Source organism: Crocodylus siamensis, chromosome 5, assembly GCF_052110815.1.
Source record: "Crocodylus siamensis isolate JL-2025a chromosome 5, ASM5211081v1, whole genome shotgun sequence".
NCBI lineage: Eukaryota > Metazoa > Chordata > Crocodylia > Crocodylidae > Crocodylus > Crocodylus siamensis.
This window is the reverse complement of record NC_143399.1, coordinates 165,702,439-165,835,279: the sequence shown is the minus strand read 5'-3', so window position 1 is coordinate 165,835,279 and position 132,841 is coordinate 165,702,439. Positions and strand designations below refer to the sequence as shown.

General features: G+C 43.7%; 2 protein-coding genes and 1 long non-coding RNA gene across 5 annotated transcripts; 1 reads left to right on the top strand and 2 right to left on the bottom strand.

Annotated features, from left to right (window-relative positions):
* Positions 1-25,981: 25,981 nt before the first annotated feature.
* Positions 25,982-50,618, bottom strand: ASNS (asparagine synthetase (glutamine-hydrolyzing)). 2 transcript variants are annotated; one of them, XM_090046964.1, is made up of 12 exons: positions 50,544-50,618; positions 47,021-47,316; positions 43,272-43,509; positions 41,194-41,379; positions 40,757-40,858; positions 38,972-39,099; positions 35,794-35,920; positions 33,188-33,294; positions 31,321-31,421; positions 28,896-28,977; positions 28,021-28,176; positions 25,982-26,290 (listed from the first exon to the last, which is right to left on the bottom strand). In XM_090046964.1, exons 2-12 carry the CDS (start codon positions 47,267-47,269, stop codon positions 26,081-26,083), a joined length of 1,686 nt encoding a protein of 561 aa, XP_089903090.1. In that variant the 5' UTR covers positions 47,270-47,316; positions 50,544-50,618; the 3' UTR covers positions 25,982-26,080. The 2 variants fall into 2 exon arrangements, with proteins under 2 accessions (XP_089903090.1, XP_089903088.1); XM_090046962.1 differs by having other exon boundaries at positions 50,506-50,614.
* A 7,297-nt stretch (positions 50,619-57,915) lies between these two features.
* Positions 57,916-87,674, bottom strand: LOC149864861 (uncharacterized). Its single transcript, XR_016442307.1, has 2 exons — positions 87,327-87,674; positions 57,916-58,905 (listed from the first exon to the last, which is right to left on the bottom strand). It is a non-coding gene; the product is annotated as an uncharacterized LOC149864861 (long non-coding RNA).
* Positions 87,675-87,686: 12 nt separating this feature from the next.
* Positions 87,687-105,494, top strand: C1GALT1 (core 1 synthase, glycoprotein-N-acetylgalactosamine 3-beta-galactosyltransferase 1). 2 transcript variants are annotated; one of them, XM_090046965.1, is made up of 4 exons: positions 87,687-88,784; positions 94,370-94,609; positions 95,583-96,250; positions 98,797-105,494. In XM_090046965.1, exons 1-4 carry the CDS (start codon positions 88,772-88,774, stop codon positions 98,998-99,000), a joined length of 1,125 nt encoding a protein of 374 aa, XP_089903091.1. In that variant the 5' UTR covers positions 87,687-88,771; the 3' UTR covers positions 99,001-105,494. The 2 variants fall into 2 exon arrangements, with proteins under 2 accessions (XP_089903091.1, XP_089903092.1); XM_090046966.1 differs by lacking the exon at positions 98,797-105,494 and adding an exon at positions 96,668-98,790.
* The last annotated feature ends 27,347 nt before the right edge of the window (positions 105,495-132,841 follow it).

Sequence of the window (132,841 nt, the reverse complement as noted above, 5' to 3'; positions counted from 1 at the left end):
GGAGGGCGGTCACACCACAGGACAGGCTGGAGATCTAGGCTGACTTGGACACGCTTTCAAGGTGAGCTGACCAAAACTGGATGGACTTCAATGTAGAGAAGTGTAAGATGCTGCACCTTGGTAGGAAGAACCTTCAGCATACTTACAGGCTCAGCAGTGCTACGCTCGCTAGCACCATGACCAAAAGAGACTTGGGGGTCTTGGTTGACCTTAAGATGAATATGAACCACCAATGTGATGCTGTGGCTGGCAAAGCAAACCAAACTCTGGCATGTATCCACCAATGTATCTCAAGCAAAACCAGGGATGTTATCCTCCTGCTTTACTTGGCCTTGGTGAGACTGCAGCTGGAGTACTGCGTCCAGTTTTGGGCCCCCCACTTCAGGAGGGATGTGGAAAAGCTTGAGAGAGTCCAGAGGAGGGCCACTTGTATGATCCAAGGTCTGGAGGGCAGGTCATACGAGGAGAGGCTGAGGGATTTAGGACTCTTCCGTCTGGAGAAGAGAAGGCTCAGGAGGACTTGGTGGCAGCCTACAATTATATAAGAAGGGTACATCAAGACCTGGGAGAACAACTATTCACCAGAGCTCCCCAAGGGATATCAAGGTCTAACGGCTATAACTCCAGGAAGGCCAATTTAGACTAGACATAAGAAAAAAGTTCTTTACAGTGTGTGTGTCCAGGCTCTAGAACAAACTCCCCTCAGAGGTGGTGCAAGCACCTACTCTGGCCTCCTTCAAAAAACAGGTAGATTTATTTCTTGCTGGGGTCACTTGATCCCAGCTGACTTTCTGCCTACGGCAGCGGGGCAGGACTCAATGATCTTACAAGGTTCCTTCCAGCCACTAATACCTATGAAACCTATCAAATTAGTGGGCAGAAAAGTCAGAAACAGAGAGCTTTATTTAGAAAAGGAGACTCTTAAAAACCTAACCTAACCTTGCTGGAATTCTCCCCAAAATACTAATCTGTCTTTTATCTAACATTTTGGAAACTGCTGTATTGGATCTCTGCAAAGCAAATTTGCTAGCTACAAATTACAAAATAGGCAGAGATCTTTGTGCTTCCTTTCTTTATATCTGCAATACAGAGCAAAGGAATGGCTCTCATTCTTTCCATCTTTTATTGTCAAGTGAAACCAATCTGTTATATCCTTAGGGGTTCCAAAAACATAATTACAAGATCTTTTTGAGAGAGACAACCATCAGCAAAGCATTGCTGGTAATTATCAAATGCTGCTTCTTAGAGCTATAGCTCCCTGAGATATAGGATCATGTGAGAACTTTAACTTTTATTTTTTAAGCAAAGTAAGTTTCTGGACTAATAATTGTGCAGAAAAGTTTGAAAATATGAACAATAAAACTTCCAAAAAGAAAAGACAAAAAAACCACAGAGGTATTATTTTATAAAATCTCATCATATTTAAGCCAGTCTCATGATTTTTTACATCAGCTAGTCACCGGCACTTAAGAGAAAACTGAATTCCTGAATGACTACTTTGCTTCAGTCTTTCACCAGGCCAAAGGGAAAAATCACACCAGCTAGTGTACAGAATAAGCAAGGTTCAAATGACCACCTTCCTACTATTGCCATAGAACTGGTGTGTGATCAGTTAAAGAAACTGGATGTATGTAAGTCATCCAAGAGTGCTGAAGGAGCTGGCCAAAGTAATCACAGAACCCCTGGTGAATTTCTTCCAAAACTCGTGGTGCTCTGGGGAGATCCCTAAGGACTGGAAGAAGACAAAGGTTGTGCCCATCTTCAAGAAGTGGACAAGGGAGGACCTGGGTAACTATAGGCCAATTAGCCTAACTTCTATCCCAGAGAAAATCCTTGAAAAATTCATTAAGGAGTCTATGTGCAATAGGCTTGCAGATGGTAGGATTCTGAATGGCAGCCAGTATGGTTTCGTCGCAGGCAGATCCAGTCTTACCAACCTCATCTCCTTTTTTGATCAGGTGACTCATCACCTGTGTAAGAGAGAGGAGGTTGACATTATATACCTTGATTTCCAAAAAGCTTTTGATCTGGAATCCCACAATGTTCTTGCAAAAAAATTAGAAGACTGTGGACTTAACTGCAAAACAGTCAGGTTGGTAGGAAACTGGCTGTGGGGTAGGACCCAGGGAGTTCTAATGAACAGATCTGCATCATCTTGGCAGGAAGTGGCCAGTGGTGTCCAGCAGGGGACGGTGCTTGGTCCAATGCTATTCATCATCTTTATCAATGATTTGGATGTGGGGGTGAAGAAGAGCTCACTGGCCAAGTTTGCAGACAACACCAAGCTAGGGCGGTCATTCTTGAAGATAGGCTGAAGATACAGGCGGACCTAGACAGGCTTACAAGTTAGGCAGACCAGAATCTGATAAAGTTCAACATCAAGAAATGTAAAGTGCTCCACTTGCGGACAAACAATCCCCTGTATACCTCCAGGCTTGGCAATGATAACCTGACCAGCACTACAAATGACTGGGACCTGGGTGTAATAATAGCCCACAGTATGAACATAAGCCAGCAGTGTGACACTTCAGCCATCAGGGCTAACAATACCCTGGCATGCATCAATCGATGTACCTCCAGCCAAACCAAAGAAGTGATTCTCCCACTCTACTCGGCATTGGTGAGACTGAAGCTGGAGTACTGTGTCCAGTTCTGGGTGCTGCACTTTAACAAGGACATGGTAAAGCTTGAGAGAGTGCAGAGACTTGAGCGGCAAGCTATACGAGGAAAGGCTGAGGGATCTGGGACTCTTCAGCCTGAAAAAAAGAAGGATGAGAGGGTACTTGGTAGCAACTTACCGCTACAGCAGAGGCATACATCAAGGGCTTGGTGAACAACTGTTCACCCGTGCACCCTTGGGGAAAACTAGGAGTAATGGTCACAAACTCCTGGAAGACCGTTTCAGGCTCAACATTAGGAAAAACTACGTCACAACTAGAGTGTCCAAACTGTGGAATAAGCTCCCTCCAGAGATGGTGTAATCGCCTACCCTTGATGGTCACCTTGCTAGGGTCACCTGACCCCAGTTGTCTTTCCTGTTTGGTGCAAGGGGCTGGACCCGATGATCTTCCGAGGTCCCTTCCAGCCTTATAATCTATGAGTCTGTCAATGAATCTTTTTCATAATCTTGGGGTTAATAATAATTCATATGCATTCAAATAAGAGCTGCCCCATATAAAGTTAGGGCATATACATATCATGTGGCACTGGTATAGATCACATTATTACATTGATTTATTATAAGAGTAGAATAGGTTTATTATAAAAGTATAAAATGAAAATTACCCCTAAAGTTTCCCTTTCTGCTTCACTGAAGCATTTCTAGCTGGAACGTTCCATAACTCCTACCTGCCTGCCTGGCCAACTGCTGCAAATGTAAAGTACACATATAGCCCAAAAATTACATAAAAGTATAATTTATATATGTATTTGCATTCAATTATCCTTAATATTTTGGGTTGTCTTTTGAAAAAAGCAAAACTCGTAGAAACACACATTTTTTCAAAGGAAGCAATATAGTTTCATAGTTAGTAGGGTCAGAAGGGACCTGAGCAGATCATCAAGTCCAACCCCCTGCCATGGCAGGAAAGAGTACTGGGGTCAAACGACCCCAGCAAGGTGTTCATCTAACCTTGTCTTAAAGACCCCCAAGGTAAGAGCCAGCACCACTTCGCTTGGAAGTTGGTTCCAGATCCTAGCCACCCTGACAGTGAAGTAGTGCCTCCTGATGTCTAATCTGAATCTACCCTCTGCCAGCTTGTGACCGTTATTTCTAGTCACTCCTGGTAGTGCTTGGGGAAACAGGGACTCCTCCAACGCCTGCTGGTCCCCTCTGACTAGTTTGTAACAGGCCACTCAGCCTGATCCCCCCTCAGCCTTCTCTTGTGGAGGCTGAACAGGTTCAGGTCCCGTAGCCTCTCCTCATAGGGCCTGCCCTGCTGTCCCCGATCATGCGAGTGGCCCTCCTCTGGACCCTGTCCATGTTGTCCACATCCCTCTTGAAGTGCCACGTCCAGAACTGGCACTTCACATCCACGTCCAGAACTGGCACTAGTACTCTAGCTGCGGCCTGACCAGTATCACATAGAGGGGGAGGATCACCTCCTTGGATCTGCTTGTGATGCGTCTGTGGATGTGTGACAAGGTGCGGTTTGGCCTTCCTGACTGCATCCCCACACTGCCGGCCCATGTTCATCTTGGAGTCAATGATGACTCCAAGATCCTTTTGTGCCTCTGCACTGATGAGAAGGGAGTTCCCCAGCCTGTAGGTATGGTGCTGGTTCTTCCCCCCCATGTGCTTCACCTTGCACTTGTCTGTGTTGAATCCCATCCTATTCTCATCTGCCCACCCCTGTAACCTGTTAGGTCCGATTGTAGCCTATTCCTTCCTTCTAGCATGCCCACTTCCCCCCACATCTTAATGTCATCAGCAGATTTGAACAGGGTGCTTTGTACCCCCTTGTCCAAGTCACTGATGAAGATGTTGAGCAGTGCAGGCCCGAAGACCAAGCCCTGAGGGACCCCACTGCCCACATCCCTCCAGGTCTAAAATGACCCATCCACCACCACTCTCTGGGTGTGGCCCTCCAGCCAGTTGGCGACCCACTTGATGGTGTAGGTGTCGATATCATAGTCCTCCAGGTTTTTACTGAGAATGGGGTGAGAGACAATGTCGGAGGCCTTCCAAAAGTCCAGAAAGACTATGTCCACTGCTACCCCTGCATCTAAGGATTTGGTGACCTGGTCATAGAAGGCCACCAGGTTGGTCTGACAGGACCTGCCTCTAATTAACCCGTGTTGGTTGCCCCTAAGCAGAATCTCCCCTGTTAGCCCCTCATGGATATGTGCCAGAATAATTCTCTCAAAAAACTTGCCCAGGATCAAGGTAAGACCAACTGGCCTATAGTTTCCTGGGTCCTCCTTACTTCCTTTTTTGATGATGGGAACAACATTGGCCCTCTTCCAGTCCTCTGGCACCACACCAGAGCACCTCGAGTGCTCATAAAGCTGTGCCAGGGGTCCCACAATGACCTCAGCTAATTCCCTCAGCACTCTGAGGTGGAGATCATCTGAACCAGCTGATTTGAATACATCCAGTCCCTCCAGAAGTTCCCTGACTAGATCTTCACTGACCCTACAGGAGTCCCAGTCGGGGGGCTGATCCGGTCCCTGCTCAGGAAAATGGAGGCAAAAAAGTCATTAAATAGGTCAGCTTTGTCATCTGGTGTGACGACCAGATTTCCTAGCGTGTCTTGCAGGGGCCCCATGTTACCCGGTACCTTCTTTTTGCCCTCTATGTATTTAAAAAAGGACTTCTTGTTGTCCTTGATCTGGGAAGCTAGTCCCAGTTCCATCTCTGCCTTGGCCTCCCTGACTGCTCCCCTGCATCCCTGAGCAACCGCAGTGTAGTCCTCCCTGGTGATGGCCTCTCCCTTCCATTGGGTGTACACCTCCCTTTTAGCTAGGAGACATTCTCGGATGCTTTTGGTGAGCCATGGGAGCTTTTGTGCCCTTCTGCTCCCTTTGATCCATGTTGGGATTACCTCCCTTTGAGCTAATATTCCCTGTTATAGCAGAATTTAGCATAAAGCAATAAGAAATTCCTTTGTCTCCAAATGTTTCTTTATGTATTTTCAAGAAGAATAATATGTTACAATTTTATTTTGTGTTGTCATTCCTCATTTTCCTATTACGTACCATGTCGCTTTAGAAGTCCTTCAAGCTCAGGACAAGTCCAAACACTTGTTATCGGTTCCTTGAAAGAAACAACAATTTTTCATTGTGTGGGTCAAAGGAGTATTTTATTTCTTAATTTAGATTTACTTTGGTAGCGTAAACTACTCTTCTACTGATTTATGTCATCTAACAGGGATTTGTTGTAGCTCAACCTCGATGTGATTTTCCATTTCGGAGACATAGGGTGCATCTACACGAGACCCTTTACTGTGCAGTAGCATAGTTTACTGCACAGTAAGTATGCACGTCTACATGTGCACATGCTTACTGCACAGTAAACTCAGTTAATCATGATTAAATTTGCTACCTGCATATGCAAGTAGCAAATTTACCTGTGATTAGTTACTGAGCAGTAGTGCTCATGTAGACTCCAGACCAAGAGCAAATCTGCTCTTTGTCAGCCAGCTAGCAGGGGGCAGGAGATTACCCAGACACCTGCCCAGGACCATTTACTCATGAGCAGTACTGCTCTAATGCATGTGTAGACACACCCATGTTCTAGTAAATGTGGTACAAAGGAAATATACTTTCTTGTACCTTTTATTTTTATTCATTTCAATTATTTATTTGGATTTATACACTAAGTAGCAGGCTTGGCATAAAAATAGATGCAAGTTTTCCATTGAAATTTCAGAGACCTGATGTATCTAGATACTCAGAGGCCACTTCTACACAAGACACTGACTGTGCAGTTGTTACTGCATGCTCATTTAGTACAAACAAGTTCCAAATGACTGCACAGTAGCACTGCCAAACAAGTTTTTTCATGACTCTGACTGCACAGTAGCCCAAGACTAGTGTAGTAGTATCATGTCACACGACACTACTATATAGTAGTCATGCACTACTGCACAGTCAGCATGTCATGTAGACACGGATAGAGTTGTCTAGCCACCAGTTGCAGTAATCTGACCTAACAATGAAAAATTAGATAAAGAACTATGATTGGCCAGAATTAATATCCAGGGACTTTTCCCTAGGTATAGCCTGTACAAACATTTTCTTAAGAGAAGTGACAATATGCCATCTTCAGCGGTTGAATGGACCTGAAGAAAGATACTTTGTACCTGAAAATCTGTTTAACATTTCTCCCAACTTTATTGGTCCAATAAAAGATATCACCAAAAAAATCCTTGATCTTCTGCTGAGGCATCAATAATTTCTTTAGCCATAGATCTAGCTCTTGTCAACTGGACCTCACCAGCTGAGAAAAGCAAGGCTTCAAAATATAAGTTGGAGTATGAAGAGCATCAATAGACTTAATAGTTCAAAGAGCAAAACAGCAGTTCTAGAGTGGTATTTTTTCATATCACTGTACTTTTTAAAGAGGATAATGTACATTATCAGTGTAAACACAAATGTTAAACCCTTGAACCAGTTGACCCAGCCTTCCAAACTATAGTCTTAGAGGACATTTCCTGTAAATTTCTAAGACTCGATATTTTATCAAATCCCAGCCATACTGTTAGTCCCATAAATGTTCATTATTTTGCTCCTGAGGGACTCCATAGGGGAAAAAAAGGAAGGAGATAAAACAAAAAATGTAACAGGAACAAGGGAGGCCCCTAAGCAACATTCTTTTGTGTTAATTCATGTGGGTTAAAAGCATGAATGTTCATATAAAAAAATCATTGTTTCTGATCAATGTGATTTTATAGTCACTTGTTGGTGCCTTTTACACTTCATAGTTTTGACTTTAATTTTGTTCTATCTGGGCCCAGAGGAATAAAAAAAAAGGCATTTATGAGACTAGAAGTGACTTGCAATATAATGCTTTTATAACTTCAAGAACTTCAATTAAAAGGGCATCTCGCAAATCTCTTGACTTTCTTAAATGTTAAAACTTCCATTTTTGTCCATTTAGTAACTTGAGTACATCAGCTAGAATTAACTGGGCATAATAACTACAGTTTATCCTTTTCTTCTTCTGGAGTTTGAAACATGAAAGTCTCTTTTCCATCACTTTTTTCTTTAGCATGCTGTACACAGTTACCTGCCTTCCCTAGAAAGGCATGACTGGGAACTGCTATCATATTATTCTGCTGTATTTCTATCCTGTAGGTCTGGGAATTGCTAACTGCAGGATTTTACATCGCACTTTCCAATTCTTTTATTGCTCCTTGATAGCTGTCAAGGACCTTTTCTTTCTTGGAAAATGAGTTTGTGACACTAAGGGCATAGAAGAAATAAGTCAATATTTATACTGATCTTTTCAATAATGTTCTGTGCATTCCATTTTATTGACAAAAATATTTAACAGAAATGTGGAAATGTTCTATGCAGCTGTTTCCCTCCAATTTTTTTTGAAACCCTTGATTTCTCAATGGTGCATCAATTTTGTATTTATTGTAGCTTCCTCATCTCCGAGTTCAGTCCTCCTGTTAACTTCAATAACATGATTTCATTTTTTTTATAGTTAAGAAACAGGATTGCCAACTGGTGAATTCTGAAGGTTCTCTACCGTGCTGACACCAGACCTTCTGCTGTGCAAATTGTCATCTGCAGAAGCAGCACCTTCCATTAGCTACTGACAGAAAGCATTGCCTCCAACTGTGTCAATTCACATAGCTACGCACCTGCAAAATGATGATGGCTGTAGAAAACATAAATGATAAGATTTTCAAAGCATTATCACACTGTGCATCTGTGTATAGAAACAAAAGGTTGGTGTGCACAAATGCTTGCAGTTCCTGCAATATATGGCATTACATGTACATGACATTTTCAAATCCAGGGCAAATATAAACATATTGGTGTGACTTGTTTTTCACTCCCCCAAAATTAGTGGAGAATCAAGAGCATTACATACATCACTGTACAACGGTAATTTTTACTCAGAAAAATTACTTGGGTATTTTCCATTGCCACTAAGAAACTTTAGACAAATCCAGATCTTGACTAAACAAACTGACTTAAAAATGTTGCTAATCACTCATTTCGAATGCCAAGATATCACTGGGGGAGCATCTAAATAAGAGTTTGTGCTACAGTGGGCCAGTTAAGACGTCAGACGTTCAGCAGATAATCTATTTGTGGACTTCCATGCTTGTGTTATACAATCCTATTTAGGATTCCTGGAAAGGCTATGTGAAACACCAAACAGACAAAAGCTCCCTATCTGGCAGGGAATGGTAAAAACTGCACCATAGGTAATAGTTTTGGTAACAGACTATTTGTAGAAAATTAACATAGAGATAATTATCTTCCTAGAATTCATCATTGTATTTATCTTCCTTTCTATTTCAAGATGCAGTGGTAAGCCAGGCTTAACTTAAATGACATGATAATTGCCTGACAGCTCCAGCTACACTAGCTCATGTTCATCTGCAAAAACAGAAAAATCTGGGCTAAATTCAAGGTGTGAATATCAGGTACCAAATATCAAGATATTAATATTACTCACAAAAGAATGAAGTCGTTTCACTCTCCCCAAGAGCATGTCTACATATGCAATTAACGTTCCTGAATTTTCTGTGTGGAAAATTCAGGCTCATTAAAGCACTCCCCTGTGCACATCTACACTTGTGCCCCTATCAGGAGCAAATTCAGCCTGACAGAAGCAGCCCATTCCAGGGCTGCTCCTGCCCTGCTCTACCTCCCTGCAGCCAGAGGGAGCTCCTGGTCTGGCAGGGGGCACAAGGGCTTAGGCCCAAGTTCTGGAGGGTTGTAGAGGAGCTGATTCACCTCAGCAGGCATCTCCATCCCAGCCAGGGGGAGACTGGGCAGGCCCTGAGTCCAGGGGAGGGGAGAGCTGTCCTAGTTAGGCAGGCAGCTGCCTGCTAGCCACATGAGGTGCTTAGGAGCCAGGATTAACATTAGACTAGCATTAGCATCAAGATTAGCATTAAAATAATACAATGCACAGTAATATAATGCTGCACACGTGTAGATGGTGATGTGTAGACAGTAGATTAGTCTCATGCACAGTAAAGCGTCTCATGTAGATTCACCCTATCAGTAAAAAAGCTGTGACCATAGGTTGGCATTCCTGCCTAGTTAATGCTACTTACCTTACTTAATGGCCTAACACAATGAATATAGAGTATAAAATTAGTTACTCTCTATGTATGACTTCCACTTAAGAAATACAAGGAGAATGACAAAATACACATCTTAACCAATATTAAACGACCACAACTAAACTCAGGAAGTCCAAGGCAGATGCTGTAGGCCTAATCCAAAGTACAGTAAAGTCACTCTGAATCTTTCAGCTCATTGCAGTAGGCTTTGGCTCAGTCCCTCCATACAAACGTGTGCACTGAGTCAAGTCAGAGTCTATTTTCTTAGTAAGTTCATTGAATAGTCTGACTCCAGCAGCACGCTGGGAAGTCATCTTTGCCATCAAAATCTTCCCCACTCCCTTCCTACATAAGCACCTGCTGTAAACGTCTCATGATGTGATCTTTTAATCTTAGTCGCATTACAGAATAATCATAAACAATTGAAACTGAATAAAAAAGACATTCAACCTGCCAAAATGTGGATCAAATTTAAATGTTTAAATCACATTGCTTTTATGTGGTATTTCTTTCCTTGCTCCCTCATGTGTACACATTTTGTCTATTGAAAGTACTACATTCTGCTAAGCATCTTGTACAAGACCATCCTATTGGGCCCAGTGAGATTTACACTGACCTTGTATTTGATAGTAGGAAAGTAATTTCACCTCTTTCCCCTCCTGAGTCATATTTGTCTTGTCTAAATAGGATGTGTCTAAATAGCTTTTCAGAATGAGGACTGTCTTTCACTGTATGCATGTTCAGGGCTATGAAACAAACAATGTAAGTATGTGGCTTCAACTGATGATATTTGAAATTGATCCCCAATTTTTTAAATAGACATAAAAGTAGATATAACAAGAGAATGGAAAAGGAGAAAAGTGTGCCGGAGAGATTTTGATCTTCTTTCTTTTAGGAAATTATAGCAGCTATAAAGAAGGGCAAAGTGAAGAGTTAGGAATTGAGGATGAGAAAGAAAGGATGAAGAGAAACAGTAGGGCTCTGATTCTTTTTAAAATCTAATGGTGGAGAGATGGAAGGAAAAGAAAGAAATAAATAGGAATGGGAGCTGAACTTATGTAATAGCTAGGGATGGAGACTAGGAAGGTTGTTTTGGGTGGCCAGACAATAACCAAAAGTCTGATATCACAGCAAACAATTTAAAACAATTAAATTTTAACTTAAAACATTTGAAAGCTCAAATACAATTAATACTATCCACATGCACATCTGTTTAAATAGACAGATAGGTATGTTTCATATATATTTGCAGAAAGTAAGCTTAAATGGTCACTTTCCAGGATGGGTCATAAGTGGGGTCCCACAGCTCTGTACTCAGCCCTGTTTTGTTCAACATTTTCATCAATAACTTAGAAATGGAGGTGCATAGTAAAACCTCCAAGTTTCCAGATGATACCAAATTATTAAGGGTAGTAAAGTCCCAAGCTGATAGAGAGGAGACGAAGGAAGATCTCACCAAGCTAAGTAAATGGGCAAAAAAATGACAGATGAACTTCAGTGTCAACAAATTCAAGGTAATGCACCTGGGCAAAAATAACCTCAATTATATGTACACAATTGTGGGTTCTGAACTAGCTGTTACAACTGAAGGAAAGAAACATTGGAGTCATTGCAGATAGTACTTTAAAAACATCAGGTCAGTGTGTAGCACTGACTAAAAAAGCCAGTAAAATTTTGGGTATCATTAAGAATGTAACTGAAAACAAAACAGAGAATAGCATCATGCCACTATGCAAAACCATAGTGTGCACACATCTTGAATACTTTGAACAGTTCTGGTCCCAAATGTTTCTGGTCCCAAACGAACCAGAATAGAATAATAAAGGCACAGGGAAGGACGACCGTAATGAACTGTTGTTCACCAGGTCCCAGAATAACCACAACTAGGGGCCACCCAATGAAATTAGTAGGAGACGGGTTTAAAACTAACAAGAGAAAACAGTTTTTTCCACAACATGTAATTAAATTGTGGAATTCATTGCCACAGGAGGTCCTGGAGACAGATAGCAAAGCAAGGCTAGATGAATCGTTGATCTGACCCAGTATACCAATTCTTATACCTACCTCTTAATAGATTTCCTTCAACTTAGCATTTGCACAGGCTCAGATCTGAGTAGGCATGAGTGCTAAGTGGGTATAATGTAGCCCATCCAGGCCCACCCTTGCAATGTCAGTGAGGTTAACTGAAGAGAGGGCTTTTCCTCTTTATCGTCTTCCTCTCCATATGCTTTGTTTCTTCTGTAACTGCTCACTCACCCTTCTTCCATTATTAACCATTTTTGACTTTTTTTTCCCCATGGCCAACATAAGTGGGACAATAACTTCCAGCCTTTTTATTTTAGTTTACAAGCAGTGGTTTCCCTTCCAAAAAGGAATAAGGGCAATTACAATTGATTTGCTTCAAGGAGGAAAACTCAGAAATCCCCGCCTCTCCTTTGCTGGAAGTTTCATATTTCTGCAGAGTCTACCTTGAAGATTGTGGCCCACATCATGCCTATGTCAGTTAAGAAACACAGTGGAAGACAGTAAATGCTGGAAGGTTCACTATGTGATACTTCCTAATCATCATGGTTCTGAGACTGAAAAGGAAGAATTTAAGAATTCACTGTTGAGATAGCTGGAGGATAGAGCATTGTAAGGATCTAATTAACTACTTGCTACCTTCATCTCACAAACCCAAGCACTTGATAAAGCTGGGGAGAAGTATAAGATGTTGGTGATGCCTTTGGGCTTCAGTTCTACAAGTAGTCCAGTGAATCTTAACTTTATTATTGTGTGTAGACTCATTGAAATTGATTAAATTATCAGACAGCAAGTTTAGAACACAAGGAAATACTATTTTTGCACAGTACATAATTACCTCGTGAAACTCATTGCCATTACTTGTCTTCTATGGATTGGCTACTTGCCATTGGCTGCATCTAGATGAGACGCTGACTACTGCACAGTCATTACTGTGCAGTCACTGATTACTTGCAATACCCAAGTACTAAATGACTGAGCAGTAACCAGTGTTACTGCGCAGTAGCATTCCCACACGGTTTTCTGGGGATGCTGACTGCACAGTAGCTCATTACTACTGCACAGCAGCATTGCATCACACTTCGTACCATGCAACATTACTGCTGAGTAGTTACGAGCTACTGAGCAGTAAGTATTTCATGTAGACATGGCCACTGGAAGAGACAAGATACTGGACTAGATAGACTTTTTGTCTGACTAAGTGTGGCAACTTTTATGTTCTTATTTTTATGTTTTTGTTTATACTACACACACACACACTTTTTTCTGTCCTTCTTCCAAGGACCCATATTTATAAGGCTTCACTCTCTATTTGGACATATCCCTATGGAAATTATTGGGCCTTAGTTAAGAAAACAAGCAGTAATGTAAGTACATGTTCCACTCACAGGTCTTTTAAGTTCCCCAAACAAACTTCACAAATGCTGTGACATGCAGCTAAAGTATTCATAACAGAGAGGTTATGTGTGGCATTGTTTTTCTCCTAACTTTGTCTTCAGTGATGAACTGTTGAGACTACTGATCCCTGAAAAATACATTACAGCATTTCCCAAGACTATGTTTTACCATCTATTTTTAACAGATGCCTCACTTACACATAGATCTCCCAAGCCATATTAGCTTTACAAAACTCTTTTCATTATTCATCTGATTTGTTAAGCAACATGTTATGATTTTACAGACAAATAAAAAGCAACACTAAAGTTTTCCGACTTGAAACTGCACATAAGTTTTCAATTTTATAATTCTTCACCTTGTGTGTACAGAATCATTACTTAAACAAAAGCCCAATCAATTACTTAGCAAGCAATTTCCCAGTCACTAGGACTTTTAAAACAAATGCTGGATTAAGAAACACTCAGAAAATAAACTCATACTGTTAAATAATGATGTTGGAGCATAATACAGAAGTAAAACTTTGTACCTATCTAGGTAACCTATTTTCACATTACTCATTACCACAGCATGTAACTATTGGTACTTTTCAAGAGTTCTATTTAATACAATGATAACTGGGATAAAATTCACCCAGCCTGCATAAATGTCAAGTACTCGAGTTTTGTATGAGGTTCGTAACTGTGGAAATGGTTCTTTTTTGACCATAAGGCTGGGGAATCATGAGATGATCAGAAACTAAACCTAGGTGCAGCAGTGACTTTGTTGAATCCTGATTCTAGAAGCTCTTTCTCCTCTGTCCAATAGTCAAAACCTGGAAGAAAGCATGGTAAGATGTGGACTGGTGATATGACACATGCAAGACTCATCAAGAATATGGAGGATGAAAAGAGGAATGTGGACAACACATAAAACTGAACTGACAAGGGAAAACAAACAACCTCAAAACAATCTCTTACCAATCTTCATTTCCATAACTTCCTAACAGTGCATAGTCATAAAAAGATTTATTCTCCCAATGCCCTTTGAGTAAGGGAAGCTTTGTTCCATTTTGTACTCAAACCTACTGAAACTCTGTGGTGTAATGTATCAATTGTAGGAAGCTAGGCATAAGGCAAAAACTTTTTTGTGCAGTGTGTGTGTGTGTATGTGCACGTGCCCATGCACATGCACATGCACATACCTATAGTACATGAGAGAACCTGGCTAAGCAGTACGCTAACAGATAAAGAAGAGTGCTGAGGATGTACTGACTTGCCCAATCAGTAGAAACCTAATTAATTTGCAATTTTATGGACACTGCAAAATCCACAATTATCCATGAAATCAGCTTTAAAAAATAATAAAAATGATCCCCAGTGGCCCTCACTGCCTCATAGCCTACCCGGGAGGGGAGGGCGCTAGCTGGTGGGGCAACTTAAAGGGTCATAAAACCAGCCACCAAGATGGTGGCTGCCCCCTCATCCTTGTCGCCTGCCCCAGGGCCTCTCTGCCAATCAGCAGTGAGGGGCAGGGTGGCGTGGCACAAAGGCAGCCAGCAGCCAAGATGGCAGCTGTCCCCTTATCCCTCCTCCCTTCCAGGGCCTCTCCGCCAATCACCAGCAAGGGACGAGGCATCCAGGAAGTGCCCATGACATCAGTGCTTCATGCTGCAACTAAGCCAGGAAAATTCCTTTGGCTACGAATTTAGTAAGTCCCTACCAATAGAGTGTTTCCACCACTTCGCAGAATGGTCAACTTAGTAACAGAATTTATGAGATTCAGCTTACTCTAACTCACTGGTGCTCAAGGTTTTGGACCCACAGGCCAGAGAAATGGCCAGACTGGACCAGGATTGGTCCCAAACACCTAGGCCTGGCCCTGTTAGACTCATCTGGACCTTGCATTCTGGGATTGGGCCCTGTGCCAACTAAACCCAACCTCATACATTGGAATCAGCCCCCAGAGTCCTGTATCACCACCATCTGGTGCAACGTACCAAGATCAGATGTGGGGTTCTGTGCTGCTCCCACCTGGTCCCACATGCTGGGATTGGGGCCCCAGGGCCCCACACTGCTTCTCTCCAGACCCTTATCCCAGGGTCAAGGCCATGAACTGCCTCTATCCACCCCCAGGTACCACAGTTGGGGCCCCATGTTGCCCTGCATGCCCAATCTAGCATGCCCAATCTAGCCATAGTCTGTAGGGCTTTTTACAGATCCATGGGGAGCCCCATAGGCCAGATGACACAGCCCTGAGGACAGCATTGGTTTCATGGGCCCAGAATTGAGCACCCCTACTCAAACTGAATAAACAAAGTTTTGTCTTGTACTTCAGTGGCGGCCCACTGAATTGACCCAATGTGAAGCGTTGGAGTAGTGTTGAGTATTGTGAAAGTGAAAGGTTAGTTCAGTGGGCATTGGCGATGTGTAGGGGATGCATGCAGGTGCACATGTACCCCCTGAAATTAGCTATTCCCCCTGAGAGAAGCACTGGCAGCACTTCTGGGTTTGCTGCTGGCACTTCTGGTTTTGCCACTGGCACTTTGCTGCCGCCGGTGACGGGCCACTGGCCGGTGACTGCCCCCCCCCAGTTGACGATTGGCCGCTGGAGGACTCCCCCCTCCACCACCACCTGTCAGCTGCTGCTGCCCCCGCAGTATTAGGAGGCACAGGTTGCCCATGAGTATTGGTTACATTAGCTTCCCCATCCCTTCTCTAACAATAGCCTCTGTTACACAGGAGGTCAGCCTAGATTATCCATACCTCCCTTCTGACTTCATGAAGTGTATGAACCTATAAGATAACTTTCAAAGTGTACTTATCATAATACTTAGGGTCGGAAGGGACCTAAACAGATCATCCAGTCTGACCCCCTGCCCCAGGCAGGAACGGATGCTGGGATCATAACACCCCAGCCAAATACCTGTCCAGCCTCCTCTTGAAGGCCCTCAAGGTAGGAGAGAGTACCACCTCACTTGGGAGTCCATTCTAGAGCCTGGCAGCTCAGTCACAGGGTCTGTGAAAACAATGAAACAATATCTCATCTACAATATATATATATGCTCCTGATACACAGTGATCTTTGTTTCACAAGTGCTTATGAAGTGCATTTGCCCAATTTTATCAGTATTGAATTCTTTCCAGGTTAAAGCAATATTAGTTTCCAAATTCTTGGCTATTCTGTGAGTGATAGAATCAGACCATAACAGCAGCAATTCCTTTAGCTCCAGGAAATCAAATACCATCCTGTTATTAAAGCAGTCAGTTGGAAACAGTTATTTTGTAAATAAACTGATTTCAGAATATTTAAAGCCTGGGTTTCAATTCTTCAGTCTGAATTATCAGCACATTTCTGAGCCAGTATGAAGAGCCTACAACTTCACAAGGAGTCCATGCTGAGAGGACGTAGAATTAAATTAGTATATTTAAAATACTGCAGTGAACTTTAATGCTCAAGGCTCATGGAAGCATTTTAGGTGGTCAGCATTTTGTTTATCAGCAAAACAGGCAGAGCTGCAACATTAGCTTCCCCATCCCTTCTCTAACAATATGACTTGAGCCTAAAGTAATTGAAACTTCATCCCCTTGCTTGGTTAGCCCTCAGAGACTGCCAAAATTAGTTCCAATTAGTGTCAATTGTAATGACAGTTCTGGTTGCATTTTAAAGTTATCATCAGTAAATTGTCATTCATCTAGTAATTTGCATGTCTTTGGTATACTATAGGAATATTTACTTGAGTTTTAAAATATTTTGTTTTATTTTTTAAAATACTGATCACCGTACCTTCTATTAATAAGTATTTTTTGTAAGAGTTAAGAACTCCAAAGAAAACTGTTGAGATGGATTAGATAAATAATGCAGTATATGATTTATTAACACTGGAAATTATATAGTTTCCTGATAGGATAGAATGGTATCATTCCAGATAACTTATAAACCTCTATGAAACTGGTTTGCCATTTCATGCATGACCATGCACATCTCTTTGGACACGAGGTGGACTGTAGTGATTTCTATAGAACTATAGTTATGCTTTCCTAGGTACTACTTCAGAGTCCACCGTGGAGTCTGCAAATAGATTCACCAAATTGTTCAACAAGTACAACTGGAAACAAATAGCACAAGTATGAATATTATATTACAAAATGCATATCTAAACTCAGTTTACAGCAACTGAAATACTGGACCTGGGACTCTACAGATATAACAATGACTACATAAACCATGTCATATTCCAACCATCAAATACACATCATTATTCTATAACCAATACAGCAGAATGACTTTGAAGTCTATATTAGTCTGATACAATGTCCACTAGTTACAAGTATACTTATGCTGCCATGGTTCCCCCATACAACTCCCAGTGGAATCAGTACAACTCCTGAATGCAAAATGGTATAATGACTGGCCTTAACAGACACAAGAAACCAGTTTTGTGAATAAATAATGTAATGCACACAAGAAAAAATATGTTTTCATTTTCATTTGAAATATACTGGGGTGTTTTAAAAAGCTCATCTAAATAGCTCTTTTGAAATGGGCCCTTAAAATCTACCACTATTAATTAGAAGTTGTAAGAAAAGAGCATCTTAAAACCTGTGCTGAAAAGATGTGAATTTGTAAAACAAGTAAAAATAAGCCAGTGACTTCAAGTTAAAATTAATATTGTTCTTTCCCCAGTTTGTATTATTTTCCATATCATTTTGAAGCAAAGCAAGAATATCTGTTATAACTACATTATTTTTGCCTTTGGCTATCATAACTCTATTATTTAAATTAATTTTCAGATTAAATACTGAATAATAGCATTTAATCATTTAACACAACTCTTAGAAACTATTCTATTACCCTGTAACCTTTTGCATGATATTGTGTAAGCAACATTAATTTAACAATCCTTTTGTGTGTGATTTTTAAAAATCTAATATTGCAAACAACACTAGCCTAATACTCAATTCCCTTCTCCAAAGCTTGTGCAATAATCTTGCTAACGAGTGTTCTTTAGAAAACATGATGAAAAAACGACAAAAACAAACAGAAAAAAACTCATTTAAACCCTACATAGCAAATATCTGTTTCAATTGACATGTTAATAGTTACTGCCATCTGCTGGACAAGCACACAAAATAATTTGATTACATACCAAATAATTTCTTTCTTTCTCCAAAACAAATCCACAAAACATGAAATATTGACATAGATGTTGCTGGATTGTTGTAGGAATATTTTATATATAACCCTTCAGACTCCCAAAGTAACATATTGTTAAAATAAATAGGGAGTAGCAAAATGCAAAAATACAGGGCTCACTACATGAAATGTTTAGTACAGTTCTAAGCTTGGCTGTTCTTACTCAGGTCCACGTAGCCTCTATAGTTATAATAAATAGGGCTAAATAAAACAAATTACAGTGGACAATTTAAGCCCCCTCCCTACCACCTCTTCCCTCCACAGCAACAACAACAACGAAAGATATAAATCTGAAGACACAAGTAAAATAAAACTAAGCTGCAGTGCTTTTTAGATTCCCTTACTGGAAAGTCTTCAGGCTATTAAAAGGAAGGAGAGAGTGGGAAGGTGAAAGAGAAAGAAAAAACATGAAATGTTGGATTTGTAAATGGAATTCACATCTGAGTGCATGGATGTGTCTGTAATCTCCTCTCAACGGTAAAAAAAACAAGATTCTATCAATTAAAGCCTTCTTCCTGATTCTCTCTGTTGCTTTCTCCTCTGTCAAGTTTTAAAATGGAAAGTATTATCTGTACCTTTCAAATTTAGCTCATTCATGGTCTTTATTTTTGTCATTTTTCCTAATGGCACCCCTATCTCATTAATTAGCTGTACCTGAATTTTGTTTGTATCACAAAAAAACTTCAGTAAAATAGGAACCTTTTGCTTTCACTCCCCACTTTATTGTATAAAACTACTGAGAGACAATCTTGTCCTGAAAATCTTACATGCTAACTAGAGAAGAAAGAGAAAATAAAACATCCCTAAACAGTGCCTTTGTATATCTGCTTTTAAACTAGAAATGTGGGTGACGCTTACACTACAGTCTTTACACTGTCACCCTTCTTTCTCTCTCTCTCTCTCCATTCTTTATGTATATTCTCTAAACAGCCTTAATATTTCCTAGGAGAACAGGTTAAATAAAAAAATCAACACTGTAACGCTCCAGTTATAACTGGACAATAACCTATCTACATACACTATGATTTTATAATTGTGAAACAGAGGAAGCAGGAAGTGAAAGTGTGTTAGTCTCTGTATCCTTCCTTTGCTCTCGAAGAGTTAACATTGCAGGGAGATGTTCACAGCTGTACACAGCTTGCATTGTGTGGTCCAAATGAATTTTAAATTAAATTGTAACATACATTGAGTTGGATTAGTAGGCAGATTTGGTTCCTGTAATCTAGCTTTTCAGAGTGTGCACATTTCTATCAGGCCTACCTAATCAGAAGGCCATTTACTGGTGTAATATTTCCTCTCCCACTCTCATATTTAAGGAATATATTAAACTACTTTTCCTCTTGGCTATGATTTAATTTTAATTTGTATCACATATGAACATTTGACATGTGGGGCACAGTCTGTCAGAGAGGCCCAGGAAGTTTGTCAATCTCTCACAAATATTTATTACATACTTTCTGCTACTGTGGGGCTGAGCTGTAAAGCCAGTCCTGGGAACATTTAGACCTGTACAGAAGGAAAGAGCCCTCTTCCCCTTTCGCTTTGCACACAATAAACACTCAGTGGCCAAAGTGATAACTGGATTTTCTTCAAACAGAAAGATGGGTGAGAATAACCCTCTTCTCATGAGAAGGGGTGAGTAGAAAACTGTATTCAGGAAACACTGTCTGCATCTACACAACGCACTGACTGCACAGTTGTTACTATGTAGTCATTTAGCACTTACACAGTTGGAGTTACTGCACAGTAACATCACCAAATGGCTTTTTGGTGCCACTGATTGTGCAATAGTTCGTTATTACTGCACATTAGTGTTGCTTCATGCTACGTGATGCTACTGCACAGTAATAATGAGCTACTGCGCAGTCAGCATCTCATGTAGACACAGCCAGGGTAAGCAAAATTCAGGTGGAGGGATAGAAGGATTTAAGTCTCCTTGTGGAGAAGAGGAAAATGAAGGAACTGCTGCTAGGAACAGACATGTTCCTGTCACAGAAGTGTAACATTTGTCCCTGGACAAGTTGGGCCTGTGTTTGTTTTAGAACAGAAATATCCTGGGATTAGCTTTTACACACATCACCTACCTAATCAGTTTAGAGAGCGGCTGAATGCACTGCTTCCCTTCCGCCATTAATTCGTTGATGCAATCCCAAAATAACCATTCAGATGCACTTTGCAATGTCCCAAGATAAACAGTTAGCACTTCTTATCCCATGAACCCTTTTAGGATTTATCCTGGGATAATGGACATGTATGTCTGAATGGCTTCACTTTGTCCTGAGATAAAATGATTTACTCCTGAACAAACACAGTATCTGTTTGTTAGCTCTAGTGTTTGAAACAAAGTGGACATGTCTACATGAGATGCTACTATGCAGTAACATTGGTGGGCACTAACCATGACACACCACTTCTGTGCAGTAGTAACAAGCTACTGTAAAGTAGCATCTGAAAAAAACATGTGGGGATGGTACTGTGCAGTAACATTACTATGCAGGCATTTAGTACTTGCTTACATAGTACGAAAAGACTGTGCCGTAACAACTGCACAGTCTACCACTCGTGTAAACGTGGCTAGTGGGTAAGTGGCTGTGCCCCATGTTCCTTTTCCCCAAAGGGTCACAACATTCACTTCTGACCAGAAGCCCAAGCTGTATTATAGTGACAAGTGCTGTAGAGTGATAATTGACTTCTGCCTACTCCGGAGCTTGTTTTTAGATATTCAGCATTTAAGTACTGGAATTATTTCCATAAATAGCATAATTCCTTTGTTCATTAACAAACACAAAGCTAAGGTGCTCAACACTATCACACAGTCTGCCGTGTTTCACTGCTTAAAGTGGCATAAAACTGGTTTAGAAACTTACATGAACCCGTTATAGAGACACTCACTTTTTGGTTTATGGTACCAGAAAGCTCAAAATGTCAATATGAATTAAAAACATTTTCTTATATAATGATTCTAAATCATGTTATGTATTTATGTTACTTAGGACCCCTGTTATATGAAAGTCTGTATTTCAAGTTGTCTGAATTAACAAGGTCCAACTTAGCACATTGTATTATTTATAAAAGCTATCAAATGTTAGAAACAAATAGCCTGATACAAGGATTGTTTAAGTTAAAAAAACCCCACAGCCCTGTGCTTGTGTCTTTAAGATTTCTCATAAAAAGTGATGGTTTGTAACAACAACGAACTGGACAATTCTAGAAACAGGAGAAAATGTTTATAGCTGAGATCACTGAAATGTTCTTTGCTAGGTTAGCACTAATGAAACAGGGTTTCTATCCCCTGTGAGTAATGCTTATTAGAGGGCAAGTAAGTAGAAGTGAGACTAGACCAGGAGAAAAATTTACCACCATGGCAGCTGTCGCCCCTCACTTCAAATCCACTATCTTAAAAACATCATCCTGACGAGATTTAGCCAGAGAAAGGGAAGTGGGTGATATTACCCTTTCTACCATCTCCAGCTAATATCTGAACCACTTCCATAATATGGAATTTGAACTCCTGTCATCATCCTCTTCCTAGCTTGTTAGTTCCTTTCCGGCTTTCCTTCTCTTTCTCTCCATCTCTTCTTTTGCCTTATGTCTAGTCACGGCAACTCCACTTTTTGTAATGCCGCTCTAACCTGTGATCAGGAAGGCAGCTAAAAGCAACACACGAAACTGCTCAGCACTATTAAGTCTGGCAGGACCTGCCTGCGGTGACTCTTGAGCTGGCTCTGCATTTCTTTAGCAGCGGAGCTGCAAGTAAAAATCAAGGATAGAAACAAAGCCCACATTTTCTATCTTTGCTATTCTATTCCTTACCCTTCTCTGTGAATTTTAACATGAAATAAACAGGATTGGAGACTAGCAAAAACAACCCCAAGCTATTTAAACTAACCTTTCATTTCCCTAATAAAGGACTGTTAATATAATTTTAATACGTAAATTGTCCATATAGAAACAATACTTTATGCAGCAATAATATGAGAAAGGAAATATAGGATATTCATAACAATTAAACTTTACTTAATAGTACCTATTTCAGCTGCTTTAACTGCTTTTCTTTCCTTCTTCCCTCTCCCCAATTTCTAATAAAAGGTTTTAAAAAATTAATAGTGGTTGTTACAATGAAAGTAGAGCCATAATAATAGGACATAAAATCCTGTGCTGTACTTCACAGTTAAAATATTAAGCAGTTAGAAAAAGGTTACATTAACATTTTATCCCTTGTTGGGCCCAAGACACCCCTTACTAACGCAACCTCATGAAGCCAGGAAGAAAGGTAGGATTGTTGCAACCCTCAAGTTGAGAACTCTTGGCCTACTAAAATTCATGATTCATATTTGATGAAAAATGCTTTTCATGATAGGACTCACTAGAACTACTGATTTTATAATCACTTAATCTTGGATATTAGAATGCAATAGCTGCACTTTGACAAATGATGTACAAGATCCCAGGTACCTAGGCACCACTACAGTGCAGATTCTTGAACAGAGATTTAGTGCTCCCTCCAAAAAAATGCAAACACTCAGTTAATTCAAAAGGACCTCAATAAGTTTATTTTAACCAGAATAGCATTCATTTATCTCTAGTATTCAATTAAATATCAACTGGCTTTGGTTTCCTGGACAAGATGTACATTAAATCAGAAGTACATCCGTGCTTTGCTAATGCTAATATTATGAAGTTTGGCAGACAGTCTGTCCACAAACCACTCATTACACCAGATTTGGAATGGGGTAGGACAGAGCTGCTTACAGCTGCTCTGCTCTGTGCTGCTCTAACACAAATACTCCCCTGACCTACTGGAGCTGCTCTTGAGATGCTACAATGCTGCCAGTGCGGCATGTACAGCAGAGTAGGAGACAGATCATGTCAGTGGTCATTTTGGATAAGAAGTAAGTATAAACAATTATCTGAGGAGCTCCATTTATTTAATAAGGAGACACTCAACACACACTGGAGTTTCCTTATGGTTTCAGCAGTTTGACTCCCATTAGAATTAACACAGATTTTTAAAGATGCTAGTAGCAAACTAGCTAGATTTAAGAGTTTATTTGGCACCTAACCTAAAAAGGCATTTAAAAAAATTCTATTAGACAATTCTCGCCATCAGTAGGGACCAAAATATGTTCGGAAGTCTAGTCCAAGTATTTCCGGTTTTAGATGAACAACATTACATTTTCAAACACAGAGGCACAGACAGAAGTCCACAGTCCAGTACATGAAATCTCTTTGCATACAGATAGTGTGAAATTCCCTTCTATGCAAAGGGCCTACACAAATGCTCTCTATGCACCATTTAAAACCTTAGTCTTCTGTAGAAGACTAAAAATATTGTGCGTCACTAAAGACATCTGATAGGACAAAGGAAGCATCAGCAGCAGAGCTGTTAAGAGAAACAGTGCCATTTACAGATAGCTTACAGAGCTGAATGCAGTTTAAGTGGGGCAGATCCCCTTTGTGTAAGCCCTGCGTACTCAACTGAATTTCACATTATTATACTAGCTTTTAAAGGCTCTTTCACAGGGGTAGGCAGTTATTTCAGCTGGAGGGCCGCTTAACGAGTTCTGGTGAACTGTTAAGGGCTAGAAAGGTAGCCCCACCCCTTAATAGATGCCACAACCCCTGGTTACCATCTAGGAGCTGGAAGTCCTGCCCCCTAACCCTATGACCTTTGCCACTGGCAGTCCCTCCCCTTGCCCCCAGAAGTACTCCTTTTGGGAAGGGGGGCTTGCCATCTTGGAACCGGAAAAAGCCCCAAACTATATACTACCAAATCCCGGGACGTCATTCTCCCCTTGTGCTCGGCCTTGGTGAGGCCGCAGCTGGAGTACTGCATCCAGTTTTGGGCTCCACAATTTAAAAAAGATGTGGAGAAGCTTGAAAGAGTCCAGAGAAGAGCCACGCGCATGATCAGAGGTCAGGAAAACAGATCTTACGATGACAGGCTGAGAGACATGGGACTCTTTAGCCTGGAAAAGCGCAGGCTCAGGGGTGATCTGATGGCCACCTATAAGTTTATCGGGGTGACCACCAGGATCTGGGGGAATGTTTGTTTATCAGAGCTCCCCAAAGAATGACGAGATCGAATCGTTATAAATTACTGCAAGACCATTTCAGGCCAGACGTAAGGAAGAATTTCTTTACTGTCCGAGCCCCCAAGGTCTAGAACAGCCTGCCATCAGAGGTGGCTCAAGCACCTACACTGAACACCTTCAAGAGTAAACTGGATGCTTATCTTGCTGGGATCCTATGACCCCAGCTGACTCCCTGCCCTTTGGGCGGGGGGCTGGACTCGATGATCTTCCAAGGTCCCTTCCAGTCCTAATGTCTATGAAATCTATGAAACAATCAAACATCCATAATAACATATTTTAATTTTATTTAAACATTTTTTTCCCTGATTTGTGTGTTTACATTGTATATATAGATGTGATTGCATAATAGCTCAAAATGAAGTCTTACCCTTGTATATTGGGGAGGTATGGGCAGGTGGATATGGGTGTTGTGGGTGTGTGTATGTGGGATGTGGGGTAGTCAGGGGTATATGTGGATGTTGATGGGTGGGTATGGAGGGTTTGTGGGGATGTGTGGAAGTATGCATAGGGTTTGTGGGAGGCTGTGGGGTGTGGCGGGGGAGCGTGGCTGGGGGTGTTTGTGCAGGTGTGTGTATGTGGTGGGGTGTGTGTGCATAACAGCGAGCAGGGCTCCCCCCACAGGCCTGCAGGGGTGTGTGGGGGGAGGGTATGGGTGGATGCAGTGTTTGTGGGATTGTGTTGGGGAGGATGTGGTTGTGGGGTTTGTGGGAGAGAGTTTGAGGGTATGGTGGGTGTGCATGGCAGCCCCCTCACACACGTTCCCCTGAGCCGGTCAGCACCTGTCCCTGCCCTGCAACAGCTCTTTCTGGCTGCCGTCACCACTGTCCCCAACCCTGCAATACTGGAAGAGACCTGCATGCACAACCCTGACCCAGTGCTCCCCACGCCTGCTCCAGATTTGCCCACCCAGGCTGGGCAGAAACTGTTGCTCACCATGGAGGCAAAGTGGCCCCCTCCCCCTTGTTGCTGCCAGCGCTTCCTGCTGCAGCCGGCAGTGTCCGTGCCCTGCTGGGCTCCCCTTCTATAGAAGCCACCACCACCAGGGCAGCCACTGAGCAACCCAGAGGCAGTGGTGATGGCACCAGACATGCAGGGCAGCTCACCATGGCATAGACTCTGCCAGCTGCAGCAGGAAGTGCCAGCAGCAAGAAGGGGAAGGGGGATGCTCTTCCTTCATACCAAACAACAGTTTCTGCCTGGCCACCACTACTGGTGCTCAGCCTAGGTCAGCGAGTCCAGAGTAGGTGTGGGGCATGCCAGGTCGGGGCCTGGCACACAGGTCCCCGGCAGTACCACAGGGCTGGGGCCAGTAGCAACAGTAGCTGAAAGGAGTTGCCAATGCCTGGGCTGCCTAGAAAGGCAGTCTAGACATGGAGCCACCCCAGCCCCACTGTGTGCCCAGGTGTCAGGATGTGCCATGGCTGGAAGACACTTGGGCCAGGCAGGACCAAGAGATCTGTCATGGGCTTGATCTGGCCCACAGGCCATATTTTCCCCATCCCTGCTCTTTCATCTCCACCACCAATGTCAACATTTCAGTATTCTTTAAAAATTTTTATTGGCTTGCATGGCTGGCTTCTTACAGAAAACAGAGCCACCTGAAAGCTAGTCATTTCTGTTCTGGAATTACTGGAAAGCCTATTCTTGAGCGGTTGACTTGTAATGCTTCAATGTGCGAGCAGAAGGATCAGTAGCCTTAATCCATCTTGGCATCCAATAATGGGGAAGCCAGTCACTTTGCCCTGGGTAGTGCTTTTCAAAGATCTGGCGATAGTAATAGCCTTCTTTAGTTTTAGGTGGATTGAAAGGAAATTTCTCAGCTGCTTTTTCCAACAGAAGGTCATCAACCTACAGACACAAGTGAAATCCAAGTTAAACTGTGCAGTTGCTTTATAAAATTTTTTTACCAGATCATTAGCTTCAAGTGGAAGTAGTGCCAACTCATTTCAGGGGATAAGGTCTAACATTACATTCCACATTTTAAGTTGTCTGTTACAGAAACAAATTAAAAAGCTGCCTAAGAGGTGAGTTTCTATCACAAGATATCTGTGCATGGCTGCCCCTGAAATAATTGAAGTCCTGTCTCCCCATTTGCTGAATATATGTTTGTGTGTGTGGTGTGTCTTTTGCTTATAGCTTATATAGTCCATGCTTATTCATGTTAATACCAGGTTCTTTTTGCCCAATGAGCTTACAAAAGTTTCTCTTCCTTTTTTCCTGTCATACTATCAATATTTAGACTTCTATCCCACATCAAGAAAAGCTATTGTGAATTAACTGGAACTGTTTTGAGCAAGTTCCAGTTCTGCAGTTTTCTACCAGGTGATAGGTTTCTTGTTCTGATTGTATATTAACCTCAGTTCCCATCCAGTTCTGGTCCCATTCAGCCTGCAAGTTCTCAGTGGCAATAGTTGGGCAGCTGAGATACAAGTCACTTGTAATTTCCCCACTCCAACAGGGGCAAGGAGCCAGCTGGCCTACAGAGCAGAGTTGACCAGAAGTGTAACAGAGCAGCTGGGTACCCCTGGTAGTGGCAACACACAGGGAGAGTGGCTGCTAGCATGGCCGTGAGGCTGCTGTGGCAGCTGTTATTCCCACCCTCCCCCTGTCAAAGTTGGTGCCTGGGGCTGCTCCAATCATGCCACCTTAATTAGACTACTGGAATTGACAGTAGAGGGTACCCAGATTCAGGTGATCTCCAAGGGCTTTCCATTAGTTGGGCTCTGTCATAAAATAAAGTTGTCCTCCCCATCCTGCAGAACCTCTTGTGGAACAGAACAGTGATATAACTAGAGCTTCTCCAGAGATAATACTGCCAAAACTATTTTTCCTGGTAAGTACTGAGGGAGCAAGCTGCCCCAACACCCTCAAACGTGGTTTGGATTGGATTCTCTATTGTATGACCTGATGAATGAGTAGCTCATCTGTGCACTGCCAGAATAAAGTGCCCATTGCATCTCCCTACTAGTAATTACATCCATTTTGCATTGCTGAGGTAACTATTCTTGATGTAAAATCATCAAAATTGCAATTATACTGTCTGACACTGTAACAAGAGGTTTGAGTTCTGAAAACTCTGGCTATGTTACAGAGGTGGATATCAAATATCAACACTGAACAGCTTCATCAGCTGGGAGCCAGGTTAAAGCAAGTATGAAGTGTTTATGTAAACTACAGCACCTGTGCCACATTCAACTCAGAAGCATGCCCTGTAACATATATACCTACATAAACTCACAAGTATACTTGCAAACAGCTTCCTTCACTTATTTTAATAATATTAAGATTCTTACATAGCCATTTTCATAAGCTTTTATCATCTCTTTCCTTCTAGTGTACCAGCATACCAATCTCTATTTGAAATGTATTTGGGTAGTTTTTACAGTCTGAAGCATGATGATTGATTTTTAAAATCAATCTTGCTCCTGTAATATACTAAAGCAAACATTAATTTAAAAATTTCAGCACTAAAATTAAAGATGTCTTTTCTAAACTGAACAAACTGCAGCTTGTTGGCTGAAACAGTCAATGTATTTGCAATACCTTTCACAGCAGAGTGCAAGTGTATGCTACTGTACCTGCTGATCAATATAGTCCTGGAGAATTGAAAACCATGACTTCTTGACAGAGGTTATACCATCGCTGAAGGCTTCTTTGGGTCTCCAGAGTATTTCTTTAGGAAGCAAGTTGGAATCCTGAAAGGACTCTCTCAAAAGATATTTTTCAATTCCATTCTGTTGACAAAAAGCATATCAATGCCATGAAAAGCAGGGTTTAAAGCATGATCCACTCCACAGGCCAGTGAGTAAGAACCAGATTTTTTAAATGGATCTTTCCTTTTTGAAGTCCATTTAAAAAAGGCCACTGGCTACCAATCCAGCAAAACACCATCTCATATGCTCAACTTTAAACATGTGAACAGACTAATAAAGCTGATAGGACCACTTAAGTTTAAAATAGGGATAGACACTTATTTGGGCCTCCAGGCTACATAGGGAGGTTTGGGGAGCTGTCACAGCCGAGGTCAGCACCCACCCCCTGGTGCAACAGCTCACCAAATCTCCCTATGTGGGATGGGGCCATGGGCAGGCGGGGAGCAGGCATGGGCACCAGGGCTGCCCTGCAGCTCCTCCCTACTGCCCCACCAGGCATGGGGGCCCAGAGGCGGTGCTGGTGGTGGCAGGGAAGAGATGCAAGGCAGCCCCAGAGCAGGCTCCAGATCCTGCTTTTTCCCTGTTGCCACTGCCACTGCCCATGGGTCCCAGGTGGTCTCCAAAGGACCAGGGATAGGGCCACTGGCACCAGCCAGAAAGAGCCACCATCACCGGGACTGCCAGGAAATGGGAGTCCGGCCATGGAGCCGCCCCAGCCTGCTGCTATGGTTCTACATGCTTAAATACTTTGCTGGATCAGAACCTTAATTTCCAAGCTGATTTTCTATGGTTTTGTATACCTTTGGGATTCTCAGTTCTGCTGGCAGGGATAGGTAATAAGAAGTAAACCGGTGATCCAGAAATGGGACTCTCAATTCAAGACTAAAAAAAAAAAATTTAAGAGCAATGAATTATATTAGAAAATGTAATACAACAAACCAGTGACATGCTGTCTTATAAGTTCTGTAACTGGAAATTCCACGACTCTCCAGCTACATTTACAGGAGTTAAATGCTTTATTTCTAAATATTTTGTCTATGTCCATAAAATTATTTTCACTTAATTCAACAATAAAGATAACTGGGTACCTTACATGCACAGTATCCCTCAATCAAAGAAAATCCAAAACTATGTTATTATATATGGTGCCATCTGCTGGAAAACTTGTTATATCACACAGACCCCTGACATTTCCACTGCAGATTCCATATTCTCAAATCAATGTCTGTTCCTCCATATAGATAAATTAAAAAAATCCAAATATCCCAAAAAATCTATGTAGAAACAGCCAGGTGTCCAAGGGGGGAAAAAATGAAAATTTCTTAAGATAGGCATAACATTCAAGTACAAGTCGGTGTGGCTTTCAAACACGTTGAGAATTAAAGACAGATATTTGAAGCCATCCTGCAGTACTTTTATTCAAAATTGAATGGGAATTCCATGTGAAGAATAACTGAGACCTTCCTGCTTCCAGATGACATGTCTGAGAGAATATTGATACCATTTCTGATAATTAACATTTAAGGCAACAAATGAGTCAATGGGAACTTTGCTTTGAGTTACAAGAATCTATGCCAGCCATTTGTCCATTTTCTGCGAGACATGTTAGTTTAAAAGTGACTAACAAAATTAACCTAGTTGGGTTAGCTGATTGGAGCACCACTGAAGTCAACTGAATATATAAAAGAGTAAAATATGGTGCATTCCAATTTTATAATGTTTAGTACCCAAGCAAAAAAACTCATAGTTCTGCATACTTCCCCTGCCACTATGCAGTACTGTGTCAAGTGCAGAGACTGAATTTCCCCTCCTGCACATTGACGGAGATAAGCACATCAGTTTCAGCCAAAAGTATTATTTTCATTTAATGAGAATTTTATTTTCCATAGCTGATACAGTCAAAGGTGCTTCCCCTCGTCCCTCAGCCATCCTCTCCCTATTGTCTCTTATTTCTATGTTGTATCACACCTACATTTAAATAGTTCAAGAAGGCACCTTGACTTTCCAAATATTTTATACAGCAATATCCTTTGGCATACCAAATGAATAGGTGATGATAGCTCTCCCTTAACTGTGTGAATTAAAACAACCATACATATGAAGCCAATTTCATCCAGAAAAAAATGCAATGCAAATACTAGTTCTACTGTATCCAACCCGTGTTAAAATGGGAAACTAAAGCAAAGGCTATCAAGTGACTTGTCCGAAGTTACCCAGGCACAAAGCAGAACTAAGGGAAGGCAGATCTTTTTTTGACCCAAGTCCTCTGCTTGAGCCACATACCTGTCCTTCCCATCCCACTCTTTTAATTTTTATTCAGCTGTCTGTATCTATTCCTTTTGTATGTTAATGCCATTCCTCTATTATCTGGTGTATCAAGTCTCAACATAGGACAGTTTAGTATTAATTTCATAAGCAGCAACTTAACAAAATCACTCTCCCATATTCGGTAACCACCGTACCAATTTCTTTAAATCCCATCTCTCTCTGTAATTGCTTTTCTCTGGCAGTTTCAATATATTCTTCTTGTCCATGCAAGAAACCCAAAAAATATAAACTTTATACAATTTACACAATCCACCTTTATCCACCTTTATACTTTCATTAGTTTTTAAAATGTGGTATATTATTCCTGAGGTCATATATTTCTGAAATACTTGATTTGCTAATATAATTCCACATAAAACAAATTAAAACCAAGAGAAAGGCTTTCCTGGGTAAATCATCCAGACAGCAGCCTTCAAGTGCAGTTTTAATAGGTCCAATTACACACAATACCCTAAATGTTATTATCCAAATTCCTTCAAGACACAAGTCCAATTTAATCTTTGTATATAAGCCCATACAACTCTCTCTGCCTTCAGCAGTCATCAGTATTTATTCCTACCTGAGGCGATTCTTTCGTCTAAACTTCATCTTGCGCAAAAAAGCTGACTGCTGTTCAGAAACAGCACTTCATCTGGCTGAACCGTCAGTGCTTTTTCATTGGTTAAATACTGGGTCCACTCATATCAGTAGCAAATGTTTCATTCACATCAATGAAGCTAAAATTCATCCCTTAAAATACACTGATTTATAAATGTAAGAATATGGAGGGTAGTATTTAACTCTGCGTGCAAAGAAACAATCCAATGATTGGGTCTTCGCATCTTTAAAATATAGTCTGCTTGGGTTCTTGAATCCCACCTGGAACCAAGGCATTCAGGTACCTGAGCTATGCCTTACCCATGAGCTGCAGTAGTTCTGTCTGCACGAAGAACATCAAACAGGTAGAGCTCTCTCAGCAGCCTCTCGCTCTCTTCCGCAGATTCTTCAGGAGAGGGAGCCTGTAAAGAGTATTGTATGCACATGCCATAAAATGTACTGGTAATTCAAATACTTCCTGTAAATTAGGCTAGAGATTAGGAGGAACGTTATAGGCATTTATAGACATGGTGTAGGAGGAGGAGGGAGCACCCACAGCACCATATGTATCAGCGTCTCCATGCTGAAAAATGATGGCAGGAGTGCTTTAACTAAAGCTTGTCATACAAACTTAAAGTTCAAGCACCTCTGCTGCCATTTTTCAGCCCAGGGATGCTGATACATATGATACTGTATTCTGCCAGAGTGTGGCAATTACCACGCTCCAGCAGACTCAATTAATTAAGTCTGCTCCAACCCACTGTAATTACAGCACATCGGAGCAGCCTCCCCTGCAAGTGTATAGGCTTCACATGACTATGAGAATGGTCAGGCATTTGAACAGGCTACTTAGAGTAGTCGTGAAATCTCCACGTTTGGAAACTTTCAAAAGCAGGTTAGACAGACACTTGGGTGGGTTGGTTTAGTCAGGGATGATCGTGCCTTGAGCTAGGAACTGGGCTAGATGATTTTGTGAGGTCTCTTGCTGCCCTACTTTCATACATATGGTCCTAAGTGGATTTCCAGTGATCACAGTACAGTGATCTGCACAGGTTTAAAGCACAAGCCAGATGTTTAAGAAAATTCTAAATAATTGAGACTATTTAGTAGCCCGTTTATTAGGACTCTTTCTGCTACCTTCCTCACTCACACACACAAAGAAACACACACACAAAACTTGCATGTTCATATACCAACACCTTTCCAGATCCCACACCTAGGCTATGAGCTTTTGTATATTTCCCAAGAGCTACATCATGTTCTATTGAGAATACACCAAAGACTGCCACACAACACCACCCTAGGAAACTGTGTAAGGCATAAGTGATCCTGGAAGAGGAAACCAGGAGTATAAAATGATCAGTCCTCAAACACATTATTAATTCTTGGAGCATGTAAGTGGGGATGCTAAATGTAAAATTTTACATAAATATTGCATGTCTGTTACTACTACAATTCTCACCACAAATCAAGATGAGCTCAGATGCTATCCAAAAAGTATAAACGGATCAGGCCAAATTCACAATAAGTGTAAACCTGCACAGTTTCTTAGCTTCACACTTTAATCCCAGAATAGATATGAAGAACTGAACAGTGAGAATCTCTCTCAGAAATAGTCACTGCATCATCAGGACAGCTGCTATAAGAGAAGGGAGAAATTTGTCTCCTATCCCCTGCTGGAGCGAGCTATCATAGCCTCAATGTCAGCGCAGCTGTGACGTTTTGTATCTGCTGAGGCTCTGCCCTTCAGTCTCCATCTGGCACTTTAACCAACTTAAATTTTCCTTTAAAGTATAGGGAAAAAAAAAACCACAACACATTCACATTAAAAATATTGCAAAAAAAAAGGTAACTGATTATCTCTAAAAAAGGAATTGAGGTAAAGGCAATACCTAGATTCTAGACAGGATATGTGATATCCTCTTAAAACTTACATATTCCAGTTTTGTTGAATTAGTCACATACAGAACTACTCAAAAAGAAGCATTTGCAAGATAGAAGTTTTAGAAACTACTTCAAACATTCATTTTAAAAATTATTCACTGGCAAACGATAAGTACCAACAACAGAAAACAACAGAAAAACATTAGGTACTATTCTGATTGTTTCAGTGAAAACACTGAAACAAAATGTGTGTGTGCACAAATAAAACTATTTTGTGTGTGTGTGAAAAAATACTGTAATTTACCTTATGGAAGTAGATATATCCTTGTGCCAGTTCATCTGAGCCTTCTCCTGAGAAAAGGACAACACTGTCTGTTTTCTTGCGTATGTATTTTGAAACTAGATACATACCTAAAAACAAATTAATAAAGTCATTATAATGAAGTTATAACTACACAAAATATTTCAATTGCTTCTAACTGTAAATAGACAATATTTAAATATGCTAAATCAAAATGTTTCTTTTCATATTAATTTATGGTAAGAAAACGTTAAAATACACAAAAAGGGCATTTCTTTCTGGTTTTCATTGTCAGAATAATATTACTAACTGCATACCTTTATATCTATTTATGAAACAAAGCCATTTGTTTGTTTGTGTACACTCCTGCAACTGACCTTAAAGCACAAATAGTTGGAGTGAAATATGTGATCTCAATCTGAGAAAGTACTTGATCATATATATAAACCCTATGGACTTAACAGACTTTAAACACATACTTAAAATTAAGCTTAAGCACTGTTGTGAATAGAAGTGATTTCCTCAATACAGGCTTAGTTGTAGGAAATATAAGAATGATAACAGGCTCACTAGTTAAGATTAATCCACAGAAGTGACAAATATTAAATATGTAAACTTCACTTTTTGAAATAAAATGATAAAAAAAAAATCTTACTGTTTTTCAAACTTCCTTAACATACGATTTTTAATAAATTTACTTCACCCCATAAACTGCATCTGACTGGAAGGGTGGTGGCAACAGAGTGGAGATATTTGTGGCAGGGAAGCTCCTATAAAATACTACAATGTTGCAACCTCCAGAGTAAGGCAAGTCTAGGACTCCTTAAAACTGCCTTGTGGGTACTCCTTGATTGGAGAAAGGGGCATCACCCTGACAGAAATGTGCACTTGCAGAGGTGCTAAGCAGTCAGCAGCAGCTCTAATCTGTTGTTCACTGTGAACTTGGCCTGGCCTTTTCACTCTGCCTTGATGGTTGAAAGTGAGGATGGTAGGACTAGGGCAGCCTCCACTTCCAGACTCTTGCCTAAGTGTGCGGGCTGAAGGTTTTAATGTGATGGTCATATAGACCTCTTGTGCATACATCATGATTCAGAGGATTGACAGTTGCCAAGAACTTGCCCACTTTTCTGAAGTTATTTTACATTAATTTGGCTTTGTAACAAGAAAGTGTATTATTTTTTAGACATTTATTTTACTGGGTTCCACTTCATTGGCATATTAAATAATACCCATGTGCGAACAAAAGTATCTAGAAAAGAAAAACAGATCAAACTCTGAATACCATATTTTCTTGCATACCACATGCCCCAAAATAAGACACACAAACCGTTTTTTGGAAACGTAATGTACGGGGAAAAAAAGATTTTTTCCCACATCCATGGCCAAACACGTGACATAAAAAGTAAGTCCTCCTAGAAACTAGGAGCACTCAAAGTGTGGCATCCCAGAAGATATCTGGGTGAGGCAGCAGGAACTTCCTGGTATGGCAGGACCCTTGGGAGGGGAGTAGCAAGACTGCTACTTCTTTACTGTAGATTGTTCTTTATGCAAGTTACAATAAATAATTGAAGTGTTGTTTCTACACAACAAGCCTCATCAAAATATTATAGACAGCTCAGCCAGCAAAATTGCTACTTCAACAGTGCTCAGCCAATAGCTATGGCTGTGAGAAGGTTACAAATAGACCCGACCTCTGCTGCCTGCTGAAGCAGAAAGAAGTGTCAACCATTGGCACATAGCATCCCCCTGCTTCTATTCCAACACATGAAAACTAGCTTCCCTGCTTAAGATAAATTAAAACTAGCCTCCCCACAAGGGAGGGCTGATTTTGGGAGGAAAGCTGTGTGTAGTATGCAAGTACATATGGTATTGCTTATTGTAAAACGTCAACCATTCATGAAAACTTGCTTTTGTTTTCTAGTCCTTGGTGACTTTCCTTGTAGATATGTACAGTAGTTAAAACAAGTTGTTACACTCAAAACAGGAGTCCTGGATAAAATTCTGTTGTTTGTGTTATACAGGAGTTCAGGCTAGATCAGTATTCCTCAAATCTCTTCAGGTTCACAACCCTCCACAGTAAAAATGTTCACAACCCCCTCACTTTTACAGTTAATGTAAGAGTAAATACATATCAAATTAATAGTAATAAATCTATGTAAAACTTGTTTCTGCGTGTATTTCTAACAGTTAACAAAGAATGCCTGGCATTAGAATTTATGGGGATGCAGAGAGAGGAGGGGTACAGTTGTCTTTAATTAGGCTGTAATAAAATTTCCAATTCCTCATAACCCCACCATTGTTAGAAGCTAAGAACCACAAGCTGAGAAACAGTAGAGTAGGAAACCTAATGTGGACTCAAAATCTATTAATATATTTCTTTCATTTAAGGACCTCAAAGCGTCAGAAACATAAGCATACATCTCTTCATAGGTAAAGTGAAGTACAAAGAAACTGAATAACTTGCCCATTGTCTAATACTGAAGCAACAGTAGAATTGGAAATGAAACTGGTTTCTCTGACCATTAAATGGTCTATGAGGATAATGTGCATGTATAAAGCTATACATCAATACTTAATAATAATAATAATAATAATATTATAAATCTTACCTACTGAAGCTCTTACTGTTGTAATGTCATAGGTTTCCAAGGAAAAAATAACCTCTTCTAATGCCTGAATGCCTTCTTCAGAATTAAATATTACTTCATGATGTTCACTGCCAATATGAGCTGCTACCTGTTTACAATGACAGTTTACAATAATGGAATGATTTCAATTGAAAACACTTTACAAATATATATGGCACATCAGAAATGCCCAGTCTCTTTTTCAACAAACTCTTACCATGATTACTTAACAGGTGAAACTGGGACAAAACTACGCTATCTACTGGAATTTATAGTGGGAAATTTGATAAACTAAACAAAAGTTCTCACTATACTAAATTCCAATTCTGGCACTCCCCAAAGTGCAATGGGACTTGTAATGGCATAAGTAGTCAAGGTATTTGATTTTAAGTGCTAAACAGTCCAAAAGACAACATGATTCCCTCAAAACGTATCTACGCTTAAGTCTGAGACCCTTAGATTTAACAGATTAATTGCTAATTACATTTGCAAGAGCAAAATTAGATACCCCATACACATTTCTTCTAGGATGTAGATGTTAGTCATTTATCCTAAGACTTGGCTACAGATGTAGGCAGAGTTGATGCACGTTTGACACATGGGCTATGGACAGAAATTACAAACACACCAGTGTATGTGATTGAAAACCGGTTCAGATCTGTAACACAACAGAAGTTCAGTGCACATAAACCACTTTCAAAATGGCTGAAACTAGTTTAAGATAAACTGGATAGATGTAGTATCATACTGAACCAATGTAGATTAAATTGATTTATTGAACTTGTGTCCCAGATCCACTCCAGATCCAAATTTAACTTACAGTCCCACAGCATCCCAGTCCCAAACTGCCACATCGCAGGGTAGGCAGGCTAGCCCCAACTAAGCAAGGAGGCATGCTCTAACTCAGTGTTTCTCAAACCATGGGTCGTAACCCAAAAGGGGGTCACAAGAATATTTCAAAGGATCAGGAGCAAGTGCCAGAAAAAATGCACAAAAGCATGGGTTTCCCCTTGCAAGCAGGCCCCAGCAATCAGATAACGGTAAGGGTATGGAAAGCTGGGGTTGGAGGGCCGGGGCTTGGGAACTGTTGGAGTGGAGGAGGTGGTGTGTGCATGCGTGTATGTGTGCACACATGTGTGGAGGGGATGGGCGTGGGGGAGAGGGGCAGGTGCTTGCTCGCACTGATGGAAGGTGGCCGGGCACCAAGGCTGTGACCGGGGGGACAGGTGGGAAGCATTATGGGTCAGGCGCAGGGCCAGGGTGGTATGGGTTGCAACAAGCCATTGATCTTTGCAAATAGGTCCCAGTACAAAAATGGTTGAGAACAACTACTCTAGTATACCCCAGCTTGACCTGGGCTATTGCAGGCATGTGGATGCATTTCCAGAAACAAAAAGTGAATATCTCCTCACTTGCTTATCAGTTTAATCTACACAGCTTAGACTCACCTGCAAAGATTGAACTGATTCAGCCTTGGGCTTTAACTGTTTAAACTTAGCCATGGTCTTTTTGGTGATGATGTATTAGTAGCTTTGGTCTCAGAAAGGTCTTTCAAATAATGCCAAAGCTCTTGCTGCTGCAAGATTTAACTCAGAAGCAAAGCCAATGCTGTGTAAACTTAATTTTACATCAAACTTGGAATCCATGCAAAAGAGAGAACTATTGAGAGAATCACGGGCGATGTATAGGGGGGTGCACCTGAAGTGCACATGCACCCCCTGAGATTGGCCAGGCCCCCGCGAGAAGTGCCAGCGGCACTTCCAGGTTTGCCTCCAGGCAGCCCAGCCTCAGGCTTCTGCAGCGGGGGAGGGGCTTGCAGCCAACCCAGCACAGCAGGCACATGCAGGTAAGTAAGATTTCTTCTTGGGGAGGGAGATCAAGAACCCCACAGTGCAGAAGGGAGTGGGCTATGGAAGCGGTGAATCATTCACCCCCACCCCTGCCCGCTGCACTGTAGGGATTGTCCCATGACCCAGCCTGGACAGAGCCCTGTTCACTGTGAATGGGGCAGATCGTGGGGCAAATGGAGCCCAGCAGCTCCAACCAGTGCGCACACAGCAGGGTAGCCAAGGGAGGAGTGGCACGTTCCCCCAACCACTTGGCTCCCCAGTGCTGCGTCCCTGTACAAGCCGCTGGGCTCTGATTGCACCATGACCTGGCCTGGTCAGGGCCCCATTCACAGTGAATGGAGCCCCAGCCGGGCCAGGTCGTGGGACAAGCAGAGCCCAGTGGTCCCTGCAGAGTCGTGGTGCTGGAGAGCCAAGGGGGACTCATGCCCCGCCCCCAGCCTTTGCACAGGGCAAGGGCAGGCCGCAACTGCGAGGCAAGCTGGGTTCTGCCTGCTCCATGCCTTGCTGCAGTCTTTGAAAGCAGCACACCACAGCGCCATGTGCCTCACTGCCCAACCTGCCCAGCTGTGGGACACACATGGTGCCACGCCCTCTTTCAAAGGCTGCAGTGAGGCGCAGAACCATGGAGCAGGCAGAGTCCAGCTCACCTCGCAGCTGCAGCTTGCCCTTGCCCCATGAAAAGATTGGGGGGGGGGGCATGTGTCCCCAGAGCCGCAACTCTGCTGGAGCCACTGGGGACGACTTAGGTGGGGTGGGGGTCCTGGAGGCTCCGTTTTCTCCAGCCCAGTGGCACTGCCAAAGCTGGCCCTACTCCAGCTCTGGGCCCCTCCGGGCAGTGTGGGGCTGAGACTGGACTGGGGCAAGTGCGGGGAGGCAGCCAGGGCCAGTGCAGGGCTGGGGGGAAGTGGACGCTGGCACCAGGCAGTGACCCCTGACATGGGAGAAGGGGCAACCGCATAGGTGCAGTGGACTCCAGCCCCAAGCCCGATCCTTCCCCAGTGCCAGCCCCAGCCTCTTTACCTTCCCCCACCATGGCCCTTTCCCCTCACCCCGCAGACTTTCGCATGGGGGACAGCACACACGCATGTGCACACACTGCCTCCCCCCCTCGGCCCATTGCCCCCAGCCTGAAATCAGCTCCTGGGGGACCCCCCCACCAGTATTAGGAAGCACCAGTAGCCCATGAAGAGAATGTATTTTTTGTTTTTGCTTCCATAATGCAATTGCAAAAGCAGTGATCATACTAAAATATAAAGTTACACTGATCATCCTACAGTGTAAACTGAAAAAAAATAAATTATTTACCATACCTTTCTGGCAGCCAGTAAATCAGGACTGTCTTCCATACCAATTGCAAAGGTTTGTAAGGGGTATGTGATGTTCGATTCTTTCATCAGCTTCAGGAGCACTGCAGCAACCAAGCTGGAATCCAACCCTCCTACCAACAAAATAATTTTATTATTGTTTTAAGGCACTGATATCTGTACAACAGAAAAAAGATTTAAGGCAGCCTTATTACTTAAAGGCTGTATTAACTTAAAGTATGAGATATACTTATGAGTGTGAAATACAGCCTTAAATGATAAAGTTGACATTATACAATTTCAGTGGAACATTTGTAGTAGAAATTACTAATGCAACGTGATATCCAGCAAGCTTGACAGGAATCTTTCTTTAATATACATAAAGGGAAGGTGGAACAATATTTTAAGATCTTTTAAAAATCATTCTCTATACCCAGCCTTTTAAGATTGGACTGATCCTCCATGTCATTTCCATTATGAAAGTGATTTCTTCATCCACTTGCTGCTTATGGTTCAATATACCTTCTTGGCTGGGATAATATAGTTGGAGACAGTCCTGCTTTGAGCAGGGGGTTGAAGCAGATAATCCCTTCCAACTCTAATTTTCTATGATATACCTCTGATAAATTTCTTTTTTGTTTACAGGCTGTGAGAATAATTAATTGCTCAGTTTGCTGGCTGAACTTCCCCACCATCCTAGAAATTAGTTCTGGATCAACCAAGACTCTTAGTTTGACAGCAAATAAAGAGTTTGGCTCCATTTTCAGTGTTTTCCCCATTGAATTATAAAATGTTTTAAATTACATTTATATAAATTTGGTCCTGAAACCTCATTTCACATTTAAAAAAAGTAAATGTTATGGTAATAACATCACCAGATATTTTGACTTTCCTGAAGGTTTCTTTTTTGCTCCAAATATTTTATGCAGACAACACAAAATTGTATTTTATTCCATTTTTTGGCAAAAAACACTTTTTCTGAAATATTCCACCCATTTCTGCCCCCCACCCCCACCAGGGCTTCAGCTACTCACTCTGCATAACAACTGCTGTTTTATTCAAACATCCATCTCACTGGGTACATGGTAAGTGCATCTAATTAAGCCATGGATGCCTATATGCACAGCCTACTACAACTCTGATTGTCAGTAATTTTACAAATAAAAAAAAAAAAAATGAAATGTCAGACCCAAGGCTAAAACAAAGTGGGACAAACACTGGGACAAAGTGCAATCATTCAAATGTTAATTTCTGTTGTCAGGACAAAAAGTACTAACAGTGTACAGTATAACATGGCACAGTGCATCTGTATAGTTATCCCAGGATTGCATCACTGAATCAATGGCAGAAGGGAAGCAATGCATTTAACTGCTCACTACATCCTGACCAGAAGAGAGTGGTGTGTGTGTCTGCACCAATCCTGGGACAAACACAGACATAGCTTGTCCAAGGAGTAATGCAACATCTGTTTCTAGCTTTGCTCTCACATGGAGCTTGACAGTCCCTCATTTTTAAGAGTATGTTGGGGAACTGATTGAACAGAATGTTATAACTGCATTTCTTCTTGGTGAATGATGGTCATTCAGTCAAAACGAGCACAGCTCAACAACTTAGTGAGGCTCTATAAAGATGACAATTTTCAAAAAATACTTCAGATTTCTGATGAACATTGTAACAGAAAAGGTAAATTAGCATTCCTATAATTGTAGATAGAACACTGACAAACCATGGTAAATAAACACTTTTTAGGTGGCAAAAAAAAGTATAAGGACTGGAAGTCCTGTTATTTACCTGACAGAAGAGAACCAATTCTTCTGTGAGACATCAAACGTTTTCTAACAGCATTTTCAAACAGAATCCGAATGTTGCTTTTCACAGTTTCAAGCTCAAAACCTGTTGAAAAAGGTAAAACAGGAAAACATCCAATTAGAGGTTTTGTTATGACTTTACTGACATTCCTAACTTGGTTGAATCCAAGTAATTTGTTATCAAATGGATTTCAGGCAAGGATATACAAGCCCCAATATATTCAGAAGCAGCTGGTACAAAGACAGCCCAAGATATGAAGTCCTTCCTTTATAGAAAGCTTCATTTCTGCTTTCTTCCAAGTAATACCAATTATACCAAACAATCCAAGTAACATATATATCAAAATGATTAAATAATGGGGCATTCTGATTAAATTTTAAATGGGTTTACGTAAATTTATTTTTGCTTTGCTATGTTACCTGAAGGCAAATTTTCCACGGTATCATAGGCAGCATGCAGAGGTTCATCTTTACAACTGTGAAATTTTACCACTTCCACTGACGCAATTTTACCAGATGGTTTTAAATCCAACACTTCGTAGTGTCCCGGAAGAAATGGCTCCACTTTAGGACAAGAAGACATCGAGTGCTTTAAGTTCATAAGACCTGCAGACAAGAAAACAAAGTAAGGAAATTTCAAGAGTTTCTATGCAAGTAGCAATGCCTCTAACAGTACTATGCTTAGAATCAGGCATGAAATATTCCTTTCCAGATTATAAATGAGTTGTATAACAAACATTCCAAATGTGATCCTTTGCTAGCTGGCACAAAGATAGGGAGATACCATAATGTTTGATGACTCCTCTGTTGCAGGAATCCTATGAACTACAGATGGGGCTGTTAAAGCAGAAGTAGTGTGTGGTAAATACAAGCAGTATAGACACCGCAGGGCCAGAGTTTAAGCTCCTGGCCTCTGAGGAATCCAGAACTCTGACTAATGTGCATGTGCTATCTATACAGAGAAGGGAGATTGGTAGGAACCTCAGACTAGGCTTCAAAGGGGTCTGTATACTTGGTGGGGACCCACCTAAAGGTAGTTGATAAAAACACTCAGGGAAGTGGTGTGCTTGAAATCCCTCTCATTTGGGGGACTTAGTGCTTTACTCGGGGATATACAGAGGCGTCCTGAAGGTAGAAAACTTTTCAAGTGCCTCTTACAAAACCAGGTGGCAGCATCCTTGCTTTATAAAATATATTTGTGCCTAGAGAATTTATCCAGGAAATCTAGAACAAAAGCTTAACTCCCCTCCTCATCCCAAGATAGTCCAAGCCCATGCCTCATCTCCCAGGAGCAATGTCAGACTCCTGTGCAGCACATAGTAAAATTTGACTAGTACTCATTTTTAATTGATGAATATGACTGCTTATGAGAGCTTGAAAGGCACAATTTACATATTAAAAGTAGTGAAAGATTTATAATATCACCACGTGGCCAAAGTCATTGCTTTAGTATATTAAAATAAGTTAGTTATATTAATTTAGAATTTTCATATTTAATAAATGATAGACTCTCACCCTGCTCATGGCGTTTCTAGTGCAGGCTGCAGATCAGCCTTGCAGTAAATTGTCAATGGCCTTATTTTATTTGCCTTCTAGCTGCCACTTCTGAAGAAATTAAAGGAAGCATTTTGAAAAACCTGAAATGTAATATAGCATCAGATAGTCATCTGGATGCAATTTGATCAATTCCAAAATAAATTTATCTCAGCTTTGTCAGAACTGAATCATAATATCATTCCTGTAATCCTTATTAGTACTGCAGTAATCCCTACAGTAATTTTAACTCACAAAGCAAAGTTGCAGAATTGAGTCTAATAAGATCCAAACCACAAAAACAGTGAACTTAATGTGGATGCCAATTACCAAAAGCAGCATAAATGAGTAGAAAAGAGACTGACTTGTATGTTATTCAGATGAACTCCTTCCCTACTTCAATTTAGTAGTGTTCAACTAAGTTAATGTCTATGGTCCCAAAATTTGATTTTTCTACAAAAAGAAGTGGTGGAAAAATCTTTCAGGATATCAAACTTCCAAAAAAGAGTCTCCAGACAAAAAATGTATGCCCCTCTGAATGAAAATCAGAATTCAATGAAAATCTCCTAAGAATCTCTAGGGCCAAATTCTGACCTCACAGACACAAATCTACTGCAACTTTGATTCCTGAGTCCCAATTAATAGTTAAATACAGACTTCAAATTTCTTTCTGATGTCAGAAACAAACATACTTGAAGTCAAACCAACAAAAAGCAGATAAATGATTTTAGGCATTATAAAGACAACTTAGTCAATTTTTAAGTCCACATATTCTTTAGAAGTGCAAATTACGTTCTATTTTTTTTTAAATAAGAGCAACCACTTTTACATTTTAGACTGACTGATTAGATACCATTATTAATTGCCTTGCTACTCACTTAAGTATGCCTCTCCTAAGGATTATCAAGAGAAAACAGCTTTCCTCCCAGACTGTAACAGCAAAGCCTACATTTTACAGATTTTACCTTTTGCTTCTGAGCAAACACCCAAAAATCCATCTTCGGTCAGCACTTTAAACAATGGCCTCACTCCGTAAGTATCTCTTCCCAGAAACACTTTTCTGTTTGCAGTATCCAGCAGGATGAATGCAAATACACCATCTAGCATGGAGGCTGTTTGCTCTATTCCTCCTCTGCTATATAGATGAAGAATCACCTCGCCATCCACTAAAGTTTGAAATTCAAATCCAAACTGTTTTTTCAACTAAGGAAAATTATTAGAAAGAAAAGATTAACATTCACTGACTGCATTCTTTTTTACTTTAAACAAAAACAGACACACATTTACTTGCTTGCAGTTAACAAGAGAATATACTGTATTCTTGCACAAAACATGCCCCAAATTATAATACGCATCTTGTTTTTGAATGTGAGAATGAAGATTTTTTTTTTACAAGTTATGGCTGCAAAAGGCAGGGACAGAACCTAATCTTCAGCTGACTCACCCTCCTTTTCTTCTTCAACAAAAGCTTGAAACCCTAAATGATCACAAGTGATCCGCATGGGTAGAGCTATGATTTTGAAAAGAACTAAAGTTTCCAAGACTGTGAAATAGGACGAGAAAGACCAGGAGCAACAAACAGATAGCAAAATTACCCTAATAAGATGAGCTTGGTTAGTGGAACATCATGGTCATGAAAAAGGAGAGACAACTGTTAACACCTGGAGAGAACAAGGAGCCGTTAAGTCAACTGACTCCCTCAGCTGCCTGAATAGTAGTATCATAGCTGCTACAGTGTGAAGCAGGAATCTAAGCAGGGTACTCCTATTGTAGTAAGAAAAAAATCAGCTTCCCCACTTAATACATGCACCCCAATTTGGGGAGAGCTAATTTTGGGAAAAGTGTGTGTTGTATGCAAGAAGATATGTAAAGTACCTGGTGGAGAAGAGTTTGAAAGCTGTTTGACATTTTTATATGCACAAAGCCCTTTTATTTCAGCTGTGCTTAGGGTTCTTTCCCCAACTACCCACAGGGTCCCTGTGCAACCTTAAAGAAGTGACTTTCAAGGATGTTTTCAAAAGTGCTTTTAAATTGTGTACATTTATTTCAATTTCTGGATGTAAAAGTGTAAACATATGGCTTTGATTTTCAGAAGTGCTGAGCATTCTCAGCTCCCAAATTGAAAAACCAGACGATCAGTACTTCTGAAAGTCTGTTTTTCACTCTTGAGATCCTGAGGGACACTTCTGGCATCTCCAGCTTAAGCATCACAATCCCTAAAAATCAGGTGCTCATTCCCTGTTGGGCGATTAAGGAGGCTGAATGGGGAGCCAAGGCTTACCATGCAGACAAAGGGGATCTAAGCATCTCTGAAGGGCAATTCATAAAAACCTACATGCTGAACAGGGAACCTCTTACACCTATTCAATAGGAACTATTGAGCACAGGGGTGTGTTTGAATTCTCATCCCTGTCTGGAGCATAGGCACCTGATTCAGGGCTGCATATTGGACTCTAAACAGATAGAGGTACATATTGCTTCAACGCCCTTCCTGAGTTTAGGTGCCTACGCAGCCCTCACTATTTTTAAGATATGGATTACGGCAGGGATTCTGCTACCTGCCATACTTCATAGAATATTCCAGTGATTACAGCACTCCCTGGGAGATCCGAGTTCTCAGCCCCGAGGGTTTCATGCCTAAGTCTCCCTTTTACACAAAAATGTCCTCTCATAGAGTTATAGATTGTTAGGGGCTGGAAGGGACCTTGTACATCATTGGGTCCAGCCCCCCTGCACTAGGCAGGAAAAGACAACTGGGGTCTCCAGTCACACACCTATAGACTACTATATGGGAGCACCTACCACATAGCACCTACCACACTTCCTGCTGAAGTTGGGCCACCAAGAATACAAGACTCATGGGGTTCAGAAAGAAAACAAGGAGTGTGACTTTAGCATACTGATTAGGGCACTCAACTGGGGAAGGGAAATGTAGGTTCAGATCCCTGTTTTTAATAGGCTAAGCACCTTATTATATATTTCCCATTAACGGTAACACAAATTTTGCCAGTCTGGGTCCATGTTCAGAGTCTGATTTTTGAAAGCGGTACATGCTACTGAGAATGACCTTGACATACTGCAGAACTCAGCCATCTCTCAGATTTGCTATTACTGCATCTTTAATACTTGCTTTGTTCTGTAGTATGATAGAATTGCTGGGAGTTGTAAATGCTATTGAGAACGACACTGTGTTAAAATTCACCCCATGTCCACACACAACAGATGTTATTTACATATACACAAACATTCAATGTCCTCAGCAAGAGTTTGAATGTGTGAGCATTACAGAATAATGCTTTTTTAGCCGTACTTAGACATATTATTTATTATTAGGGGTCTACTCAACTAAGGAGGTGGCTGGCCAATTTCACTGGCAGACCGCAGGGCCGACTGCCCTTTTCACAGGCTTACCATGAGGTGGCCCCACCCCCCGCTGGTGACTGGAGAGGGCTGTCTGTCAAATGGCTTTGCCCCCTGTCCTTGATTGGTGGAGAGGGGCAGGGCTGCATGACAGGCAGCCCTCTTAGCTAATCAGTGGCAAGGGGCAGGGGCAGCACCCATCTTGCCTGCTTGCCCTTGTTTCATCAGCCCACTCCCCCACAGCAGGCTGCACTCCCACCAGGGAGCCAGCATTTTTTTAGTAAGTTCTTTTTTCCCTGCAGATTTTAGGGACATCGCCCAATTTTATGATCCACAAAGTCGTGATCTGATTAGGTCCCTATTCATTGTACATTCACTGTACATTGAGCATCCTGGGAGGGACTGAATACACAGTCCCCAGGTCAGGAAGATACTATATTGGGACCAAAAGTGTCAGATCTTTGAAAGCATTTAGGAACTTAACGGTGTTAGTACTTTTTCAAAGGTGTCTCCACAGGTGAGGTATACAGGGTGAGAGTCTACATAGCTTCGGGACAGTCTTGGGAAAGACTGATCCTGACAACACCCGGCCCACCCACTCCTGCCTGCACATGCCAAACCCAGGAATGAAGCGGAGAAGTTACTCTGGAGATATCCTTTTACAGTCACTCTCAAGCATACTGGAGCATGGAAGAGAGAATAGGTGAGAAGGGCATGCTCAAAAGCATCCCACCCAAACAGTGCCATGAAACTGGGGTACACATAGTCAAACTCCATTGAGATCAAAGGCACTTGCTTAGATGTCTTCAAAAAATTCCACTAGACATCTTCGCAAAAATAAATACATTTGATCCCACTGGGATCATCTATGAAATGTTCATTTACTTTGATACTGGAGACATGTCCCATCTCAGCCAATATGTTAATATAAAATAGAAAACATACATATAACACAAGACATACAACAGAACTCACCCCAACTAAGATACCAAATATTAGACGATGCTCACTTTTTTAATACAATTTTATACTTTTTTCCAGCTCATGTTACTTTATTAGAAAGCACTGACAATGTACACACCCTGGGAAGCTTGAAATGAGTTTAGATTTCCTTAGCAATTATTTTCCCTCTTGCTATTTATCCACAGTCATGTTTCAGTGTGAAATTTTTATGGGCTACTGTACAGATTTTAACCCAGCTCATGTATATGCAGTAATTGATATAGCTCATTTATTTCAAAAGATGAATTATTTGGTTATTTTTCTGACATTATAACTCACCATGTTCTACACAAGTTCTAAATACCCACTGCCACTCAGGTACTGTACTACATATCAAATTATTTTTTTCTACCTGTCTGAAATTGTAGATTTCTCCATTGTAACACAGCCATAAATATGGAAACTTCTTCACTCGAATAGGCTGCATTCCGTATAGCTGATCAACAATTGCAAGTCGGTGGAAACCAAAACAACAGTTGGTGAAGCCATTAACATTTTCAAAACGAAATGCATCAGGACCTCTGTGGGCTATTTTCATAGCACTCAGACACTGGACAGAAAGGCATTCATCACTTCCAAAAAGGGCCCAAATGCCACACATTGTGAAATCTGACGAGGGATGTATCACAGCTACCAAAAACGGAGAACCTGTTAACAGACATATGATCAAACAATGCATTGTTATTAGAAAAGTTATGTAGGACGTACATTTACATTTCCTGAATACAGATAATCAAACACTGCCTTACCAAAAAAACAACGTTCTAGTAGACCAGTGATTCATGACCTGGGTGCCGTAGCATCCTGGGGTACCTTGTGATCCTTTCAGGAATGCCACAGTGCAATGTTAGCACCGGTAGGTGGGTAATACACAAGTCAAAAGATAAATGCTATGTATCTCTGACTGAGTCTATAAACCCACAAGATAAACCCAGAGATTTCAAGTAGGAATCCAGTGTTAAAAGCATTTTAACCTGTTTTGGTCTTTCTGAGTTCTTTCCAACAAAGGAATTGCTCTATTATTTTTTGGTAGTCAAAAATCAAGTGAAAACGTAGAGCTGACATTTTCCAAGTAGTGCCTTGACTCTAGTGAGGGGTCTCTTACGTCCACAGAAGTTGGCTCTGCTAACACAGGGCTGATTAAAAATAAACAGTCCAGTCCACCTGGAAGAAGGATAACTTTAGCATCCTTTGAGAGTCCACGAAATTGGGTTTAAGTTCCATTTTGGATACTGTAAATGTTGGTTGCTTACACAGCAAAAGTACACTTATATTCCAAAGTACAGGATCACAGGATGACCTGATATGGCAGTTAAAACCTGTTTATCCCATATGTCACATTTAGGTTGACGGTTCAACCAAAACTATTTAGAGCTAATCTAGGAGAGTCACTGATGTTCTGCTGTGGTTTATCCTAGAAGAAATATGCCCTATAGAATTGCTGAGTGTATTATAGTTACAGATGCATAAGCAAATCTTGCAACAGACTGAGGTGACCAAAAAAAGCTACTGAAAACTTCAAGAATACAGAACAGCTTTTTAGACAGGTCCAGGGATGGATCTGAGATTTTCAGAAGTTCAAGGCAGCAGCAACAGCACCCCTCACTGCAGGGATGGCTGCACCCCCTGCTCCCACCCTCTTCCACCCCTACCAGTATGGACATTTTTAAGTCCCTAAAGCAGATGAAAATCCCCCTCCCTTCCCCTTCCTGATCAGACGTGGGAAAGAGGCTCTGGCCGGGAGGTGCCCTGGTGACGGTGGGGCCACCGCTCTGACCCTGTGTCCGTGTCTCCAGGCAGAGTTCCGCAGGGCAACATCCACCGATTCCCTGGACTCACGCCAGCGCACTCTGCAAAGTATCCCCACCTTGGAGGACTTGTTATTAACGTGGCCCTCATTCCTGCCTCTATTTTTGCATTAGCTGTCCCAAGAACTTTGCTGCTGCACACTTCACAGCCCCTCTAGAAAAAGAGGGGGCTAACAATTTCAGTGTGAGCTCATGCCCATATCTGTATGCGTATCAAATAGGCAGCCCCTTTCCCCGCTCCCCTAACTCCTGCTGCTTCTTTCTTTGCTGCTGCTGCTGCTGCCTTCTCCACTGCTGAGGAGCAAGGAAGCTCCAGAGCCATCCAGGGTGAGTTGGGGCCGGGCTCAAGTTGGGGATGGGAAAACAGTTCCCCCCACTCTGCTCAGTCACGGCATGAGAGAGAGAAACCCTCTGTCCATTCCCCTGCTGCCACTGTCGGCATCTCCAGCTGTGCCTAGCCCTCAGGCAGGCAGGAACAGCTCTGGTGCTTCCCCAGGCAGTGAGGAAAGGCAGAGGGGACAGGGGTGGGGAGAGGGCATACCTCTGGGCAACAAGGGGATGGGACAGAGTGTTTTCACCGCTTTAGGGACTTTAAAAAGTCCCCATTGGCTTCCACAGTGCAGTCCCAAAAAGCCAGGATGTGGTGGTCACTTTCCATGACATTTAAACTGAACAGTTTATACCTTTCTAAACTGGCTTGGGCATCTGGACACTTGTGAATAGAACACACCTTTTCCCTCTGGGGTTGGGGTGCAAATCTAAAACCAGGTTCTGCCATTTTTAGTTCAGTCTGTGCGCTCCAAACTTCTGTTCTGTTACAGGTATAAACCAGTTTACTGTGCCCAGCTTCTGTGTTATGGGTACAGACCAGTTTCTGACCAATTATACTAGTAAAAGTGTAATGTCTACACCTGGCCTTGTAGTTTAAACAACATTTAACCCATCCAAGTCTTATGTCCTTGGACTTATCTTCTATGCTATGTTCTGCCCCTTATGTTCTTAGCAGATTGCACAGCCATGGGCCACATCAAGAGTATTCACAAGGGACTGAGCCTCTGTACACAGAAGATTAGTCTAGGCCTAGAGTATTGCCACATCCGCTTTTTCAGCCAAGGGTGATTAATGCCAAGTCCTCCAGTGAAGAAGTGCTATACGATGGCAACTTTTTGGCTGTCATCTCATTGCCCACGCGCACTCTACTCCTGCAATAAATGCAAGGAAACTCATTCCACATATTTTGAGAGCGAAGCCGCTTCATGTTTAACAAAAGTGGAGCGCTTGCATGGAGGCCCTCATTACAGAGCACTGGACATGCTGTAAATTCATCCCTTTGCTCACCTCATGGAAATGTGAGGTAGCTCATTCCCCTGATTTTGTTCTGGCATGCCCAGGTCCTGAACAAGCAAGAGTTGTAATTCAACTGGATTCTTATACCCTCCCCTTCTTCACTTTGCACATCTCCCAGCAACCCCTGCCTGCTCCATTCATTGCTTGGCTCTAGGCCATTTCCAGACGGATGGGGGAGCGGGGAGGAAAGGTGGGGGGAGGCTGTCTCCTACCAGCACCTTAGGAACAAAACCATTTTTGCAAAAACCGCATGCAGTGGCTAGGCCTGCTCCCAGGCCGGCCAGGACCTGAAACCACCTGCTGCTCTTTCTGGTCTGGGGCGAGCAGGTCCCCAGGTGCCAGCGCCCACCCACCGCTCCGGGCAGAGGTTCCCCAGGGCACCCACGGGCGCTGAGGGGCCGTGGTGCCTGCCCCCTGTGCCCCTCCGGCTCCCTCCTTATTAACCCGGGATCCACTCTACCCTCCTCCCATTTGTCCTAAGCAATCAGCTGCTGCTCCGCGGCGGGAGGCGGCCCGCGCCCCTCGCAGCCAGGGAGCACGAGCCGCGGCTGATGCAACGCGCCGGATCCCGGCGCATGGCCGGGCCCCCGCTGCGCCCCGGCGCCGGCGCCGCGCGGGCTGGGGCCGGGGCCGGGGCTGGGCCCGGGTCGCGCCCGCGGGGTCCCCCCAGCACCCTTCCTACCTCCGCCCGCGCCCGCGGGACACGCTGCTGGTACCAACCGGGAAGTGACAGGAACCGGCTCCGGCTCCTCCTCCCGGCGCTGCTGAAACCCTGGGCTGGATTTCATCAGGCGGCCCCGCCCCGCCCCCGCCCCCCCTGCGGCGGCCGGCGCCTCTCCCGCCCTGCCCGGGGCTCCTGGCTCCCAGCCCTGGGCCGGTTCCCCAAACGGATCTGTGCCCACGTCCCCCGTGTTAGTAATGAATTAGGCCGCAGGGGTGGTGTCATCAGCAATGTACGTTTACTAGTAACCATGTCAAATAATATGAGGATCTGGCTGGGGCTGGGGCTGGGGCTGGTCTTAGCAGGGGTTGGACTAGACGTAACTTCCTAAGGTCCCTTCCAACCCTCATTTTCTACGATGCGCATCATGCATCAAATACTTGGTCCTGAATGAGGGGCTGGGTTTATGGGGCAAAGGTTTTTTTCAGCTCCCCGCAGCCCGCGCATCTCCACGTCCACAGGACTGTTGGAGAATTTGGGGCAGGGCGGTACCTGACCCAAAGCTCGGTTTTCACGTGCCAGCCTGCCAACTGGGAAGATACCATGACCACGATGGTGGCAAGGGAAACACCCTGCCCAGGGGAGTGCAGTTAAACCGGCACTGCATAACGGAGGGTTGCACCCTTGTCAGCTTGCGGACAGGACTCCCAACCAGAGCCTCGCAGTTAGCTTCCCGCTGGCCAGCTTCCAGCTGGAGGATCTCAGCTACACGCGGACTTTATGGAAATGGGGGTCTCCTCCCTAGCTTGCTCCTGTGGCCATATGGTTGAAGGCAAGCCAAACTCAGGGGCATCCGAAGCATTGGTGACACGTAGGCCAATGAGATTGGCCCCCGAGATCAGCCGTGCACCCCCTGGAAGCGCCAGCCGTGAAACTGGAAGTGCCAGCAGAAACGCACTTCTGGTTTTGCCACTGGCTCAGGGATCATGGGGGACCCCCCATCTGCAATCTGGTGCCCTGCCCATGACTCGGGAGGCACCAGTCACCCATGATCTGAAGCCCAAGCCCACCTGCACATAAGATGCCTGCTAAAGGATTTGGAAGTATCTGAAGCCCCAGGCGAGGGTGGAAGATGTTTTCCAGTGATACGGCCACTTCTGGTTCTTGAATGACTCATGGATTTGGAATCGATTGGGCTGATTTGACTTGGAACACAAAAACATTTCCTTAAAAAAACCCCAAAACCTTCCGACTGACAGTCCCCCAGACCTGTGTGCAATGTGCATTGTTTCCACTATTGATACGTATTATTTTACATTTTTTAGTAAATATACATTTTTGATGACATTCTCTTTTGCATGTGTAATGTGTAATGATTAGCTTCAGAAAAGGAACCAGAGACTGGGAATGAAGAACCAACTTCAGCCTCAATCCATCTCAAAGAGCAGTGGAGAGAAGTCAAAGATCAGAAGAATAAAAGGAGAGAGACTCCTCCCTGGTTGAGGTATCTGGAGGATCAGCTACAATACAAGCACTCTGCTCCTTCTATCAGTGGTGTCCTGTATTTCTGGAGAAAACTAGGAGGCTGGCATTATTCCAGGCAGCACCAGAGGGGATTGTGGAGCTAGTAAAGCCTACAGTCACTGTCCGGGAAGCACAGTGTCAGCTACCATTTAAAAGGATCACAGTGTGTTGGCAAACAGTCCTCTCAATTAAATGCTTTTCAGAGGTTTTATTTTCCATGTGCCATTGTTTTTGCAGGCGCTCTTTCTTCACAGTGGTAAATGTCAGAGCCTTCCAGGTTGGCATTTCATTGGAGAAAAAAGATAATCAGCAAAAATCATAGAATCATAAGAGAAGAAGTAGAAATGCCCTCTAGAAGTCCTCTAGTGAGCACAACCCCTGTGGCTTGGGGCAGGATCGTCCACATCCAAACCATCCCATACAATGCATAATCAAAACTCTTTGTAAAACTACCATCAGCCTTGACACAACACATAACACCCTAACCTGCCACGGATAAACCCTGGGTCTGAGTATATTCTTGCTTGGGCAAAATTTCTTCCTGGGAACTGGGTGCTGGTTGGGCTGACATTGCTGCATAAGGGGATTTACCTGCATTTTCTGTTATCATCATGATGTTTCTGACCATCTCTGTTAGAGGATTGTATTTTACAGCATTGGTAGAGATGGCATAAATGGGTGGCTGGATCACATAGCCTCAGAGCTCCAAACTGGAAAATCAAATGTTAGGCCAGGGAGCTTCTAAGTCTATCAGTTGTTCTCCTTCATACCTATATAAAGAAGCAGCAATCAACAGGAAGCATTACAGGAAATGACTGAGCTAAGGAAATGGTTTGTCAGACACAGGTAATACTGCCACCCTGATGACAGACCTACTCTGGTTTGAGTCTTTACTTGTTTTAGTTATTGGCTGGGCTGTACTTTGTATTGTTATAAAGGGAAATAGAGCACAAGGGACTGTTTGCTTGTTGTTGAACTTGCTTCATTTGGCTTAGGAAAAGAGAGCTGCCAAAGTTTGTACTCGTAGAAAGGAAGGCTGAATGATGGATTTAGTATGCTCTATTCCAGTTTTGAAGAGAGAGAAGTTTGGGGAAAGGACCTCAATAACTACCCAAGCTTCCTTACTGCAGGGCTAAGGCTACCTTGTGGGGTGTTGTGCCCTGCTAGACTGTTCAGGCATACTCTTATCCTCTGACTAGCAAGAAATTAAGAGTCAAGGTATATATCCCAATTCAACTTTCTCTGCCTCTTCTTGGGGCTAGGAATGGACACTGGCAGTTATCCACATCTAATCCAAATGCTTTTGGTGTGTTGGGTATAGCTGTATATAAATGGTAGAGGAGGAAGTAGAGTAGTTAAGTGGAGCTGTAGTTGTATTACAAAGAAATCTGGCTTTGAGATCTTCCTGTGTGCTCAAAAGAAAAAATGCATCTGTAACTTGATTATACTTTAAGAATACCTCCTATTTCAACAATGTTTTGAGATGCACAAGGGTTCTAGCAGTTCAAAAATGAAGAAGAATATATGGGTTTTAAATGGATAGAAAATGCCATAAAATTTAGGGAGTAGAAGGTGGTTTCTGAGGAGTAGGCATAGTGTTTGGGTGAAGATCAGGTGTAGGAAGCTCCTAGTCAATGCAGCTAATTAAACAGAAACAAGCATTCGGTGCTACAGTTGTGTCCCATTTCATCAGGGATACAGACAATCTGCAAATGTAGGGTGTACGTATGTTGTGTAGTTACTGCTGGTTTTTATGAATTAGTACTATTAGTACTAATTAGTACTATTAGTACTATTTGAGGCAATTGCATTTACCCCAATAGTTACTTACACTGTGGTTAAATGGTTTTAAAAAACCTAGCTCTCACACAGTGCTTTTCATCAGTAGATTTCAAATCATTTTATATCATTATACCCATTTTACAGTAGGGAAACTGAAGCAGGGAGAAACAAATTAACACACACAAAGTCATCCAGCACAGCAGGGGCAGAGCCAGAAGTAAATACAGCTCTCCTGAGTTCAGATGTTCCCTTATGCTAGATAGTTGCTATGTAGTCCTTAACTGTTCCTCTACTTTGCCTACTATTTTGTTATAGCGGAATGAGTTTAATGGTTGTGCTTTGCTCAGAGCTGCTGACAGGACCTGTGAGAAATCTGAGATACAGCCTATGCACCCAAATCTTTACAGTAAAAATACATTATGATTTTACAGTCACTTTAAAATATATGAGAGAGCTGATGTCTTATTTCTTCTACACCCCATCCCTCACCATTCTCTACAACAATGTGCATGCTACTATTTTGAGTTGCCCTCCCCTTCCTATCTCATTGAGCCAATAATGTAAAATGTTGATCCCTGCTGTCTAGCACTCTCTCTCACTGCATACATATGTTGAAGACAGTAATAATGCTTCTCCCCTCACACCAGCCTCAAAGCCCTCCACTTGTGCTTCTCAACACTCCTCTTCCCTTTAATTTTCCCCCATTCTGGCAAACATTCACATTTAACTTCTTCCTGAAAATAGCTAAGGGCCTTCTGAATTGCATGTTGTAGTCAGATTACACTTCCTGAAAACACCGTCTGCTCAAGCAGGGAAAGATTTTGGTCAACAAAGGACTTGAACTGACAGGAGAAAAGATTTAATAGCCCCTTAACCGCTCCATTTAATATGGATATTGGCTGGCTAGAAATCTGCTTGGCTACTTTGTTTGTCTTTTAAAGTGTCAGTACTTGAGAATTAGAAGCATGCTCTTGCCAACAGGTGCATCCTATTTCTAAATACCAGTTTCAGTTTCTTTTCTGGAGGGGTAGAGGGTTTTATGTACTAAGATAAATGTTGAGACATTGTACCCAAGTTGTCAGTTTGAGTTATGGTTAATCTTCAGGTCTGAACAAAAAAAAATTAATAGCGTGTCATTCTTAAGATTTGTTGTAGGCATTCTTTATCTGGGAACCTCTTGATTAAATGACCTTACATTTGGAAAATGCACTATAGTCTTCACCTTCATGAGCTGCACCAAATTTCAAGGCAACATATTGTTGCAAGCAGCTGAATTGGCTCCAGTTCCACATGCTTTGTCTTTGTTCCTAGTTTATTACATGCAGTGCTTAAGGGTAAAGAAAGGACACAGTGAGTGTAACTAGAGAGCCTTTAATCATGGTTGGCTACTGATTAGACCATCTGGAGGAGAGGAAGCATATAGAAGTTACTGAACAGTTGCATATTTTATACCTTGGTTATACTTTGAATAGTTACAGAAACCAATCAAATTTTAATGACTGCATTAGAAAACCAAGCGCTAGTTATTACACAGATATCAATGCATGTGTACCCTACTTCTATACTTGGGTATGTGTATTGATTAGTTATTTCTTTATTCTTGAACTTTAACACTCCCTATATTCCTGGAAAAAGTTGTGAGCTTTAAAGAACTTGCTCATTTTATTTTTGGCAGCCCAACAAAGCCTGTACTATCTTCTGGAAAAGGGGAACATGATTAGAAGAGACTGTATTAATCTAAGGAGAAAGATGTGGGGGTGCTGCTAGAAACTGGACTTGTTGAGTCTTAGCAAAATAGGGTGCAGGACCTCCAGTCTACCCAACACTCATGAGTCTGGGATTTAAAGCACTTAATCTTCATACAGTTTATCAACCTGAACTATGACATGAAGATGTGGTAAATCTTTTTAAATGTTATTTGTCTGAAAAAATTCTAAAAGGTGCATGAGCTATTCTGTTTCACTAGAGGAATAGATTAAATATAATACAGTCCAGGTAGTTAGAAATGCAGTGCGTCTGTCTCTCCTATAGAGCCCCTTTAATATTTAAAATATTGGCAAAACATAATCTAGAGCTCAGTGTTGGGTTAGGGGGACAGGCAGACAGAAGACCCCAGCTGGCCTTGATTAACTAGGTGGGCATGGCTGTCAACTGCCTGAATGCCTTCACCTGTCCCCAGTGCTTGGGTGTGGGTGCTGCATATAAGCAGTAGCCCTTACAGTATTGTGTGGGCAACTATTTTGGGTGGAGGGCTACTTACTGAGTTTTGGCAAGCCATTGATGGCCACATGACAAGCAGCCCAGGGCAGATAAAAAAAAAATATATTAATTTTCTAATTTTTTCTTTTTTTTTTTTTCTTTAAGGGGGCCTGTGGGCTGGATAGAATGGCTTGGCAGGCTGCATTTGGCCCACGGGCCACATTTTGCCCACCTCTGCTGCTCCATGGCTCTGCAGGAAGCCCAGCAGGCAGCCTGACAGCAGCCCAGGAAAGCAGCTCCACCCAAGAAAATTCATAAGCCAGATCTCCTCCTCGTCCTGCCCACCTGGAACCTGCCTGACTTAGCTGCATGGGGGCTTCCCTCCATGGCTGCAGTGCCCCATGGGACTGCCCAAGCCAGATGCCTGAGGGCAAGTGCCATGGAGGGTGGGAACCACAGCGGCTGTGGAAGGAAGCACCAGCCTCCCCTGCAGTCCAGGGACTACTCTGCCTGCTGGCAGTTCGCCCTCCCCTCCCCAGTGGAGAGGCAGGTAAACCAGCTGGGTATGTGCATGGCACGAGAGTTGAATCCACCCTAAATTGAAGCAGTGTTGTTTTTTTTTAAAACCCACTGCTTCAATGTAGGGCCCCTGTTTTGTCTATACATGTCCTGACTCTCCAGATACCTCTCCACTATTTACCACCTATATTCATTCCCCTGCTCCCATCCTCTCACCCACTGACTCCCCAATTTACTTCTTCACTGACTAGCTTTCTTGCATGCATACCAGCCTCTGGCTTGTGTACGCTTCATTCCAACCAGGAAGAGCACATGCCAACTGCAGATGCTTCGTCAGTCTAAGGGTACTTATACCTGAAAGCTTGCAAAGAAGAACTTTTCCAACTGTCTGAGTTGTTCTAATAAAAGATATCAGATTTACCCAAAGAACCTTGTGTCTCTCTGTCCTTGGACCAACACGGCTACAACTTATACTGAGGAGTATCTGGCAGAATAATGGCATTAGCTTTCCTCTCTGGAAAAGTCTAGTAGAACATAATAAAAAATAACTTTGCTTTAACCAGTCTGTAGAATGTGACAGAAAAGTAGTTCTGTCTTACAGAATCAGGATTATTTAAAAAGATCCATGCTCTTCCCTTCTGCAGATTATTAGAGTAACTTTTATAGAACTATACTGGATTCCTTCCTTTTTGTTAAATTATTTTATAAACTGGTAAGGAAGATTTGGATCCAACTGGACTATCTCTTAGAATGTCAACTGCAATTAATATAGAATAATTAATTCCAAACTAAAACCAAGTTCACTCCTCTTGTGTAGCTACCCTGTTACTAGATTTGCCTGTCTCTTTGGTGTGCGCTCATTTATTAGGGGTACATTTCTGGGGCCTCTAATTCTATCAGTGTGCTGCTTGTGTTTCTATATGGAGCTGCATCTCTCCCTTCTGCAAGTCCTCATCCCCAATGGGGCTATCTTGCAGGACTCAAGTTTCAATGGGGCTGGGTTCCTCCAAACATATACGCATATACACACAGATTAACAGGGCACACCTGAGCCAGGCATTGACAGGCTGACACCCTCGTGTGCCTTGAACTCAATTCATCCTTTATTTCAGTAGGACAATAACAAATGCAGTTAGACACATACACATGCTAACAGAGTATGTCTGAGCAGGCTGGATCTGATCACCGCTTTCAGCTGATACTCTCATGTACCTCCAAACTCAGCACGTCCCAATCTCGTCACAATGGTCCTAGCAGTAACTCCCTTGAGAAGCAGACTCCACCATAGTTTTGGGAATTACAGGGATCTTTGGCTTAAGTAAAAAAAGTGTTGCCGCAGAGCAAATGGAGGTCAAGGGGAAGGAAGAGTAAATGAGGTTCAGAGAGAGAGAGAATATAGCAACCAGCTTGACCATAAAAGTTATTTATTGCCAGGTATATGAACTTATGATGATGCCAATACTAACAGCCATTCAAGAGAGGCAAATAAAACAGTTACAATATTACATAGTTTCAGTTGCATATTTGGGGAAGTCAAGCTCAAGTTTGATCAGCAGGTCAGGTTTAGGAAGCTGTGCCTGGAGTAAGAAAGCAAAGTCAGGTTCCTGGAGTCTGAGAGAGGGAGAGAGCTGGGGTCTCACCACTCAGCAGAGCTTGAACCAGTTGAGGTTCCCAGGTGGCTGTTGGAGCTTGCAGATGGGCAGAGCCCTCGGCATGATCAGTGGAGGGATTCCAGGCAGAAAAGGAGTGGAACTGGTGCAGCTTTTGGATCCAAACACCAGGACCAAAACTTGAGCTTGGGTAGGCAGTTTTGTAGAAAACTACCAATGGCTAAAAGGGAGAACACTAGGTTTATTTATAGCAAAATGATGACTTGCATGCTGGCTAATAGGAACTGATCACTCCTGCCTATGGGTGGTGTTACTCTGAGGGAGCTCACAATACAGACAGGCAGATTCAGTGTTTTGGGTACCAATAAAGGCATCCTTACTAGAAGTGGTCTGATAAATGCTGAGCTGAGTTGGGGGTTGATTAGCATTTGGAGCAAGAATCCCCATCATGAAGTGCCCCCCTGCTTCTCTGGTCCCAGAGTTCGGTGTGGTCCTTGCCTTAGAATCTCTGTTCTCCATCCTGAATGTTAATGAAGGTGCTTTCCTGTCCCATCTCCCATGTAAATGAGTTGCCATCCAGTTCCATCTCCAATGTAAATGGGACCACAGGAGTTGTGTCACTCCCATCATCCTTGTCTGGAGGGCTTTAGGTGAGTCTCCAGCTGTGTCTTCATTGTCTTTTGTAAGTCCCTCCTCTAATCAGCTTTTGTTCAGGCAGAGGTGGGGGGGTGAGTCCTTTGTGAGTCAGACAGACTGTACACTTTGCCAACGTTCCCTAAAAACAGAGCTGACAGATAACAACCCATTTAAATAGATATTCTTTTTAAAACTCACCATTCAATCCTGCTCAGCTTGTAGGCATTACTATTCCAGTGGAAGACATAAGATGAGTTGGTAAAGGGCTGAAATAACTGCATGCATACTAGAAAGCTTATAACAACAACTTTACCCAAATTGATACTTAGGAACAATTCCAAATAAATCATTTTGGGCACAGAGACCCTCCTTCTACTGAAAGATCTTTCAATTTTGTTGTCCACTCAATGGCGCCTGATAGGCCTCTAAATGTAAGGATGCAGTTGCTGCTTACAGTCACAAGGTAGCGCTATTGCCTTAGAATCAGAAGTTAGTTCACATTCACACTAATGACTACTGCAATGGTTCACAAACTTTAGACTCTAGGCACCCCTTGGAAAATACTAGCTCCAGTTATTGCTTATTTTTTTATTAGACAAAAATAATAGAGAAATGCTTCTGTTATAAGAAACTCAGAAAGACCAAGCAATGTTTTTAACACTGTGAACTCCTATTTGAAATCTCTAGGTTTATCTTGAGAATCATGTCTGCACACCTAACGGTGCTAACACTGCATGGCAACCCAGAGCACTGTTTGAAAGGATCTCAAGTCACCCTAGGATGCTGCAACACTTGGGCTGAGAATCACTGGACTTCTGTATAGGTACTGTGGATACTGGAAGTAGAATAGAGGTAATGTGGTGAAAGCGCTGAGCTGCAATAACGTTAGACCTGCAAACCATAATCCCTGTTATCTGGGATTTTACTAACTGGCACGCTCTAGTAACCAGAATTTCTGGCCAAGCGGCTGGATGCAATGGGGTAAAATCTAAACTGAAAGTGCCCACCGTGGCGCTTCCAGGTTCACTGAGCGCCCAGGGCATAGCAGCCTGCGCAGGACCCGCCTCCCTGTCCCTCACAGCCTGCGGGAGGAACGGGAATGCAGCAGGACGGACAGCGACACCCCAGGTGTGGCAAGAGAAGTGGCGGCTCGAATAGGCAAAGACACCTGTTCCAGCCTCTCAATAAGTTGGCATAATTTATTATCCAGCATCCCCCATTCCCCATGGGTGCCGGATAACAAAGCTTTTGCTGTACCAGTATAATTTCTGTCCCTAGCCTAAAAGCTAATAGTTGCTCATGTTTCTTCAAAGAAAAGAACTCTGGATTCTGTATGCAGGTAAACCTTTTTGCTACTATATGAACAGTAAGACTAAACCAAGCTCCACATCATTCTTCAATGGCAAGTAACCAGCTCAATGTGCTTTGGGCAAAAATAATAGGTGTTGTGTTTAACCCAGGACTAGTCCTGGGCTTTAACTACAATCAAAACAGTGCTGGACAGCTGTTTACATATGTAGCAATTAACTCAAATTAGCCCCAGTTGGGGAAGGGGGAGGCAGAACAGGAACTGTTATTTTGCTACTGCAGAGGTACAGATAATGAGCTTCTACTGTAGAATCTGGGAGAAATCTGACATGTTCCAAAATAACCATTTAAAAAATATTTTCAAAGGATTCCTTGCACCCTATAACTCATTTCTAACAACTCAAGTCAAAATGCAGCATGCCTTTTAAGGATTAAACAGTTGATACTAAGTACTAGTGGTCCAGATGCTGCACTTGTACTGACCAGCACTCTGCCCATACCATAACATTACATCCTTAGTGGGAGGTTTCTGTCAATATAAAGAGTAATATATAGCCCATGTGTGGGGTTTTTTGTTTGTTTGTTTTTACAAAATTCAACATTTCTGTTAAGTTTTTTATGTTCTTTTTATGAATGATTAAAAACACAAAAGTTAAACCAAATTCAGGTCCTGTACCAACTTGTGCAGAAAAAAGCCCTGCTATGAAGCAAATTATTCTGAGCATTAACTTAATTGACAACTGCTCCATTCATTTCAATTTCATGTATGCATACTAACAATAGACAGATATGTCTGTCCCTAGATTTGATAACACCCAAACCAGTTTAAGTAATCAGAAACTGATTTAAACCTGTAACAGAACAGATGTTCAGTGCACATAAACTAGTTTGAGAACAGGCTGAAACCAGTTTGAGAGAAACCTGGTTGAATGTAGTATAGTATTAGACTTAACTGATTTGGGTCAAACCAGTTTATGCAATGTCTGTCCCAGGCCCATTCCTGGCTTAAGTTAAACCAGAGTCCCCCAGCATCCCAGCATGTTCCTGGGCTGGGCAAGGCTCCCTGCTCCACAGCAGCACAGGCCCCTCCCCTCTGCTCTCTAGCCAGAGCAGAGGCAAGATGTGGCCAAATGCTAGTCTGCTATGGCCCCTGAGGCAAATTTCTCCCTCTGCCCCCAACCAAACCCTGGGGACCACAGCTGGCATTTGCCAGCCCTAACCATACCACCATCCCCTGCAAACAGGGAGTGATTAACTTCATTCCTGCCTCTGTCCCCTTTCTCCGCCAACACCAGGTCTTTGGCTAGTCTGTGGCTTGCACAGCGGTCCTGGAGCAGGTGAGAGAAGCAAGCAGATCTGTGTGCAGATCCAAGCTCTGCTGTAGCTCTGAGCCCAGAGCTAAGACTTGCAGGACTAGACTGAGAGATAGAAAGTATTGCCAAAGACCTGACAATCATCCATGATCACACATGCTGGAGAGTTAGTTAAGAGAAGCTGCACCAAAGAATGGAGAGAGCTACATTTATATTATAAAACAGAACATGTAAACAAAGCCTTTCTGAATGCCTGTCTATAAGGAGACACTGCTCTCAGGATTAGTAAGACTAACTCTTGTCTTTCTGGTTTACATTTTAAGTTAGACTAAGCTGTGTATTCTGTGTTTTACTGGGCTGCATCTTGGTTTAGGCAAACACTTTTGGTAGCTCCCTGCTGTACGCTTTGCAAATTGCTGTGTTCAATACTTACTTCAGAGAAAAGACTTTTTCCCCATTCCCTGTGTGTTGGCTCCAGCTGGTGCCTGGCCATGCCCCCTCGCTCCAGCAAGGAGGGGTAAGAGCCTTGGATTGGGGGGGTCTCTTCCTTCACCTTTTGGCAAGCATGCTGTAGCACCCCCAGCTTCTGGCTTGAGCCACTGCAGCCACGTGCCTGCATTCCCTGGTTTAAGAGAACACGTCTGTCCAGCTATTAAATCAGTTTAAGCTGCACAACTTAGACTAACCTGCAAAGAGTGAAGCAACTCAGGCTTGGGCTTTTTGAATGTCTGTTCCTAGCCCAGAGGATCAAGTTCTGTTCTGACCCACACCAGTCAGTGATCCAAAACCAAGGGAAATCACTGAAAAGACTGATTGCAACAGGCATTAAATAAGTCTCATACCTGTGCTGGAAACATCAAAAGAACAAACTTCCATGCAACATTTTCAGTCCTTTTGACTTTCAGTTGTCTTCTATAAAAGTTCTGTATCTCTAGTGATATTTCCTGGTAGAGCCAGGATGGGAAACTCGGTTCTCAACAGCAAATAAGGAAGTAAACTATTATAATCTTCTAAAAAGCTCCTAGTTCCTTAAAAATCCATACATTAATATTAAATTTCAAGCAAGATCTGTCAATTTAAATATTTTTTGTTAGGTAACTATATCATTCCTGGTTTTGGTACACAGATGATTTGTTCAGTCTTTCACAGTAACTTGTCCTAACGAAACGGTCTATTTCAGCATGAGTAACAGTTTAGAAATTGCTAATTGGTAATCACAGACCATTTTTCTAGGTTTGCAAGTCAATTATTTATTTTGGGATATGTCAGTCCAATTGTTTGTACAAAGAGGTCTGTTTGATAAAACACCTTAAAGTGTTTTATCAAACTAAGTTTTAGCCTGCAGGAAATTTGCATGGGTAAACTAAGGTATATATGTAAATACAAAAGCCTTTCTACATCATTGTTGTCTATTCCTTTGTGCATTTACACTTTAAGAAAATATCAGTAGGTGCATCCACACCCTGTAGAGGCTGGCTCCTAACTTTACTCGAAGACAATTTAGAAACCAATTGGTCCAGGCATATGCTTTCATAGGTGACAGATACTCTGCCCTGCCTTCATATTAGTACAGCTAACATAATACAACCTCTCACTAAACCTAGAGAAAGAATTGGTAGCATATATAATACACTTTGTCAGCTCAGCTGTGCAGGCCAGAACCTTATTGAGCTGAGTCAAGGCTCCATTCACCTGCATAATGAAAAGAAAGGTACAGTACATAGCTTCTGTAGTGATAAGGGTCAGACTTTGGAAACAGTCCCTTACAAGGGAATGTCTTATCAGGTAAGGAATTAAAACAAGATCCCTGCGGAGCAAGGAGAAATCAAGATGGAAGTAGCCACATGGCCTCTGCTGGAGGAACCCTGTGCTGTAGTATCATTAAAGGTCTGTTCTCTTCCTCATTCATAGTTGTTATTCACTGCAGGACCTAAATCATTACAAGGTGTGAGAAGTGGTGAAATGGGAAAGACTGGATGGATCTGGAGCGTTATCCATAGCAGAAAGCTGGTAACTCAGGGCTTCGAAGCTGCACTCAGCAAGAAACAAAGGCCTCTGCGAGTAGTCCCTTCTGTGCAAGGAAGAAGTGTAACCAGCTCAGAGACACAGTTAACCATGGATGTGTTACAAGTCCCTTCCTTCCTGTCTTTTGTTGTCATGCAATATAGCTGAGAATTGGAGAAAACTTAGATGAAGGTTTGAGTTGTATTTAGCTTCTATAGGACCAGAAGAGAAAACTGATGAATTGAAATCCATTTTCCTGAATGTGGTAGGGGGGAAAAGTGCTTGAGGTGTACAAACTTACATTTGCTCCAGGCCAAAACATGAAGTTCAATGAGATATTGAATAAATTTGAAGAATAGTGTGTGCCAAAATGCAATAAGACTTTTGAGACAAAAAATGTTTATGTGCATGCGAAAACCAGATGAAAGCATAAAGCACTATATCACAGAGTTAAAAAGGCTCAGCAAGACCTGTGTTTTTGGGGACGCAACAGATTCTCTGATCAGGGATAGAATCATTTGTGGCACTACAGACAATAGATTAAGAGAGAAGCTGCTACAGAAAGGAGACCTCTGCCTAGAAAAAACTATACAGATTTGTAGAGCAACTGAAACTGTGAAGACTCAAGCTAAAGAGCTGAATGCAGCTGAGGGCATTATCCATGCAATATATAGTAAAGACCAACAGAAAAGTTCACTTCAAATGGAGTGACCCCCCAGCTATCACAACTGCTACTAAGGGGCAGATGGAGTACAGGCAAACATGTAGCCAGTGAGGAATGCATCATGACTCCAAACATGTGCGGCATTAGGAAAGCTCTGTTTTGATTGCGGTAAGAATAACCATTTTGCCAAATGTTGCAAAGTGCAAGCCCCTGAAGTCCAGCTGTATACAGCTGAAGATACTCCAGACAGATACAGTAGAATCTTGCAGAGCTACTAAGAAGGACCGGATCCTGCTGTAGTCAGTAGGTCAGGGAAAACTTATCACATAAATGGTATAAAGTTAAGCATATGTAGCCCATATAACTCGGGTGTATACTCCCCTTCTCCAGTTGAAGAGGATTGTTAGCTGGCAAGCATGCTGTGGGGGAACTGCAGACCACTCAGTTTTCCTCTGTCCCTATAGAACCAGGCCAGGACAGTCAGGGGACTTAACTATGTACACATTTATGTACATTAACTTATCACAAGGAAAAGAAACTGAATATAAACATATCTACTATATAAGATCTCTAAACAAATAACATAAACAATACCCTCTGGGTAAATGCCATAAAACCTTATAACAGTGCTCCAGATGCACATAAGTCACAGGTAAGTATCTTATCTGAAACAGATAAACCCCAAAATAAACATAGATAGCCACAGAGAAACTATAGATAAGTATGGGTGAACAATAAATAAGCCACAAATAAATACAAATAAACAACAGATGAAATAATAGTAACAGGGGGTCCTAGCAGAGCCCTAGGATTCTACTCATCTACTAGTTTACAACATGAGAGTTCATAAAATATAAGGCATGACATTGCATCACTTATGATGCAAGAACCCCAAAGATAAACTCAATCCCGAGGGGAAACCCCAATGCCCTTGGGCTTTTCCCAAGCCCTACAAAGAAGCTGGTAACTTTAGGGGGGCCCTCCCAGTGGGACCTCCCCTTTCAGGAGTCTGTAACTAACTGGGGGGAGACTCCCCCTCCCCTGTGGGAATTCCTCTTTTCCCTGCAACTCACAGCTCCCAGGCCTGGAGGGTGGTCTTCGTGCTCTGTGCCAGGCTGCTCTCTGACCTGCAGCGGGCTTCAGAGTGGTCACTCTCCCCTGGAACGGGGCTCTGCTATGCAGGGCTTCTGGGGCCTCTGGCTTGGCCCTGTCTGCTGGTTCAGTGGCCTGATCACCATCTGGCTCTCTGCACTCAACCTTTTGCTGTGGATCGGAGGCCTGGGCTGCCTCGTGCAGCACCAGGCTCAGTCCACTCCTGGACCCTCCATGGAGGGTCCTGCACCGAGTTCCCAACCTGAGCCACCCAAGCACTCCAAAGGTCCTATTCCGTGCACCGTCCTGTGCACCGTGTCTCTGGCCCTCCTGAGTAGCTCTTCTAAGCCCTGCTCTTCTCTCTTCTCTGTCCCAGATGTGTTCCCCTCATGCTGGGGGCACAGCTCCTTTTACACTCTCCAAGGCTCCGCCTCTGAAGTCTTCTGGATCTGTGTTGCAGTCTACAATCAGGTCCAGGAGGCGATGGAGGGGAACTCCTCTCCCTCTCCCCTCAGGAAAGCGGCGTGACTTAACTCTTCTTGCTGCCTCCTGATTGGGGGATGAGCTCCACCAATCAAAACAGCAAGATTTCAAGCCTGGGACTCAACCCAAGCTCCAAAAGGCAAGCCTGCTACACATATAATGAAGCGTGCAAATGTGGTGTATACGACTAAAAAAGAGGCAGCAGGCAGCATGAAGACAACAGAAGGTTGTGGTTCTTGTAACAAAAGATAAGACTGTTTTGAAGGCTGAGAGGCTGATTGTTTCAACTGTCTGCACAATATCCTTGATGAAGAGAAACCAGCTTCAAACCAGCTCCAACTGGTGAGGTAAGGGGGAACTTGTTACGTGCCAACCAAGCAGTGCATGCCTGAAGAAGAAACATGCAGAAATCTTGCCCAGCAACACAAACTCTATAAAAGGAGGCAGGACAGAAGATGAAGTGGGGAACTTGCCTCACCACTGGAGCCCACGCCTGTGTATGCCAGGTCAGATACCCCACTCCATCAACGGATAGGGACTGGCCATCCCTATCTACAAGGCCCCTGGGATTATATAAGTGTGTCACCTCCGAGAGTGCATGTATGTGTGAGTGTAACACGACTTTAATAAGCTAATAGTCTCTGATAAGTGTATAATTCCCCAGTACCCTTAGCAATAAACTACCCACTGAAAAGAAACTAATTTTTGTCATTAGTCCAATTTTTGGGTTACACTGCCAGTGGAAGTGCATGGGATAATGATTCCATTCAAACTGGATATAAGGGTTCAGGTGAACATATTACTGGAGCAAGACTATAAAAGGCTGAAAAGTAAACCAAAACTGAGACCTACAAAAGTAGCCATAACTGCCTAATCAGGAGCGAAGATACCAGTCAAGGGGAAGTGCCTGGCCTGCATCAAACATAAAAATGCGTTGTACAATCTTCCATTCACTGTAGTACCTAAGGAGGTGACACCTATTTTGGGCCTAGCAGCCTGTGAAAAGCTCAATTTGGTTAAACAGGTGCTTGCATTAGAACACTCTGGCTTGGGTTATGAAGACCTTATTTTGGAATATCAAGATTAATTTCAAGGCCTTGGTGCTTACCAGGGGAACATACAATTCAGATAAATAAACAGGTCCCCACCATTATACACCCATGCAGAAAGGTGCCTTTTGCCCTCCATGATAAACTAAAGGCAGAGCTAAAAAGGATGGAAGAAGCCCAGGTAATACAGAAAATTGAGGCGCCAACAGAGTGGATGAACTCCCTAGTTACTGTGGAGAAGAATGGACAGCTGCAGATATACTTGGATCCAAGGGATCTCAATAAGGCCATAAAGAGGGAACATTTTAAGTTATCTACCAGAAAAGAGATTATGGCTCAGTTTGCGAATGTGCAGTTTTTCAGTAAATTGGATGCTTCTTCAGGATTCTGGCAGCTGAAATTAACAGGAAAGTTCTAAATTATGCCCATTCAATACTCTTTTTGGGAGGTATCGGTTTCTGCGTTTACCTATAGCTTGAACTCCAGAGGTGTATCACAAAACTATACATATGATTTACAAGTATATTTCATATGTAGACACCTCTATAGATTATATCATCATCTGGGGCTGCACCAAGGAAGAACATGGTCGTCGGCTCCATGAGGTGATGGAAGCAACTAGGGCTGCAAATTTGAAACTCAATAGACAGAAATGTGTTTTTGGAACTACAGAATTGACATTTGTGGGAGATGTTATTTCTAGAGAAGGAGTGAAACTGGACAAGAAAAAAATTCAGGCTATTGAAATGATGCCACATCCCCAGTCAAAAAAGACTTGCAACGCTTTTTGGGAACTGTAAATTATTTTGGAAGGTTCATACCAAACCTGTCTACAACAGCAGCACCTCTAAGGATGTTGAGAGTAAAAATGAATGGGGCTGCAATCCAGAACAGGAGGATGCATGGAAGACGTTGAAGCAACAATTAATACAAGAACCTGTATTAAAATTCTATACCCCTGGGGAACCAATACAAATATCAACAGATGCTTCACAGTTGGGATTAGGTGTTGTGCTTTTGCAGATTTTGACAACCGTTGGCAACCCGTTGTGTATGCATCTAAATCACTGACGCACAAAGCAGGTATGCACAGATTGAGAAAGAGTTGTTAGAAATTTTGTTTGCATGCCAGAGATTCAATCAATATATTTATGGGCAGAGAGTAAATGTAGAAACAGACCAAAAGCCCCTGATAGCACTGTTTCACAAGCTTCTGAATGACTGCACCTTAAAGATTGAAAGAATGATGATTAATCTGCAGAAGTATGACTTAGTTGTCAACTACACACCCAGCAAGTTCCTGTTTACAGCAGATGTGCTGTCCAGGGCAATAGCCTCTACTGGGCAAACAGAAAAGACCTCCAAGACAGATGTAAGCCTATGCTGACTTGATTGCTAGTTCACTTCCGATCATGGACAGGAGGCTACAACAAATAAAAGAAGAGACTAAGAAGGACCACTCATTAGGGATCCTGAAAGAAATGATAATTTTGGGTTGGCCAGAGGACAGGAGTACCTATGACTTGCATGTGCAGGACTACTGGAATTGCTGACATGAACTTTCAGTCAGTGAAGGAATTATTTTCAAGGGCAGTAAAGTCATAATACCATGGACCCTCCAAAGAGGAATGCTACAGAAGACATGAGGGACACTTAAGTATTGAGAAATGCAAGACAGGTGATATATTGGCCAAGGATCAATCAGGACATTGCTGATATAATTGAAAACTGTTCCACCTGCTTGAAATTCAGACCCTGCCACCAGGCAGAACCACTAAAGCCTCACCCTGTTCCATACAGGGCCTATGAGAAGGTGGGCACCGATCTCTTTATGTGGAACTCCAGGGTGTATTTAAAAGATACTCTTTGTATCTGGAAATCTGTACACTGCAATGTACCAGCAGTCGCTCAGTGATGGCTTGCTTGAAGGCCATATTTGCGAGGCATGGAATTCCAGATGAAGTATTCAGTGATAATGGGCCACAGTTCTCCAGTGCAGAGTTTACACAATTTGCCATGGACTGGGATTTTTGTCACACCACATCAAGTCCCAATTATACCCAATCAAATGGACTTGCAGAGTGATCCCTTCAGACGGTGAAAAACCTAATGAAAAAAGCATTGGACAGTGGAGGGGATTTATATAAAGCACTACAGGCTTATCATAGCACACCTCTGGACAATGGCTAGTCTCCAGCACAGTTGTTAATGGGCCGGCAGATACGGTCGAATCTGTTCATTACTAATACCTTATTGGAAAGTCCTAACACAGTAGCCATAAGGATAATGAAAGAAGATCAGAAGAAGAAACAGAAACACTACTTTGATACAAGAGCTCGTGAGCTTTCACAACTAAAGCCAGGTGACAGAGTTTGTCTGAGGAATAATTTGTTACGAACATGGGACCACCATGTTCCAGTAAAACAGCTGGTGCACCCACGGCCCTATGTATTTCAGATAGACCAGTGGGGCATGCTCTGATGTAATCGATGAGACCTACTTATGCTTCCACTTAGCTCTCGGACATCGGCAGGAGATGCAGACTTGGATCAGCCTCAGTTAACAGTTCCTAGTTCCTCCCCCTCCTCAGAAGGTGAAGATACTAATGATGCAACAGAAAGCCACAAACCTCCAATGAGGAGCTGATACTCCGGAGATCCAGGAGACAGGTGAAATGGCCAGAAAGGCTCATAGAGGTCTGTGAGTAGAGGCCTGTAAAGGCACCTGAAGAATAGGAAAGTGGGTGGTAAAGACTCACTCAGAGTGAAGTGCTGGTACCCTCTCCTCTGTAGGTTATGGATTGTTTGGTGTGGTAGTGGTTTTGTCTTGTGGTGTTGTGGAGTTTGTTGTTATATTGTGATAGTTACTTATTTATTTTTTTAAAAAGGGAGGCTGTAGTGATGAGGGTTAGACTTTGGAGACAGTCCCTTACAAGGGAATGTCTTATCAGGTGAGGAATTTGAACATGATCCCAGGGGAACAAGGGGAAATCAAGATGGAGGAGGCCTCATGACCTGTGCTGGAGGAACCCTATGCTATGGTATCATTAAAGGTCTGTTCTCTTCCTCATTCATAGTTGTTGTTATTCACTGTGGGACCTAAATCATTACAGTTTCTACGCATCCTAGATATTGGATCCCCTAGGCTAGGTGAAAACTTTAGGTGCCTGTAGACATGTGGGATGCCTACTTTCACATGCTGCTAGTGTCAGGGCAAACTCGATTAATCAAGTCTGCTGGAGTGTGCTAATCAGCCCCAGCATCTCCCACACTTCAAAATGGCAGCAGAGGCAAAACAGTGGTGGATGCAAATGGGAGAGCACAGATAACTTTAATCAACTTAAACTTGCACTGAAGTTGCACACTAATACAACTTTCACAGTGTTCAATGCTGATTTGTACCAATTACAAACTGACAATAACCAGGATCTAGATAAGAAATCTGATTTAAATTTGTGCAACAGATTATGCAAATAAGAACAGTTACTCATATCAAATTTCTGCCATCAATATCATTTGGCAGACAGGCAGAAGGTAGATCAACTTGGAGACTCACTGGTTCAGCAAGGCATGAGCTTTCCTAGGCAACAACCCATTTTGTATGATATAGTATCATAGTATTTTTTTCTACTAGTCCATTCCTAGCACCTGACAATGTCATGCTGAAATGGCTCCAGATCTTGAATCAACCGGGATAGGCAAATCTACCAATACATCAAGTGTCATGTTTTTACCAACTGTGATTCAATCACTTTCTCAGTATCAACTCTATTACATACTTCTCATTGATTTATGTTTCCACTTCTATTACCCACCCCCTCCCCCAAACCTGCCTATTTTCTCACTCGCTGAAATTTTGCATGGTTCTGTCTTTAAATAGTGTGATTTACGTAAAAGCTTCATTATCTGGCACTTCACCATCCAGAATTCTCTATTAACCAGATTCTGTCGTAGACAGCATCTTGGTGTTCGAGACGCTGCCAAGCAGTGTCACTAGCGGCAGTCTCAGCCGCCATCCGTCATTGCGATTGCATTGTGATAGCGTTGAACTTGTGTTTGTGCTTGTGCTGTGACTTATTTGCTGAATATCTCACCCATCCTGCACCTGTGGCTACCTATACTCCATCAACAAGCAGAAGATAGAAACGAAAGCACGTTGTTTTGACAATTACACAGAAATTGGACATAATTAAGTGCCAGGAGAAAACAGGAATAGGTTGATGCAGGAAGCCAATGTTAGCTTGTCTATGATCTATGACATCAAGGTGCAGAGGGCAGAGTTACTCCAGTTTGTGACAAATTCTGAGACAAGTAAAGCAATTGAGCACTTCTATACTCTGCACAAATCAAAATTGGAACAATTGGACCAGGGGTGTCCAACCGTTTTGAATGTGGGGCCAGATCATGAACTTTTTATCACCCAGTGGGCTGGCGAGCCATATTCAAAAACCTCACAGGAAGTGGTATCACATCAGGAAGTGATGTCATGTGACCTTTGACACCAATGAAGTTACAGGAACTGACAATGAAATGGGTTTGAAAATGTGCCTGGAAATGTGCCTAGCGAAGTTGTGGTTTTCAGAAAGTATGTATGTTTGGTATGGCTTAGGAACAGGACATCATTTTTCTGTGCAGGGGGTTGGACTAGATTAGGGCTGCCCAGCTAACTACCTGCAGGCCACATGTGGCCCACAAAGGGCCAGGATGTCACTCACAGTCTACATGGGGTCTGCAAACAGTTAATATACAGGGCATGGGCCTGGGCAGCCATCTCTCCCACTGCTGTGCAAGGAGGAAAGGCCGAGAGGTGGGGAGGGGAACAGTGGTCCATGTCCTGCAAATGTAGCCTGCATGGCTGAGGATGGGAGTCTGCATGCTGCTGGAGCAGCCCATGCAGTGAGAGGGTCGTAGGGGCCCACTCCCACAGCGTGCAGCCTGTGCAACACATGCTGGTGTCAACTGGGGCCCACAGCCTCACCAGATCTGAACAGCCCTGGACTAGCTTATCCTTGAGATCCTTTACTAACTTGATCATGGTCATTGTGGTTAATTAAATAGAAATTGTAGGCATATACTGCAGAGACGCGGAAGAGATCTCAAGGATATCAGCAGCCGCTCTGCAGCGGCAAAATGGCTTGGCGGGCCGCACTGATGAAACTGGCCTTTTTTAGCATTGTCTGCCAACTTCTACCCTGGCTGGTGCAGGTGAGGTTGGTACAGCTGGTTTTAAGCAGAGAAGGACTGCCTGACTGCTTACGTGTGCAAGTGCAGTGGGCACACACAGAATTAATCTGCTAGTGGTGGGAAAATTCAGGCAACCAAGAGCATTCAAAGGTGTTGTTCATCTACCTGTTGAGTACAAGGCACAACCTAGTGCATAGATGGACAAGGAAATATTTTCGCACCGGCTTCACCATGTCTTTGTACCAGCAGTGAAAGAGCATCTGAAGAAACTTGAAAAGCCAGAAGACACAAAAGTTATTTTCATTTTAGATAACCGTACAGCTCATCCTCCTGAAACACAGTTAGTGTCTGGAAATACTTTTACCATCTTCCTGCCTGCAATGTCACCTCACTCCTACAGCCTATAGATCAGGGAATTATCGAAAACCTGAAATCCATCTACAGAAGGGATTTTATGAGGAAGCTACTCAACTATGAAGGCAGTCTCCAAGAATTTCAGTCACAGTACACCATTAACAATGCAATTTTCAATGTGGTATGTGCCTGGTATGCTGTGAAGAGTAGAACTTTAAGGAAGGCTTGGAGAAAATTGTGGGCAGCAGTGATGTTTGCATAGGGATCTTCTGAAGAAGAAGAATTTGCGGGTTTCAATGTGAGACGGAAAAAAAAAATTTAAAGAGATTGTTGATGTCCTTCAAAATGCTGACCCTACTCACTAAACTCAGGATACTGAACTTGAAGAGTGGGTAAACTGATCAAGACCTTGATGTTGCACAAACCTTTACTGATGCTGAAATTATAGAAAAGGTTGTGCATCCTGAGAGATCTACTGCACCTAAACAAGACTCAGAAGACGATGACGACCACAGTGAAGAAACTAAAGTGGCTTGGGCTACTGCTGCACAGTGTCTGGAAACGTTCTGGACATTTGCTGAGCAGTAGTCTTCTTATTCTGCTCAGGAAGTAATGCAGCTTCATGTTGTTCACAACAATTTCCTGAAAAAAAGGCAACCGACTTGCAAGCAGGCAGATATCCACAGGTTGCTTCAAAACGCTTCTGCAGCTTGTTTCAAAGATCAGATTATTAGTATTGATGTTGATGATCCTCAAAAAGAGCAACACTCTGAAGCAGAGCCACGTTCTGAGGCAACCTCTGATCCCAAGGTGCCTTCAAAAGCAGCTGAGGGGCAGTAATTGTACAGTACACTATTTACTATATTATTTCTTATATCATAGTAAAAATGTTATATTAAAAGTTTTATAATAATGTTATATTAAATAATGTTATATTAACAGTTATTATATCATAGCTAAAATGTAGGCTTAGTTTCTTTCTTGAAAAAAATCGTAAGTATAACTCTCAGAAAATCAGCATATTTGATTAACCGGCAACCTTCCCCTTCCCCATGGATGCTGGATAACAGAGCTTTTACTGTACTATTAAACATTACCTAAATCCTGCAATTCTGTCTAGCCCTGCATAAAGAAGCTAGGTAGAATTTCTGAAGAAATGTAGATAGTTTTCTGTAGTAACTTCAGCCAAAAAACTCTGTTAGCTTTTTGACTAAGGAATTCCTACTTAATAGATAGTAATGGGTGTTCTTGTGTGGAACTTCAAACTGGAATAAGAAATGTACCATGTTACTGTTCTCAGCTGGAACACTTAATCTGTAAGAACACTTTGAAAATTATAGCCACTTTTGTAGTTTCAGCCCCCACAATCAGTAATTGTCCTGAAAAAGATAAATTTCATGGACCTTGGTAATGAGCCAACCAGGAAGTTTCACTAGTTCCAGAAACCCTAGTTCCTGAAACCATACAACTGGAACAAACCCAAGAGCAAATAATCTAACATACTGTGCTCTGAAAGTCTCCAAGTAACTTGGCAATAAACTAGCTATTGGCATACGTAAACATGCTTTTCATGACAACCATGGGTGTTTTTATAAGTGATGTTGATTACACAGGCGGAAAGTAGTTGTACAAGGTAGATGATATTGGTGAAATAAATGTTTAAAACCCAAGTGATGCTTGGAGATGCTTTCTCAAGGCTGGAAATGCAATATGTTACTTGTTTTATGAAATATCTCTCCTACAATCTGTATCCCAACACTGAGAGAGAGAGAGAGAGAGAGATGAGTGAGTTATTCACAACAATTGGATAATCTTTGTCTCTGTTTGTAAACTATATGGACAGATAGTGAAATTATTATAATTATTTGTGATGCAAAAGTGTTTGTACTAATTCTTAGACTGAATATTTGTAACTGAATTGATTATAGACGGGTCACTTTTAATTTAGGAAAGGTATGCACCTTTATAATGCATGCTATATTGGTTAGTGTACTTTTGAATATAGGTTTGTAATAGCCAAGGTTCATGAATTGTTAGTGAATTATATTTAAAATAAAACAATATTCCACTGTAAAAATTGTATACGGTCAAAATGTGCTGTTAGAATATTTTAAAACTTAGGCTAACAAATTGCTTTTTATATAAGTGTTTATTATACTGGAGACAAAGTCGAACGAGAGTTCATGGCACTTTTACATCATGTGTTGAACTTGAACTCTGAATGACCTCCTACTTAGAAGCACGCTCAGTTACACAGGCTCTTCCAGGAGCTTCTGAGCCTAGTGCACAAGTGTGCTGTGTGCAGAGCCCTGGCGAGCACTACCCCTATAAAGGGCTTTGATTGACAGAAACTGGTCCCATGAGGACTGGGTGCAAGGCTGACTAATATTCAGTCCAAGAATTTCTGTGTGGCTGTGTGAGAAAGTGATAGAAGTGTGGTGAATGAATCAAGCCGAAGTGGCTTTGTGGTGTGTTGGTGCAGGTAATCATTGTGTGGTGCGACGAGCCTAGTGCACCCTTGACAGTGAGGACACTATAGAGCTGGCATTCATCCCCAATGACTGCTACCTTTGAGACTCCATCTGTCTTCACTGCTGCTGGTCGTCTGATTGTGTGAGTGACCAGGGTTGGCTCCCCCTGGGTGCACGTAGTGCATAGTGCATCAGTACCGACAAGTACAGGGTACTGCACCTAGGGAGGAAGAACCAGCAGCAATACCTACAGGCTGGGGAACTCCCTTCTCATCTGCACGGAGGCAGAAAAGGATCTTGGAGTCATTATAGACTCCAAGATAAACATGGGCCACCAATGTGGGGACATGGTCAGGAAAGCTAACCACACCTTGTCATGTATCCACAGATGCATCACAACCAGGTCCAAGGAGGTGATCCTCCCCCTCTATGCGACACTGGTCAGGCCGTAGTTGGAGTACTGCATCCAGTTCTGGGTGCTGCACTTCAGGTGGGATGTGGACAACATGGAGAGGGCCCAGAGGAGGGTCACTAACATGATTGGGAGCAGCAGGGCAGGCCCTACGAGGAGAGGCTAAGGGACACAAACCTGTTCAGCCTTCACAAGAGAAGGCTGAGAGGGGATCTGGTGGCAGTCTATAAACTTATGAAGGGGGACCAGCAGGGAATGGGAGAGACCCTGTTCCCCTGAGCACTACCAAGGGCAACTAGGAATAACAGCCATAAGTTGACTGAGAGTAAGTTCAGGCTGGACATCAGGAGACGCTACTTCACTGTCAGGGCAGCTAAGATCTGGAACCAACTTCCAAGGGAAGTGGTGCTTGCTCCTACCCTGGGGGGTCTTCAAAAGGAGGCTAGATAGACACCTTGCCGGGGTCATTTGACCCCAGCATCCTTTCCTGCCCATGGCAGGGGGTCAGACTTGATCTGCTCAGGTCCCTTCAGACCCTACCGACTATGAAACTAAGTAGCAGCCCTGCACCCTTGCTACCAGCATCACCTGCTCTTCTTCCCTCTCCTCTCTCGTTCCATTCTCCTCCCTTCTCTAAAGCGGAAGATAAGCCGCCATCAGATCATTACCCCCGCTGTGATCTACATCCAGAGTGTTTCGGACCAGCGGAGATTGGAAATCTAGTGTTGAATAGTTTTTTCCTCTCACTTAATAAAGTTCATGCCCATCCCCGAGTTAATATTGATTCTAAGGTTCTAGTGTTTGTGGCGACTGAATTGTGAAATAGGCATTAGATCAGTTAGGTATAGGGTTTAGGAATTATAAGAATAGTTTTACTGGGTGTGTATTTTATAGTGCTGTAACTTACCGTACCTATTCTCTAAGGCATGTATATTTACTTGTTACTTACCTTTTGTTAATTAATAAACCAATTAATTTGTGTCAGTTCCACAATAGTGTGCAAGTCTTTTATTGGTCGTAATGCAATTGCTGAATTTATAACGTGGTGACAGATACTCCTAGTCAATTTGTTAGCCGGTGCGGGGCCAAGAATCACCCCACTTGGAACTGGACTGTTGGGTCATCTGTTAATTGGGCAGGGCTAATTAGGCACTATTTAAGTCCAGGTTCAACAATTATAAGGTTGAAAAGACATTAAGCTGAGGTGGACAGATGGTGGATCCTTTAAGATTTCTCATGACCTTAAACCAGACAAAAGGCTACAGATCAGGAAGGTGTTTTAAGCACTGGAACTGACACAAGAAAATTGTTTATGTGCTTGTGTATATGACCCACTGCTGAATCAGGATCCTATTGATGAGGTTCCAAGTTCTACAGCAGTTGCACTGCTCGCTTTGTCTTGAGTATGGAGACTTATATATACTTGAGTCATTTTTTTTCCTTCAGCAAGGCTGATTCTTCTTGGCCCTTATTTATGCATGTATCTCCTCTATGGGTCATTTGCAGCAGGAATCGAACCTGGGACTGCTGTATCTTGACACGTCACCCTCAACACCTGAGCTAAAATAAGCAGCTGTCCTAACCAAGGCAGTCGCAAGTTCATGGCCTCACCACCATGAGAAAGAAAATCACTGCATTTAGCCAATATGGTTAGTTATATATAAAAATGTGAACAATAGGAGGGGAACAAATAAGGAGCCTTCACGGATCCTTTTGGTGGCCTCCATAAGGGCCAACTAAAATTCCAGCACAAGGCGCTTTACAGTCAAAGAGGCTCAGGGATTACTTTTTGTCCCACTGTGATTCATAAAGAGGAGGTAGAGAGGAACTGGTGCCATCAGTATTCCCCTTACTGCAGGCAGTGCCTCTGGCCAATTATGCAGGGCAGCACTACACTGCACACCACAAAGAGGTGTAACAGCATCCTTGCTCCCTCTGCACTTTACTTTAAAACAATAGTTTTCAAACTGCACTTTCTTACACTAAAATGATAACTGAGCAATCTCATTCCTTAGACAGGGCTGGCCAACCTGCATCATACATGGAGCAAGTGGCACATGCAACTGTTTTGTGTGGGGCACAGCAGATCCTGAAGGGAGATGGAGAACAGTGGCAGGTAGGGCAGGAAGGAGAAAGCAGAGCAACATACTGGTCAGGGAGGAGAAAGTGAAGCAATGAATCAGGCAGGGGAAAAGGATTGGTGTAGCACTTACAGAGAGAGTTGGGCTTACCCTGGGGCATGCTTGCCAGAAAAAACGTGCAAAGCATGCAGCTCAGGGGCTCTACAGGAAGCCCTGCAGGCAGCCTGACAGCAGCCCAGGAAGGCAGGCTCTGCCCAAGAGAGGGGGAAAAAAAACAGCAAGCCTATATTTTCTTTCCATCCCATCTAGAGACTGCCTGCCTGAGCTGCACAGGGGTGCGGTGTGTCCCTCCATGGCTGCTGTGTCCCCCGGGACCACCCAAGCCAGGTGCCTGTGGGTGGGTGCCAACCTGGGGGGACCAACACTGCCGCAGAGGGAAGCACCACCCCAACAACCCAAAGACCGCTCTGCCTGCTGTTAATTTGCTCTCCCCACCCTCCCTGTCGCCGGAGAGGCAGGTAAGTCAGGTGTGTGAACGGCATAGGGGTTTAATTGGCCCTAAATTAAAGCAATGTTTTAAAAACCCACACTTCAATTTAGGGCCCCTGTTTCGTCTACACACACCCTGAGAGGGTTATATTACCATGCTTGATCTTTTAACTGATGATTTTATTTTCATGTAAAGTTTTCTTGGGGAAATGCATGCTTCCTGTTACAATACAAATAAATACATCTAAGTACACTTTTTCCATGAGAGCTATTCTGAAGTGGCAGTGGCATTGTACTTTAATCTGGAAAAACTCTGTTTCATAGTTAGTAGGGTCAGAAGGGACCTGAGCAGATCATCAAGTCTGACCCCCTGCCATGGGCAGGAAAGAATGCTGGGGTCAAATGACCCCGGCTAGATGATTATTTAGCCTCCTTTTGAAGACCCCCAGTGTGGGAGTGAGCACCACTTCCCTCGGAAGTTGGTTCCAGATCCTAGCTGCCCAGACTGTGAAGTAGTGCTTCCTGATGTCCAGCCTGAACTTACTCTCAGTCAACTTATGGCCGTTATTCCTAGTTGCCCTTGGTAGTGCTCAGGGGAACAGGGTCTCTCCCATTCCCCGCTGGTCCCACTTCATAAGTTTATAAACTGCCACCAGATCCCCTCTCAGCCTTCTCTTGTGAAGGCTGAACAGGTTTGGGTCCCTTAGCCTCTCCTTGTAGGGCCTGCTCTGCTGCTCCCAATCATGCGAGTCTCCATGTTGTCCACATCCCTCCTGAAGTGTGGCGCCCAGAACTGGACGCGGTACTCCAGCTGCAGCCTGACCAGTGTTGCATAGAGGGGGAGGATCACCTCCTTGGACCTGGTTGTGATGCATCTGTGGATGCATGACAAGGTGCGGTTGGCCTTCCTGACCGCGACCATGTTCATCTTGGAGTCTATAATGACTCCAAGATCCTTTTCTGCTTCTGCACTGACGAGAAGGGAGTTCCCCAGCCTGCAGGTATGCTGCTGGTTCTTCAACTGGTGCAGTACCTTCAACTTGTCAGTATTGAATCTCATCCTGTTCTCATCCACCCACCCTTGTAACCCGTCCAGGTCTAGTTGTAGCCTGTCCCTTCCTTCTAACGTGCCCACTTCTCCCCACATCTTAGTTTCATCTGGGAACTTGAACAAGGTGCTTTTCTGTTGCTATATCTTAAGATAAGATTACTAGAACACTCAGTATGAAGCACTCCTTTTGTTTAAATATTGTGTCTCGGAAGCCAGTAGGAGTTAGGCATAAACACAGAACAAGACACAGAATTTGCTGATAGCAAAAACTTGCAGAACAAAATAGAAATATTCTACAGAGATGTAGAAAGGAGAAAAATTTTATAGCAAGAATTCTCATTTAGATGATAAAAATGTGTGCGCATATGGGGAAAATCTCTCAGACACAGAAAACTATAACTAGACACACAAAAAGGATGGTGACCTGAGGGTAACAGATAGTATTAAGGCACACTTAATACAGTGTTCATAATAATTCTTAATATAAATTTACAAAAGAACCGTATGAACAAACAAAAAGAAGGTCAAATCAATATATATTTACAGAACTGAGAGAGAAAATTCTGAATTGCATGGTTGGTATTTTCAAAGAGTCAAAAAGGATTTATTTAAATTAATGAGATGTTTGTAAATGGGGGTGGCCTCAAAGACACTACTTTGATGCAGTTCACTCCAAGTGATGAGGGAGCTAAGGATAGTCTTTTGCTCCTGGCCTAAAATGCCAGCCTATTAATAGTGATCTATTTCTTCCTAGTCATTTGATACATGAGGGTGGTAGGGACCAGCGAAACCTATTTATTCCTGTTTTCCTGAACTCGGGATTCTAGGGGTAAAATATAATTTTACCATTGACTTCCATAAAACCAATTTTTCCCTTGGAATGATGAGTGCAAACTTTATTTTCTTTCATTTAATTTTAGATCTGAAACACTATGCTCTAATTACAGGGTATTATACTAGAAAGCTATCTTGCTTGCTGAAGACCTGATCAGTGATGTGCTAGTTCTCTTAAAGTTATGCATGTTTTAATCCTAGAGGTTGGAGAAAAGCAATCCAAGTATCTTTGCAAATTCTGAATTGATTACACCCAATAGTGTCAGCAGAGGGACTTAGTGGAACATTTCTATATCTCACCCTGTACCAAGAAAAATCAACTTGTCCATCTTCATGTTTTTAGGATTATTAACTCCTTGTCTGTCTAGCAAGTAATTGGGACATAGTGGGCACCTCCAGATGAGTGTTCATGTTTATTTCCCCAGGAACAAATAGCGATGGCACAACAAATAGCAGCAGCATGCAATTATACAGTTGTGCTATTTGTCCCCGAGGAACTCATCTGCATGCGTGCTATGGCCAGCCCCAGGTAGGGTACGGGAAGCTGAAGCCAGCACCTGGGCTGGCCCTAGCAGTCTTCCTTGGGGTCCTGGGGACCTCCCGGAGCTACAGATGTGGTGATCCAGAGTGTGCAAAGCCTAGCTGGAAGCTTGGCTCTGGCTGGCCAGACTCTAGTTTCAGGCAGCACATGCTTCAGCCACATGTGCTGCCTCACCGTTTTTTTACCCTTTTATTTAGATACCAGGATTTCCCAGTATCTTATTTTGGTTCTGTGTTGGAAATATGCAATGCAGAGAACTTTTTCCCTTAAGCTTAATGCGTTTGGCAGTGCCTGAAACCTTTGAGGTGCCGCAAAGTGCATGTTCATGCTCATCTGGACACCCCCAGACAGTGCTATTCTGAAAAGCATGTCCCCGAGGATGGGCTGAAGAAAGCCATGATGGGCTAAAGAAAGTGAACAGAGACCAATACTCTGTTTCTAAGGAGATAATTTGGGAATTATCTATTTTATCAATTCCAGAATTATAGGGAATATTGTTGGCAGAACCTATGATTATTCTGAAAGCTGGACAAGATAGGCTAAATGGGAGGTAGGAAAGTGTGTCCTGGCACCTGGTTAGTTTCAGCAACTTCAGCTACCTAGCAATTATCATAGATCAAAGAATGGGTTGATGGCAGTCATTAAGACCTTCCCCCAGGACACCCATCTTACTTTTTTCCATCGTCCCATATTGATGCCCTAAATGACTTATCTCCTAGAGAGAATGAAATACAAATGTTTAGGGGAAAAAACACCAGGGCCTACAGAGTAGGGCTGTGCAAAATTTTGCTGGCTTTTTCAATTCGACACTGTTTCGACTCATTTCGAGCTCAAACCAGTGAAATCAAATCGAAATGAAGGGCTTCAAAACAGCCTCAAAACAAAACAAGGGTAGTCGAAACATTTCAGAAGTTTCAAAACGTTTCGAGTTTCAAAGCAGCCAGGAGCCAGGGGGTGGGAGACAGGGGAGAACCAGGGCTGCGCTCCCAGTGGCTCTGCAGCCCCATGTGGCTCAGCTGGGAGCACAGCCCTGGGTCTCCCCACCTCCCTCAACTGGGCTGCAGGAAGCTGACTGCAGTGCAGGGGAAGGGAACTGAGCCTGGGCTTAGTTCTCCTCCCCAGTACTGCGATTGGGCTGGGGAAGGGAACTCAGCCCCATCACTCAGTTCCCCTCCCCATCCCTATGATCAGGCTGGGGAAAGGAACTCAGCCCAGCTGAGCTGAGTTCCCCACCCCAGCGCTAGAATCGGGAAGCTGGGCTGAGTTCCTTTCCCCAGCCCGATCCTAGTGCTGGCGAGGGGAACTGAGCGATCAGGCTCAGTTCCTTTTCCCAGCTCCCCCATCCCAGATGGCAGCACCCAGCTTCCCTCCCTCATCTGGCAGGCAGATCTGGGGCCCACAGCCCTGGGAGGATTGGCACAGCCCTCCCAGGGTTGTGGGCCCCCATCTGCCTGATGGATGACAGAGGCCGTTTTGAGTTTCCCCATTAGAGCCTATGGGTGAAACGTCGAAACAGCATCACTGTTTTGATGAAATGAAACGGAACAGCAGTTCTGAATGAAAATGAAATTCAAAATGAAACACTGTTCTGTCGAAACCTCAAAACTCAAGTCAAAACAGAGCAGTGCCATTTTGCACAGCCCTAATACAGAGCTTCAGACATGGGGGAGAAGTAGAGCTGTGACAAAAAGGAAAGAGCTACACAGAACACCTAACGTGAGGCAGAAGGTGTACAAAGCTATTTCCATGGTAAGGAAGTGGGGAAATGGAGAAGAAAAGGAAATTACAGTACAGGGAAGAAAGCACAGAGGGAAACCCAGACTCCCTGGCATACTGGGACAATAGAAGAGCCTGGTGTGGGCAAGGGGGCAAGTAAGGCAAACAGACTTCATGTCATGGCTAGAGGGGGAGGAATGGTGGACACAGAGGCTTGGGGGAAAAGAAGTTGCAGGAAGTTTTGGAAACAGAGGATAGAAGGGCGGTACACAGGAAGCTTCTGCAGGAGGGAGAGGGGTGTGTGTGCAGTGCATTCAACCTACAGAACAACAAAGCGGGCAAACATTCCCACTAAGAACAACAAATTTTTACTTACTAATCTATTCCAGTCTAGCGCTTTCACAAAAATAAAATCAATTCCACCAAGCTACACTTGCAAGATTGCATAACAAAATTTATGTGTAAAAGCTCTATTCTTTGATTGTATTATGATGGAAAATGAACACAATTTATGCCCATATTACCTGCTCACATAACCCAGAGTCATCTCACCCAAAGGAAGCATTCTTAGATGAACGTCACAGGTGATCTTAAACAGGCAGCTGGAATTCATAGTTTCTAGGGTCGGAAGGGACCTGAGCAGATCATCTAGTCCGACCCCCTGCCATGGCAGGAAAGAATACTGAGGTCAAACGACCCCAGCAAGATGTTCATCTAACCTCCTCTTAAACACCCCCAGGGTAAGGGCCAGCACCACTTCTCTTGGAAGTTGGTTCCAGACCCTAGCCACCCTGACTGTGAAGTAGCGCCTCCTGATATCTAACCTAAACCTATCCTCTGCCAGCTTGTGACCGTTATTCCTGGTCACTCCTGGCGGTGCTCGGGGAAACAGTGACTTCCCCAATGCCTGCTGATCCCCCCTGACTAGTTTATAACAGGCCACAAGATCCCCCCTCAGCCTTCTCTTTTGAAGGCTGAACAGGTTCAGGTCCCGCAGCCCGTCCTCATAGGGCCTGCCCTGTTGTCCCCTGATCATACGAGTGGCCCTCCTCTGGACCCTCTCCATGCTGTCGACATCCCTCTTGAAGTGTGGCGCCCAGAACTGGACACAATACTCCAGCTGCGGCCTGACGAGTGCCACATAGAGGGGGAGGATCACCTCTTTGGACCTGCTCGAGATGCATCTGTGGATGCATGACAAGGTGCGGTTGGCCTTCCTTACTGCCTCTCCACACTGCCGGCCTATGTTCATCTTGGAGTCAATGATGACACCCAGATCCCTTTCCGCCTCCGTGCTGACAAGAGGGGAGTTCCCTAACCTGTAGGTATGGTGCCGGTTGTTCCTCCCGAGGTGCATCACCTTGCACTTGTCTGAGTTGAAACCCATCCTATTCTCATCCGCCCACCCTTGTAACCTGTCTAGGTCTGATTGTAGCCTGTTGCATCCTTCCAATGTACCCACATCCCCCCACATCTTAGTGTCAACAGCAAATTTGAACAGGGTGCTTTTTACCCCCTCATCCAAATCGCTGATGAAGATGTTGAACAGTGCGGGCCTGAGGACCGAGCCCTGCGGAGTCCCACTGCCCACGTCCTTCCAGGTTGAGAAGGACCCATCTACTACCACCCTCTGGGTGCGGACCTCCAGCCAGTTGGGGACCCATTTGACTGTGTGGGTATCTACACCACAGCCCCCCAGTTTCTTAACGAGAACAGGGTGAGAGACAGTGTCAAAAGCCTTCCAGAAGTCCAGGAAGATTATGTCCACTGCTATCCCTGCGTCTAATGATCTGGTGATCTGATCATAAAAGGCCACCAGGTTGGTCTGACAGGACCTGCCACTGATGAACCCATGTTGGTTGCCCCTAAGCATGCAGTCTCCTGCTGGTCCATCCTGGATGTGTGCCAGCATAATTTTCTCGAACAGCTTGCCTAGGATCGATGTGAGACTAACCGGCCTATAGTTTTCCAGGTCCTCCTTCCTGCCTTTTTTGAAGATGGGTACCACGTTGGCCCTCTTCCAGTCCTCCGGTACCTCACCAGAGCACCATGAGTGCTCATAAAGTTGTGCCAGGGGACTTGCAATGACCTCGGCCAGTTCCTTTAGAACTCTAGGGTGGAGATCATCCGGGCTGGCTGACTTGAATACGTCCAACCCCTCCAGAAGCTCCCTAACTAAATCCTCGCTAACCCATGGCCCAGGTGTGCCTCCCCTGGGGCCCGAGGGGGGCCCAGCAGGGAGGTGGCTCTTGTGGTCCCTACTTAGGAAGACAGAGGCAAAGAAATCATTAAACATGTTAGCTTTGCCGTCTCGTGTGACGACCAAGTTTCCCATGTCGTCTTGCAAGGGCCCCACATTACCCGGGACCTTCTTTTTACCCCCTACATATTTAAAAAAAGACTTCTTATTGTCCTTAATCTGGGAAGCTAGCCCCAGTTCCATCTCTGCCTTGGCCTTCCTAACTGCCCCCCTACATCCCCGAGCAACTACAGAATAGTCCTCCCTGGTGATGACCCCTTCTTTCCATTGGGTGTAAGCCTCCTTTTTAGCAAGGAGACATTCCCGAATTCTTTTGGTGAGCCACAGAGGCTTGTGTGCTCTCCTGCTCCCTTTGATCCTCATTGGGATTACCTTCCTTTGGGCTTGGAGGATCATCTCCTTAAGGAGCGACCACTCTCCTTGGACACCTGGCTCCCCTCCCCCCCGGGACCTCAGCGCTTCTCCAACTATCCTCCTTAGCTCGTTGAAGTCTGCCCTCCTAAAATCTAGGGCCGCTGCCTTACTGCATGCCTTTGCCACCTTGCGCTGGATGGTGAATTCCAGCAAGCGATGATCGCTGTCGCCCAGGTGGTCAAGCACCCACAGCCCCCTCACCAGGTCATCACCCGTGGCCAGCACTAGGTCCAACAAGGCGTCCCCCCTGGTGGGGCTGTGAACCTCCTGGGTTAGATGGAGGTCCTGCACTCTGGCCAAGAACCTACATGAGCGTTCACACCTGATGCAATCAGATAAGGAAAAAAGGCTTGTTCATTTGAAATCTGCCAAATGCAGCTGTAATGTCTAAACATGCTGTTACATAGCAACCATCTTGTAGGCAAAGTGGTTGTTTTAGATGTGTAGATGGCTTAGACCTTTTTTAAAAGAATAGGAGGGATTGAGGACTGCTAGGCCCCAGCCATCTGGCGCTGATATCCAGCTCTAAGCAGACAGTGTAGCTGGCTCCAAATGAAAGCATGCAACCAAAAAAATATAACAAAAGGGCAACTAAATGGCAGATATAATTCAATATAGAAAAGTGTAAAGTGATGCACGTGCGCAAAAACAACCCCAACTCTACCTACATGAGGATGGGTTCTACATTAGCTGTTACCAGGTGGAAGTGTTTGTGAACAGTTCACAAAAAACAACAGCTCAGTGCTCAGCAGGTATCCAGAAGGCAAACAAAATGTTAGGGATTACTAAAAAGGGAACTGGAAACAAAATGGAAAGTATCATTATATCCATGGTGGGTCCACACCTTGAATAACCAATTCTAGTCCCCACACCTCAGAAAGGATACAGAACAAGAGCAGGTGCAGAGGAGGGCAGGGAGGATAATGGGGGGAGGGGAGGAGGCTTCCATATGAGAATCGATGACAGAGGCTAGGCCCACAGCAGCCTCAGTTGAGAAGAGAGGCTTGAGGCAGGATATGATAAGGGTTTTCAAAAACAGAAAGTAAATGCCTAGGAGATACCCTGCCATCTCTGGTTCTTCCTTTGCAAGATGATGGCTAGCACTATGGAAGAAAGAGACTTGGGGGTCATCACTGACCACAAGATGAACATGAGCCTCCAATGCGATGCTGTAGCTAGTAAAGCGACCAAAACGCTGGCTTGCATCCGTAGATGTTTCTCAAGCAAATCCCAGGACATCATTCTCCCCTTGTACTCTGCCTTGGTGAGGCCGCAGCTGGAGTGCTGAGTCCAGTTTTGGACTCTACAATTCAAAAAGGATGTGGAGAAGCTTGAGAGTCTAGAGAAGAGCCACACACATGATCAGAGGTCAGGAAGACAGACCTTACAACGACAGGCTGAGAGCCATGGGACTCTTTAGCCTGGAAAAGCGCAGGCTCAGGGGTGATCTGATGGCCACCTATAAGTTTATCAGGGGTGACCACCAGGACCTGGGGGAACGTTTGTTCACCAGAGCGCCCCAAGGGATGAAGAGGTCGAATGGTCAAACTCCTGCAAGACCATTTCAGGCTGGACTTAAGAATTTCTTTACTGTCCGAGCCCCCAAGGTCTGGAACAGCCTGCCATCAGAGGCGGTTCAAGCGCCTACATTGAACACCTTCAAGACCAAATTGGATGCTTATCTTACTGGGATCCTACGACCCCAGTTGACTTCCTGCCCTTTGGGCAGGGGGCTGGACCCAATGATCTTCCGAGGTCCCTTCCAGCCCTAATGTCTATGAAAAAAAAAGTTTCTTTTCAACCTGTGAGAGCTCTACCAATCTTTGATTTCTCCTTTGCCTGATGAAGACCCCAAAAGCTTGCAAAGAAAAATACTTTCCTTGTAACTATTTAGTTGGTCTAATAAAATATATCAGACTTACCCAAAGAAACTCAGACCAACACAGTTAGAACCTATACCCCTCACAGAGCCCCATGCAGACAAAACTTTTGGGGTAGAGATATCTTTTTATTAGACCAACTCAAATACTTGGAAAAATGCCTCTTTGCAAGCTTTTGCATACAAACACCCTTCTTCAGGCTTTATGGGGCTTGATGGTTTTCTCTCTCCCTGTCTCTATCCCAGTCCAAGAGCCAGGGCCCACAACCTGAATGAATCAGTTAAAACTAGCAAGAGGAAGTCCTTGTTCACCCAACCTGGAATCACAGGCGACTGGTGCCATCTGAGTCAGGGTGGGCATGTGCCCCCCCAGTGGCCAGTCAGCGACCAGGGGCATCCCCCTGCAGCTGACTGTGCTGACATGGGGGGCGATTGTGCCAAATGGGAAGCGCGAGTGCTGCTCCCAGATGTGCCAGTGGCGCTCCTAGAAGTGCCAGCAGCATTTCACCTGGCACTCCCACTTCTTGGCCAATGCTCGCAGGGGGGGCACTGGCACTCCCGCCTGCCCCCCTGCTTGTTCCCTAAGTGGGAAGTGCTGCCTGCCAAGGGGTGCGCCAGTGGTCCCAGGGGGTGCACGTGCACCCCGTACGCGTTGCCCTGCCTGAAATCACAGCCTGGAAGCCGTGGCCGCCCCATGCTGCAGCTGGGCCAGATTCAAGTGGTTACGGGGCAGTGTTGGAGGAAAGAGGCCGGTAGCAACGGAGCTGGGCAGCGAGGGATGCAGCCAGAGTCACCGACTCAGTTTGAATCTGTTCCGGGAGGTTTCATTGCATGATGTAGTATTAATGACTGGTCTACTGTACAGTCCTGTGCTCAGGAAGGCAAGTGCACATTACTGTTACCTTTAAAAAAAACCCACTGGACTACCGTTTAAATAGGCTTCAACCTTTAACATTTATGTATCTATCATTTACCTCCCGGGTGACTCTCGGCAGTCTCCCGGAGATGATCTCATTCCTGAGGGGTCGCAACCCGAGATGCTGGAGGCTGCGGGGGGCCCGGGGAGGGCGCCTCCCAGCCGCGCAGCGGCTACGAGCGAGCGGACCAGAACCAAGGAACCAGCCGGGCGGGAACGGGTTACAGTGGCCCCCAACACGCACGCGCCGGGCAGCGCCCCGCCCCCGGCCCCGGCCCCGGCCCCGCGCGGTGACGCAGGCGCTGCGAGACTCAGGCTGCGCGGTCGCGGGTGCTGCTGCGGGCTCGGCCCGGCCTGCTCCCGCCCTCCTTGCCGCTGCTGGGCGCTCGCGGCCGGGCCGGGCCCGGAGCAGGTGAGCTCGGGGTGAGGGCCCTGCTTGGGCCGGGGCCGGGCTCCCGGCGCCTGCTGCGGCTGCCTCTTTCCTCCACGCCGTTGTCCAGCCCCCGGCTCTGCGCTGGGCCCCGGCCGGGTGGGCCAGCCCTTGCTCTCGTCCGTGTTGCCCTGCTCATCGCCCTTGTCCCGGGCTGGCCTTCTAACAGGTCCACGCTGGCTCTGCCCACCCCAGTGGCTGCGGGTTTGGGTTGGCATCGTCAGCGTGGACATCCCTGCTGGGCGGACACGGGTTCGTAGATTCATAGGCTGTCAGGCTGGAAGGGGCCTCGGAAGGTCATTGGATCCAGTTCCCCTTATCCCCCCAAGCAGGAAAGAGACCTGGGTGACTGCAGCAAGTTGCCCTCCTGAAGATCTCCAAGGTAGGCGACTGTGCCACCTCTGGAGGGAGCTCATTCCACAGCCTGGACACCCTGACTGTGAAGAAGTTTTTCCTGAAACTTCTTTGGGTAGATGTGGTCTTTTAATAGGCCAACTAAATAGATGGGACAATTGTTCTTTGCCAGCTTTTGGGCATGAAAACCCGTCTTCAGGCCCCTAGCTCCGTGGGAGCGGAGCAGGTGCAGGAGCTTGGCAGTGTAAGCTGGACCTAGCAGCAAGCCTGGGATGAAAGTAGGGGTGTCCAGTTCAATACCATGGGGATGTGCCCGCCATCCATCACAAACTCCTGCAGCAGTGGCCAAGTAATGAGTATGTTGGGTGGAGTATTCCAGTTAGTTTGGAGGGCTGGAAATTCATGAAGTCCTCTCCCTTAGATTTGGTACTGCCTGGCCTCATTGGTCTTGGCTGTACTCCCAAAGTATATTTTCCAAGTAAATCCCTTCCTAGGAAAGTATTTTAACCATTAGAGTGGGTATGGACTGGTTGCTAAACATAGGAACTAACGTAGCTTGTCTAGAGGGCATTTTTTCTGATCTGCTTTGGTGCTGTAATGTTCAGTAGACTGCAAAAGGAAGGGCCTTTTTATTCTGCTTACTTTCTGGGAAATAAAAACACTCTTTATTCATCTCTGGTCTTAGCATGATGGAAAAGTAAATTGAAAAAAGGCACTGTATGCAGCAGACAGGTATGAATGTACTAAAGTAAACATAAGTTTTTCTAGCACTGGGTGTAGCTTTCATTCTGTCAATAGAAAGTAAACAAATATAATGATTAGGAAGATAAATTATGTGTCACGTAGAAGGCTTTCAATATGGGACAGGCTTCAAAAATGTTGTCCCAGCAATTGGTCTCAAACTAGTACTTCTACTGCCCTATAAAGCTAAACAGTAGTGACTTCCAGACTCAATTAACAATTCACATAAATACTTGGGACGGAAACATTAAGAACTGGAAAACAAATGTTAGGACATATTGTTTCTAAGGAACTTGCCACTGCCATGGCATTGCGAAAGCTGGTCACTTGATTTTTAAATGGTCATTTTTTCCTAATTGTTTTTGTTTAGTGCTTTGAGATCATTAATATTATTGTTAAAGAAAAATACTTATATTCTACAAAAAACTCTGCACCGAATAGTAAGGTCTGGAAGAGATGAAATTTATGTTCTTTTGAAAAGTGCTGCAGTTGCTCTGTGTGCAAGTACAGATTTTTATTTTATTTTTTAAGTGCTAAAGGCTGGAGTCTACTCATCATCTTATCCTGGCACTCATTTGTCTTGCCAATTTTGAGACTTTTTTTGGTGACAGGTGGCATCATTCAGAAAGAATCACTGTAGCCAGCATCTTGTTATCATGAGCAGTTTTTAGTGTTATGGCTTATTAGGGCAAATTGCCTTTCCCTCTATTTTGATTACCCAAGGATATTTAATCCAATTTGTCTTCTGTATCCAACATTAGCAACAAGTAGATCATAGCAGTGTTGCTATAAATCACTGTCCTTTCAGAGATGTGGAACTGATATACTGCTATAATATGACTATATCTACCCTTATGTTTAAGGTGTGATTTGTAAGAAGTGAGCTTATTGAAGGCTTTCTGAATCTACATGTCTTAGTATAGGACCTGTACTCTAACAGGAGCAGCTGCAATCACTTGCGTGATATGTACACTTGTGAAGTTTTCGGTCTCTTGGAAAAAATGACCGGTGTGGTCCTAACTTGTGAAACTCTTGCTACAGCCTGTATATACAGGCTCTGTAGATTCTTTGGTTCTAAATGTTACTAGTATGTTCCATTTGGCATAATTTCAATGTGATTTAAAATATAAGACTTTTAGTCATTGTCATTAAAATGTTTGCTTCGTTATCTGAAGGAAAATAAGTATTAGTACAGCAGCAATAAACTATAAGGCATTTTCTGAGGAATAATGTCAGCTGAGATGAATTGGAGTTAATGTACCAGTTGGTCATTAGGAAATGTCCAGCTCAGTTAGTCATTCCATTTACAGTATAAGATTATTAAATACGTCTTACTGGTACTTAATTTCAAGTTGTGCACTGCTAATAGGTTTCAGTTTACCATTGGACTTTAATTAGCAGTTGAAGCCCATTTTTTTAAAAGAGCAGTCTAGTTACTTTGGCACTAACCAAGAAAAAGAAAAAATATAGGAAGTATAATCAGTTCTGTCATTCTATAAATGTTATAGGTTGCGTAAGCTTTTTGTTTCAGAAACTAGAAAATAGTGCCTCCTCTGAACGCGTAATTGCATTTGCTCAAGAAATACTTTTTTACAATAGTTTTCTCATGTATTTGTATATTAATTTGTCTAAATTCTAACATCAGTTGCTCCTTGCAGCCTTTTTTGTCGAAAACATTGTCAGGATATTGTATGCAAATTTTTATTTGCCTGTTAGCAATATTAGCTCTAACGTGTCTTAGTGAGTTTCTTATCAGATTTAGTCAGCTGGGGTGTAATGGGTTCAAGAAGCTTGCAGAGGATTAGAATAATCAGTAATCGGCTGAAGGCCCTGAACGTGTGCAAATTTTACTTACGTTGATTTCTATGGGACTGTTCATGTTTTAGACTTAAGAGGATCAGGTCTTTGGTTACAATTTAGTATTCCAAGATCCTTCATATGTTCTGCTTCTCTATTCTCTTATCTATAACATTAATTATATCCCTTCTGTAGGCCAAATGTACTGCACTAATACACTAATGTAGAGCACTAATTTAAAATGCCACTGAACTATAATATAAAAAATATGACATATGACCACCCTTGTCAGGGAATCTGTCCAACACCAAGCATTTGCTGCACAGTGATCTAGTTTTTTTGTTTTATGAGTTACTGACAGACTGGGCTCAGTTTGCAGTGAAGTTGAATCTGAAGTTCAATCTTTTAAAAACAAATTAAAAAAAAATCAAAATACTAGGAAGTCCCATATTTTCCTTCTTGTATTTCAGGCATTCCTGATCATCTTGGCCCGTTATACTTGGGGATCTGTGCCTCCTATTCTCTCTTCATCCAGGTCAAAGTCTTCCATACTTCCTGTGTGGCCTACCTTATCCTCACCTCCACCTGTTATTTTGCTTTCAGAATACCAAGGGTTATTGTAGCTGTGATTGTCCAGGAAATATGGAAGAAGTGAGAGTATTTTTGGTGATATTTCTTGCTGAACCAACTGTATAGTTGGGAGATGTGTTAGATAACATTTTTGGTTACAAAGTATGTTCTGAGGAATGTGCAAGAAGTTCTTTAGAAAAAACTGAGAAAAGACTTGGCACTAGAGGCACACTGATATATAGGCCATGTATCGGATCAGCACCAATAAAAGGAAAATTAACATTATCAGCTATCAGCTTTTTTTGGCCAGTGTAGCCAATAATGTCACCAGTAAATGCTGTGTGTTTGCGCACAGCTACAGGCATGCACATGGCCAGGAATGCACCAGGCAGCCTGGAGAGCAGCATCCTGGTAAGTCTGTAGGAGAGAAAGGGCATGGGGGAGGGAAGAGCAGTGTGGGGGGCAGATCAAGGCCCCCTCAGAAAGAGGGTGTGGGGCAGGGGCAGGGGCAGGTGCTGCCCGGGCAGGGTGGTGAATGGGATCCTGGGAGCGGGATGGAGCCATGAGCAGCTCATCCGGTGGGTGTGGGGGAAGGAGGGGCATCTGCCTGCTGCCAGTGTATGCACCCCCAGGAAAGGCATGAGGCCATGTGCCCCACCCACCCCGATTTGTGCCCGGGGCAGAGGCGGGCTCAGGGTCAAGGGTTGCACCAGCCTCTTCCTGGTGGGTTGGGCCACCCCTGCTCAGGGCCCTCTACTCTGCTGCCTTACCCTCAGTAAATGAGCCCATCTCCCCCCCTGCCTTTCCCCCCGCCCCCACCAGGATGAGGCTGGTGCAGCCCCTGGTCCTGAGCCCACAGCAGACAGCCTACCTCCACCCCAGGCACAAATCTGAGGGGGCACATGCCCCACCACACCTCATCCAGGGGTGAGTGCAGTGGCAGGGAATGCCCCCATACCTGCTAGATGAGCAGCCTTTGGCTCTGTCTTGCTCCCAGCCCTGGGGTCCCATTCACTGCCCTGGCTGGGCAGCACCTGCCCCTGCCCCACTCCCTCATCATGGGGAGCCTCGATCTGCCCCTCCCCATGCTCCTTCCTCCCCTTCCCCCCCAAGACTTACTGGCTTGAGGCTGCTCTCCAAGTTGCCCGGCTGCATTCTGGTAAATCAGCTATCCAGTCGGTATTGTGTGATATGGCTAGTTTAATAATCAGCTATCGGTACTAGCCAAGAAAATCTTTATCGGTGCACCCCTACTTGGCACTCTTAAGGTATCTGAATAGTAAAAGGGAAAGCTTTTTCCATTTTGAGGGAGGAAGTTAGGAAATCTTTCAGGCTGCTCTCAGATACTAATAAAAGTAGAAATGCACACAATTAATTTCAATTTAAATACTGTTTAGGTATATGTTCGAGGACTTCATTGTTGAACTATTTGCATATATATTAGCTTTGATGAGAGGTATATAAAGACTTTGTTAATGAATAAAAAACTCTCTTAGAATCACAGAATCAATGGGCCGGAAGGGACCTAGACAGATCATCTAGTCCGACCCCCTGCCATGGGCAGGAAGGAGCACTGGAGGTGGCAGGGGTCATAAGACCCCAGCCAAGTGCCTATTCAGTCTCCTCTTGAAGATCTCCAGGGAAGGTGAGAGCACCACCTCTCTGGGAAGCCTATTCCAGGCTCTGGCCACCCTTACAGTAAAGTAATTCTTCCTAATATCTAATCTAAACCTATCCTCCCTCAGCTTGTGGCCATTGTTCCTGGTGACTCCAAGGGGGGCCCTCGTGAACAGACTTTCCCCGAGTCCCTGTTGGTGGCCCCTGATAAGGTTGTAGGCAGCCACAAGATCCCCCCTCAGTCCCGTCTTGCAGAGACTGAAGAGATTCAGGTGCCTCAGCCTCTTCTCATAGGGCTGGCCACGGAGGCCCTCAACCATATGAGTGGCCTCCTTTGGACCCTCTCCAGGTTCTCCACGTCCCTCTTGAAGTGCGGCGCCCAGAACTGGACACAGTACTCCAGCTGCAGCCTGACCAGCGCCACATAGAGGGGGAGCAAGACCTCTCTGGACCTGTTAGTGATGCCCCTGTTGATGCACGACAGGGTGCAGTTGGCTCTGCCTATTGCTTCATCACATTGGCGACTGGGATTCATGCTGGAGTCAATCGTGCCTCTGTGCTGCTGAGAGGGTCAGCTCCTAACCTATAACCATAATGCTGGTTCCCTCTCCCCAGGTGCAGCACCCTGCACTTGTCCTTGTTGAACCGCATCCTCTTGTTCACCTTTAGGAATTCTTGTGATGTTTGCTTATAAATATAATGCCCCAGTGTTCATAAGTTACTCCTATTATAGTTGCAGTCATTGACCTAAACTTTTCACTTTGAAATACATCAACTTCAGACATGCAAGTCTACTCTGTCTTTTACAGGCATGTTTTGTTGTTTGTTTTGTACTTAGCACCACAAAATAATGTATTTGAATTGGTGAACAGTTTTTCATTGGTATGAAGAAATCAGTGTTTGGCTTTGTTTTGTTAGAGGCTTTTGCTTTTTATAGAGAAGATCTTTCCCAGGTATCTTACTAAATGCTTGTCTAAATAGATCTACTGCATAGTTGGGAGGGATATATAGAAGAGGTTTCTGAAATGTTCAGGCATCCTACAAGGAATTGGCAGGTAGGGCTTTCTCATGATTAGTCACTGAATTAAGAATTCATATGAGATCCCTTGATCCAAAGCATGGATTTAGTGACCTACAGGTCTTCCTTCCCCTGTTTTTCTTGGAAAATAAAAGATTGTTTGGGAAATGCTGAGACCAGAACTCGTTTGTTCTGGGGCTGTTTTTGACTCTCTACCAATTATTTATGTAATGTCTCTTGGTGTTTTGTGATTAACTTGTCATATTCAAGCTTGTAAAAGGGCTGTGGGAGGAAGACAAATATGTATGTATACCCACGATGTTTCATCTTCTGATCATTGTCATAAGGTATGGGATATAAAAGATGAAGCATTTTTACTACTCCCACTGGGATAAATATTGGTCTTAATCTTATTGCTTTTATATAGGACTCTGTTTAAGTCCATGGAAGTGCTACATTGATAAAGTCTTTAGGTTCAGCTGCTGAGTTTGTGACTTGACTTCCTTCCTGCACTCCTCTGCATCTCTTAAATTAAGCTCAGAGGAACTTACCAACTATTTTTCTTTCTTGACAGCATATTGCCTTCAGGAAATGGCCTCTCCTAAATCTTTGCTGAGTCTCGTAACCTTCACTTTCGGGTCAGCAATAGGATTTTTCTTATGCTATGTGCTATTTAGTATAGTGCTAGAAGAACAAATTGAGATCCATCCTCATGTTCTTCACAATGACCCTCACGGTGAGCACATAGAAGAAACTGGAAATAATCAGCTGGAGGGACAAATGAACTTCAATGCAGATGCTGGGCAGCATAAAGGTACTTTTGTTTTGTACAGTATATATAGAGAGGGACAATTATGTAAAGCAGCACAGAAAAATGTTCAGGTTCTATATAATTTGGTTGCTAGGTATTTGCGCAGAGGGCTTTTTTGGTCCTTTACCTGCACCCAGTATTTAAATTCAAGTGACTTTTCTTTCAGAAGGCCCTGGATGATGGGTTTTATTTACCAACTTACATTTTCTAAAGAGTAATTTTGCAGAGAGACCAACTACTTGCCATGTGCTTCATCTAGAATGGATTGGGGGACAGAGCAGTTTCTTTCCATCTTTGCTAGCTTGAGCTTCCCACAAGGCCAAAACAAAAACTCCTATTGCCCAGCTGCCCTAATTATCAGTATGGCAAAGAGAGCTGGATTCCATTTCAGATTTAAGAAAAAAATTCTGGAATGCCTGTATTGTCTTCACATTTTTATTTTTTAATTTACAGTGACGTCACAGCACTACAAGGAAGATTGGTTCAAATTAGTTATAATAAAAACGTTGAATTCAGATGCATTTTTGCAAATCTCTTGTTGTTTGTGAGATAATCTAAATTTTGGCCAGTGTTAATACTGTCCACTTTTTCTTGTAAAACTAAGTAGGAATAATATTTGAAATGCTTCTCTTTTCTGAATTTAACTTCCATCTCACTAACCTAATAGAGTAGGGAGATGTATTACTTGGGCTTTAGTGACTAACATTCAAATTGAGCTGTGGTTACATTGTTCTGTTCCTAAAATAACAGCATTAGCAGCAGTGACAACAAAGCTCCAAAACAGTAGTTTCTTCTAGTGAATATCTTTTTGGGGCTTATTCCCATTCTCCTTTCTCTTTGTATTCTTTAATATCTAGTACAATACATGATGTTTTCCTGGTATAAATTGTTAATATTTTTCTGAGTGTTCAGTTCTTCCATTTGCCTTACATTAGTGTATTCACTAAGCTTCATCTTGGCATTTGTCTTTTTTCAGATGAAAACAAAGTTATTGCTGATGAATTGTATCAGAAGGTCAAAATACTCTGTTGGGTCATGACCGGGCCTCAGAATCTAGAGAAGAAAGCCAAACATGTTAAAGCCACTTGGGCCCAGCATTGCAATAAAATATTATTTATGAGCTCTGAGGAGAATAAAGATTTTCCTACCGTGGGCCTAGAAGCCAAAGAAGGCAGGGATCAATTGTATTGGAAAACTATTAAAGCTTTCCAGTATGTACATGATCATTATTTTGATGATGCTGACTGGTTTATGAAAGCAGATGATGATACATATGTCATATTGGATAATTTGAGGTGGCTTCTTTCAAAATACAGTCCGGAACAACCAATATACTTTGGAAGAAGGTTCAAGCCTTATGTGAAACAGGGCTACATGAGTGGAGGAGCAGGATATGTGCTGAGCAAAGAAGCCCTAAAGAGATTTGTTAATGCATTTAAAACCAACAAATGTTCTCATAGCTCTTCTATTGAAGACCTGGCACTAGGAAAATGCATGGAGACTATTAATGTAGAAGCTGGAGATTCAAGGGACACAAGTGGTAAAGAAACTTTTCATCCCTTTGTGCCAGAACATCTCTTAATCCGAGGATACCTACCAAAGACATTTTGGTATTGGAATTATAATTATTATCCTGCTGTGGAGGTACGTGGGGTTTTTTTGTATATGTTTTAGAAAACTTGGACATCATATAACACTACATTGGTTATATATCTATACATTGATATTGTATGTTATAAGGTATTATATTTTATATAGTATAAAATACATTTTATATCTGTCGATTGATAGATAATTAAGGGCTGTTGAGCTGCTTGAATTTCAGCATTTAAATTGTGTTGGCAAAACTATTTAATTGTAAGTACCTAAGATCAGTTTAATTCTACTTTTATATAAACTGTTAGTGAATCAAAACTGGAAGGGAAGAACCTAGTTTTCCAGAAGAATTCCTAAATCAAAAATAATTTTCTACTGTTTTATTTTTAAAAAAATGAAGTTTACTGGTTAAATATTTTTCAGGATTTTGTTTTTTTGAAAGGTCTTTGTTGTTTTTTTTTATAGAGAAGAGCATTTCCAGTTATCTTACAAAATGCTTGTCTAAATCAGCCAGCTGTAGAACCAGGAGGGATGTTAAACTTTCAGACACAAAGTTCACTTCATCATGTCCGGGAGAGGAAGTGAGTTCTTGCTTCCTGGATATTTGCCATTAAAAGGAGCTATCGCTGCCTTATGATGTTGTGCCCTTGCACAATTAGGTAGCAGTACTCTAGCTTAAAAGAAGTACTGTTACCAAAATCCTTATGATCACACACACTTTTTCTTGGACTTGCACAAATTTTATTCACAATTTGTAAAACACTATAGGATTAAATAATAAATGCCTGACATGAGAGAGAGGCTTGCATGACAAACAGGTCCAGGGAGGTGATGCTTCCCCTCTCTGCGGCACTGGTCAGGCTGCAGTTGGAGTATGGCATTCAGTTTGGGCGCCGCACTTCAAGAGGGATGTGGAGAATCTTGAGGGGTCAGAGGAGGGCCACTCATATGGTCAGAGGCCTGCAGGCAAGGAGAGACTGAGGGACCTAGATCTCTTCAGCCTTCACAAGAGAAAGCTGAGAGGTGATCTTGTGGCTGCCTATAAATTCATCAGAGGAGGGCAGCAGGGAATAGGAGATGCTCTGTTTACTAAGGCAACCCCTGGAGTACCTGGGAACACTAGCCACAAATTGACAGAGAGCAGATTTAGGTTGAAAGAACTTCACAGTAAGGGTTGCCAGAATCTGGAATGGACTTCCAAGGGAGGTGGTGCTCTCCCCTATCTTGGAGGTCTTCAAGAAGACACTGGATAAGCACTTAGTTGGGGTCGTCTGACCCCAGCACTCTTTCCTGCCCAGGGCAGGGGGTCGGACTCTGACCTGCTGAGGTCCCTTCCAACCTTAACATCTACGAATGTATGACTTGTCCTGAACGCCAGTTTGCAGGGTGCTATGAAGTTTGCACTGCACCACGTGGCTTTCAGCTTGCCAACCCAGGAGGAGCTGTCAACCAAGCCCTGCCATGCAGCCGGTATTAGGCTGCATGGCAGGTCTCCCCTGATGCATGTTCAACTTGAAAGTGTGATGGAAGCCAGCCATGAAATATGTACTTTGTAGAATATTTTTGTGGCTGGCTTTCGGTTTTGTCATATCATTAATTGCCTGAATGTGTGTCAGGATTACTAGTTATGGTGCAATTAAGTGAAACATCTACACTGTCACAGAGCCAGTCATTTGAGAGGTTTTGCTACTGTAGTTCAGTAGTAGGTTACAAACAGAAATCTTTCACTGTTTAGCTAGCCCCATATGCTGTGGCATGAAGGTCTTGTTCTCCCTCTGTTAAACTAAATATGAAGTAGAAACATGGAAGACTATGGCTGAATCTGAAAAGGAAATTGAAGATAAGGAAAATAGGTTTTTAGAATTTGAGCGAAGATTCTGGAAAAGGTGACAAATGGGCAGAAAGTGAGTTTCAGTAAATACCTCTAATTTGGGGAGTCCCCAGTTTGGCTCAACATTGTCCATTGATGCAAAGATGCATTTAGCTTTCTTTATGTGCTAAGAGATGCACAATAATTATTCAAAGTTTGGAGAAATGTTAAATGCTAAAAAAACAAAAACCTTGACTGTTATCCCTAAGGTGAGTCCATTAGTAGTGAGGTGGTATCCCTTGATGTATAAGTGTGATACTTGGGCTCCTTGTGTTTTGTATTTTTTTGTTCTGTTTTTTAAATTTTGAGAACTTACTCAAAAAGAACTTACTCATTTTTGCTTATAATTCTTGAGCAATGTATAAAGACAAGATAATTTTATTTAGGTATGTGATTTAGGTTAATCAAGTCGTCAGTGAAGGCAAATCCTTAGTTGCTTGTTATAAAGCAACATACTAAAATTAATATCGCCAAATATTCTTGAGAAAATTGCATTCACATTTGAAGATGATGATTTTATAAACGTTTCCCAAATTCTTACTACCCTTTTCCCTGTTGATCTTTGTTTAGAAAGTATAACTTACAACAGTGAACTATTTATACTGAAGACCACCATTATTTGTCTTAGTGTGTGCAGGCAAATAGTGTCTCTCATAACTTTTCTTTTAACTTTATGCACACTTTAAAATTCCCTTCAAGATTCTTTTTGTTTCCTTATTTTTAGGGTCCTGGTTGCTGCTCAGATCTGGCAGTTTCATTCCACTATGTTGATCCCACAACTATGTATCAGTTGGAATATCTGATTCATCATCTCCGTCCATATGGTTACCTCTATCGGTATAACCCTGACTCTCCCAAGAGCTTAGAAAAACATAGCAAGAGTGAAGCAATAGACAGCGATGCAAAAGATAAAGCAGAAAACCCCTGAAAATTAATCAGACTGTTTATCAACAGTGAAGTAGATAATAGTGCACTGAAAGAAGTATTGTGGGATGGTGAGCTATTTCATTTAGCTCAGACAGAACACTGGAATTACTATTGGTGATTCTTTTAAATCAAATTGTCTTACTGAAAGGCTGCAGACCGTAGGTTGCAATACAATGGCTTTTATTTGTTGGGGTAATAGGACTTTTCTTATGGGTGGGTCTTCAGAATCTAGTCCTACAGCTTTAAAGTGAGCTGTGAAATTGTAGTTATGATACAGTAATCTATACTAGAAAAATGTATTAAAATGAGTGGCAAGTGGCCAGGTTCAAGTATGATCATACAGTGTTTCTGTTCCTTTATTCTTTGCAGTTCTTATTGCCATTCTGTTTGGGTTAATGCTAGTATTAGAAATCAAATCTTGTGCTACACAGGCTGAGCTTTTTGAGATGCTGAGGATACTGAAGAAATTTGATGCGAAAGAGATGACCTTGAGAAGATACTAATTAAGGTGCAAAACCACTTTGCCTTTACAAGGACAGACTTCAGATCATTTGGTATTAAGAGGTATGCCCAATGATCAGATACACCAAATGATCTGAAGGATTATTTGCTTGTTTCATGATTGAAATGATTTAATTACTTCAGGCTTCAGTATAAATTTCCACTGAAGACTCTGCTCCACAAAGTTGCCACCAAATTGGCTTGTTGTAGTCCAAGTGGGAAAAACACAGCAGTAATTAGATTGTATACCTTGAAATAGGTTGAGGAGACAGGTATAGTATGGGCAGATATGAAAATTTATTTCTCTAGCTCATGATATAGCCCATAGCTTGAATGGGCATAAATTAAAAACCAGAACTTCTCAACCAGCGTTAACTAGAAGTTGATCTGTTACAAACTCAAGTCCATCCCCCTGTTCACTGCATTACCAAACAGCTTGTTCTTTTTTTGGTTTGCAGTCAGTAAATGTTTGCTGCATAAAGCATGGCACTTACGCAGTAGCACCTGAGTGATTCTTCAACTTGCCAAGTTCTTCTATTGGTTTATTTCCATTTAAATTACATATTTGCTTTATTCTTGGTTTTGTCATTTGGTTTATTTATGGAATCCATCCCAATGGAATAGGTCCCATTTTAGATAACAGCAAGGCTCTTATTTTATTGGGGGGGGGGGGGGCGCGGGGGTTAATGTTTTCGAAAAAATCCATTATTTATTTGTACTTCTTTCTGAAATTTTATCTAGGTTTTAATTGTGGCCTGTTCCCCTAATTCTTCGGTTAAATTTGCATCTTTATTCCTAAAACCACTGTAAACATTCCCTGTGTATAATGTTTTGTAGGGAAGTTTTATGTACAGTTGTGTCCTGAATACAGAAGTCTTCCAAAGGGCTTTAGTCTTACCCGCTAGGTGGTTATGGGAAGTAGCTCTGTGTATCATTAAAATAATCCACTTATCTAGGAAAAAGCATGTATTGTAACGTACCAAAAATCCCTCAGTTGGAGATGAACCCTACTATAGACTTTTTTTTGTCCCCCTACTTTTGTCTCATATAGGGGTGCTGACAGACATGCCTTCCCCCAACCCCCACCCAAAAAAAACCAAAAAACAAACCAGCACATGCCCTGAACTAGAATCGCATCAGTTGGAGCTGACTCCCCAGCTTCTGTGTAGCTTGCATGCTTCAGCGGGGCTTTTTGGCACTTTTATCTAATCGGTGATTCAGCTATTGGATAAAAGCACCAAAAAGCCTCATTGAAGTACATGAGCTACACAGATGCTGGGCAAGCCAGATCAAACTGATGCAGTTCTTCTTCTGGGCGTGCATTGCACTTGGTGTGGGGATGTGCTGAGATGAAAGTAAAGCACTAGGGTTTTTATTGTTTGTTTGGGGGGTTTCCCATGTCTGTAAGCATCCTACATCATTAGTCCAGCTCCAGGGTCTGACTGCCTTGACATATCTCTTATCTTCAGCCTGCAGTTTTTAGCAGAGGCCTTCCTAACTTTTTTCACTTTTTACCTTCATCACATTGAGTATGACCCAAACTTGGCTGCTCTTAGCTACTGTTTCGGTGATAATACTGGTAGAAGGTAGCCTTACTCAGTGTGCCTAAAGTCAGGTGCTGTTAGAGAGCACCACCATGAGAATATTTCCTGCTGAATCACTTCCAGGTCATACATTTTGGGTATCAAAACATTTTGTATTGCAGCTGCCTTTTGGCATGTGTGCAGCACCAATCTCAGATGGATTTATTAGAGCAGGGAAAGGTGCATCTAGCACTATATTAGAGAAGAGCATTAAAAGCAGATGCTTACTGCCAACCAATATTAAGTCAGTGTGTTGCATCATTTTCCGGCAAGAGAGGGGCTGAACAGTCAGCTTGATTTGGAGGCCAGCAAGCACTAAGCCCTTGGCCCTTGAACCCTTTCTTCCCAAGACCCAGCGGTGACATGGTAGAAGCCCCAATCTGCCTGTACTGTGCTGCAGCTGGAGGGTACAGAGGTTGTAGTAGGCTGCAGCATGGTACAGCAAAAGCTCCCCCTCCACTGAAGCCCTGGGCACCTAACTGCAGCATGGTGCGGGGAAAGCCCCCCACCCTCCACAGCTGAATGGCACAGAAGCCACAGCTTCATGGGTTCGTTCAAGAGGTTCAGCCGGCAACATCTGGTCCGCATAACGTAGGTTGCTGAACTCTGTCATGGGTCGTGATTTACTTTATCTAGTTTAATCTGTAACTGCCTTGTAACAGGATGGCAGTATCCCATGAAAAATGAAGTAAATATGTCTACCTTTGCCTCCAGGATATGTTTCTCTTCCCATTACAACTGATATTACCAAATAGTAATTAAACAAGTAGTTATGGCAGAATTAAGATTAGTATTTCATCATGAGTATTTTTTTGCCAGTGCAATTACCTCATGTAGACTGGAAGGGATAACAGTTTTACAAATGTTTGTGAGTTAACCTGTGTAGAATTTTTACACCGTTTTAATCTCTTTGAAACTCTCAAATCTCTGACGTCCACAGGAGAATGCTGCTGCTTTACACTTCTTCTGAGCCGCAGGATGCAATTTAAGTAGCAAAATATTCCTGCACAAGTTAATCATTAATCAGTTACATCATCTGTAAGATGCAAGCCAACAGGATTATGAAATTCATATGCCAAAAACATTGAATTATAGTGATTAGTATATTGTTCAGACTCAACTTCCTTTAATAAAACGCTGAACTTTTAACTTAAAGTTGGTACTTTTTGTTTTAAAGTATTATTAACTCTGCCAGTGTGAAAGACCTACAACATTTTGGCCTGCAGTTCCTCACTACTGCTAGTTCATTTTCTGTTTTTAGTGAGCTTCGGTGTCCTTTACCTATCTCAAGACAAAAAGCAACTTCCCGTCTTGTGGTGTAGCCAGTAAAATGACTGCCTAGTATAGGGCATTTATATTTATCCTATTTCAGTAAAGTAAGGGCATCAAAGGTGCTGCCTGCAGGCTGCATCTGCGCTGTGGAGGCCTGTCATCCAACCATCAGTGCTGCCCATAGGCCTTGGACCAGCTCTGCATGTGGTATATGGAGTTGTCTGTTGTGTGATGCACACAGATCCCGTCTTGGGCACATAAAGGGCTGTTCCAGGGCACAACAGACTGGACCTAAATTCTGGGCCTGGGGTCAGGCCAGATCAGCCCACAGATGGCCCCTCATATGGCACATGGGGCTGGGACTAACCAATGCTCTGTGTGCAGACCTAGAGCTGGGGTGCATACTACCTGTAGGGCCAGTCCAGGGCACACACCACGTACGGGACTGGTCAGCAGGGCCAATCCACCCTGCAGACCAGCTTCACATCCCTCATCTAGTGCACGGGGCCAGATAAGTTTCATACCCCTGCAATAAATCATAAATAAATGCCTTCTGTATTGCCCTTACTCCTGGGCTAGGGAAAACAACTGCATTTGCTGTTCAACATGTGTTGAGAAAGGAGGGCAGACTTACTGCCTTACTGTGCCAGGTTCTTACAAAAAAATGTTGACTCTTACTTTTTTGTTGGAAGTTCTTCTATAATTGGGCTGGTTTTACTCCTGGATTGTTATATTGTTATAGAAAAAGTAATTATGCCTAGAAAACATCAGCTAGTTTTGTACCTTGGTTCCCATGTTCATTTTTCACTTTCAAAATATGTCTGCCTAATAAAACTGTGATGGGATTTGTCAGAAGGTCTAACAGTACAGATTTCTTGTATGGTGTTTTGTAGTGACTAGCCATTGATTTCAGCCTCATGGCCTCAGACTTAAAGAGCAAATGTTAGACTAATTTTACAGCTTTTGCAGCCCAAGCAAGCTGCTATAATGAATTTTGTGTTGATGAATTACTGTTTTTTAGAATGTATGTTTTGAACTGCAGAGTCAGAGACTATTTTATGTCATATGGTTCGTTTTTAATCTTAAAAAAGCCTGAGTGCTTTCTTGCATCAGCAGTTGTTACTGAAAAAATCCAGTTGTAAAACTGTAATTTAAATGTCTTTACATTGTTGGATAGTAGACGTTCTACAGTCCTCAGGGGTTTGTTCTGGGAGTTGGAATATTCATTGCTCGTTGCAGTCTTAGAACTTAAATGCTTTTTGTTGGCTTTTTTCTTTTTTGTTTTGCTTCTCTCTCTCTTTCTCTCTCTCTCTCTCTCTCTCTCTGCCTTTTCATCTTTTAGCTCTTCTTCGGTTTCTTTTAGCATGAGAACATCCTCAATTCGTTATCATATGTTTGAGTTCTTAGACCAAAAACAGACATCCAGTTTCTCCCAGGACAAAACCTTCTGTTCTGGTATTCTACAGATGTATAAACTCATTGTTGTTCACTATAAGTAAATGTGAAGTATTGTGTGACATGCCACACTTTCAAATTAAAGCATGATATAAACGAGTTTTTCAATTGTTCTACATACATATTTTTTTCTAAGTAACAAATTTACAGCTTGTTGGACACTTCTATTGTTGGAATTATTTTGCAGTGTAGCATGTCCAAATTTATTATGAAGCTAATCATATAATTGCACAATAGATGTAAACTAAGTCAGAGCCCTGAGAACTGCCCCCCCCCCTTTTTGTAAATGACTCTTTCACAGCTGTTTTGATAGGAGTCAAAGCCAGGGACAAGCAGACCTGGGATAAATGCCGTGTCTACTTAGCCTTACTTATAGCTGAAACTGGTCTTTGTCATTTAAGAGGAAAACGCTAATTTAGATTTCTATCTTTTCTTTCTGTTTTTTCCCAGTTTATCTTGCAATATATTTGCATAAGATAAGGTTACCATACGTCCAGGTTTTCCTGGACATGCCCTCCTTTTTTGGCTCCCTGTCCTCATGTCTGGGTGGGTTTTTAAAATACAAGCCAATGTCCTGGTGTTTGCTGTGCCTCTGCTTTCCCAGGGACTAGCAGCTTGACCGATTGGGCAAGTTGATTGGCTGGGGGGGGGGGGGGTCACGTACTCTGCTCCCAGGTAAGCGTGTGTGTGTGCACATGGAAGCTGCGTGGGGGGGGCAGGGTGCTGTGGGTCCTGAGTGAGGGGCACTGGCAGTGCTGGGGGGCAGGGGGCTGCAGGTCAAGAGTGAGGGGCTTCGAAGTGAGAAGCAGAAGCAGGGCACGGGCATATAACTGCTCTTCCCTCCTCCCCAACGCACACAATTTTATGCCTCTCTGCCTCTGCTCCCCCCTACAGGTATCTTTTTTTTTTTTTTTTTTTGATACTGGAAGTATGGTAACCCTAGCTAAGATAATACACTTGTACTTCCCAGTGAAACAACATGCAGTACCCTTGTCTTTTGACTGTGATGTCATTTGCCTTTGTGTTTGCTCTTAGATTTTTCTCTCTGGAAACATTTCCTATAGTTTCCTGCATGTCAAAACTGTTCAGATTATTTTTCTTTCACACGTTGTCCCTAGCTTTTTCTATGCTTTCACTTGTGGATGCTTTAGTGAGTAAATTTAGCAGATTGGTTCCCTGATAGGATGGGAGTAATTTTTTTCAATTCATTGTACTCTGGTAGTCTGCAGAAAAGTAGTGATTGTTTGGATAATGTAGTTCCTATTTAACATTAATAAATAGTGCATACACTGATGAAAACACACACATTCATGTAGGGCTAATTGGAAAGACTTCTATTTCACTTGACAAGAAAAAATTGTGTGGAACTGCACGAGTATATTTCTTCATGTTACTGTGTATGGTGTTTAAGTTACTCTGCAACATCAGCTGCATGAATTGTATGAAGAATATTTTGGGAGACGCATCTTGCTGCTGGGCAGTATGTCCAAAAGAAAATCTGTGAATGTTTGTTTGGATTTTAAGACAAGAAAATAATTCTATTAGTGGCAAACTGTGGTTGATGACTTGTAAGTGTTCACCATATGATTTTATTTTTTAAATAACTATTTTAAGTGCCTTTTGACCATTTTTTTAGCAATTAACTTAATTTGAGAATTGCACAAATAAAGTAAGTTGTCTTACACACATGCATGTCTTGTTTTCATTTATTCTACTTAAGAATATCAGTGCAGTAGTATTTTGAGAAGTTTCCTGATTCTGTAGACAAATTGAAACATTTCTTACTTTTGTGATTTTTTTTTCTTTTGTTTGTGAAACTTTGAATATGTACAATTCATATTGTTGACAAAATAACATTTTTGGGGGGTAATTTTCTTTTTGTATGTTTCTGTGTATTTAGTTAAGCCTAGATCTTGTAAAATGGATGCATCCAGGACAGGCCTTTGATCCAGCAAAGTAGTAATAATTCAGTGAGACTCCTATGTTGGATCTAACTCTTAAACAACAACAAAACCTCAACAGTAGATCAGAACTTCCCCCTGCAGCATACCTTTTGAAACTTCACTTTTTTTTCCTTCTAGGACCGTTTATAAATATCTTTCCATGAATAATGTATTTTTCATATGCACAAAAATTATCATTTAAAATTTAATACTTTGTGGTTTATTTTACTTGAGAAAATATACTTCTAAAGAGTGGTAAACAGTCTTCACTCAGGATTGAGCAGCACCCTGTGACCAGTCTGAAAACTTTAGGTAAAAATCTTCAAGGCTAATCATACTTGTCCCCTTTTGTAACAGTTTATTTGAATTTTTTTTAAGCTTATTGCCAACTTGTGACTCGGTGGAAATAAGGATTCAAAATCTGTAAAATGCAGATCCAGAACTTGGCTTAGCATGTTGTGGCAGCATGCGACCTAGGTAGCACCCCACTACCGTGCTAAATCGGTCTCAAATGCACCCTCTTTATCTCACCCGCCACATCTTTGATGTTAATATGTTAAAGGGAGGCTGCCTTTCTAACCTTTTTGGCACAGTGCCTTGATGTATCTGGGCTCTGTCTAGTTGCCCGTCCGTGCTCTCGCAGCCCGCACTGGGGCTGCGTCTCCCCGCGGCTCTTGCAGCCCGCACCGGAGCCTTGTCTCGCGATCCCCGCAATTGAGGCTCAGGTGGCCGTAGCCATACCTGGCCTCCAGACCCCTTTCCCAGGTCTCACGCCCACTGGGCTCCTCACAATTGAGGCTCACACTGGGCTCCTCCCAATACTACCCACACTGGGGCTGGGGTCAGGACAGCCCAAAATGCAGCGCCCTCTCCGGCACCAGAAACCCCCACGCTACTGGGAAGCTCCTATGAGGCCTCCTCCAACCCCTACAGCCTCACCCAGTCCTCCGCATTACCCAACAATAAAACAGAAAACACAAAGCCCCTTGGCTATAACATAAATTCCAAGCCAAACCAGCTATCCTTCCTTCATGTCCCTACTAGGGTTTCCTTCACCCAGTATCTTCATGCAGATGCCGCTCAGGCCGTCGGGCTTCTCTGCTATGCCTGCCCTGCTTGCTCCAGCAGAGCTCCACCTTCCTTGGCTGCCAGAGGGGAACTGGCTTTCCAGCCTCAGCCTGTCTGTTTATATAGGCCAGGCCCTGCCCCCTTCTGGTCAGCTGACCCAACTGGTTGTCTCGGCAACCCACACCTGTGCTGCCCTGGTGACTGGCAGCTGAGCCATTTTACTGTTGTCAGTAGCAGGCACCTTAGTGTCCTGGTACACATGAATTCCTGTTATGGGATTGTGACAAATGATTAATGTGGAACTGATAACACACATACACCATTAATTAAGCATGTGCTAAAATGTTTGCAGAATCAGGCCTTATTGAGTATATGATTTGTTGTCTAAAAGTGACAGTTTCACATTAAGTATGATGCTTTGAGGGAAAAAAACACTGTACATACTTATTGTGAGAAACAGATGCTGTCTTCTATTTTCCTCATCTGTTGCAAAAACAATATTGCTGGGTCTGCAGGAACAGTGTTCCAGTCTTGGTTAGAGGGACCATAATTTTCATTCTACAAAATAATTTTAAGTGGATATATAAACGTATTGGCGTCTTCTGACTACATACTTAAAATAAACTATCTAAAGCTGCAACTTTATTTGGAATTATTTTTCAGACATGTCTGCTCCTGTGCAACTTAAGTTCAAACTTGGAACGATTTCTGTGTTCCTGTCCAGATATAATTGGACTGTAAAGTATGTGGTGTAATTTGTGCTTCCAGACTTACAGGCATAAGAACATAGAATATATGAACTGTCGTTTACTGGGTCAAATCATAGGTCTAACTTGCCCAGAGTGGATGCTGAAACAGAGTGAGCTGCATACGACAGTTTTTTCCCAGTGTTCCTCTCCCACTTGCAGCCTTCGGCAGTTAGGCTAAGTACAGACATTTGGGGAGGTTAAATTGCATTCAAAGTGTTTAAACTTGGCTTGTCCTAGTGCCAACCTTACACTTACAGATCTGGTCCCAGTGACCGGCAGTCAGTTTAAAGCATATATCTTGTATTCAAAGAACATTTAAGAGCAAGACAAACTAGGGGAAAAGATCTTTTAATAATTTATATTTTAGCTGCAATTAGAATTATTTCCTCCTTTGCCATTGCTTGGTTCTCTTTACAGAGCTATAATGCAAAATTATCAAATAACAGAATAAGCCAGAAATAGGAACTAAACAAAACATGAAACTAAATTTGTGCTTAAACCACGCCTAGCAGGCTCATTTGACCATCAACGTACTGCCTACTGGGTGTAAAGGATAGGTTAATCTTTCTCACTCATCCCTACCATTGCCAGTGTTTGCTACTAGCAGCCCTAAAACGACCTAAGTTGGGTCAATTTCAAGATGTTTTTAAGTACTCTATACTGTATGAAGCAGTTGTTCCTGTCATACACTTTCAATGCCTTGCATGTTAAGAAGGAACTCAGGAAGAGAAAGATTTGCGGGAGTCATTAAGTCCAACTCCTCACTCTTGCTGTGGGGGCAGAAATGCAATAATTTGCAACTAGTTTGAATGAGCTGCTTCAATGCTGTTTCTTGGTTTTTCTACTATGGGGCCTTGCAAGAACAATTGAGTTTAACTCTTCCATGTTGGTTAACCAACAAAATGCAGCTGGAACTTTTATTCCACTGTACTGTACACTGGAATTCAGGTTTGATTGGGACTTGCAAACTGAATTTTACTTTTCCCTGCTTATGTGCTCCTGTTTCTCTACTGCTATATTGTTGAAACTGTGTAGTCAGTTTCCCCCCAGCACTGGTAAAAGCTTAGTGTTAGAGCTATTCATTGCATAAATAAGAGTCATGATGAGTCTTCATTTATGATATTGAAATATTCTTCAGTCAAATGAAGTGCATAGGTGGACTGCCTCCAAACCCTGAATTAAGCGTGTACTGAAGTTTTGCATCGGTTTACTGGATGTGATCTGCCTTTAAGTTTCTTTTCAGAAAAGAGTATTGAGGGTCTTTTGTATAAACATTTTTCCAAGAGGCAAAGACATTTATTTATTTGCACAAACAAAGCATCTACCAGAAGAGTGGCCATAACATTTCAAAATAAGCAAATTTGGCTACACTAGATGTGACTCTTGGTTGAGATGTCTTGTATGATGGTTTTTCATTCCAAGTTTGGATCTTGAGTCTGACACCCGTTGTATGCCTCAATATTCAAACTTGTATAACAGGTGCCATAAATGTCACCAGACTTGAAAAAGTAAACAGAAGATTGTTAACTGACCTTTTCACTTGTGCTTATTTTTGTAAAAGTTAACTACTGCCTTCTGGATCCAACCTTGAAAAATAAAATCTGAAACAGCTAAAGAGAATCGTCTGGACTTTTTAAATCAATAAGAAATGCTTTTCACATCAATCTCATGATACACCTAGCCCATCTTACTTTCAGCTTTAACACTTTAAAGACTTCAGAAACCTACAAGTCATTATATGGGTACAAAAATGCTTGCAGGATAAGGGCCTTTGTTATCTTAAACGCCAACTGCAGCTCATATGAATCCACATGGGGCAGATTGTAATAAAGCCAAGCAAATTTACTGAAATTCCCAGCTGGACTCCTGACAGCTCCATACAGTGTATGTATTGATTCTTCATCCTTCCCCCCTATTGTCTTTTGATGTAATGCTAATCCCATTTAAGTCAAGTTTTACCATATATTTAGGGATTTCAGAGCCTTAATGCTACCATTTTTGCATTAAAAATAAAACACAGGTGAGGGGGAAGGTTGCTTGGTTTGGGTTTTTTTTGTGATCGATAGAGCTGGTCTAAACAGATTTGAATAAAAATTTTCATACATAATTTCAGTTCCTTGGCATGTGTTTGTCAAATTAGTTTTTTTAAAAGGAAACTTAGAAAAACTTCTTAAAATTTGCTAAAACTAATTGTCATTTTTCCAAATACCTGTATCAGGGATGGCCAGAGTTACTCACAAACTCTGGGAGCTGCATTTGATCCTCCACTGAAGTTCAAGAGCCAGAGAATGAGTGGGGGATGTTGAGCAACTCAGAGTGGAAGTGACCACACCTTCCCCTGCACTGCTGAGCCGTTCTGGCTTTCCCCGTGGTGAGCACACCCTGGGGTAAGTGGCGTAGCTGCAGCCTCCACCTGGCAGAGCGGCACCTGAGCCAGCAGTGCTAGAGGGAGAGGAGAGACCAGGGCAGGCTGCACTCCCCGCAGGAAAAGCCGGAGCGGCAGTAGGTGCTAGGCTGCGCTGTCTCCCAGAGTCATCGCGGGGAGAAGTGGGCAGGGCCGCGGCCAATTTCCAGAGAGCCATAAGTCTCGCAAGCCACAGTTTGGCTATCGTAGACCTATATTAACTAGTAGTCCTGAAATGGGAATGCAGAGGGGTGATGACCCTTTCCCTTTAAAATGTTAAATATTTGTATAAGTAATCTGAGATGATTGATATTTTATTTTCATGTGCTTGACATCTCATGTGAGGTAGCTAAGATGCAAAGCTCTAGCTGATCAGTCACCCATAACAGAATTATTTCCTGTCATATGTTTATTTCAAATGTCAAATTCGATAATGTTGCTGAGCTGATTGTAGGCATCACTGTGTTTCTAGAGAAATAAGCTGAGCTCTATATGTAGTGACGGAAGTTTCACTAACGTATGTTTTATCTGTGATCTATAATTGAACCGGTAGTCTGCCTTTCCATGCTTTACAGAAGTCCTATCTAATAAAAGCAGTTTCTTGTCCATTTATTTGTAAGGGTGTGTTTTATTTTGCTTTGTTTTTTAGTTTTTTTAATGATACACTGCATCTTACCTTCTGAGAGAGGAAGCCTGTGTCAGTGGTCCCCTGCTAAGTCTGGTGGTTTTCTAAAAACTCTGCTGGTCTTAATTTCTCTGAATTTGTCTAAAATCACTTAGGTGTTGGAGTTAGAGATCTGGGCACAGTTGGTTGAAGTGTGGTGTTGAAAGCTAGTACCATTTTGAATCAATCTTGCCATATTGCCAAGGATCAAAACTCTTCTATGCAGATTTCTGTTGTTATCTTGATCCTATGTTGTTTATAATCTAATAAAACACCCTCTTTTTTCTCTCAAGAGTGGGCCTTTCTACTCTACACTGGAGTACCTGCCATTTGCTACATCTTTCAGTAATAGGAGTGCTAAAGAGAAGGGTTTTGAATAGTTATATTGACCTTACTCAAAAGCAGTGTATTTGCTTAGTTATCAGAACAAAGAGGGCATGGAAATAATTTCCCTGTTTCCACAGTGATCTATAGAGTGCACTTGTGATGACAGAACTAATGGGAAAACTTCTACCATTTTTTTTCCAGAATATAATCCGTATTGTATCCTATTAGCGAAATGTATTAATTAGCCCAAGACTGCAAATAAGCATGTAGCTGAGTTATCTTGGTCTAATAATAAAGGTAACCTCACAGCCTTATGTGATTCAGTGTCACTTGTGCTTCCACCCATAAATATAACTCGGGGACGTTCCTGAAATAGTTTACAACTGATTCTCTATGTAAAGCATAATCTCTTTCACCTAATTGAATTGTCTAGCTGGTAATTTAAGAAACAATGTTGCATACATCGATATTTGAAATTAAAATAGTTTATAGTTCTTTTTTTCTCTAATTAGATGCCAATAATATGGGATAGACACAAGCTCATTTTTTACTTAAGGCTAGTAAGATGAAAGTGAAGTGGGCACATGATAGTGAATTTGGATATGCGCCCCAAATTGTGGCCAGTGTTATCAAACTTCTGAGACAGAGTATTGAAATGTCAGAGGGGCCAGTTGCAGCACATCCAGACAAAGGCAAGGCCTGTGATTAAAAGACAAGGCTTGGTGTGGGTAACTCTAAATCTATTGCTCCCCAGCCAGGGTATGCTACAGGAGCTGCAGGGACCTGCTCTCCCTGAGCATCTCTCCACTTGCAGAACTGGGATGCTGGTCCTGTACCCTCTCCCCCATCCTGCTGGCACTAGAAGGGTGCTCTTGGTCCTGTTCCTGGTTGTGGTACTGCTTCCCAGCCACACAGCTCTGCAGGTTCTGCATCCTCACGCCCTAGCCAGCCCAAACTCTGATGCTACCACCTGGAGCCCAAGTACTGCTGCCCCAGGCACATGCAGACGCTGTACCCAGGAGCAGTGTACTCCAGCTCAAACAGAGCCAGAGTTTATCACAGCTCATTAATTGCCCATGTTGGCGCACCTTGTGTATTTGTTCTATACCAGCAATTGTTTTGGTTTTTCCTTTAGGTAATTCAGCTGCTCAAATTCAGAGTTCTTGCAATCCAGATAAAGTCCCTTATTATCGCACAGAGCTCTGCACATAAAACACATAGGGTGTTGTACCTGGATCTTGGTCTGAAAGGGGGATTATAAAATTCCACCCTAATAGGACACAGTCTGACACTGGGGCAATGTATTCTGAGAGGCCAGAAAGGAGGCAGAAATCTAAGCAACTCCATAAATTGCATTATAAATGATAAATTATGTCAACATAATTAACATAAAGTAAACTGCTGAAGATCTTATTTATAGAAAGGGTTATGAATAAGCTATCAAACTATAATAATTTTAACAAAGCAAGGATTTACCATGGAGCTGCTTACAGGTAGCTTTCACTTATCCCATGGTAAATGAAAGCTAAACTAAGGCAGCTTAACCCTGAATGAAACGGCAGTAAATCAGCACCTCCGGTTACTTGTTGCAGATTGAATGTTTTTCCGCAGTACAAGACATTTATCTACCTCAAGGTGGGTGTTGAGGATTATGTAAGAGGACTAGATGCAGTTCAAACTTGCCTTAGTAAAACTTAAATTGGTGACCTAATGGGCGCAACTGGACAAGTGCACACATGCCTCTTGCCCTGTCTCAAACCCCTTGAGATGGGGCAAGAGGCACATGTGGGAACGAAAAAAATGTTTGCGGGGAGCAAATCAGACCCCTAGATATCCAGGGGTCTAACAAAATTGGAGTTTAAGAAAGTGGGGCAGGGCGCAGTCCTGGACCATGCCCTGAGGCAACCAGAGGTTGGGTCCTCCATGGAGACACTCTGGCTGCCAGAGCATCTCCGTGTTTGGCTCCTCACCCTGGTGCTGAAACGTGGGCAGCAATCAGGGGCTGGGGTGGGGCATGTGGGCCTTGCAGGGGGGGTGGTAGAGTTCACTTTATTTTTATGATGAGAGACATGCTTTAATACTGTAGATATATCAATAAACCATTGTCCAACTGATTACTATCAGGGATTTTTCAGTTTTCCAATAGGGAACACCAGAAGTCCTGCTAGGGTGGCCAGTGGCACGGCCCTGCCTGCTCAGAGCTGGCACCATAGACCCAGCTGGCTGTGGCTGACCTGGCCAAATGGGGCCAGGAGGACATGCTTTGACAGTTCAAAGCAGGCCACCACGCCCGGAACATCTTCCGGGTGATAGCTGCCCAGATGGCTGGGCAAGGGGCACAAATAGCAGTAGTACCATGCAGAGGCCAACCCTGCAACCACAGTCCACTGGCAGCTGGCCCAGAAGGGTAGATGCCTCTACTGGCTGTGCAGTCCCCATCCAGATCTTGTGGGGTGCACAGCAGGTCACAGCCAGGCAGCAGCCCCCACTGCCAGACTGCTGCAGTGGGTAGAGGGTGCAGGGAACTCTCAGGGCTGCTTCAGCAGTCCAGCTGGCACAAGGGGTAGTGTTTCAGGTACCAATTGGCTGGGCCCCAGAAACTCCTGAGAGCTAGTAGCCCTGAGCTACTTTCCAGGGCGGCTTTTTATACTGCTGGGGACAGCACAGATGCTGGTCCTGGGCTCTAGCTCCCCCGACTACAGATCTGGGAGGAGCCAGGCAGGGTTCTTTTGCTCCAAGTAGCACAAATTGTTCTACAATAAAGTGCATGTCTGAGCATGTACACTGAGGCAAAAAGCCCCAGCTCAAATTTGCACCACTTTTATTTGAGCTGCTGCAGGAGCACATGCTTGCATGTGTAGGCGTGCCCAATGAGTTTAGAAGAAAAATTGAAAGGGAACAATCAAAAGGGGTGAACTGTTCTAAAATTACACCCCACATTATTTTATTTGTATTGCTATAGTATTTAGGAGCATGACTGACTGTGGCCCCTTGTATGATGTGCTTCATGAATGCAAATAGATTGACCCTGTCCCAAAGGGCTTGCAATCTAAATGAAAACAAGAGAACCAAACGGATATAAGAAAATGACTAGGCAAGATTTTTCAGCATCATAGATGGAGATCTGAGTACATCAAGAGCTTAAGTTTTCACAAGCAATATCCTTATTCATGAGCAGTCAAAGGCATCCCATCTGTGAAAAATTCAGGTTACTGACCCTGCTTCCCTGAAAAGTAAATGTAGAAGTGTGTGCTTGCTGGCCATTTAAAAACCCTTCTCAGGCTGGATGTCTGGGGGGTGGTTTTCAACTCAAGCCCCCTAATTGATTATATTTTCATGGGTTTCTCCAGTTTGAAAATGGTGAGAAACATCCAGTAATTCAAATCCATTTGAATAATCAGTCATTTGAAAGTCAAAATAATTCACTAAAAAGCCAGATGGAATGCATAATCCCAATCAGGAAGTATTTACAGTTTGGCTCAATATGTTTACTATAGAAATTAGTGCTTCAGGCTGTTTTCCCTACAGAAAGAGATGACCCCACCTGGTGTTCTCCACCATCTGTAGTAGGAGCAATTGGAGGCAAAATTTGTCCAGAGTTGATAGCAGCAGCTTAGACATTAGGTATGAGTGAAGCGGGCCCTATTCGATTTGGATTTGGATTCGGCCCAAATCGGGGCAGTGATTCAATTTGTTGTCCCCGATTTCAATTTGGCCGAATCTGAAACTGAAGATTCGATGCTGATTCAGAGAATCAGCTATTTGAACATAGACACAGCTTTAAAAGTTTTTTTTATACGTACCTTGAGGTACCAGGCATGGCTCATGATCGCTGCAATGCTGGGGCGGATGGAGTGTCCTACAGGAGTACGGGGGGGGCCCTCCACATGCTTGTTGGTGAACCCAGAAGTGGACCAGAAGTACTTCCAGTCCACTTCAGGGTCTGCCGGGGAGCGTGCAGGGCCCCACCCCGTGCCCCCCGACTCAGCTATTGGCCACAGGGGCACCCCAGGTACCCCCCCCCCCCAAACCCAGGAGGCACCAGTCACTGAGGTGGAGGGGTGCTGGGCCCCCTGTTCCCCAGCACACTCCCCAGCAGACCTGGAAGTGGACCAGAAGTGCTTCATGCCCCCCATGCTTCTGTGGGACACTCCATGCGCCCCTCCATCACAACACTCACAAGCCCCTGCTACCTAGACGTATGTAGAAAAAATATTTAAAGCTGTTTCTATGCCCAAATCAGTTTGGAGGGTTTCGATTTGATTCAGAGAGATGAAAGGGTCCTCCGATTCTATTCAGATTCAGAGATTCGGCCACTGAATCAGGCCAAATCTCCTCCAAATTGATCAGGGACTGAAGCTTCACACAGCCCTGTTAGACATTAGTAGCTATTCTTCTATTAACTGAAGCTATGACTTTTCAAATCTGGGTGTAACCATATAACTTAGTGCTGCGCTGAAGATGCAACCCAAAGAGTACACCCAATCTGAGTCGGAGATCCAGTTAGCTAATACTTTTTTTCAACTCTGCACCCAGGCATAAGCTGAACTGGAAATGGACCTGGGTGTTGTAAAACATCCAGTTTTTATTACAGAGCAGTGATCTCAACCTCCAGCCCATGGGGCTGTGTAATCCAGCTTGTAGGCCTCCTCACAGATCTGGAAATAGCAGCAGGGGAGCAGTCGCAGCCCTGGATCAGCATGTGGTGTTGCTCGATCGCCATATCTGGTGCATGGGGCTGGGCTTTCGAATCACTTATCTGGCCTGCAGGGCTGGTAAGTTGAGCACCGCTATAGCAGAGGACCTAATATCAAACATTTTATAATTTACCCAGTAGAAACCTTTCTGCTTGTAAGACAGGAAGAGAGAGAATCTTTATTTAGAGTTGGCTCCAATTTGTTACATATTAAATTCTGAGAACTAATGACTAGAGTAGTGGTTCTTAGTCTTTCTAAACTGAAAACACCCCTTGGAAAATGCCAGCTCTTAGCTTTCGCTTATTGACCATGGAATGATACAAAAGCAATTCTTTGGTTGCAAAGAACTCAGAAAAGCTGCAACAGGTCAGAATAGTTTTTAACGCTATGGAATTCTCTGGCCACAACCACATGAGCGAGGCCATGCAATATGTAGCACTGCAGACCTGCGGTGCTACACACCACACATTCAGGCATTCCCTGCTACTTTGCAGTGCAGGGATGGGGGGAGCTGACCCCAGGAGATCCCAGGGTCAAAAAAAACCTGTGCAGAAAAAAGTGGGGTAATGCACATTGTGGCAGTGCTCTCCGCCCAAAACTGGAACTGGCCAACTGGAGCCACGTTCCAGCCGCCAGCAGGCTCCCAGCTGCAGAAGCACCATGGCTGCAGTTTCCTCAGCCTCCAGGACCCCAGGTAAGGCTGCTGGGGCCAGCACGGTTGCTGGTCCCAGTCTCCCCTGTTCCACCCAAAGTAACTTGTCACATGCCAGCGTGCGCATGGCACAGGTATTCCCCAGGAACAAAAAGCAGCATCATACCTTATGCTGCTACTTCTTGTCCCTAGGGAAGCAAACGTCCGTGCTTGTGCGGATGTGGCCTCTGAGTTATGTCGTGGTGCATGTGTAGGTGTCTGCGCACTTAACAGGATTAATATTGCATGCCACCCTGAGACCCCCTTAAAAGAATCTCATGCCATCCTGGTTGAGAATCATTGGACTAGCGCAATTGCCAAGTTTTATGGAAGGTTCAGAACAGGAAGCAATATAGTGGCCATGTATAGTCCCGCTCTCATGTTCCACAGAATTTGTGGCATCTTAAATGTTACTTACAAAAACTGAGTGTCATTCTGGGGAATTCGTTTTTCAGAACAGGGAGGCTATTAAGCCTCTAAAATAAAAGCAAGCATGGAACAAAACCTGTAACTGAACCCTCGTGCATAACAGACTTGCCAGCATTTTGGTTATAAATGAGGGGCTATCACAAGGAGCAATACCAGAAATAATTAAGTATGCTTGAAGAAATCTTTTGTTATACCTTGCTCCTGTACCTTACATGTTTGCATCCTAGAGAGTGAGATATAAAAATCCTGCTGATTCATTGGTAATCAGAGTAAGAGAATTCTACCAGAAGCAGAGAAATTACATTAAAACACATGAATTAGAACATTAGTAGGGGTGTGCAAAGTGGGCGGTATTCAAATCTGATTCAGGGCACAGTGGTTTGATTAGCTGATTCGGATCACTGTCCTGATTTGACTTGGCCAAATCTGAATCTGAAGATTTGATTCTGATTCGAAGAATAAGTGATTCAGCTGTAGACACAGCTTTATATGTTTTTTCTACATACCGTGTGCTACCAGGTGTGGCTCGTGAATGCTGAGATGGTAGGGTGGATGGAGCATCGCATGGGGGAGGAGTCCCCTGTAGTTCAGGTCCACTTCTGGGTCCGCTGCCAAATGCACCGGGGAACCTCCCCCATATTCCCCTGCCTTGTTAATTGGTCATGGGGGGGGACCCCAGGTGCTCCCATTATTAAATTGCCAATTGCTCAAATCAAGAGTAAGACCTTATAAGGGAATAAGGCAAAATGCTGCATTTATTGATTACATGAAGCAGATACATAAGCTTGGACACACCAGTCATACAAACAGACACACACAAGCATACAAACAAACAGATGTAGACAGACATGCAGACAAAACCACTCCAGTAATGTGTTGTAGTTCCTCCCACCAGCACAAGGTAACTTGTTTGACTGCCAGCACCTTTGGTTAAGGGCAAAACTTTCTATCAAGTTTTCAAGGTGACTTCTTTCCAACAGATGTTCAGGCTAAAAATTTCCATGCTGGGTATCTGCCTAAGTCTGAACTTTATTAAAATGTCAGCTAGAACTGTTCAGCTGTTTACAAGACCCTATAATATAATGTAGTGTGTGTGTATGAAATTAATTAAAAGAAGTTCAGTATAAGGCTTTCAAAGCTTTCAGCAGATAAGAATTATGCTGTTCACATACTGCTGAACAGCTCTCCTATGTGTTTTACCTCATGTTCAGCAGGTATTTACTATTTACACACAGTGTGGGAGGAGATCCTTATATGATAACTTCAGGGGAACTTTTAGTAAAGGTGAATAGAACCAAAGCCAGAATGCTTGATAATACTTTGTTGATTTCTGATAAGGTTGTGTATTATTATAAAGTGCACACGTTCAATTCATCATAAAATAAAATCTGTGGGACTTTTGGCCTGGTCAGAAAGACTTGTGAAAGAGACTTATTGGATTGCTCCCATAATTTAACTTTGTAATTTTAAGTGATAAACAAGAAAAAAGATTCAAGTAATAGTTCTGCTTTCCCTTCCCTGCCAGCTTCCTCTGTTGGCTGTTAGAGCTGGGCACACAGCAATACATTTGTGAGTGTTTTTAAAAAATTACTCACCTTGTATGTGTTTATGGTATTCTTGAGTTGTGCCCCCTGAGTCTGTACTCAGTCTGTCCACTGTTACCCTGAATGTTGCTCATCGATGCTACCTTCTGTGATACTATCTTCCATGGACTTGCACATGAAAACCTAACGTTTTGATGCTGTATTTAGTTATGACAAAACATACTGTATTAATTAATCCATTTTATCAAACGATCCAAATCCGGCTGCATAACTGATTTTGTTCCCAATCCACCAACCCATCCTTTTTAGTTTCATCTGCAAATTTAATTCAAAATAGCATTATTAATACTTGGAAAAAATTAAAAAATAGAGATAATAGCCAAGATCAAATCCCTGTGAAAATCCACTAAAGTATTTCCCTAGCAGGATTTTCCATTTATTTTTTAACTATTTGTTAACATGCTTTAATCCATGTAATATATAAGTTTTTATTTTTCTGTTGCGCTAATTATTTTTGTTTTCAAGGTGAACATAAAGCAGTAACCCTAACCCCCACCATGATTTAATTAAAATAGTCTTTTTTTAAAAAAACAAAACAAAACCTACTCTCATCATTTTTAGCGGAATGAGAATGCTTTGGGTTGAAAATACTGCACTTTTTCAGAAATCATAGTAGGGTTGATTTATTTTAAGAAGTCAAAGTAAGTTTTATGCAGTGCACATGGTTATGGTGAAACCACAAAGGATTCTAAAGCATTTTTTTAAAGTAAATGTTGCCTCTAGATCGGTCATCTTCATTACATTATGCATGGGTTGCATTGCTGTACACATATAGTTTTTAAAGATGCCTTAGAATGACAGCGTTAAATAAACATGAAATCTTGAATCTTCATAACTGTTGCTTTGGATCCCAAGAATATTAAATCTAAGATTTAGCTGTGTGTTTTCAAACACACTCAAGAAACTATCACAGTCAAGATGTTCCAGAAAGCACTATTTTTCTCAGATTGAGCGATAATGTGAAAGAGCCATGAACCCCACAGTTCAGCCAGTGGATGCTTAAGCAGTCCCAAATGCTTGCAGATCCCAAAGGAATGATAAACAGATGTCCAGAGAACAGTTGCCCAGAAAGATGGGAAATAATTGTATATCTTAAGGCACTGCTTATCCAAAATTCCTAGCAATGTGACTTTACAGCACAAAGAGCTGCATTATTTAGTACCTATAAAGCCCAATGAAATTTTCACCACAGACCTTAGAATCCTGATATAGGACTAAACTTGTCCTTTGTTATCTACCTTAAAGTCAAATCAGGCTTTTTTTCCTAGTTCCAGGGCACTCTGCTGGAAAGAACGTATTTCAGTGCTGTCACTTCCCTACATGTACAATCTGTGATTATTATGCGTAATTATAATTTGTAATACAAAGCACCTCCCAGGAAGCTTATAAATAATTTTGCATTGTGCTAAGCTTCTTTTGGTGGCTGTAAGGGACAGGGCTAGGAGCACTGGCTTCAAATTTCAGCAGAAGAAATTTAGGTTGGAAATCAGGAAGAACTTTCTGACTATGATGGTGATTAAACTTCAGAACAGAGTACAGAAAGCCAGGCTGGAGCATTAGTTAGTACATGGTTCGATTAACATATGTACTATTTGCTCAGATGTTTTCCTAAAGTACTGACCAACATAGGCCTCACTAGAGCAGTGACTGACTGATACATGAATTGCTTGTGCAAACTTAATCTGGAATACACATACACAAGGATGGTACAAGATAACAAAATGATACAAGATGTGCAGTACTGCCAAGAAGAGACGCCAGGTACATCAACTGCAGGGCAGTATGAAAGTTGTGTGATAAAGAGAAAATAGAACCACATAGATAATACAGGAGGTATGACAGGTACAGTATGACCCAAGATACCAGCAGAATATAATACCTAGCTTCGTCAAAACACATATTTGCTAAATGCTCAGGTTTTCCTAATCAACATGTTTTGTTTAGTAAAGTGGGTTGGTCCGTATAAAAGGAGAAGCTTGGAAACTTGGAACCTTGTATTGGCTTGGGGGGATATAAACTTATACTGATCACCATTATCCTGTGCAGACAAGTACAAGGACGCCCTGCGTGTGTTCATGTTAGGCCTTGTGATAAACTCAGCAGAGCTCTCACCATTGAGCCTGCAGCCTTTCTTTCTATAACATTAACATCTTCGTGACCACCTTCCAACAGCACACGCATAAAGAGCAAACTACACATATCACACATACGGAGTATGCCACTCACTTAGAGAAGCTGTGGAATCACTGGCCCTGGATGTTTTCAGGAGCAAGTTAGGCAGACATTTGACTTGTTTGGTTTAGTCAGGGATGTTTCTGCTCTAAGCAAGGACTGGACTAGATGACCTCTCAAGGTCCCTTCCAGTGTTTCTTTCCTATAATCCTAAACACTGTGGGCCAGTTCCAAATCATTTTTGTAAGCACTTCAACTTAGGCAGTGCACAACCTCATAATCAGTTCCCTGGTGATCCAAATAGGTAGGATTAGACATTTAGGATACTTAAACAGTTAGTGGGAGGGAGTTACTTCCTTTCAAATGGCAGTTAAGAGTGCCTAGAGTAAGCATGCCTAAAGTAAGACAATAGAAAGACCTTGCTCAGGGATGTCTGAACTTCTGTTCTTCTGCAGTGGTTAGGCAACTGACTCAAGCCTGCATCTTGAATCCTGGGACGACAGAGGCACCTAGAGAAAAGACACGCAGCTCTCACTGACATCAGCATTCGGATCAGGGCACAGCACCCAGGGTGATTTGCAGTCTTGAACGCTGCCAGTGCTTGTGATGATACCACCTACTTCTTGCCCAAGGAGTAGGAAACTTCCCTATCTCAGACTCAAATTCACATCCCTCCTCCCATGTCACAGGAAGGATGATTAGGTCATTCTTATTGGGACAGGGCACATCCCTTTGACTGAAGTGTCCTGAGTTCCAGGCCCTGCTTCTCGAACCATTTATCCTTTTTACAGTAACCAGCAATTGATTAAAAGACAGAAGGGACCTAAACTTTCGTTTCTCCTTATCAGGGGAGTGACTTCATTGCTGGGCTACAGTCATGCTTCCTCTTGTTTGCTGTCCTCCTGCTCCCATCAATTTTGCAATTTCAGGCGCCCCAAAATCAATTTAAAGTGAAAGGATAGTGGGTAGCCCCACCCAGCTTACTCTGTAGCCCAAAGGTAAAGGTCCTCTGCTGGACAGCAAGAGATGCTCTGTTTGAGTCTCTTAGGCTGTGGAGGGTCTAAACCTGCGTAACTCACTTCCTGGGCAAATATTCTAACCGTAGGTTATTGTGGAGAAGGTGGGCACAGTTGATCTTGCAGCTGATGTGGATCAGGTACAAAGTGTACTCTGTGGATATTTAATGCAAATAAACTTGACAGTCCACTTAGATTTGAGACCTCTCTCAGCACTGATTTAGCTCTCGATGGGCATGTTTACATGAAACGTGTTAATGCACATTAGCCTAATTTACTATCCAGTATGGGCACGCACAGTAAAAAAAAGGCTAATTGCCTTTATACTTCCTTTACTGCACAGTAAAAATTGCTAATAACGTCTAAATTTGATACCTGTAAATGCAGGTATCAAATTTAGGTGTAATTAGTTAAAGCACGTTAACTCACATGTAGATGCGACCCAACACTAATTTTAGTGCCAGGTCCACCTAGTCACAAGGGGCCCACCCTGAGCCCAGCCCCAGAGGTCCTAGCTGAGCGTCTCTCCTGCCCCAGGGCTGGGCTGCTCTGTGGCAGCCTCTAACTGCAAGCTATAAAAGCCTCCAGCCATTTTTTGCCCTGGGGCACACACACCAGGACCTTGGAGCATTGCAGGTCCTGTATGCCCCCCTGGACAAGACTTAGGCTGCCTCTGCCAGTCCTGTCCCCTAGCCAGAGCTGCTGCTTGGCCACAGGTGGGTGTTGTAAAGGGCTACAACTTGCTGCACCCCCTGCCCAGCCCTGAGATGTCCCCAGGGCTGCTGGCTGGCTGCCTCTGGCAGCAGGGCCAGCACCTGCTCCCTGCTGCTGCTCACCCCCAGCAGCGTCTCCTGTCTTACTGTGGCACATTTGCCCCTGCTGCCTGCAGCACAGCTCCCAGTCCCTGGTCATGCACCTCTGCCGAGCACTGCTGGCCTCTGGGCGGGGCTGACCACACAGGGACAGCTGTGCAGGGGCCCAGAGAGCCAGCATGGGACACATGTCCTTCCCCTTAAGGACCAGCCCCAGCCATGTGCACATGCCTGAACCTTCTACCTGGGACCCCAACTGGAGCCAGAACATCGGTAACCTCATAACCCTCTGGGGGGATGTGGAGGTACAGAGGCAGGTTGTGCATGGTGGGCACTCAAACATCCATAATTATGAGGCCTTGTTGGGTGGGATGCGTGAATGAGGGCACTCCCGAATGGCGCAGTGGGACTGCTTAAAGATTAAGACCTTGCGGGCACAGCGGGTGGCCATGACTGACCACAGTTGTTGGTCTAGTCTTGCCTGCAAGACTATGCCTTTTATGTAGGATCTGACCAACATTTTGGCATCCTGGAATCAGGCTGCAACCCTGCAGTGTATCAAGGGCAGCCTGTACAAGACCCACCCCACCCTGACCCCTATGGTGGTGATGCCTCCCTGGAGGAGAGGTCCTTGGGTGTTCAGTGCCTCATCACACCCACCTCTCTGGCTGCTGCACTCACCAGCACCTCAGGGAGCCCTGGCCAGAAATTGCCTCTCCAGCTCCGCACCCCCAGGCCCTGCCATGAGGAGTGGCTACCACCAGCACCAGCCCCTCCCCAGGGGAGAGGCCCTGACCAGGTGCCAGCCCACCACACAGCATGGGCCAAAGACACCGGGCACAGCCAGATACCAACACTAACAGGACAGTCAGTGCCAAGACACCAGCTTTGCCAGCCTTGGACATGTGGTAAATCCCACAATGGGGGGCAGGTCCTCCCTGTCCCCAGCCCCTGGGCTTGTCCCCCGCTGCTGCCCTGCCTCCCTGGCCAGCCCACCTGCACTCCCCTGGACCTGGATTTCCCCCCCCACCCCACAGCACACAGAATGGTAGGACAGCTCGTAACTATTGAGCAACCTGTGTCCCTGCATCTGGGCAGACACAGGCCTCTCAGACCATGAGGAAGGCATCAATGCCAGTGGCAGCAGGGGTCTGGGACATATATCACTGCCACAGGTAGCCCTCTAGGTAGCAGCACAGGTCATGGGGAAGCCCAGGATTGCCCCCCTGCACCATCATAGTTCAGGGTCCCAAACCAGGAGTGCAGGTGTGCCCGGGGCACCAGGAGGATCTTCATCAACAGGACATAGTGGCTCAGGCATCCCTCCACCCTTGGGCTCAAGCAGCTCATCACGCACTGCCCAGGGCATACAAAGCAGGGCCATGCTCGGGGTGTAGTGGTGGCCTGGTGGGTGGTCCAACCCCAGGACACCTCCCCAGAGAGGCCCCCAGCACAGAGGGTGGGGGCAAGGCCAGCCCCTCACTGCAGTTGTCCAGGAGTCCTGCATGCCCTGAGCCTGGATGCCATGGGCTGGGCAGCAGTGCAGCAGAGTGGTTGGCCTCCACATAGGAAGGGGGGAGCAAGGTCTGGAGCCATGGCATCTGCAGCCTGGCCTCTCCTACCCTGAGGCCAGGGTGTGGGAAGCAGGCTGCCTAATGCCAGCACCCAGCAGGCTGCTGGCTGGCTGCCTCTGGCAGCAGGGCCAGCACTTGCTTCCTGCTGCTGCTTACCCCCAGTGGTGGCCATGGATGCTGATCACCGGACCCTGGACACCCTCCAGGCACCATCTGGGTTGTGTTCTTGCCCCTGAATGCCTGGCCACTCTCCATAGCCCCAAAGGGCCCCAGTATCTCACTTCCCTGCAGTACACCCTGGCCTGACCATGGGAGGAGATCCTCCAGCACCTCCTGCCCACTGGAACACCTGGCCCAGCCCCCACTCTGGGTCTCCCTCTACTGGTCTGGGCCCAACCCTGCTGCTCACCCTAAGTCCATGTACCTGTGGACCTGGAGGTGCCATGTGCTGTACTGGAAATGAATGCTGGCCCTGGACCCAGGCAGGCAGAGGAGGAGCCACCTGCCATTGAGGTGTGCTGCCCGGTGTCACCTGTGGGTGAGCCTGCCACACACCGTGTTTGCTGCAGCCCCTAGACCCACAAAGGAACTGGCCAAGGCTGGGGTGCTGGGTGCCTGTCCCCAGACTCTGCCCCCTAGGTACCCCCACCCCATGGCCTCCCACTCCAGGACTCAGATAGAGACTGACACTATTGTAAATAGTTTGCACTTTGGGAAGTGTGTTTTTTATTGTTGGTGGGTGAGGAGGGGTGTTGGAAGGGCTCTGTGTTCTTGGCAGGGAAGGAGGGAGGAGGGGAGACTATATTTTGAAGGGAGTGGGGGAGGAATGGGAGTGGATGTTGTGATGGAAATAAATCTTTTTTGTCTCAACCATGTGTGTGTCCTGAGAGTGGTGTTGGGGGTGGGCAAGGGGTAGGGACTGGAGCAACCATGGCATGGGGAGGGAGGGAGGGCAAGGAGGGAGTTGCCATGTGCTGCCCCTGTGCTGGGCACATGGCTCCTGGGTAGGAAATGGGCTGAAAAGGGATCAGAGGATGGGGCTCTGTTTCCAAGATGGCTGACAGTGCTGGCAGTTGGGTCTGGCTTCAACATGGATGCCAAGTGCTGGCAGCCATGTGGCCGGGGGCTGAAGCTTTCCCCAGTGGTCACAGGGGCACATAGCAGGGCTGAAAGGACTTAGCACTAGATTTAGATATCCTATTACTGTCTATCCATTTTATCCACTGACTAGATTTAGTGCATGTCCCTGCATGTGTAGACCCCTGCCAAAAACCACTTACTGCACAATAGCTTAATATGCAGTAAATTTAGTTGCAGTTAAATGTACATGTAGATACATCCAGTATAACTTAAGTAGAAGAAAGGTACGTGGGGCATAATCATAAGTCTAGCAATTAGGGGAATTCTTCAAGTCAAAATGATACTCTATGCCTGAGCAATTTTGTGCCCACTGGAATAAGGGATTTGTATTGTTTTTGTTACTTAGGTACCTAGCTTCTTCTTAAATCTTATATAGGAGTAACATAGAACTATCTGTATAAATATAGAATACTATAACAAGACAGATGACAACTAAGAGAAAGGGATACAGTATATGGGTAGATTTTTGCTTGTAGACTCTGGTGCAGTAATTTTTTGGAGGATCAGAGGAATGAGGAAGAGACCAGGAATGAGTTTTGGGATATGAATTTTTAGGTTTTACTGTAAGAGGTTTAGATTAACTGAAAAACAGGAGTGGATCTGAGGTACTGAAGGGAGGAAAATAAGAGAGAATGAAGAGAAAGTAAAATAAGGTGAAGGCTTTGATTGGTGTGGCGGAGCACCTTTGGGTGCCTGCTACTTTAATGGCTTGAGCAGGCTGTGAGGCAGCTTGCAGGTGACAGCAGAGCCAATCAGGTAGTCACATAGCATCCAGGTGGCCGCCAGATTGGTGGAGGGCTGGGCACTCTGGATATAAGATCACACCCCAAGGAGAGAGCTAGCAGTTGCTGCAGGGATGCTGCCAAGGTAACATCACCCAGCTGGACATCTGCTGCTCTCAGAACATTCTGGAGGTCAGGATAGAAACTCGGGGGAATGAGGAGGTTCCTAGAGACCCATAGGGGCACCTAGCCCCATGGAAGTGGCTGTGGGCTTAGGGTCTGTGGAGAGGCCAGCCTAGAGAGAAAGGTGGTGTGCACAGGGGCCTAAGCAAGGGGCCAGGACAGCCAGAGAGCCGGTGTACAAAAGGGCCTAGGGAAGAGTTAGGCTAGCCTACGAAAGGGACTTAGAGTTTGTGGGCCTATAGAGGGGCTAGGTAAGCACTAGATTAGAACTATTGTGAACACTGACTACCGAAGAACAGCTTGGGGAAACCCAAGGAGTGGAGTTGACCCTGGAGGGATCTGTGGAGGGGCTCAGGTGAGCCCAGTGTAATTAAGAGCTCTTTGGCATAAGATCAGTGGGTACCAGGCAAGCCTAGCGAGAGAGGGCTGCTGTATGGTGAGGCCCAGGGAGGGGGAGAAAGTCAGCTGCATTCAAACTGACCTCTAGAATCTTGACTGGTCAGCGCCAGAAGACCAGGGCCAACAGGCCGAAGGGCAAGCAAGCCCACTGTGAGGGGCAGGTTAGGGCTGCAGAAAGCTGCTGGTACCCAAGTGGCTCAGAGGTGGGGCCAGGGCCTAAAAGAGACCAAAGTTTCTGAGGGGGCAGGAGGGAGGGAGTGGCAGAGAACATTGCTGAGTGAGGATAGGAAGTCAGCCAGCAAGCAGGGTGGTATGAAGGAGGCTGAAGTTCAGCCCCCAGATGGGAAGTATCTTATAAGGTGCCTGAGAGTAATGGGGCCAATGACAGAGGTTCATGTGATAAGGTGGAGGCTGGAACAGCACCCAAGAGTGGGAAGTCCTAGGAAGAACATCAGGAAGCCCAGTAAGGGAGAAATAAAACCAGGGCAGGTAGGCCTCCAGTTGGTCCTAGGGCATGACCTGAAACTACACCCTACTGGGACAGATGGTGTGGTAGAGCTGCTTGTGATGGAGCGGTCTCCAGGAAATGTCACACCACTGCCTCCCTAGTGAAAGGTGAGTATGGGGCACTGGAAAGTCTCAGCCCCCACTGCCTTGTGGGTGACCCTGTGGAAGGGAAAGGCTAGGGGAGCACACCCTGAGAGAAAAGCAGCAGCCTTGACGGGCAGCACATGGACCAGGAGGGCCTAAGGCCCAAAGCTTGAGAGTGAGGCTTGGGTGACAGAACAGGGGTCCAAAGCCTGAATCAGAATGAGGCATAGTGGGATGCCAAGAGTGAGGTCCAGGTGCATCAACAGATGCCTGAAGCCCAAGAGGCACAAGGCCCAGTAGCCCCAGTGAGGGTGTGGAGCAGTGACCCCAGTGAGGGGGTAGAGTGTAAGAGGCTAGGAACCTAATGAGAGGCAAGGAGCCCAGAGTGTGTGTGGGAGTAAAGGCCACAGAGAGGGGGCATGTGGTCCAGGCATGTCTAAGGACACCAGAGGACAAGCTGGGCCAGAGGCTGAGTGCAGCCCAGTAATGGGGCCGGGGGAGTTGGAGGTCATTTTGGATGCTATCTGCAAGGCATGGGACATGGGAGGTTGGAGCTTTGTATTACACCCTTGGCCTTTCCCATCAGGGCATTAAATGGGCATTCTCCTGGGTTTTTTTCCATCCGATTTTGATACATCCAGGTATGGCGAGCAAGTCAGGGCGGACTGCCATACACAAGTGGGTGGGCCAATATTGTGACCGGCCCTGGGACAGCCCCTTGTCACAATTGACATTTTGAAGTTTCTTCGCAGGAAAACAAAGATGAAAAATAAAAATGTAGGGGGGAAGCAATCTTGTGTTATAAGAGTCTGACGAAGAATACCGTAACAGACCTTTTCCAAGGAAGAATAGGATTGCACTTGGGTTGCCCAAATGCACCTCCATCTTTAAGTAGCATTTATGCAGCTCACTATATGTAAGTGACATTTTAGGGCACTTATGTGGGTTTTAGATTCTACCCTCCTGGGACAGTATTGTAAAACAATGGAGGCAGAACTATTCAGGCCAAAGTTTACTGATTAGGGTACTTTCCCAGGTTTTGGGAGACCTTGGTCTTAGTCCCCACTCTTCTACAGAGTGTTTCTACATCATCACCTTGGGGATAAGTCAGAAGCAATGCATCTCAGTGAGATAGTCACTGCCCAGGGAGGAAGGGAGTCCTAGATTCTGGCTTTTTCCTGTGGTGGGGAGAAGCTATTCTACTATTGTCTATCCATTTTATCTACTGAATGAAGAATGCAGAAACTCCTCTTCTCCTCTAAACAGCCTTTCTTCCCTGTAGCTATCATTTCTGGGACCTGCAGTGAGATGACATGCATATCCTCAGGGCCTAAGACTACAACAGAGCACAAGAAACTAGGATGGTTCCTTTTGTGTATGCTCAGAAAGACCCAGTCTTGCACAGAGTGCAATAGGATCTTAAAATGCTGCTCGTGTAGCTGAAGTTAGCTGCATAAGAGCTACTTGGCTGCCAGAAGGGGAGCTGGATTTGGGCTTTAGACATCCAAGATATGGCATAGGATGTGACACTAAATCTATCCATACAAATACCTGCCCGACATGTGCTGAAGGATGCACTGTACATTAATGCCTCCCCCAGGGATTAATGCACAGTGCATCCTCCAGCACATGTCTGGCATGTATTTGTATCTTAACAGAATCCGTAACAGTGCAGCTATGACTGGAGACTGCTAGGTGTTGAGGACAGGTGACTTGCATCATACCCTACAGGTTCGTTTTTTTTCTAAACACAGTCCTGAGAAACCGGTCTCCTGTTTTTGGCGTAGGAAGCTTTTCCGTGGGAACAGTAGTGCCTTTGTTCATGTTTGCCAATGTAATCTCTGAGTTTAATGGTAACTGGGCAGTGTCTGTTTACCCAAATTAGAATATCTGTTCTTAGATCAATTAACAACATCCTGCTTTTAAAACTTTCCTTTGTTAGTTTGCTAATGGTTTGTAAATCAGTATATCATTTGTCAGCCTCCAAGGCTGTCTCGCATGACTCCCTTTCAGAACTTGTATTATATACAACACATGAAGCAGATCCTTACTTCAGTTAGTTACAGTGAGATTTTAAATTTGAACTTCCCTCAAAATGTGTTTGGTCCTGAAGGTTTGAAAATAAACACACTGACTATTTCTAATCAGACTTGGCTTCTTAGATTTGAAGCTTTCTAATATGCTACGGCCAGGCTTACACTAGAAGCTATCCCTGATTTAATAATGTTGGTCTACGGGTGGATTTTTCTTACACTATTTTATACCCACACAAGCCCCACTGTAGATACAGTTATGCCAACAAAGTCCTTTATATCATGCCTATCAATTAGATATCTGAGAGCTCTGGCTCTCTCCAGATTTCATTAGTAGGGACCTACCTAAATCACAGTTTTGTGGATTTCACAGAAAACATGCAAAACAGTATTGCCCCTGATCACTGGGAAATCCAGCATTGGCTGTTATTTCCCATGAAATCAAACAAAAATAAAGCAGTACTGATGTAGACTGAGTGGAGGCACTCTCCATCGATCAGCGGCAAGGGGTGAAGCCAAAGGGGCCCTTCCGCTAATCTGCAATGAGGAGTGGGGCTGTTGCAAAATGCCTGCAAGATCTGTTCTGCACACCATGAGTGGGCTGCAAAAATCCTGTTATCTCATTGCAACTTAGGTAGGTCCCTACTCATCAGTGCTGCTGACTTTGGTAAAGGAGATCCAAGGCAAAGGACCTTTTTCATATTTTGGGTGTGGCCCGGGTAGGGGTCAGCTACTAGAGTGGCTTCCTCCCCTCTCTAGAGCTAGGCCAAAACCAAGTACTTAACTATGTACAATTTATTACAAGAATAAATACAGACACTTAATATAAAACACAGAATATTTACAAGGCTGAACATATAATATTATATATAATATTCCACAATTCACATATAATACCAAATATGAACCAGATAACTTACAACCTATACAACACAATTAATACATAAAGATATTAACTTTTATAACCCAAGTAAATTAACAATAATATTTCTTTAAACCTTTACAATTAACAATACCAATATACACACTGAGGCATTAGAACACACAAACCATATAAACCCCTTTAAAGAATACCCCTAGCTATATAGCCCTTAACAATGATGTCCTGGGACCCGAAGGGGCCAGGAAGACTTACCGGGAGAGCAGGACACCGCGGTGGAGGGAGAGCCCGCATGACTCGTTAGCCGTGTCTATGTACAGCTGTGGCTGGCAGCTGACGGTGACGTCAGCCGCCGGCCGGGAGATTTAAAAATGGCGGCCGCCACTCCAGAGGCAGCGGATGGAGAGGGGAACAAATGGCTGCCAAAGCTGTCCCCGTTGATAGCCCAGCAGAACAAGAGCTGCCGAGCTGAAGTGCTGGAGAGTCCGGTAGCCAGGAGAAGAGGTGAAACGGCAGGATCACCGGCAGATAAAGCCTGCAGTGCCAGATCGGGTGTGCAGCGGAGGATCAAGACCACCCAGGAAGATCCCGAGCCGCAGGAAGTAAGTGCCATGGCGGTGGGTGTGGGAAGTGCTGAAGAAGGGTGTGAGGCTGAAGGCTCACCCGGCGGGAGAGAAAGATCGGGGCAGGATTGCCGCCTAGAATACAAGGCAGAGATCGAAGGATACGGGGACAGCGCTATATATATATATCCATCCAGGAGACGTTTACTCCCGGGGCCAGACCATAGGGGTGCTGGTGGTAGGTCAGGGAGGTAGGCCTTATAGAAGGATCACTTTGAGGAAGTACGCAGCTGATGGTGTAGGGTGACAGATCGGTGGTAGGAGTTATACAGTGCTATAGGGTTGGGACATCTATACCGGCGGGGAAGGGGTCTGATGGCCCATCACGGAGCAGGTACAGGGAAGTGGAGACCACAGGTGGTGTGAGGCTGGGGTGTAGGGGTGGCAGGAGCCCTGTATGTAACCAACAAGGCCAACCTGGGACACCGAGGGACCTGTGAACTAGCCCTGTCCCACTGGGATAACAGCAAAGTCATGGCAGGCGAGAAGCAGGGTTGGCGAAGCAGGTATACAACCAAACCTAGTAACACCAGTGCTTGGTAAAGAGGGTGGTCACCAAAACAGGGTGCCAGATTACTAGGAGGGATCTATGAAGGCCCGTCATGGACAAATGACAACCTCAGAATAGGGAGTGCACTCAGCACCTCCCCAAGGGGTTTCCCTAAAGTCCCTCCCCTTTAGGGTCCTGAGATGTGGACATGCCCCTCCTGCAATGAAGGGTGGAGGCAGCAGACCGTCCTCACCCACGTCAGCCTCCCCTGCAGGGCCTGCTTACCCAGTAACTCGTACTTCCTCTCTGGAAAAGTCAAGGCTTGTCCCCTGGTTGCCAATCCCACAAGAGCCTCTCCCCAGCGGTGCCATCGGCTCTCCCCAACAGCTGGTGCCCCACAATGGGCACCCAAGGCTTTCTCTCTCACGTGGGAGCCAAGCCCTTGCAGGCTCTGGCTCCCCAGTCTCACACTGGGGTTTCTCCCCTTTCCTGGGCCCTGCTGTGGGCACCAGGGCTCTTTTGGTTAAAGATGGAGCTGCCCTGCAGGGCTCTGGTCACTTGGCCTAGGGCCAGGGCTAACTGGAGCAGCTGTGAGCTGCTTCCAAGGCAGTTTCTCTGCACGCTGACCTGCACTCCGGGTGAGGCCCAAGCAGCCATGAGCTGCTCCCAAGGCAGATTCTCTGTGTACCAACCTGTGCGCCAGGTGAGGCTGGAGCAGCTCCGAGCTGCTCCCAGGGCAGACTCTCCATGCTTGTGGTATCTTACTGCTTGTGGATTTAGTGTTTTTACCCAGTGTGTTTCAAAGATTCTCTTTTCCTGGTGGCAGGGATGGCACTAATCAGTTCCTATCAGCCTTAAAGAGGAGGAGGAAAGCGTAGAAATGTTCTACGTCTGGCATTTAGGAATTTTGAATATATTTTGCTTGTGGCTTCATTCTAAAAAAGAGGAAGTAAAATGGTTACAAAATGTGTGCTTGTTGGGAAGAGAGGCTAGATTTGCTTTTAAACTTATTAATTGGATGTTGTCTATGTTTGAGAGAAGTATTAATTTTCTAATGAGTCTTGCTGGAGAATGACAGATGTTTTAGTGCCTGAGTGAACCATGGTTCTTTGAGTACTCCTACAGCTTTCACAGATTAAACTGCTTACCAAAATGCTAGCTGGCCCCCTTTCATCTATGTATGTACTTTTGAGAAATGTAGTTGCCCTGCAGAGGGAGCATCTGCATTAGAGTAGCTAACGAGAAATACTACTTTGAATTACATAGGGCATATCTACATGAGACATTTACTGCACAGTAGACTAATTCACTGCACACTAAACTTCTCCACATTTACACATGCAGCCCTATTAGGCTGGAGTAAACTAATTTACTGCACAGCAGGATAGTACTTGTAAATACAAGTGTGCATTGCCCTGGCTGGCTGGAGTCATAAGGGTACTTCAGTGCAGGGACTGCCTGCTGGCCAGCTCTGTACTGAAGCACCCTTGTGCCCCACCCAGCCCCTCCTCAACTTGTTGGACCACAAAGAGCAACCCCAGGCTGACAGGCTGACCCCCAGGAACCGCTACCAGACAGCTGCTCCAACTTGGCTCAAAGTGTTGAGGTCCCAGGCACATATACAAAGGGCACACTAGGAGCAGTAAGCTCTGAAGTTTATTGATCTGTATTAATATGCACATGCAGACTTTCCCATAGACTGGTAGTGCTTAACCTTTTTAATCTCAAGACATCCCTTGCTAGATTCAAGGCATCCCTTGGAAAATGTCAGCTCATATGTTTCACTTGATTTTTCACTACAGAAAAATAATAGAGGAATT

Coding starts and splice junctions, on each gene's coding strand:
- ASNS (XM_090046962.1), bottom strand. CDS start 50,611: ATGAAATCCAGCCCAGGGTTTCAGCAGCGCCGGGAGGAGGAGCCGGAG. Junction 40,859..41,193: donor CGTGGAAAATTTGCCTTCAG/GTAACATAGCAA, acceptor CTTTTTCAACAG/GTTTTGAGCTTGAAACTGTG. Junction 31,422..33,187: donor GATATATCTACTTCCATAAG/GTAAATTACAGT, acceptor TACTCTTTACAG/GCTCCCTCTCCTGAAGAATC.
- C1GALT1 (XM_090046965.1), top strand. Junction 94,610..95,582: donor AGATGCTGGGCAGCATAAAG/GTACTTTTGTTT, acceptor GTCTTTTTTCAG/ATGAAAACAAAGTTATTGCT. Junction 96,251..98,796: donor ATTATTATCCTGCTGTGGAG/GTACGTGGGGTT, acceptor CCTTATTTTTAG/GGTCCTGGTTGCTGCTCAGA.